Source organism: Solanum verrucosum, unplaced genomic scaffold (genome assembly GCF_900185275.1).
Source record: "Solanum verrucosum unplaced genomic scaffold, falcon-dt-bn FXZP01000306.1, whole genome shotgun sequence".
Taxonomy (NCBI): Eukaryota; Viridiplantae; Streptophyta; class Magnoliopsida; order Solanales; family Solanaceae; genus Solanum; species Solanum verrucosum.
This window is the reverse complement of record NW_026020398.1, coordinates 1,674,948-1,793,629: the sequence shown is the minus strand read 5'-3', so window position 1 is coordinate 1,793,629 and position 118,682 is coordinate 1,674,948. Positions and strand designations below refer to the sequence as shown.

Sequence of the window (118,682 nt, the reverse complement as noted above, 5' to 3'; positions counted from 1 at the left end):
CTTGAATGTATAAGATTATTTCAGGTTTAGTCAAATTCTAGCTTTAAGTTAACCAATAAGGATGTTAATGTACTTGCCTTGTTACATGCATGTTGATAATTGATACATGTTGGTTAATTTAGATGTATTTATTGAGATATGATGGTGAGGCCTGAAAGTGCACAATTTGAAACATCAATAAAACCCAAATGACTTACTCTACAAAGCCCAAATAACTATGTGCGCATCTTTTACTTATTTCAAAAGGAAAAAACTACTATCTTATTATACAAACATTCCTACCATAAATACTAACTCATTCTATAGTTTGAAAAAGCTACATATTATCTCACTAATGAATAATTTCAGATTTAATTTAATTTTAAGTCAGATAACCACTCCTTCATATTTCAAGTCAGATACTAGTCTCATGTATCTTTAATACTAAATACATTCTTAAATGCATATACCTAGGGAGAGACGCGAGCCAAAGAAAGAGAGAGGCGAGTTAGAGAGTCAATATGCATTTTTTGATACTAGATACATTCTATATATATATATATACACACACACACACACACACATTGGGATAGAGACGAGAGAGTGAGGAGAGAGGCAAGCGAAGGAGTCAGTGTATCCTATATACATACGAATCACGCCTATATATATATATAGTGTATCTGAAATAAATTACACTTAATTTAACTCGCATGTATTCGAGATACATGTATCTGAGCACGCCAAATACATATACCTGGCGAAGTAAATGTGGTACGGAAGGTAATTTCAAAAACAAAAGTGAAGGCACTTAATTAGACTCTCAACTAGTGCAATTTGTGTTGATTTGCTCTTTCAATAAAGCCAGAAGTGCTCTAAAACTCACTGTATAAGAGGTTAGAGGGATTTACAATAATGACCTTGAAAATGAGTGGTCTTGAATTTTTTATTTCGGTTGCCCTATGGACAAATAAATTTTGCTCCATGAACAATATTTTTTATCTTGAAGATTTGTTGAAAGGACGATTGGGGTTCCTTGTAGTCTTGCTTCATTTTAAGAAGGGCAAATGGTCAAATATACCCCTGTAATATTGGAAATAGTTTAAATATACCTTTCGTTATATTTTCGGGTTAAATATACCTCTCCTGTTATACGTTTGGTCTAAATATACCATTCACATCATATTTTGGTAGTGATTTACCCTTACATCTAACTGATCGGGACACATGGACAGCTAAGATTAAAAGAATCCATTCAATTTAAAATAGACGCAATTATGATATAACCCGCCCCGCCCCGCTAACATAACTCGATCTAATCAATTATATTGACCTATCCAATTCAGTCTTCAAACAAAGAAAACCTAGTGCATGATTGAAGTTCTCTGTGGTATACTGTTGTTAACACATCCTTCTTTCCCAGTTTGTCTCATTTATTAAGCTCTAAAATCTCATTTCCTAATGATGCTAGAAAATTAAATGCTGCAAACCAAAAGCTTGGTTAACTTCATTAATAAGATAGCTGCCAACTAAAGTGTTCCTTACTGAATTTTTATATTAACTCGTGAATCAAATTTGTACTGAAAAGTGGTTTCTCTCAACAATCGATTAACCATCAAATTAATGGCTAGCTAAAAATTACTTCAATGTTTTGTAATTTTCCATTAAACAAAGAAGTTTTCTTCAATGTTCTGTTATTCTTCTTTGAAGATTGAATTGGGTGGTCAATATAATTAATTAGATTGGGTTATGTTATTAGGATGGGTGGGTTGTATCACAATTGGGTCTATTTAAAATTGAATGGATTCTTTTAATCTTAGTCATTCACGTGTCCCTCAGTTAAATATAAGGGTAAATCAGTACCAAAGTATGATGTGAGGGGTATATTTAGCCCAAAAGTATAACAAGAGGGGTATATTTAGCCCGAAAATATAACGAAGGATATATTTAAACTATTTCCAATAGTACAGGGGCATATTTGACCCTTTGCCCTTTTAAGAATATCCCAAAACAGTCATATTCTCATTTTCGTCAATTATTTCTTCTTAGATAACTATTTAGTATATAACCGTCTCAGACAATTTAAGGACCTCTTAAATCACGTAGGAAACACATTTCCCTTTAATAGGGTGGAGTATACAGTGTGAACCCACATTAGTCTAGGCCTCAAAACTTATACAGAACACTGGATAAGAAAAAAAAATGTCATTTTAGCAAAAGTACTTGTAAGAAAGTAATCAAATTCCTCATGCATTTACATGAAATCAATAAAATTATATACTATTTGAATAAAAAAAATGACACCTTCATCAAAGGAATTAAAAATAGCAAACGAGCGAGAGAGTCAGTGTATCTCATATACATATGAACCTCGCCTACATATATAGTATATCTGAAATAAATTACACTTAATTTGACTCGCATGTATCCGAAATACATGTATCTGAGTGCGCCAGATTATACATGCACCTGACGAAGTAAATGTGGTACGGAAGGTAATTACAAAAACGAAAGTGAAGGCACGTAATAATTAGGCTCTCAACTAATGCGTTTGTGTTGTTTCGTGCTTTCAATAAAGCCTGAAGTGCTTTGAAGGCCACTCTATAAGAGTTTAGGGTGATTTACAATACTGGCCTTGAAAATGAATAGTCTTGAATTTTTTATTTCGGTTGTCCAATAGACAAATAAATTTTGCTCCATGGACAATATTTTTTACTTTGGATCTTGAAGATTTGGCCATAGGACGATTGGGGTTCATTTTAGTCTCGCTTCATTTTATGAATATCCGGAAACAGTCATATTCTCATTTTCGCCGACTGTTTCTTTTTAGACAACTATTTAGTATATAACCGTCTTTTACAATTTCATGACCTCTTAAACCACGTCGGCAATAAATTTCCCTTTAATAAGGCGAAGTATACCGTGCAAACCCACATTAATCGAGACCTCAAAACTAATACAGACTCGATGAGAAAAAAAACCCTGTCACTTTAGCAAAAGCACTTGTACTAAAGTAATCAAATTCTTCATACATTTACATCAAATCAATAAAATTATATACTATTTGAATAAATAAAAAAACACCTTCATCAAAGGAATTAAAAATATTAGTAGTCCAATCTTCACCACACAAAAAAAAGAAAGTAAATTGAGTATGAACAACTTCTTTCATTACAGTTAAAATAAAACCATAAAAAACACATAGAAGCAAAATAACTAAAATAAAATTTAAAAAAGGTAGATTATTAAACAAACAAAATGAACTCTACATACAAAGAACTTTCAGTACTAGAAATACAAATTTGTCAAAATTACTTGACATGAAACTGAAGATTGCTCTGCTGATCCATCCTTTGTTTTAGAACCTATGTTCTTGAACCTGAAATTAAAAAAAAAAAAAAAAGACTTTATGTTAAAATCATTTTCGCGATTATATACTCTGAATTTAACTTATATACACTGACTGACTGACGTAGTTGCAGTATTGTACTTACGTCGAAACCAAAAAGTGATCTGCAGTAATTAGTGTGAGTAGTAAAGACACTACAATTTGATCCACATTCACTATCTTTGATTGAGATATTTGATTTATCAAGCTTGATTGACCAAGGATACTGATAATTTTGAGCTGTTGATCCAACATGTGAAGATGATCTCTGCATTTTCACAGCTCTTGGGACGTTTCGTCCTTCTATTGATGGTCTTCGTCTACTTGGTTGTCTCTCAAATGATGTTTGATCAGGACGTTGCTTTGGCGCACTGTGAGATCGTGCTTTAGCCATCGATGACTTAGTATTCGCCATGTAACTTGGATAAAATGGATACTCATTGAAAAGTGATTCAGGTTCTGCATACTCTGAACGAGCATAGGATGAGTATGGGATTCTTGATGGATCAGGTTTTGACATTGCGTTGTTATAGTATTGTGGACTGCTTTGTGTTGTGGGATATGATGTGTAGTCCTCAAAGTGTCCACTGTAGGCTTTTGGACTTTGATCTGTTATAGCTGATGGTACTGGAGAGATTATGTATTGATGATGTTCTTGATTTGTGTGCGCATTGTGTGTTGAAAATCCATGTTCTGTTCTCTCTGTTTGGCCTTGGTTTGAATAGCAATTTCTACTCTTTGTATTGCCTTTTGATTCTCCTAAATCCATTTCCACAATCTTGATGTCCTCTTCATAATCCTAATGGTTCATATAGATTATAGAACAAAAAGGTTTTTCACGAGTCAGATAGACAACCAACTGAGCTACTAAGATTCCTCTGGTTTAGTCATATAACAAAATTATATTGTGTATGAAACATTATAGAAATTTTGATGGAAGGAAAATGAAAATGTGAGACATACTTGATATGAGTGCCTAAATTTGTTGTCCTGAGTAGATTTTCTGTGAACAGATTGTCTTGGATTGTTGGGACTTTCATCTTCAGCCATTCGTATTCGTTGGGCTCGAGCTCGAGCTTGAACAGTCACTAATGCTTGCATACATCTGAGAGTTGCAGCAGCCTGTTTTCTCACTAAATGTCCTCTTACTAAGGCCTGCAACTTCACTAGTCCTTTTAGTGCATTCAAGGCTTTTCTTGCCTGCAGAGAGGTTGTCAATGCAACAGTTATATAAAAATGAAATCTTGGAACATAGATCAGAATGAATTGTGATGATTAATTATAAAACTAGTCGAGTTGATTTTTCAGATGATCACGAAAGTCACTTTTGACGTTCTGAGATAATGACGGTTAGTTGTGTGATCATCTGAGAAATCAACCTGAAATTTTCATATTACCAAATAACCACGGAAAACTGCTTGAATCTTGGCTGCTGCATCCTCTTCAAGTGCATAGGCTCTAGCAGCAGTAGTGAGTTGGATCGCTGCTGCTGCAGCCTTGGCAGCGGCTGCAGCTGCATCAGCAGCTGCAGCCGTTGCAGCTGCCACAGCTAGAACATGCTTCTTATGGTCATTGTCTGACTCAAGAAGTTCTTGTTTAGCTGTGGTGGCAACGATGTCGGTGCCACTCAAATCCCTCTGACCTGGTGAGGTGGCTGATGACCTCCTGAAACTCCACCTCTTCTTATCTTTAGGAGTTGTTGAAGGGACTGAAATTGGTGTTGTTGGTTGATGTTCATTGTTAGTAATAGAGTTTTGAATCTTTTCTCCTTCTAATTTGTCTTTCACTTTATCCTTTTTCCCTATCAACAAGTTCTTTATCCACCTACCTGTTTTCCCCATCCTTTTTGACAATCTTTTAAGCTAGCAAATGCATTATGAAAAGAGCAAATGAAGAAATGTAACTAAGTAGATTTATAGATAGAAAGAAACAAATGATTTGTTTGGATTTTGGAAGATGTTGTATATATTTTTAACTTCTATCTATTGATATGTCTATATCTTACTTCAATGAATGATTAGCAGCTTTGAATACCAGTTTGGCCTTTTTTATTGAATCAAGAATTCAATGTACTACCCCTCTGTCCCAAAATATAGTGTCGCTTTAGCTAAAACAGTACTCCCTCTGTCCCAATTTATATGACTCACTTTCCTTTTTAGTCAGTCCCAAAAAGAATGACACATTTCTATATAAAGTAATAATCTAACTATAAAATATTTATTTTACCCTTAATGAAATGATTTACAGCCACATAAATTTCTATCATTCATTTTGGACCACAAGTTTTAAAAATCTTCCTTTCTTTCTTAAACTCCGTGCCGAGTCAAAGTACCTCATATAAAATGGAACGGAAGGAGTATTTTCTTAATGAGCATGAAATGAATTAAAGCGATGATACGAAGAATATATATGCCTAGGTGTTAACTCCTATTGCATTCTATTCTCTATGCTTTGCTGTATTTACCACTTATATAAAAAGAATAAACTAACATGATCAAGTTATTGTCTTGATTGTCTAAATAAAATTAAATTTTTTTTTTGGAGGAATATAGGGTCATGTGAAGAAAAGAAATAGCAAGGAAACTACCCTATTAAAGCCAAGCTGTAAACTTGTGGGGAGATTATGGAATTGGATTCTTTACTCATTGGTGGATCTTTCTTTTTTTCTATCACCAACTTTTTACCATTTTTTATAAAATTGCACCCATTATTAGGGGTTTAGATCAGGATAATTTGGTAACTTCAATTTATTTATTCACCTTTTCTGATGCCTATAGTTATTTTATGAAAAGCCCATGTGGAAAAAAAGTCAATGAACATGCAAAATCCTTGTAAAGTACGCCTAGTCAAGATTGGAAGTGTTAGGTGCCACTAGGTTGTATTGGTGAAGTTGGCTCTATTTGAGTTTATTTGTGCACAAACAAGGTATGGTTTATATAGAAAAAATTACTTTTTTTCTGGTAACAGTCGAGAAAATAAGTTTCACAAGTGATATTATGCTTCTTTTCATCTTTTAATGCATCCCATTCCACTCCTATTCGATGGCGGAATTGGAATTTTACGCTATCAAATTATAGTGACCTAGAACAAGTAATTGTATATAAAATAAGAACATTTTTTTTCTTCATCATATTTAAGTCGACTCCATGATATTTTTGAAGTTTTGTTTTGGTTTTACATCCGGTGTTTGATGCTCGCTAGTAGCACTATTAAATTTGAATCACACACTGCAGGACCCATTAAAGAATAACGTTTTTCAACATAATTTTCTCTGTACTCAAGGTTCGAACCCAAAACTTCTGATTAAAAGCAAACCAATCTCGTCAATTCTACACCATAACTCATGTCGACAACTCCATGATATTTTAACCATTTGGTTATTGAAAGGCAAGGGGAGGGGAGTGGGATGGGGTGGGAGTGCATAGGGACCTACATAATTAGGGTATGGACCTCTTGGGAGGGGTGCCCCATGTGTCATCCTTTTCCAGATGTTGGGATTGAATACTACCACTATCATTTTCACCCCATGCTTCATGATCCAAGGTAGGTGTCACTTTTATATACACTTCAAAACACCATCCAAATACTCTATTCGTTCCATTCATTTTAATTATCGTGCTTATGAAACAAAACTAATTCAAAATTAAGATATAATTAGGTTCTCTTTGCATTTTACTCTCATTATTAATTAATTATTCTTAAAAGTAATAATACATTGATTACTTAGCATATATATATATAAAGTATTCTATATATCACAAAAATTGAAAATAGTACAAAGAAATTAATAATGTGCCAGGGAAGTTTTAATTGAGTAGTTTAAAATTTATTATGGTAATACGGATATAGCAGTCGGTGGGCAGACATTTACATTAATGTTTGGAAATAGACTTGTTCAACACAGCGACAGATGACATGAATATATTAGGTGTTCAATTATTAATCTCTTGCTCCATCTGTTTATTATTAATACTCCAGTCGTTTGATATTATTTGTCTCATGTTGATTCGATATTGTTTCATATTATTTGGCTCATGTTGATTCGATACTATTTTATAAGAAAAAAATAGTTAGAAGTGTGCTTTACTAAACTAATTTTATTATTGATATTTAGAAACTTTATATTTAGTCACTATTACTTTTATGTATTTACCATATAATATTAAGAATATTATAAGAAAAAAATAACAATACTTTCTTAATTTATTAAAATGAATTGAAATATTCGTTTTTGATATTAGAGTCTGACTAAATTTAGATTTGCATCAGAAAATCTCATATCAAGGGATAAAACGCTCTCTAACAAAGATGAAGAAGTTTCTTCTTCTTTAGTTATTACTCTCCCGTCCACTTTTAATTGTCATGGTTTCCTTTTTTAAAGTCAAACTATAAGAACTTAGACTACCATTTTACGATGCATTTTTTCATCATATTGATATGCAAAAGATTGCAATTTATAGTACTTTTCGTATAGTTTTTGAATGTCTAAATTTTTTATTTAAAATATTGAATTAATTTAATCTAATTTATCTTTGAAAATTAATCAAATTGACTTTCGAAAAATGTAACGTGACAACTAAAAATTGACAGAGGGAGTATGATTATAGATCACTTATTCCTTGTCATATATAATTATAAAAAAAAATGAAATTTATGAGTGGTACTTTTTACATATGTACTTACTAAGGGTGTCCATATATTTATTTCTTAGAGAAAATAAATGAGAATTCAATGTCATAACTAAGGGTGTATATGGTCGGGTTGGTTCGGATTTTTCAAATATTAAATCAAATCATTTGTGTTGGATTTTTAAATTTATAAACCAAACCAAACCAATAATTAAAACTTGGATTTTTTCGGAGTTTTCGGATTTTCGGATTTTTCGTGTAAAGTATTCATACAAACATATAATTTACTTGTACTTCAAATATTTCTTTAGTCCTACCAAACAACTATCTAAGGTGTTTCTTAAGAAAATAACACAAAATATGATATGATTAACCACACTAAAATATCCAACAAAATAATAATAATAATAATAATAATGAAATCGCGTAAAATAAATATTGCAAATTAACAAGTCATAATGAAAATGATCATAATTTAAAAGTATTAAATCATGCTAAAATAAGTTTAATAAGTATTAGTTACATGAATAAATATTAAAGGAAATTAAAATTAGATTATGTATTTTAATTGTCTAAACCAATGTAAAACTAAAGAACAAATATTCAATATTATTGTCATTCTTAGTGTTGAATTGATTTTCTTTTTGAATTAGTATTAATTTGATTTTGATTTAAGCTTTATTATAATTATCAACATGTGTGGACTATAATATTTATTGAACCATTCAGAATTCTAAGTTTCAAACTTGAAATAATATACTAAAAGATAAAAACTATGAAAAAGTATAAGAAATATTTAAAAGTTATATCAAAGTAAATATTTTTATGTATAAAATAAAATTTTAAAATTATATATATAATGTCGGGTTGGTTTGGTCTCGGGTTGGTTATTTTTAGTTAAAACCAAACCAACCCAAATATAATCGGAATTATTTTTTTCAATACCAAACCAAGTTAAACCAAATCACTAGTCGGATTTTTTTTTTGATTTGACTCAATTTGCGATTTGGTTCAATTTTGTACACCCCTAGTCATAACTTTACATTCAAAAACTTGGATATTGACACTCTTAATTAGTGAGCGTTAATTCAGTCATTAATATTTTTTAATTTTTTTCTAGAGTTAAATTTTGAAAATCATGTTTGATAGGAAAATTTCACTATTCAATTTTGTTTTCATTTTTTTTCTCTTCAAATTACTCATAATAATTTTAAAATAACTTCATTTTTTTATTTATGGCCAAACATAATTTCACGTTTTAAATACTCCCAATCCATATGCCCAAATCTAAAACATCAATTATTTTGAACCCAAAAAGTAACTAGGGATGAAGAAAGATAAGTTTAGTTGGATAAAAGAGATATTAGAAGTGGTCATTAATGGATTAGAGGTTGAGTTGGCTTTTTGTTAAAAGTAGTAATTAATTAGTTGGTGCATGAACACTGATTGATAAGGGTCCAACTCCGTGAAGACAAATAGCATATGGTTAACATTTGATGTTCCATTAATGGAATATAATTTAGTTAATGATAAGTGATTAGTTGGCAATCACATGTATTGTTTAGCATGTTCCCCTTAACCTCTAATGTGTTTGATTTGATGAATCACTATAGCTATCTCTTGGCGTTCTTTCTTTAATTTATCTTTTTGTGTTTAACCTTTTGATTTGATTAATCAAGGAATTTTATTTATTCTTGTTGTAATTTTAGAATATCACAAGTCAACAAGTCAACAAGAGTGAGTTGCTCAGATCCGAGTCACAAATAGAGCAATAAGATGAGAGCCTAGAATAAAAGAAAAAAAACACAATTATAAATTATATTTAACTTTGTGTCTAACTCGACTACTAATTATCTCATAAAAAGTCGACTCAAATCTTTCACGATTAGGTCTATAAATTATGGATCCACTTTTTTCTTAAATAAGAAAAATCTCATACGATTAGTATCAGTTGTATGAGATATCGTAATAAAGATTTTCAACTCCATGAAGACACTAGGTGTGAAATTGACAAGTGAAAATTTGAGTTGACTAGAGTCAACCACCTAAATTAAGAAAATTGCAAATTATGGATTTTTTATAGAAAATCATTGTGAAAGCCACTTTCATGTATGTACTCCTTCATCATTTTTTTTTTCTTTTTATCTGGAAAATATTTGCTCCAAATATATTTTTATTTTTTAAATATCAAGGCCAATATGGCAAAAATAAAATATTTATATGAAGTGTGTGTATATGATACGTATCAACTATCAAATCATGTGGGCACCAGTCCATACCCCTTCAGAAACATTCTGTACATTTTGTGTCGTTACATATTTTTTGTGATTATCTACTTATTGATTAAGGGTATCTTGTCTATAGAAGAAAATATTTTTCAAAAAATATTTAATATATGATAGTTCAAGTTATTATCTCCTATCTATCCATCAAACGCCCCGATCCCCACTCCTTAGCCATCCCACCTCCAACCCCATTCTCCGTCGATCTTATCACGTTCGTACAATATTTAACTAAATTATATATCAATGTCCATGAAATACTATTTTTTTCACTTACTTACTGAAACACTAGAAAATAAGTAAGAAATCAACTTGGAACCATTTTTCTTTGTATCGAACACACGTAAACGAGTAATTAATAATAGGGAATATATAGATTGATATTCTTGGATTGTCTGGTTATGAACTAACCACATGTATTTATTAGAGTATAAATATATATAAAAAACTTGCTAGTTGCCATTTTAATTTTTGGGCGTGTACGGTGTATAAATAAATAATTAAGCCTTACGAACTATTTGTCTATATATATTCATAGTCAAAATTATTGTTGAACACAAAACCACATGCATTTGTTCCTTTGATCGTAACTGTTGTTTTTGTCCCTTTTTTTTTGGTCGTTATCTTGAATTGGCTCTATTATAATCCAAAAAATCCCACCCCATTAAATTTATTTTTGTCTCTATTTGTGTATATGACAAAGATGTTTAAATCGAGAGATACCAGATTTATTTCTCATCACGACATTGTGTTCCCTTTACGTACATAGTAATTATTATGAATATAACTTAACTTAGTTGGAGGACCTATGTGAGAAGATGTCAAATTACATTTGGGACCCTAGGAAGATTCCTATATATATAAGAGGGAAATACTCAATTAGGGTTATGCTATGAATTTGTCTCTTATTTCTTAGTTTCTTAGATTAATCTGGAACCTCCCCCCATTCTTCGTTTTTATTTCTACTTCTTCCTTTGGAAGGATTGGTTACTAGTTTGAGAATGATGAACTCTTATAATTGTACATGTAATTCCAATTATCCATTTGAATACAATATGAGTTCATTACAGTAGCGTTCGTATTGTTTCTATTAATTCGTATTGTTTATTGTGTTAATAGATATACATTGTTAACATCGGAAAATTTGAATTTAAAATTTATAGATTTCAAACTATTGATTTATGTGAATACAAAATGATAATCTAGAATCTAGATCCATCCATGCTAACAATTTTACGAGAAAGAATAGGAAGTCAAGTATTGCATTGCATTATGTTTTATGAAAACGAACGGATCATGTGGGATATTCATGCACTAAATGATGTTTGTCCATCTCGGAATTTAGACGAATTTAAATACGGTGTGAATGTGAAATAGAGTGGAAAAAAAAAGAACTTGAGAGCTTGGTATAAAGGAGGAGTCGAGGGACGCCCCCCCTTTTATTTATAGTAGTAAAAATAATGATTCTAATGCATAATATTGTATAGTATTAGGTACCGATTATGATTATTTTGACGGTCAAATATGAAACTTTCCAAAAAAAAAAAAAAGGAAAACTTACATATAAATATGCTATATTAAAAAAATATTTACCATTTATAGCAATAACATTTTTTTTTACTTGATCACTTTTAATATATTTATAATACAATTTTAATACATATTACAAAGAACAATTTTATTATTCACTTATAATACAAGTTTTATTGATGGATAATACATTTATCACACATTTTAATACACTTATAATACAATGTGCCAATTTCTTACCAAACAAACATAATATATTTAAAAAAACAGTTATAATATATATATATATATATATATATATATATATATATATACATAATTCACTTTTAATACATATTGCAAATTTTACATAGCATTGCTATGTATTGCTATAAATGGTAATAAATAAAAAGTATCGCTAAAATCAGTAATTATTTATGGGAAAAGGGACAAACATACTCCCGAACTATCATAAATGGTATGTTAATACCCTCCGTTATTCTTTAAGGTTGTATATACCCTTACCGTTACTCTTTTGGATTGTGTATACCCTTAAAATTAACGGACGGACATGTGGCTTCATCTCAACCATTTACTCGATTTTATTTATTTATTTATGATAGAAGGTACTCATCCAAGTAATTTTTTCAAAAAAAAAAACTGATGGGCACTCACAATAGTGGGTCTGGGCTGTCCACTATGGGCCGTGATAACTGGACCAAATTAATTGTCTTCGTAAGGCCCAACAAACTCAGAAGATTAACAAGAAAATTGTTATGCCTAACAAAGAATTTATTTTGTTTTAGTTATACATAAGCTCCTGTTTTTTTGGGTAGTTGGGTTGGGGGAGGAGTCGATCTATAGGAAAATATGTACAATATTGGCACAATATATAAACGTATCCTTCAACTGGGGTTCCAACTGATATATATGTACTCCAATTTTGAACGTGTACAACTAAACACTTAAACATTATACATATACATTCTAATTGAGAAAATACAAATCAATTCGAGTGTATGTCACGTGAATTGCCACGCGTTATGCCACATATGATGTCAACTAAAGCTCAAGTTATAGAGCATATTTATGTATACAACGAAAAACATGATTTTCTATTTATACAATTTTCGACTGCACCCATCAAGACTTATTTGCAAAATATTTGGAGTCTTAGTCATCTAGATTTCGTAGATAGACGTGCATCTTATTATTAATTTTAAAATTAAATATAACAAGGTACATGTAAAATACACTGATTTAATTATTCCAAAAGAAAATACTTCTAGAATTTTGGAGGAATTAAAATTAGTCATTTAATTAGAAAAATACTCATTTTGTCTAATTAAGTGGCTTAAATAATCTCTTGACCATATCTATAAATAATTAATTAATGTGATCACGAGAATACGTCAAAAATCCGCTAACGACTAACGACTAGAAAATAGACAAGATCTAGATTTCTTGTGCCGATTTATTAATTACTATATAAAATTAAAGTTCAATTTTTTGGTAAATGACAATTTTATCTAATATTAGCCGTTAATTTAAAAATATAATATTAGTCATTAATTTAAAAATATAGTATAAAGATAAAAGAAAAAACGTGAAGCGCTGGTACTATAAAGTTTGGGGATAGGCTTGTGAAACAAACAAGCTTATTCCCATAGCTACTTACAAAATTAAGAGAAGTAATTAATGAATCATTACTCATACTTTTCTGTTTGAGATTTTTTTTACTCGTCCTTAATTACTTGTACACTTTTGAATTGATTCACCTATTAAGAAAACAATAATTGATATAATGAGTTTACCATATTACCCATATTAATTATAAAGTGGATGAATTAAAATCTTAAAATTTTCAAAAAGTTCTACATTTTTCAAAGTAATAAATTGAGGGTATAATAGAGAAATTGTTTTTGTCCTGTTTTTTTTTTACCCTCCCTAGGAACTCCCGCCCTTTTTGCTCCCTTGGTGACTCGAACTCGCAACCTTCGGGTTGAAAGTGAGGGGTGCTAACCATCCAAGTTGTCAAAATGAACAAGTAATTAGGGACAACTAAAAAAAGAAAAATGGACAAGTAATCAAGGACAGAGAGAGTTAATATTAAAAGTCTTTCGAGGGAAACACTTTCAACTATAAAAAAAAGGTCAGAAAATTATCTATCATTTGACCTCAGATTTTGAATTATATTTTAAAAGTTTATATTCAAATATCTGAATGGTTATAAATTTTGAAATATAGATTGAAACACAATTTCAGATTCTAAAAAACATAACTTTAAAACTCAAAGTTTTTCAAATATCAAGTTTTAAATCTATGATCAAAAGTAAACTTTAGAATTTGCACATCTAGTCTATGAGAGTAACAATTATGACATTGAAGAAATAATGTAAATGAAATGAATTGTGATGTATGAAAGTGGAAGTAGGAGGAAGTTAGATAATTAAATTTTGTGCTTGGGTTGGCCAAATGGTTTGCATGAAGAGGTATGTATATTTATTTATGAATCAATAAAAGTCAAATAGTGCCCACCATATGGTAACAATTATGTCAGCTACCTCTACCTAATTTATGAATTGCTGCCTTTCATTAATGACAATTATGGACAGCAAATGGAGAAAAAATTAATCTCCTTGTGTGTGATATAGAGAAAAACATTTTCATGGAGAGGAAATTCTTTTAAAAGATAAATGTATTCTAGTTTTTTTTTTTTTTATGTTTGTCTGGTCAAAATATTTTCTTTAGGTGAAAGTTTTAAAAATTGGATTTTTTATTTTTTTTTAATACAGAAAACAAGTTTCATAAATTACATTTCAAATTGATAATCTCATTTCCAACCCAAGCCATTAACACCACTCTATTACCACCTCCACCCATCATATATATTACTTACTAGTCATAGTATTTATCTAAATTATAAATTAATATTTTTTTAATTGCGTACTTACTACTAAATACTAGAAATAAGTTTTAATAACACGTATTTTTCAAAACATATTTTCCGACATGCCAAACGCACCACAAATTTATACCCTATTTATTACTTATTCCAAATAGGAAAGAAGGGAATCTAACAGCATGGTTATAAAGTCAATATATATTTATTAGGTGAGCTCAACGAATTGGTCGGTATGTGGCATGTGATAGGCAGAGTAGAAGTCAGGATTAAGAGTTTGGGGGTTTTAAATTTCGTTAATAACCATCAATTAATTTTGTTAGAGGTTTAAAAAGTAATATATACATATATTTAATTAATTTTCTAGTACAAATATAGAATCTACGGAAAAGCTACTGGGTTCGTCCGAACTCATGAACCCCCACCCAGCTCTGCCTCTAGTGATAGATATAAATTTTGTTCAATTTTATATCAACAACCACTCTATTCTTCGGACATGTGCTAGCTAGATTCACTCTAATACAATAACTTGCAAATTATTAGCTAAGTTTGGTGCGACGAGCTCAATTAAAAAGACATTGACAAAAGAAATCAATCTCTAACTTCCCGTTTAAAATATCATCTATTACACCAACTACCTAAAAAAAATTAAAAGGTACTAACTAATTCCAATCAAAAAAAGTAATAACAGATATCAGGTACAAAAACTTGAACATGACAAAATAACCCTTGATGTTTAGTAGTAAGGTCCAAATTTGTCAAAAAAAATCCATTTTTTTGTCACTATCAATTTGTTAGTGGTTAGTGGTTTCCAAAATAAAATTATTTTCAAATATATAAATATGTAATTCATTCTAAACAAACTAAAACGAAATAAATTTCATATTTTTATTAAATAATTTTTCAATCTATCAATGTAATTTGACCCTTAAAATTACCAATTAACATTTGTATAGAGAAGAATTACACTTAATTAAGTTTTAAATAGTTTGATAATATAACTCTTTTTACGCTATCAATACACAAAATTTATTTATTTAAATATAAGATGAAATATAAGGTGCATTATAATTAGATCAAAATTTCAAAAAGAAAAGAAAAAAAATATTGGTATTTGCAACTGTAGCACGTTAGTTAAGACAAACCGTGCAAAGTCAAAAGGGCAACTTCACAGTTGCACGTAAGCTGAGACACAACATATTATGAGAATTTGATACTAAGTTAATAGTGTTAAAGAGCTAGGAGTAATTATATTATATTTCTATTTTTTTTAATTATAAAAACCTCTTAAATTTAATGGAATTCAGATACATATCAAAACATCTATATCGCGTTTTGATTTTAGATACATCGCTCAATATCTCGATACATTGCCTCTCGATTTTAAATATATCAGTCAACGTCTCGATATATCATATATATTCTGATACATCACATAATGTGATGTATCCGAGAGTAAGAATATTTGTAATTTTTTCAAATGGTAAATTTTTTTAGAGGATAAGATAGACTAAGTTGTGTATTTATGTAATTTAGCATATATCAAACAACGATCGTTTGAGATTTAAAAATAGTTAAAAAAATATTTCACTAAAATGAAAGGTAATTTTAGAAAAAAATAATTAAGAAAATAATGATTGGTGTAGTGTGTTTACCATTTTATCCATATTAATCGATAGGTCTTAAAAATATTTACTCTTTAGATTTTTCAAAAACATTAACTTAATCATAATAAATAAAGGATATAATAGGAAGAAAAAAATAGTTCTTCCATTTCTAAAATCAAATTAAATTCATTTATTTTGAGCCTTTAAAAATGTATTAACAATACATTTATATTATATTAGAGTAAGTATATTAATTTCTCTTAATTTAATATAAACATTCCGCACTTGTATGTATTTATTGAGATTGGAGTATGTAACGGTTATGCTGGTCTGAAAAATAAATTTATAGTTTTCTACTATATTATTATCCCACAAATTATGCCTTCACCTCTAAAATACTCAACTTATTTCTCACGAAATATAAATTTAATTAGTAAAAACAAAAATTAAGAATTTATTTATTTTAAAAAATAAGAATCAAAATAATACTTACTTTTTAAGACAAATCATTTTTTTTGTTTGATCTTTTTCAATCTTGAGTCTGATATCCATATTAACACTCGAATAATTTAAATCATACAAGACTCAATTCAAAAGAAAATGCTTCAAAAAAATATAATATCCATATTTCGAATCCGAGGCCTCTGATTATTAGTTACCCAAGAAAATCATCAGTCATCTTTCTCCTAGCATTTCCACATATGACCACATTAGTATTTTTCTAAATTCCCACGTCTTCAGAAACTTCCATTTGAAAAAAAAAAAATACCTCCATCTTCACCCATTTAATACCCAAAAATCTCACACAAAAACCCATCAAAAATTCAGCTGATTCTTGATTTCAGCTATGGCTTCAATTCATATCATTGCAATTTTCTCTCTAAATCTTCTTTTTCTTCTACCAATATTGTCCTCTGCAAACAATGCTCTGCCTCCTATCTTCTCCCCCATTTTTGGTAATTCCTAATCTTGACCCCAAACTCAGTATTTTAGTCAAAGTTTTGATTTTTATCAAATGGGGTTTTCTTATTTCCCCTTTTTGTTTGATTTTTTGAATTGGGTTTTGTTAAAGATTCAATTTTGATGGAGATTTTACTGTTTTTTTTTTGTTTTTACAGATAATGTGTGTGAAGAAGTGAATTGTGGTAAAGGGAGTTGTAAAGCTTCTTCAAATGCTACTTTTGGTTTCGCGTGTGAATGTGATGCTGGCTGGAAGCAAACCAGTTCAGAAAATGATAATTTTTGGAAGTTTCTTCCTTGTGTAGTTCCCAATTGTAAGTATTGTTCTTACAATGATCTCGAGTTAATATACAATAATAATTGGATTCGATATATTTCTAGATATGTAGTAGAATTTCTCTATATGTTTATATGATGTAATTACTTGTTGCAAGTGTGAATTAGTTACCTAAAAGTAAGGTATGACCTTAGTATAAACACACTGTCATATATTGGTATACTTTTTAGCTCCCATTTGCCATAAATTTTGAAGTTGAAACTTGAAATTTGAAAATTTGAGTTTCCGAAGTTGTGATTTTTGGAATTTCAAGTTTTTCGAGTAAAGTTTCAAAAATAAAAAAACTGTGAAACTTGAAAATTTTTGAAGATTGGATTTTTAACTGATCAAATTTTATGATCTAACAAATATTTGAAGATAAATTTTTCAAAATCTATGGCCAAACGTTAGAATAGTATAATCAACTTCTTTGTTACGTCTGTTGGATTTTTGTGTTCTTTGTTCTTTTATTGCCCCTTTAAATGAGTAGACAAATATACCTCTGCTTCTTTTGTTCAATTTTATTTTTGAATGTTCTTCTCATCAATTTAAAACATATTTGCACATAGCAAGACTTTGAATTGGCATGTTTGAAAGTGATTTTGGAAATAAGAAGTTCAATATGAAAATTTTACATGGATTGATCATGAATTCTGATTAAAATTTACAGTTATTAATATATTCGTTATGAGCAAAAAATCTAATGGTAGTTCTTGATATGTTGGATGAAGTTCTGTTTTTCATTTCCGTTGTTTTTTTCTCTCATGTTATCCCTGAAGTATTTGATTTCCAAAGGCAGAGTTGCACTTCTGTTATAGTGAAAGTTCGTACGCGTTGTATTAAAAGCGACACTTAGAACAATACATCTATTAAATGGAAATCGTGTTTTTTCAACTTCTTTGACTTCTGATGTATTTTGTTCACACAAAATTGCTTAGTCTAATAAAATTGATTGATTCAGAAAGAATTAATCAACATGCTCCACATTGGAAACAAACTCTAGCAAGTAATTGTTTTTATAATCAAACTATCATTTTCATTTGGACTTGTTCCAGTTATATCTTTTAGCTTGATTGACATGGTTACCCAAATAAACGATCATCGTCTTTTCCGTTCTATTCATTATAGCTTGTAGTCATTTTCTTGATATTGATGTTTTCTCTCTGCAGGTACTGTAAATTTCTCCTGTGCAGAGGAGGCTCCTCCTGCTCCAGCCCCTGATAGACGCTCTAATACATCGTTCTTTGAACGTAATAACAATTTGATATTCCTTAAGTTATGCTACACTTTTCGTTATCAGGAGTAGTTATTGAAGATGTTGTTATTAATTTTGTTTCTTTTTTGTTGTGATCTTTCAGCGTGTCATTGGGCTGATTGTGGAGGAGGCTCGTGCAATAAGACCTCTCCCTTCACATATTCTTGTGCTTGCCAAGAGGGTTACTACAATATACTCAATCAAACTGGTTTCCCTTGCTTCAGAGAATGTAAGAACTATGCTATTCTTCCACCGTTTTAATTCGTTTGTCTGGTTTTAACTTGACACGTAGTTTGAGAAAGTAAGAAGACTTTTGAATCCTGTAGTCTTAAACTTAAGATAAGTAGAATGTACAGAAATGTTCTTTTATTCTTGTGGTCTTAAATATGTCATGTGAAAAGTTGCAATTAAAGCATTGTCTAAAAAGGAAAGAGCTTTGTATTAGACAGAAAGGAAAGTAAGACAAATAAATTGAAACGGAGAGAGTAGAAGTGCAGTCAGATAGTTGTTATGAATGATTACTGATTAGTCTTTGTTTAGGAAAAAAATTGACTCGTGACCACCGTCTTGATAAATGTAATAGGTGCTCTCGGAATGGATTGTGCTCAGCTAGGTTTTGATCTAACGAACAAGACATCTTCTCCACCTTCGAGTTTATCTGATGACAGCAAAAGTATAGGTAAGCATAACTCTCTGAATGTGGCCATTTACTTACCCTTTCTTTCATACTCTCAAATGCTCGTGTTTCCGTTACAAAGCATACTGAAAGTACCTAGCTGTGCTTGTATATGAGTAATCTTTAACTCAATATGCAAGACTGCAAGTTAACTAATCGATCCCAAATTTTGTATTAATTCCGTTTCTTTTTTCTGTGTAAAACAGCTATTTCGATTTTTGGTGGTGGCTATGGCTGGTTGATCATAACAGTTGCATCTATCGCTTCGGTTTTGTTGATATAGTTACTCTTTGCATTGATGAATAAGCAAGTTATTTTGCAGCTAGTTTGGCTTGGGATATTATATTTTGTTAATCTGATACAAATGATTTAGAGAATTTTGCTTTGTGATATAGGCCATAGGCAGATTGTCTTCCACTTTCTTATGGCATTGAGTTATATGTATTCCCTGTATATAACATTCTGGGGTTGATATTTTTGAAATTTTGGGACTACTAAATTTGATGAAAGATTGGACATTCTGTACTTTTTATGTTATTGTAGCCTTTAAAATTATTATGTTTTGTTTGGAGTGAATGATTAAAAACACGCCTAAACAACTAAAACCTTTTTGACGAGGCTCGTACCTAAACTATCATTGTTTCATTTACTTGGTTAAACTATCACTCCATTTGCATTAAAACACGTTGATGCTAAGTTGGCCTACTACATGAGCATGTTGTCGTTGGGAACGATTAGTTGGGTAATTTAGTATTGAAGTGTGTTTTAATACAAAAGGAGTAATAGGTTTAGCAGGTAATTAAGGGAATGTAAGATAGTTGAGGTATGAAATTCTTGAAAATTTAAGAGTTCATATAGATGTGTATTTCACCGTTAAATCTTTAGATGTGTATAATTCATTATTTATTTCACATTTTATCCTTACTCAATAAATATTGAGAGAGATTAATATGATGAAAAAAAAATAACTTCAAATTAAATAAAGATAAATTTACCCACTTCAAATATGCAGTGTCAGAAGTGGCCATTTTTATTCTGAAATTTTATTCCAATCAAACATGGAATTAACTTATTCTAAAGTTAATTATCTCTAAATAAGTAACTTATAAAGAGCACAGATTCACTACTATGATTTAGAACTTTGTGTCAAATTGGGCTGAAACCTATGAAACAAACAGAACTTTAAACATGATTTTATATGGACTTTTTGTCTTGGGCCCAAACTTATGTAACATCTTAAGCTTCCCAATTGTGATTATGATTTATATCAAATGACCACATTTGGTATGGGACAAATGGTATAATATATAGTCACATTTTTAATCGGTAATTTTATATTCTAATGTGGAGATAAACTTTGGATAAATACGTCCCTTACATATTGCAAAAGAACTCTAAGATATAAATAGTCAAACTCCATGATTTTTTCAGATAGATTGAATTGTTGTATTTTAAACTCATAAATAAAATTCCTTAAGTTTGAACTAAAATTACCACATCTTCCAACCGTCAAGTAATTAGTGCTAAGTATAAAATGAAAAAAATATATTGCTGTCTTTATATAAGGAGTAAATGTTCTTTGAAAATTAAATACCATTAAAAAGATGAAGTATAAGAATATAGATAGCTAGGAAAGCGCATAAATTTGTGTTAAATTTCAAAAGAATTACTTATTTTGTGATAATTTTTATTATTTTAAGACGAAGAGAGTAATTTATTTATCTTGAATTTCAATACAATAAATAATTTTAAATAATTATTTTTAAAAAAATTACAACATATAAATTTTTAGACTATTTGGCAAGCAAAAGCTTACCTTAAAAAGAGCAGCAGACCATTATAAATGTTGTACGGCGCTCTTCCTTAACTGGCGGCATACTGCCACATGAAATCTTAGAAAGTTATCTACACCTACTAATTATACACACACCTATGACCTACCTACCTATTTTTTTTAAAAAAATTCTGCTCCGTATTAAAATTTCAACTAAATTTGAATCATAGACTCAAGGACTCGTTAAGTGATGATCCACTCAACAAATTTTTTATTCATATCACAACTCAAATTTGAGACCTCTGATTACGAGTGAAATAGTCTCACCATGAATCGTTTCACCATAACACATGTTTGTACACCTACTTACCTAGATTCATATGTTTGTATAGACTTTCAGCTATAGTTTCAAAAAGTAGTGTCTTTTTCTTTCTTTCCATCTTTCACTCTATGTATTAATGTCATTGAAGTTCATGTATTGCATCATTGCATACTTTTCTTAGCTCTTATGTTTTTCAATTTCTTGATTTTTGTATCTTTCCTCTTTTCTTATCCCTAATTTTAAGGGATGCTCACCAAATTGAGTAATTGAAAATGTAAAGTGAAAAAAATAGATATTGTTGCTTTCGTTTCAATTTATTATGTCTATCTTGGTTGTCCTTATTTTTCATCGTGTGCATTTATAATATTTGTATAACTATAAACAAATTAAATTCATTAACATTAAATTAAGAAGTTAATTAAAGTACTTTCAAATTTCAAGTAATTGTCATTCTATTTAGATTTTAAAATGAACAAATCAGAAAACATATTCAATCATTTATTAGGGGTATTTTGGTTGATGGTAAGAAAAGAGTTATTCATTTATTAAAATTACCATAAAAACTATATATATAGATTAAGTTCGTAACAAAAACAAGGGGAAAAAATATCCACGTAGAACCTAACATAAATTATATAATATTTGATTGGTTTTTTTCTCTTTGTTCATGTAATTATTTCGATCTTAATTAGGTAAGTAATCTCTTAAAAGTATTCAAGACTTAACATATAATCTCAAATTATTAAACTCAAATATCAAATATTGTATTGATTCTATTTAGTGACTCAGGAAAAATATCAAAAAATTATTATAATAGCAATGAAATAGCCACGAAATTGATGCTATGTATTCTGACTTATTTAGTGATGTAGATTATATAGATAATGTGACCCTACTATTAGCTCTCCATCTCTATCAATCATCAATCCACAACTGTTCACGTCTCTGGTCATTGCAGCTCCTGGCCATCTTTAATAACAATAGAAGTATGTGAAAACCTCGATCCGTTAAAAAATGACAAAAGTCCCACGTTAGCGGTTTATGAGATGGGTGAACTCGTTATAAGGTTTGGATAATTCTCTTTCCTTTGAACTACCTTTTAGGATGTGAGTCCGGCTTAAAACCTAATTTAACAACAGCATTGTTAAGGAACACTATTGAATCATATAATTTTATGTGTTTAAATTTGAAATTTGACAACTTTTATCATAAATGTTGGTTTTTGTGTAATTGATAAACAAAGAATATTTTTACATGCGTAAAGGTGTGGGTATGATATGATTTAGACGTTTTTTGAAAAGCCAAAAATCATATTTCTTTATCATAAAAATAAATATAAATTATATTATCGATTATCATATTATTAAAATCACACTTAATTTCATATGATAATTAACATAAAAAAAATTAAAAATTGAAACGTAAAGTTTCAATTCCGCATGATATAGTAATATGGCCACCTAAATAGATATTCCAAAAAATATATAGAAGCAAATTGTGTGGTTCATGTAAATCTACAAGGAGAAGAAAGTTGGTGGAGAATTTATTTCTTTGTTTAATATAATTGCCCTCCACCAGAAGGAACTCCTTTTTTATTTGATATTTGGTATTTATATCGAAATTTGATTAATTTGGATTTGAATTACGTAAGACACCATTCTGAAGAAAGTACTTTTTACCAAGGAATTTTAGCATATTAAAAACTTAAATGCGAGACTTTCAATTATAAAAAAGCAATTATATTCACTATACCACATTCTTTACCGTCGCTGCGTGTCCCTGTCTAAAATTTATTTCTACTTTTGGTTACTATCCCAATCTTTTTATATGTCTACTCATTGACCCACCAAGATATTTTTTAAAATTTGAATTTTATAGTATGAGTTCAAGGAAATGACAAAACTAGTCTCTTTAAGTTTAGAGTAAGTTTAAAATGATCTTTAAATAATATAATACAAAAATATTTTTTATCTTTCAAATCTGTTAAGGGTGAATTCACACCTTTTGTTTGTCAAATAGTATATAACAAACTCAATTTAATAGTGCCTCAATTTTGAGGTGTAATTTTTTTTATTTTTTTTTAAAAAAATTAATTTTGGTGTTTAAGATTTTTGCATTTTTTATCTTGGGATTTCTGAGATTTGAAGTCCCTTTCATTTGTCAAATTAGAAAACAATTTTTGATGTGAATAATTGACTTTTTTGGAATTTTCGAAGTGTTTAATTAGAGGAATTAATAGAGTTTTCATTTGGGTACACTAATATTGTCATTTATTGATGACAATGAAACCTTTGACAGATAGTACCGTACTATTATGTTTTTTTTCACTAGAGCATTGACATAAATTTGGATAAAACTTCAATCTTCCAAAAATGTTAGAAATATTACTTAATTTTATTTATAGAAACTATGAACATATGATGTTGATAGTTTACAGCGGAATTTGCACTAGATCATGCATAAATTAATGTCTAGTTTAGACGTTATTTAAACGGAGATCGTCAAGCACATATATTAGATTCAATTGACCACACACTTATAGTTGATTTCTACGCGATAAACATACACATACATTCAACTTCTGCTTTGAAAACACAGTCGAGAGTTGAATATCAAGATCATACATTCGAAGTGTATGATGTTAATGAAAGGAAAAAAATGCCAATGATATATATCTTTTTAATTTTTTCGTTCACAAAATTGTTTGCTTTGATGAAAAAAAAGGTTGCACTAATATCCAATCATAAGGTATTAAGGATTAAGCAAACAGAACTAATTAGGCCCATTATTTGCTTTAATTATTGGATTAACAAACTATAGCCCTACTACCCATCAAAACCTAAAAAAATTAAAACCCAATAATGGCGCACTTATAAAGAAAATTAAAAAGGAAAAAGGTAACTATGATAAAATACTTGACAATACAATTTTTTAAATCAAAGGAACAAACTAATGACACCATGATTACTGAAAAATAAAAAATAAGAATGGATATATAATAATCTACTTTAGGATCAATTATATAATCAAATCCATCACCTATTATTATATATTCTTGATTAGTGTTCATTATCCTAATGACTAACCATCCTTTTTGCACTTTAAGGGGAGGCTATATTTGTGATTATTGTCCCCTTAACACATTTTAATAATCACAATTTCTATGAGCCAAAGAATCACCTAGCTTTACGTAAATATATTTCACAAAAAATAATGAACTATTATTCAAAACCAAAAAATTACTTTACTTTGTCCAAGTATATGTGAAAAGTCCAGATCGGTTCTTTAAGGAATAAATAATATTTTTAATATTATTTGGGTAATTGTTACCTTTTGGTTTAGTTCTTGAAATTGAGTTAAGCTCAAGATTAATTTCTTTAAAATGGTATTAAAGCAAGACTCGTCTCAATTTTTAGTTCTGACGTTTGACCTTATATTTAAATTGTTCACGCACCAGATGTCCAATCCTGAACCTGAGGATGTTGCTGGTGGGGGAGGGGGTGAGGAATCCCACATCAACCTTTTATGGGATGAACTATCTCCTTAATATAGCTAGGGAAATTGAACCCTCAAAATAATGTACGTTACATTAACCAAATGAGCAACTAACATTTTCGATTAATAATTTTTTTGGTAAAAAATAGATCAATAACTTTTTTGATATTTGGGCATAGTTGAGTGGTCATTCCTGATATTATAAGTGGCCACTACCCAATATTGCATTTATGATTCAATGAGAAAAGCTAAGCTTATGAGTTGAGAACGATCTAGGATCATGTAATGAGGCAAATAATTCACATATCTATTGATGTGAGACATCTCTTACATATTAAGACTAAATATTTGGAGTTTAGACAATATAAAATACAAAAACAACTTATAATTTATCAGGTCTTTTGAATTATTAAATTTTAAATTAATACAAATAAAATTTTAAGATGAAACCACTTAAATCAAAGACTACTCTACTCTTAATTTGCCTCTAATATTAAGTATACCACGAATTAGATAAATGTGACTTAACCGCATAAACTTATTTATAAAACGGAAATTGTCCAAAATCGTATAAGGAAAAAGCTACTACTTCCTATCGATCTAAAACTCAACATAATTAATAAATTTAGGAGAAGATATTAGTGAATATTGAGTTTTTTTTTACAATAATAATGAATAACACACGTACACGTCCATAATAAAAGGCCAATTATTTTCATTTCTCCCAATCATTGATTGCCACCATAATTAATTATTGTGGGGCAAAATATTGAATGATATGCAGGTAAAACATTCCTTAAATTATAATTCTTGAAAAAAATCTTAAAATTTAATTCTCAATGTAATCGAACCATTCATCCAATAATTACACTACACAAATTAACTTGGCAAAAAACAAAAACAATTTTATTGAATAGGCATAAAAATTTGAATCCCATGAAAAATATTTCTAAGCAAGACACACTGTAGTTGACGTAAATTGAAGTCAATGTATTATGTGTATAATAGAGTATGCTACCAAACGTAACGATACGTATGATCTGAGCTAAATATCGAGTACGAGTAAATATTTATGGTAGGTGAGATGAAAGGTGTGTAACACATGTCAAATATTGGAAGAGTTAGATATGCACATAAAGAAAGGAAGATTTTGCCTTTGTCTGTGCAGAGTAGTTGATCTTGTTTGTATGGGTAAATTAGGTCCCATTCATTTAATTCACTAGACAAGTCACACTTGATATAGCTATAGGTTTGTGGTTCAATTTTGTGTGGGGTTTTATTGACAGCTTTTATATCATTTTGCTTATTAGATCTTTTATGTACATGTTAGCAAGAAAATTCAAGGAAAACCCCATTCATATTAACTATAATTAAAATCTTGATCAAAATTCAGAACTGTTGGATGTGTTATAAAATTCAAAGTATAATTATGTTTTATAATTTGTTTTTAAACAAGTATAGTCGGTTGGTTGAAAATAAGTTATTTTGGAATTAATTATTCCATCATGTATATGAGATAACTTATCTCATCACTAAGATATAAATGATGGAATGAACAATCGGAGGACTGCCTATATCTCCAACCAAACCCAAAATAAAATAATTCTACATTTTATTCTTATAATTATTACTTTATACCTCACACTAAATAACTACAACTAAAGGACCGAAGCTTGTTAATTTTGTTAGATACCTATCCCAAATATTATTGGGTTGGGTCCATCCACGAGGGATGTTATATGGCCCACAAACCCATTAAATATTGAGGAAAATTATGTGGATAAATAAGTACATATTAGTTAATTAGCTAACATAGCTATAGTTTGAATTAACTACGGCTCGCAGCTAAATTTTAGTTGTGATTACGTCATTTATATATATATATATATATATATATATATATATATATATATACACACAATTAGCCTCTCTCCACTCTGTTCCCTCTCTCGCTCACCTCTCTCCTCCCTTTCCCAATCTTGCTCGCCTCTCCTCGCTCTCCCAATCTCGCTCGCCAGACATATAAATACATATGTATATCAGTTACATATATACAATTATATGATAAATATACATATCCATTTCGCCTCTTTCCACTCTCTACCCTTTCTCGCTCGCCTCTCTCCTCCCTCTCCCAATCTCGACAGATATACATATACAGTTTGTATCTCTCCATTTTCTATCCTCTCTCTCTCCTCTCTTCTCCCTCTCCCAATCTCGCTCGCTAGATATACAAATACATATGTATACCAATACATATATACAATTAATTGACAGATACACATATACAATTTGTCTATCTCCACTCTCTCCCCTCTCACTCGCCTCTCTCCTCCCTCTAACATGTAGTTACGAATCGTAACTAGCAAACTATAGCTATGAACATAATTAAGTTATTTTTAAGTGGCTATATGCGAAAATTTTCTTTAAATATTCGTTCAATACAAAATCCTAGAGGTAGCGTATATTATGGATATTTAACAAAGGTATTAGCCCCTTATATAGAAACGACTAAGATTTAGATGGACTGACAAATTTATGTTTAAAAATTGAGAAAACAAAACAAAGAGAGTATCATTTAATAAAAATTACTCTCTCCATCTCATTTTATGTGGACACAATGTTTTTCCCTAATAAAGACGCTAATATTTTTAGAAAGCTATTGATTTCCTTACTCACACCTAAATTTTGTGTTTCATTAAAACACTGTCTTTTTCTATCTCTCCTTTACACAAACTTGAACTTCGTGTCTTTCCATTATTGTTAACCTTTCCTTTTCACTTTCTTCAATTTTGCAACTTGAGAGTTTCCTCTTTTAAAGAAAAGATTGAATAACTCAACAATTCTATAGGTACATGAACGTATGATAAAATGTCATACTTAATTAAGCACTTTAAACATGTACTTTAAATTGATTTTACTTTGACATTTATGTTATCTAAATTTTTTTATTACCTAATAAACATTTAAATTTGCATAAAGATGATCAACAAGTAGACACATCAGTAGGGTGTTTGTAGTTCGATTTGAATTGGTTATTGGTTAAAACCAAAACCAAACTAAACAAAAAAAATAATTGTCGGTGTGGTTCGATTTTTCTGATTTTTTCGATTTAAAAGTAATAAATTTTTTGAGGACATACGTATCTCGATAGACACATATTTATATTTTGCTATTAAAATTTAACAAAATATTTATGTTTTTTTATGAATATTATAATAAATAATTATAAAATTTATATATCTAATTTATTTGTTCAGTTTGGTTATTTTTACAGTTGTTTTTAAGTAAAATCAAAATCAAATCAAATAGTATCGGTTTTCAAAATTTAAAACCAAACCTAACCTAACAAAATCAAATATCGATTTTTTTCATCGGTTAGGATTGCGGTTCGATTTGGTTTCTTAACTATAACCATGAACAACCCTAGACACATGTATCATACATTACATATATAAACTAGTTTAAATATATCTCAACACATTCCATGTAAAATGTCACGTAAAACGCATGTATCTATCTACTTATACACATTCAAAATCAAAAGACATAAATATCAACTAAAATGAAGTTAAAATACATATTTACGTATTACTGTATGTTTTTGATTTGGACAGATTTTACCAGTAGCTTCTATTTTCAAATCTAGTCGAATTAGGGGAGGCAAAATAGTCAGTAACTTCAATCACACTAATAAATGAAAAGTAGCACCACTAGCTAGTATCTATAGCCTGTTGTAATTATTTGAAATCCAATGGCCTTTGGGAAGGAAGCCTAGCTATGTGTCTCCATCTTAGTATCAATTTTAATCTCATATAGATTAAAAGATGTCACACTATTATAAGCTCTATATATATATCTACATCAACTCCATCTCAATCAATCACAAGTCAACTCTCAAAACCCCAAGTTGCATATTTTGTGGCTATAATATAGCAAAATAAAGCTTGCTATGATCTCTTCTTATTTCAATAATTTTCATGTTTAATTAAGTTGAGTGAAACTTGCTTGTGTGATGATAAACATATGTAACAGACAGAAATATAATTTAGTATTCTTTAGAATGTGAAATTCGAAAATAACTAAATTTATATTAGATTCAGGGATAGTTTGATTGAGAAAAAGCTATTCTGATTAACTATTTTCGGATAAGTTGTCCTGAGATAAATTATCTTATCATGTATATGAGATAACTTATTCTATCACTATGACATAAATTATGCGATAAATAATTGGATTTTTTGGAAGGTGTGTCACATTTTCAAATGAAAAACAAATTATTTTTTCTAAAAGGAATAAAACATAAATAAAATACAATTCAGGCTCACTACTTTACATTTTCTAAAAAGATTTTTAAAAAAAAATTATAAAAAGAATTCCATGAATTTTTTATTTTATAAATTTATTCAAAACAATTATTTTGAATAATAATATTAAATATTTGATATATAGAGCACCAAATGATCACTAATCATCTTATTATTTATTAAGTTTCACAGATTATTCTTAATTAATTTTATTGGTAAGAAAGAAGGTAAAAGTTAAAAAGGGACATAAAAATAAGCTAATGACACCTTCTAAATTTGAACTCATGACCTTGAACATGGAAATAACACAGCTAAGTGCTCTTTGGTGTCGAGGTGTGTAACGTGACACCCCTTGGGCCTTCCTAGAAAATACAATGAGTAACTTGTCCAAATTAAGGACCAAACATAATAAATTTATACTAAATCATAGAAAAGATGGTACACTGTCAACGAATGCTTTAATCACAATTTTAAATGTCAAATTTAGTGTTAGTAACTGTCCACCAACATGAGTTATGGTGCACAATTCGAAATTAGTTAAGCTTCAATACAAACTCTGAATATCGGATGGAAAAACTCAAAAAAAATAAATTGTCTAGTGTCCAATGTTCATCTTAGGGATAAAAAAACTAAGAAGTATTCAACATTTAAAAAGAATGGGACAATTTATAATTATGAGTTATTAGAAGTGTTTATGGGAAGAACTTGGTCAATTTACAAATGAAAAGGAGACCTTTGACAAAGAGTCTACTTTGTCCTCCCTAAGAGTATTTCAATTCTTCATTAATTTGGATAGATTCCTCTTGTTCTATCAAAACTGCATTTATCAACTTAACTTCAAAACTCATAATTGCTCCAACAAGTCTTTGTTAGTTCGAATAGACCCTTCATGATAATATATTAATTTAAAGCTGTCAATATGGACTGATCCGCCTCATTCGGGCTAATCCATACGAGCTTTGAAATTTGACGGGTTGTCCCATTTTTATGGTGGGCCAGAAAATGGTCGGGCCAGCCCTCTTTTCTTAAAAATATATTTTTTTATAATTTTTTAAATTAAATTATAATTTAAAAATATTATAATAAATATCGACAAGACAACATTACATGGTGTTACTGTTACTACTTGTTAATCAAATCCACAAATAAAATTATCTTTATAATATTTTAAGTTTGATTTCAAGTAAAAACATAAATAGCTAAATAAAAATAATAATCCAATTGTTTTCCAATGATCTTAATAAAACACAAAAACTATGACAATATTCCATAGGTTACGGCCTATGTAGTGATTCCCTAGAAATTTTAGGAAATTTTTATTTTATGTAGTACATATTTTATAAACATAATTTGTATTTAAGTTGTAATATTTTAAACAGATTTTGAGTTTAGACTCTTGTTATTTTTAATACTCTATTTTATTTTTATTTTTAATTATTTTTTATTTGGCCCATGGGTTGGCCCTATCCATATTTCTCAAGCCCCACAAATTGGCAGGCTTATTCAGGCCGGGCTAAAAAACCATTTTCTTAAATGGGCATCAAATCACGAGTTAGGCCAGACCGGCCCAACTGGCCTAGCCTATATTGACGGCTCTACATATTATATGTGTTGGGTATTATTTGTTCTAAGTTTCTTATTATAAATATATATTTTTTAAAAGGAAAAACATAAAAGCTCCATATTCAACTGTATTTTTCTTGTAGGAAAAGATTTAAGATTAGCTAGTTTTTTTCTTATAGAAAAAGGTTTAAGACTTTATGAATAGATGTTTGTTCCTTCTAACTTAATCAGTTTTCACAATGTCGTCCTAGTAATTTTGAGAGTTTTGGTTAAGGGGGGAATTTGTGGGACACAAGTGATATATTATCACTTGTGTGAACCACCTTGTATTCCCAGTGCATTGATTGATGTTATTTCTCTCTATATTATGTACTCTCATATTTTTATAGTGACTTGCTCATCTCCTTTGTGGACGTAGGTCGATTGACCGAACCACGTTAAATCTTTGTGTATTTTGGTATATTTCCCATCACTCTTCTTACTTGTGGTCTTTCGAGATTTACTTTGTTAGCTTCCACCTGACACCTGATTATTTTTTATCCTAACAAAATGTTAGTTGAAGTTTAGCCATCAATTTATGGGTACACTACTAATAAATCATGTTTTACCTATGTGATTTTTCGAGGGACGTATGTCTATCGATGCTAAAGATTATTTACTTTCAATCATTGTCGAACTAGACATGTAGACAATTTGAGCGTAAAATCAACAGAACTATCCTTCGATAAATATCAATGGAACCCTATAATTGCTATGTTATTTTATTTGACACGAAATTCAGGAATAACTAAAAATATCAATATTCAATAAATTTAATCAACATATATACATGTACCATTCTTTAGATTGATTAATCATCGGTGCACTTTATATTAGCAATGTTCTCCTATAATTTCAACTTTAATAGATAATGAAGGTCAAATAAATATTAAAATAATTTGAAAACATATGCAACTTATGGTGGTTTTCTAGATTCACATTAGTAAACCCCCAACACTAAGAGATTTTTTTCAAAATATGCGGAAAGAAGAAGTATATAATAATCTTTACAAAAAATTATGCATGAAAAGAATGTTTGTCTCAATGAAAGTACATACAAGTTGTAGTTACAAATTCCACCTTTATCTCTTCATAAATCATACTTACAAGTACAATCTTAATTGCAGCCTCATTTTTTGACTAATGTGTATTATTTTTAATTAACGGTTTGATTTATTGAATTAAAAATAATAATATATTGTATAATTTTTATGAAGAAATTGTTTGTTTAATGTAGAAAAAATGAGCTAATTTAGGGACCTTAGGGATATTTTTAATATTTTATTCCGAATTACTTATTTCTGTATTAGTTACTAATTTCGAAATAAGTTATCACCAGTATTAGTAATAAAAAAAGGAACAAAATAGTATTTTATTTTTTATCCTACAATTATCTATAATTGTCTAACCTACCAAATGAGTATATAGCTAGTATTCATATATATTTTGACACTAAAATTGAGCTTAACTCAACTTATAATCCTGAAGCTAAGTATAATTTTTATCTTTTAAAAAATGACTAGAAGAAAGCAAATCCTTATGTTCATATTTTTAGGTTATGAAACTACGAAAAATGTAATTTTAATGAAAATAATATAATATCATTTAATGATCTTCTATGCCGAAAGATATCAAAGAAGTTGATTTTTGAAAAGTTCGATCATTATCTTTCATAATTTTAGCATACGTGTGCTTTCTATCTACTTCAGGTTGATTTTTTATTTTTTTGTAATTTCTCATTCGATATCTGATATTAAACAATAAAACATTTTCTAATAAAAAAAGTAATTCCTTATCGAAAGGATTCGAATGCGAAGTACTTCAGGTTGACACTTGACATCTTTCATGTTTTCTGTTTCACCATCTTTTAAATGCTAAAAAAATCTATAAAGAAGTCCTATAGAAGTATATGCATGATATCATGTTTAACTATTATTTATAACTTTTATATGATATTTAAAAAAAATAAATTAAACCATATCAATACCAAGGACAAAATTTCAAAATGATAGAAATAATTTTGAAAAGTATAAGTTAAATTGCTTATACAAAATATAATAACTAAATTTATTACTCCTACTAATATGATCCAAATTTTACAAAATAATTGTCTGATTCAAACGGTTGAGACTCTTGAAATTTTCGTCAAAAACAATTATAGATGTTTATATATATATATATATATATGTTACAGTAGCCCGTGCTAGCACGGGCCCAACATATTTTTTTATTTTTTATTTTAATTTATGTGACATTAATAAAATTTTAACGGTCAAACAATTTTTTTGTATGTTCTTTAAATTTTAAGTTGTTGATTATTGTGGTTAATAATACTTTATATGTAATTTTCAATATTCTCTTTGTCCCAATTTATGTGTCATTGATAGAATTTCGAAAGTCAAGCAAATTTTGTATATGTCTTTTAGATTTTAAAATTATTTAATTATTATGAGTTATAGTACATTTTACGTATATGTTACTTTTTCTATCCCAAACTATGTGACATTAGTAGAATTTTGAGAGTTGATCAAATTTTTTGTATGTCCTTTAAATTTTGAAGTTGCTAATTATTGTGTGATTTGTAATACGTTTCATGCTATTTCAAATAATATATGTTATTTCCTCTATCCTAATTTACATGGCACTAAAAGATTTTGAGTTTCAACCAAATTTTATAGATGTCTTTATAATATTTTAGGGTTTAATTACTTCTTTTGATTTTTAATCCATTAATATGATTTCTTCACAATTATCAGTAGAGCTGTCTTTCAGTGTTGATGGTTTAGCAACATACCCTTAAAAGAACAGACCAACGAAAGCTTCCTCTTATTGTTTATTGGGCATATTATTAAGTAAAAAGTATTCTAATTAATTCTACTAAAGATTCACTAATTGAATGCTGAGAGAAATTAATTAATGTGAGAAAAGTACTGAAAGAAAGACTTAATCCTACTCCATCCGTCCAATAATTATTGTCTATTATACTATTTTGGAATGTCCTACAATACTCTTCCACTTTATGAAATCAATGGATAGTTTACCCCTTATCATTAATTATAGTCATTTTTCAATTATATTTTTTAATACATTATATTTATTATATTTAAAGAATGATATAGTAATATTACTCTTTTATTTATAATTTCTTAAAAAAATGTATAAAGTCAATACTGGAGAAATATTATTGGAGAGAGAATAGTTGATATCAGTCACCAAAGCAATGCAATTAAGTAGTAATAGGTGGGGCCCATGTTTTCAGAAAGTTGTGCGAATTATTTGTAGTTTTAAGGGGACAAATTAATTCAATAGATACAAAAAATGAAATGAAGTTGCTATACTCCTTTAACTAACCAATTGAATTACATTTTTCATGTGAAATTACAAAAGTGACATCTGATGATTTTTTTGTCAATTCCCATAAACGGGAAGCTCCTCACATTCACTCTTATTAATAGTAGTAATATAATAATTTTCAAAGTTAAATTAGATTGTATTAATTTGATATTTTAAACAAAAAAATTTAAATATGCAAAATCTATACAAAAAGTACTATAAATTGTAATTTTTTGCATATGAATATGATGAAAAAACACATTGTAAAATATTAGTTAAAATTCTTATAGTTTGACTCTAAAAAGAAAATCATAACAATTAAAAGTGTATAGAGAGAGTAATAAATAGGTAATTAAATTTCAAGAAGTTTAAAATAAAAGGTTGAAAAAAAGAATAAGATAGACAACATATATTGAAAATTGAAAACAAATAAATAATAAATGGGTCCAAATGAGGTCTAACTTTTCGGCTAATAAAGTAGTAGGTAATTAATGGTGTTAAATTGTCGAATAATATAAATTTTAAAGGTACAACCACAAAAGAAGAATACACAACACTATCTAAGCACATATCATCCAACATTTGTCATGTGCTAAGTAGTAGATATTCTCACTTAATATATATATATATATATATATATATATATAATTATTATAGTATGACTCTAAAAAGAAAATCATAACAATTAAAAGTGTATAGAGAGAGTAATAAATAAGTAATTAAATTTCAAGAAGATTAAAATAAAAGGTTGAAAAAAAGAATTAGATAGACAACGTATATTGAAAATTGAAAACATATAGATAATAAATGAGCCCAAATGAGGTCTAACTTTTCGGCTAATAAAGTAATAGGTAATTAATGGTGTTAAATTGTCCAATAATATAAATTTTAAAGGTATAACCATAAAAGAAAAATGTACAACACTATCTAAGCACATATCATCCAACACTTGTCATGTGATAAGTAGTAGATATTCCCACATATTATATATAGTAATATATATAGTATTGTGATCACAAAGATTCCAATCTTCGAAAGTAATCAGTGATTCGATCCAGTCATTTCTTGGAATTGAATTTTTTGTCTGGGAATTTATCTTAGGTCCCACCAGTCACTATCTAATTTATGTTAGGTTTTTAAATATACTTCATGCTAATGTAAGATTAACAATTTGTTTAGATGGTTATTGTTACGTATTGTCTTTATAATGTATTATATCGTACTATATTGTTTTGATGAGTATAATATTTGAATTGATTATATTATTCTTTGTTGTTAAATAATGTCACACATTCATAATTTCAATGATAAATGTATAAGAAATTGTAGAGTACAAACTACAAAGTAGAGCTACTACATGAAAAGGTAGGATAAATGATAAAATAGAATTATTAAATAATAAATAAAAGCAAAATGAGAAGAAAAATATTGAGGTAATGACACGATCACAACAAATCGGTCTTTACACAAAATAAGTCTTTTCATTGTTACCTAACAATTGATTTAAACGATACGATACAATAAAATTTAAGTAACAATTAAATCAAATATTGTATTTAAACTTTTCTTCAGTCTTCAACAAGCCTTGACTCTGACTATTACAGCTTTTATCTCGATCTCTTATAGTATTTATCTAAATTATATTCAAATATTTATTGAAATACAAAAATATAAGTAGGAAACCATTTATTTATCTGAAAAAAAACATCTTTCAAGAAATTAATTTCTTATAAAAATAATTTCCTCCCTACTGAACACACCTAAATAAATCTTTTAATTAGCACCCTTTTGATTTGAATTGAATGATTATATAATTGCTTTGGAATATTTTTTTCACTCTTGAAATTAAGGATGAGGTAAAAAGTGAAAAAGTGAATCCACATTTTTACGTAAATTTTTTGTATTTTGGAATTCGAGAGAAGATGACACAAGAATATAGCAAGATGATGACTTTACTCAGTTATTGCTACCCACGCCTTTTTACAACATCTCCTTATTAGTCACCTTCAATACCAATATCTACGAAATTTGAGTAGCTTAGTTGGTTAATTATCCAAACTTCCATTTTATTACTGAAGGTTCAATTCCTCATATTATAATTTCCTCTCTGATTTTCCTTTCCCCACCCCTAACATTTCTAAGTTAATTTTTACACATTTCTAAGTTAATTTTTACTTGTGTATTTAGATAGTCGATTATTCAAACGTTTCAATTTTGATTATCATTTAAATATTTTTATAATTTAAAAATTTAAATCACATTTTTCTAAAGAATTTGAAATCATAATTCTAAATCACACATTCAAACATTGATTTCATATTATAATTTCATATCGAATGTCCAAACGTCTGTTTACGAAATTAGAAAGAGTGGTGGAGTGTATGATTAAGGAGGAGTTGTGGATGAGAATAAAAAATTGTCATGTAGGGGTGTGAGGTGGGCAAAAAAAACAACAACTAAGTTTTCGATTCTCAACAATTCCGACACAAGCGTGTGACTTTCCTGTGTTTCACTACTCCTATGTTTCACTCTTAGGGCCACTTCAAATATTACTAATATGTTTTATTACGTGACGTCTTATATGATAATTTGTATTTTATAAAATATTTTATATGTATTATGTCATGTAAGATGCATGATTCGTTTGCTCAATTTTATGTAAATTTTAATTTTTTACTGATGCACGTCAAATAAAAAAAATATTGAGTTCAAGCTTTAGAAATCAAATCAATATTTTTGACCAGTATTATTAAAAGATTGAATATACAATTCTTCTCTTCGTAATTTAGAGAATCTTATAATATAAAATAGACCATATACAGTGTAAATTTGAATTTATGATGATTCTTGATATCATATTGTTAAAAAAAACCACTTAAACATCTTCGTATGGTGATTTCTAATAAAAAAGTTCAAGGTAACATCTACCATTTTAGATTGAATTTTATTAAAATTATTTAGTTAAAGGGGAAAATGGAAAAGGAAAAAGCAGATAAGAATCTTGTTGATCCTAATGATTATTCCAATTTTTGCACCAACAAAATTGTTTTCTTTAGTGAAAAAAAAGTATGTATTTATAATCCAATGATAAGAATTAAACATAGCTAAATAAAACGACCATCATTTGCTTTAATTATTGGATTAAGGAAATTCTTATAATTATAGCCCTGCCGCCATCAAAACTTCAGTTAAATACAAACCCAACCATAATGGCGCACTTATAAGAATGTTTCTGGAATATCCCAATCAAATTAAAGAAACGAAAAATTAACTAAAATCTTTCAATAATTTTTTAATCAACCATTATCTGAACTAAAAGGGCAAAAAGAAAGTAAAAGGAAGGAACTATCAGTTACTTAAATGTTACATAGCATTTATATTTTATATCCCTGAAAGGGTCAAGAGTGTGACGATAATACGATGATAGTATCCGAGTCAATTTATGCGCATCTTAATTATTCATCATAAAAATGAAAAGGTACCTTATATTTGCTTCTTCTGAAGTCAGGTCTTCGGTCGAATGTTGAGCTTGGATTCTAGATCAATTGTCGTGGTCGTGTATAGGTTCGAGTAACGGAGTTGGGTCTCACTTTGAATGTCGTGCCTTAGATCAAAATTTCAGGTCAATTCTCAGGCAAGATCTCAAGGTCGGATTCCAAATCGATCATCGGGGTCGTGTTTTAGTCAAGTTGTCATGGATCGATTATCGGGATTGATTTTCGAGTCAGAAATTATTTTCTACTTGTTAACCAAAAATAAAAAATATTTTCTGGATTATATTTTTTCATTCTCCAACCAAACACTAAAAAAAATCCAAAAAATATTTTCTACTCACCAACCAAACATGAGAAAATAAGTTAGACATCAATTTTATTTCTAAAAATTTATTTTCTAGGAAAACAACTTTCTTCATACCGAACACACCCACACCCTTAGTAGGAAGTGTTTTTCTTTTATATTGAAGTTTGCAAAGTGTGAAATAAATCAGATAAGTAAATTTCGAATATCACAGGAGAAGCAAACCAATCAGTTAGTTAAACATTACATAGCATATTTACGTATGATTCTTTGAATGTCATAATAACACCATGGAAATATAATCGATTTTGACTATTTGAAAGAAAAATAATAAAAGAGAAAACGACAATGGACCAGCTATATTTCTCATTTTATTCATATCATACTAATAATATATATTACTAAATTCAAATCTGAGTCACCAAAGCTGCCGAAGCTATTAATCTTGATATAGACAATAATTTGAGAACTAAGAAAGATTCAAGAAATAGGTCTTCTGTCAACTACAAGGTTTCCCTACTAAAAATGTCCTCTTCCATCTTTTTTTAATCATAACTATAAAGTCATAAAATTGAATATAAACATATTTTATATTGATACGTTTTCTTTCTTCATAAATATGGTATTTTGGTTACGCTGCTTCTGAATTATGAACTTATTCAATGAGATATATGCTACCTTCTATCAGCATATGTATCGGATAATTCTATACATCTATAAAGAAAGAGCTAACATATCGGCTAAGAATTCGACCAAACACAATAATTTTGGTTAAAATCTTATATTTGTCTTCAAAATTCATTTGAATGCATACAAATTATTATTATGAACCCAATAACTTAAAAAGGGTTAGAATTCAAAACTCATAATTATTACATGCTTAATGTGGTCTGACCATTTTTCGAACCTTGTGCGTAGTGAAAACTTAGTACGCCAAACTGCTCTTCTATCTATTAATTTATATAACCATGATAAGAAAGCACTTCGTATCATTTGGATTGGAGATCTCATCTTCGTTTGTTTTATTTTCCTAAATAAAAATGAGAGTGATGTTAGAGCAAGGAGAAGTAATTGCATATTGACAGGTTAGACATATGAAATGATGGAGACCATACACGTCTTGATGTACCAAAATTAATTATACATATATATGCATAACATTTATATTACCTTTGGAGGTTATCACTTCCCAATCATTGACCCCTACCACTCTATCAATATTTGGATAAAACAACATTTATTCATTCAATTTTAATTCTTGAAAAATTCTAAAATCTTCCCTTATATTTAATGTAGTATTTTTCAGAATACGGAGTGATTAATAGTAGTTAGGCATTGGATCTTTCAAGACAGCTATTCATATCAAAAATACATTAATTCGATTTGAAATCTATTAGCTTCAAATCCTGATTCAGCTTCTGATTATAGGTGGAACAGTCCATTGACGACAAAAGCCACAAATTGTTCAACATCCGAGACGAATTGGCCAGTTTGTCCGAACAAGCAAGAAAAATGCAGTACAAGATAAATCAGCTCTACACAGAGCAAGCTGAAAACATGAATGAATTTTTGTTATTATGTGAACACTTGGATACATGTCCAGAAAGGAATTCCAATCCTAAAGGAAATTTTTATCCTAACAAAATAACAGGAGATATCCCATTAACACCCAGTGCCAAAAACATCTTCACATCTACTATACTTTCCAAGTGTAGGTGCACCCTACTATACCGTACAATTGGCATATTTTTGAAATAGTATATGACAAAATATAAAATTAAGGTCACATATACATAAGGAATTCTTGAAGAGTCCTCTTGGTATGGCTAAATTAGGGCCCATTCATTTAATTTTCCAGATGTGTCACAGTTCATTAGGTTTGTGGTTCATCTCCGTGTGGGGTTTTTAATATAATATAGACAGCTTCTATCATTTCACTACTCAATTTTTTTTGTTTATTTAGCAAGAAAATTCAAGGAAGAAACCTTATTATATATTAACTTAATAATTTTGATAAGAACAACTATGACGGTTTGGTTGATGTGTACTCAAATTATTGTACGTATGATATAATTATAAGTTAATAGGTCTAGATGAAGTAGTAAGAAATAGGTGAAGTGTCACAAGATGAAATAGGGATTATATAGATAATAAGTACTACTTGAGTTATTCGAAAAATTAATTAGAGTCTAGTGGTTGTATTTAATTCATTTATATAATATAGGTTTAAGGTTTAATTTATGAGAAAATTTTAGAAATAACAAATATAATAGACATAATAAGGGTCTATAGTTATAGTTTTAATAATTACATTTTATATGTATATTTCACTTGTGAATATATAAATAGGGCAAGCATATATACATATTCTGTATTTATACATTTATGAACATTTTCATAATTTCATTTGTATATTTCACTTGTCAATATAAAACAAGATAATTTATTATGATATATTCATAAATCATATACAAATAGTTAGGGTATGCATAAACAAAATTCTGGATTTATAAAATCAGACGAATTATACAAATTAGACTAATAACAAGAATTGAAAAAAATGTAATCGCGAATTACAATTTTCTTAAACTATAAATATAAAAACTAATATAGGCTAAATATTTGTTATACTACATAATTATCCCTTAATTTAAAACCAATATTGACCTTTCTCACTTGTCACAACATAACATATTATTTGCATTATTAAACATCAGGGGAAGTTCAATGCCTTTAAAAATGAGGCATTTGTCTTACGCCCCCAAATTTGAGGGTCCCATTTTATTTAGTAATAATAGAATTATTATCAGTATTTTTAATATTAACAAAAAATAAATTATATTTCGTCTTTCTTTGAGTTCGTTTTGAAACATTAAAGGATGTTTCTTTCCTTTTTGTTAATTTTTAAATTTAACTTTCACATGACATATTTAATATTGTAAAATTAAAAAAATTATTTTGGTATTATATGTATATATAGAGAGAGAGTTTATGACTGTGGAAAAAAATAAAGTTTTTCATTAAAACAAATAAATAACTTTGGATTTCAAAAAGAAAAAAAAAAAGAAAAAGCTAGGCCCCGATTTATATTTGATTTTAGGCAAACTATTTAGCTTGAGCCGCCACTGATTGGCATAATATTTTTAACGATTTTATTCTTTAAAATAATACCACATGAGCTTAAAAATGCGTATACAATGCAAATTTCATTGATACAAATTTATAGGGTAGAACCGATCCTATCTAAGTGGACGAATAGTATAATGACACGTGATGAGAGAGAGTCAGGTTAGAAAGTATTGAATAAGCATTTCCCAAGAGCAATTCAAGACTCTAGTTTAGTTCAAACGGAATCAATTAACGTTATCAATATTAACGTTTTTTTATTTTATTTTTCATTTGATGTTCGAAGTCCATATTGACAGATATTCAACCTTGAGCATCACATCACTCTTCCTATCTAAAGAATTAAAACATAAGAGAAAAAAAAAAAAAAAAGAATTTTCGCAAGCCAATTAAATTCCTAAAAATTAAAAATTTTGATCAATTAAGGAGACGTATACCTCAAATACATTAAACACTAGGTCCCAGTGGCATATTAAATATTCGTTTTGATTGTGGTTAAGTAAATTTCTAATGTACAACCATAACAATAATAATGATAATAATAATAATAACAATAATAAAGAGCTTGGAATGAATAATGTATACATAGATTTTATCCTTTTCTTGAGAGAAGAAAATCTATTTCGAATAGAGTCTCAATTCAAGAAAATAATAAAAAATGAAAAAACTAAAGTAAAATATTAAACAAGACAGGATAATTATTTTTTAAAAAAGGAACTATAGCTATAATCAAATAATATGATAATTAAAGTACAGAAAATAATGAGTTCAGAGTCAAAAGGGAATTTTTTTTTACCAAAAATTCCAAAAGGGCAGAGAGAGTCAGGTTAGAAAGTATTGAAAAAGCATTTCCCAAGAGCAATTCAAGACTCTAGTTTAGTTCAAACGGAATCAATTAACGTTATCAGTATTAACGTCTTTTTTTAAAAAATTTCCCACTCGATGTTCGAAGTTCACATTGGCGGATATTCAACCTTGAGCGTCACATCACTCTTCCTATCTAAAGAATTAAAACATAAAAGAAAAAAAAAAGAATTTTCGCAAGCCAATTAAATTCCTAAAAATTAAAATTTTTGAATCAATTAAGGAGACGTATACCTCAAATACATTAAACACTAGGTCCCAGTGGCATATTAAATATTCGTTTTGATTGTGGTTAAGTAAATTTCTAATGTACAACCATAACAATAATAATAACAATAATAAAGAGCTTGGAATGAATAATGTATACGTAGATTTTATCCTTTTCTTGAGAGAAGAAAATCTATTTCGGATAGAGTCTCAATTCAAGAAAATAACAAAAACTGAATAAACTAAAGTAAAATATTAAACAAGACATGATAATTTTTTTTTAAAAAAGGAACTATAGCTATAATCAAATAATATGATAATCAAAGTATAGAAAATAATGAGTTCAGAGTCAAAAGGGAAATTTTTTTTACCAAAAATTCCAAAAGGGCATATCAATTTTTTTAAACCAAAAGGGAGAAATCGTTCCTGACGAAGCAATTTCCCTCTGACACAATATTGATGCAGTTACATGTGAATGTTTGAGTTACAATTAAAAAAAAAATTGGAGGGGGAATTTCGCTGCCTTGTCAGCGATTTTTTAATAAAAACGCTATCAAGGCAGTGATTTTTTTTAAATAAAAACGAAAACACTATCTTGGTAGCGATTTTCAATAAAATAAATAAAAAATCTTAATGCCTTGGGAGCGTTTTTATTAATTTATTTTTTTTATGAAAATGGCTGTCTTGGGAGCGTTTTTATTAAAAAAAAAGATCTTTTGAAAATGGCAGCCTTGGAAGCGTTTTTATTTTTTTTAAAATTGAAAATCCCTGCAGCGAAATTTTCCCTCCAATTTTTTATTTTTTTTAATCGTAACTCAAACATTCACATGTATCGGCATCAATATTGTGTCAGAGAGAAATCGATTCGTCATGAGCAATTTTGCCGTTTTGGTTTTAAAAAAATTTGATGTGACCTTTTGAATTTTTTTTGCCCTTTTAACTTCGATAATAATACAGACTATTAGTATGAAAAAAATAAGCAAGGTAATAATACAACTATTAATTATCAACATTCTACCATATAATCAAATATCCGATGGACTCACTTATTTAAAATCACATGCTTAGTAAGCTAAAATTTTGTTATGTCAAACTAGTGTTTTGAAAGACTCTGTTGGGATTCGCCCTAGGGCGGGACTCTAGCAAAACTCCCCGAGACTCAAGTGTGAGGCTTAGTTCTATAAGACTTACGCTCTAAGCACGCCAACTCTCTGGGCTCGCCTATGACAAATTATGCATTAAAATATTTAGTTAACATTGTTGACCATCTTTATTTTTTGAATAAATGAATGATACTTCATAATTGTTTAATCTATAGAGATAAGATAATTGAGAGTAGTGTTTTCAAAATGTTTTTGGGGCAAGTCTCGGGGTGGGGGGGAGGTACCAAAAACGCTCCGGAGCGTAAATTAAAGACATGGATGCATAAGGCGTAGGTTCTAAAGTTTGAGGCGTAAACCTCAAGCGTAAAAATGTAAGTCCTGGGAGTTATAACGTATGTCCAGGTGTTTTTAATTTATTTTTTTAACGTTTTTTTCTTTAAATCATATTTTTTTATTGTTGGTGTAATAATATTGCTCAAATAGTAATTATAATACTTTTTTTGATTCATTATTGATTATTAATACTTATCTCAAATAAATATCATAATATAATTTCTATATATTATAGGTTATTTATAAAATTTATTTGTAAAATCATTGAAAGGTTTACTTTTACTTATTTTATTAGTAATAAAACTATAAAATTGATTATACATGAGACTATGCCCTGTAGATCCATGGAACTTACGCCCCGTGTCTCGGGGCTTACATCTCGCTCCGTCGTACTGTATAAAACGTCTCGCGTTACACCCCTGCCTTTTAAAACACTGTGTCAAACTAAATAAGAAGAGGCCAAAACAATTTATTTTTACTTGTTAATTATTTTTAATCGGATTTGCCTGAGGACTAAGTGGTTGACTTTTCTTTAAAAAGAAATAATATTATATTAGCTTGGTCATCATATATGACAAAGAAAGCTTAAAAGAATAATCAAAACTACTATCACAAATCACAATCGTCTTCTTGACATTTACAAGCTGTAATATAAAAATCAAACCAAAACTAATATTACCCATTAAGATTAATGGATAAAAATCCGGTAATTTATATAGTTTTATGTGTTTATTTAGCCATATTCCTAATCCACTGCATACTTATGACTTAAACACGAATTCTCCTACTTAATTAGTGTTATGAGCTTTAAATTATTTGTCCATACCTAAATCTTCAAATACTTTAAAAACTAAGGTTTCATGTATTTTCACTATCAAATCTCTAATCAAATCCCATTATACGTCATATTCAATTAACTATTAACTAGGATGTGTACTATTTGGATTAAATCGAAAAATCAAATCAAATTAAACCGAATTTTAATTTGGATTGGTTTTTTGTATTTTTGATTTGGTTTTGGATTAATAATTTATTTTGTTTGGTTTTTTGGTTTGGTTTCGGATTTAGAAAAATGAAAACCGAATTATATATATATATATATATATATATTATAGGGATAAGGGTCTGAAAAATATCCTCACTTTGATCGAATTTGCTGTTGCGATACTAAACTTTTATGAGAACATATATATATATTATAATGTTTAGAATTAAGTTTGAGTTAACCACTTTTGTCCCTTTTAGTTATTTTCATTATGATTTAGATTATTTTTTCTTATGTTTGGACATCTATATATATATTATTTATTTCAAATTGCAAATATAACTTTGTTATATTTCTAATTATTGACATAACCGATTAACCGAATCGAAAAAACCCAAACTAAAAAGAGAAAAACCAACCCAAATCAAATTTATTTTGGTTCGGATTAGGTTACACTTCTTCAGAACCAAAAACCAAAAAACCCAAATCGAATAGTACAAAACCAAACCAAAAAAACGAATGCACATCCCTACTATTAACAAAAGAGATATTGTGTTTTATTTTTTTAATAAATATAAGAGAAAGATAAAATATAGCAAGGTTTAATTCTTTGTACAAGGCTAAGGGTCTATTTGAAACGGATGAAAACATTTTTTTATCATCAATCTTTCCATTTTTCTTAAATTATAAATTAAGATGTTTGAAAAATTCTTTTTCTTAGGTATTATTTGTCTGTCGATCATTTTCATCTTCTTCTTCATTACATGATCAATTTACATTTTAAGTACCCTGTTTAGTCCTCTTTAATTAACTTAAGGCCTTTAGATTTTTATGGTTGCCTCGATATTACTTAAGGCCTTTAGCTACTAATATCCAATTAGGAAAGTTTAAGTTTTTTTGGATCGATTATTTATTGATCGTATTAGAGTAGAGTAGGTGAAATAGCGGCTCACGATCGGAATATATCATGATAAGAATATTTCATCAAGACTTAAAGAGTAAGTTTTGCATATTGTTGTTCAGGCCTACACTAATGTAAGAGGTAGAACGCTAATCTTTTAATAAATGCACATGATTAGATGTTTAAATAGATGTGGGAGCATATTTTATATGATAAATATTAGGAATGAAGTACTATAGAAAAACGTGGAAGAAGACCCACGGCGAATAAGAAGAGAAAAGTTTAGATGGTTCGTACATATAAAGAAGAAGTGTGCCAAAACACTAGTAAAATGGTGTAATAATTTGACTATAATCAATTTTAAAAGAAGTAGAGATAGACGTCAGAAAATTTGAGAATAGGAAGACGATAGAGACATAATATGTTAAATCGTCAACTTACTTTTGAATAAATATAAAATAATGAAGGTTAAAAATTAGGATAAAAGAATAGTAGACAACAAAGTATCGTGGAAAAGGTAGGAGATAGTCTCACTATCTCATTTTTTATTTTTGAATAAATATAAAATAATGAAGGTTAAAAATTAGGATAAAAGAATAGTAGACAACAAAGTATCGTGGAAAAGGTAGGAGATAGTCTCACTATCTCATTTTTTATTTTTGAATAAATATAAAATAATGAAGGTTAAAAATTAGGATAAAAGAATAGTAGACAACAAAGTATCGTGGAAAAGGTAGGAGATAGTCTCACTATCTCATTTTTTATTTTTGAATAAATATAAAATAATGAAGGTTAAAAATTAGGATAAAAGAATAGTAGATAACAAAGTATTGTGGAAAAGGTAGGTGATAGTCTCACTATCTCATTTTTTTTATTTTATTTTTCACTTGATGTCTGCTATTCGCATTAAAATTTGATTAAATTTAAATTTGTGTAAAAAAATCTTATGTTTAAAAATAAAACATTCTCTAACAAAAACGACTTTCTATCCTAAAAAATTCAAACTTAAAATCTTTAAATTAAAAATAATAAAAGTACTTATTATTGATTTACCTTCTCGTTTTATACTTAAAATTAGTAAATTCTATTTAGTAGCTACGTACTATTTTATTTACATTTTTTTCAATTATGTATTATTTTGAGTTAAATAACCATCAAAAATAGTCTTTTTATTAAGATAAAATAAAATTTACCTATTTAATGTTGAAATTACACTAAATACTAAATATATTATTCTTCAAATTTGCCTATATCTTAAATCTATCACTACTAATTATTGTAATTTGTTAAAATTAGTCCTAGATATAAAAAGTTTAATATCTGGATTAGTTATATTTATTAACCAAATTCTAAATGTAAAATATATCACTGACAATTCAGCTGCACTTTTTGTCTTTCTTCTTCCTCTCTCTCTCTCACACACACACACAGTCACTGTACAACATTCACTTTCTCATTCCTTTGATCTATAAAGCATCAAAAAACAACTCTCCATTACTAACAACTTCTACTTCCATTCCTCTCTCACTTTTTTACAATCTTTTTAATTTTTTTCACCGGTAAAAATGGACCAAGTTCAGCCAATGTACCGGCCACCTCCGCCGGAGACACCCAAAGAACCTATGGAATTTCTATCTCGTTCATGGAGTCTCTCTGCTTTTGAAGTCTCTAAAACTTTAGCTCATCCTCAAGTTTTACCTAAATCACTATTTAGTGGTACCCCTTCTTATATTGGGAGTGGTAGTGGTACTATACCGGAGGATATTGCCGCCGAGTTAGATGAATCCGCCATTGTTTCCGGCAACCCTTTTTCCTTTGCTTCTTCTGAAACTTCTCAGCTTATTATGGAACGCATTATGTCTGTTTCTGTAAGTACCCCTTTTCACTGCTCTGTTTTTTACAGAAAAAAAAAAAAAACAGAGGAATTTGGGAATTTGACTTTTTTTGTTTGTTTATTTCTGTTTTCATGTGAAACCCATTTTTTATTTTTGGATTTTTTTGGTGGGTTTTACTATTTTTTGGATTTATGGGAAAACCAAGAGCTTCTTGGTAGGAGCTGAGTTTGGGGGACATTAATGGTGACACAACTGTTACTTTATGATTTCTTGAAAACATCAACAAGTGAATTTAATTTATATTTTGCTTTTTCAGAGCTATTACTGGTTTTACTCTCTCTGGGATTTGCTTTGATTAATTTAATAATTTAAAATCCACCAACAATCATTCTCTCCATTTCCTCTGTTATAAGAAAAAAATTAATTATTTGTCTCTTTGTTTCTGGGGTTCTGTAATTTTCAAATCCTTAATGATCCCGTTTTTCTATAGTTTTTAGTACTATCTATTATTTTATTGATTGATTTTTATATTTGTGGTGTACAGCAGGATGTTTCACCACGCACATCTGGACGGCTCTCTCACAGTAGTGGACCTTTAAATGGTGGCTCTCTTACAGACAGTCCCCCTGTTTCTCCTTCTGAAATGGACGATTCTAAGGTTTGTGTTCTTTGTTTTTCTCAGACATATGACTCAGATATTGCTTCTTTTTTCTCCATTGTATGTTTTTTCTGATACAAAGCACGAGTTTCTGAAGTTTCAGACTTGGGAGAGACAATATATCAGCTTTCTCTTTAACCAATACCCCTACAAACTTTGTACCAAATTGATGCTTTTCTTTGCTTTGTGAACAAAAGAATAGTCTTGAATCACATGTTTAGTAAGATTTCCCCTTTTTTTAATTTGGTTTTGTAATTTCAAGAATTGATCATATATTAACTTCTATGATAGTATTTGTTTGATTGATATCTGAAAGAAGTAATTTTTTTTCCACTAGTATAAGAAATTCATCTGTACATGATGGGCTGTGAGAGAAAGGACAGTGTATTCAGTATTCACTGTGATCTTCTCTGTTTAGTACTGAGAAGATTTTGGTACCTCTATAGTTTCAGTGATATTACTGAATGTGTAAATTACCAGATTGTCCTTTGTTTTTGATGTCAATATTGGATTACTATTAAAAAAATTCATTCTTGTTGGGAGTTATGGTGGTGGGAGAGGGGGTACTTGTTTGAGAGCCAAGAAAAAATGGTCCACTTTTCTGGTGGGTTTTTTATTCAATTTGAGATTTAATGCTCTGTCATAAAGGTGTTTGGTTCATAAATGTTTGCTGTTAATTAAGTACCTTGCAGAATGTAGGTAATCTTTACTGGCATTATTTTTTGCTGAAATAGTGTGGTGAGACTGTTTCAATGGATGCTGACACATTGTTTTGTTGTTTTTAGTACTGTCGTGTAAACAACGTGCCGGTTAATAACCAGTACAGGAGCGGTGCTACAGCTACTAGCTCGGCTGTTACTGGTGGTGGTGGTGGTGGAGGAGGGAAGACGGTGGGTAGGTGGTTGAAGGATAGGAGGGAGAAGAAGAAAGAGGAGCTGAGGGCACATAATGCACAACTTCATGCTGCTGTGTCGGTTGCAGGAGTTGCTGCTGCTGTTGCTGCTATAGCTGCGGCAACTGCAGCTTCATCTGGTAGCGGAAAGGATGAGCAGATGGCGAAAACTGATATGGCTGTGGCCTCTGCTGCTACCTTGGTGGCAGCTCAGTGTGTTGAAGCTGCCGAGGCTATGGGAGCTGAGCGCGAACATCTTGCATCGGTTGTTAGTTCTGCTGTGAACGTTCGATCAGCAGGGGATATCATGACATTAACTGCAGCTGCAGCTACTGGTACACTTCTAAACTTCTATATTTTGCTGTTCATATAATACTTACGTCTGTGGTAGGTGGTGGGTTTAATTTGTGTTATATATATGTATATACATTCCTTAATTTATGAGTATTGTTGTGTAGCTCTACGTGGTGCGGCTACATTAAAGGCTAGAGCATTGAAGGAAGTATGGAACATAGCAGCAGTAATTCCTGTTGATAAAGGGATGGGTAGTGGCAATGGTGGTGGTAGCAATGGTAGTTCAAGTGGCGAGTTAATCCCCGAAGAGAATTTTCTTGGAATTTGCAGCAGGGAATTACTCGCACGGGGTGGTGAGCTCCTCAAACGTACACGCAAAGGTATAAATTCAATCTCTTGAATATACTAATTAATCATTCTTAAGTGATGGAGTTTTGTCTTTTTTTTCCGTTCATTAATAGTTCTTTGTGTAATGCTTATTGCAGGTGACCTGCATTGGAAGATAGTATCTGTATATATAAACAGGACAGGACAGGTAAGGCATCCTTTTTCAATAATTGTATAATAAATAGTCTTTAAGATCAAATAGTTTTCTTTGTGACAATGATTCTATGATCACAGTAGAAACTTCTTGCTGAAAATTGATGTGATGAAAAGTTAAAGTTATCGCATAATCGAAACAAAAGAATCTACTTTCTTACTGCTGATTTTTAACTTGGAGGTTTCTTTTTTTGCAGGTGATGCTAAAAATGAAGAGTAGGCATGTTGCTGGGACCATAACAAAAAAGAAAAAGAGTAAGTTTTTGCTTTGCTTTTTGTCTTTATTCCTCTTTCTCATGATGTGAACACAATTGGATTGTGGGTCTTTCCTTCTATTTTTGGGGATTTGAGAAAGCAACAAATTCCACAACTTTGATCAATGAAAAAAGATTGATAAAGTTGTCATCTTTATCATAGTAGTGTGTAATGTAGTGTAGTGTAGTGTTCTTTAGCCTTTTCCTTTTTGAATTTTTTTGTAGATTTGGTGCTGGAAGTCATGAAAGATATTCCGGCTTGGCCAGGGCGCCACTTGCTTCCGGGTAGTGACAACTTCAAATACTTCGCGTTGAAGACTGTTGTACGAGGGGTCGTTGAGTTCGAATGTAGAGATCAGAGAGAGTATGATCTATGGACTCAAGGTGTTTCAAGGTTGCTAAGTATTGCTGCAGAAAAAAACGGTAGACATAAATTTTGAAGTTGTTTTTTTTCCAAGTGTAGAAACTTGCATAATGAGTAAGTTTGATTTAGTAAGGGGTTATGTTTTTTTGCCTCTTTTGATGGGATTTTAGACTAACAAAATGCTATGATATTGGATGGGGTGTTCTTTGTTTTTTTTACTTGTGGAAGTATTTCTATTGTAAAAATGAAATTAAAAGTATATGTTATCCAAATGGGGTCCTGCTTATTTTACTTTTGAAGAATATTATTTTGAGCTTATGTTATGGTCTTTGTTGTATTTCATTTTGTTAAGGATAAAGTAAAGTGAAATAAAGAAAAGATGGAAAACCATGTGATCAATGTCCTTTATTCTTTTATATATATATATTTTGTGGGGAAAAGGAAAGTGGTATCTTGGACTGTGGCACAGTCAAAAAGAGAAAAAAAGATCCAATATTTGAGTATAATATAGTGGGATATAAAGACTTGTCTGTGATTTTGTGGCACTTAATCAAATATTTGGACTTAAGCTTTTATACCTTTGTTATTGAAGCTCACATCAAGGTTTCTTTTTAGATAGATACACTTTGATTTTGTCTTGATCTATAGTAATTTCTTTTGTTTCCATTTGGAGGCACATCTTTAGTAAGAATAATATTTTTTATTCTCCGTATAAGAAATAGATCTTGGCTTTAACTCAATTATAAAATTAACTTATGAAAAAAGAATTGCTCAAGCTATATTATTTGATGAAATATAACTTTTTCTTTTTACATTCGATACAACACTCTTCAATATCTCGCCTCATGTTTAGGGTCGAACATCTACAATTAGTAAAAAGGAATTAGGATGTAGTCTCTTGTACCATACAAAGAAATAAATATTGGCCTAATATAACCTAAAAGCTAGCTAATAATTATGAAGAGTCTCTTATATCATACAAAGAAATAATTTTTGGCCTAATATAATGTAAAAGGTAGTTAATAAGGGAAGAATTGCTCAAGCCATATTACGGAGATGGTCCTCTTTTTCATACCACGTGACCTTTTCAATATTTTCTCTTGGCATAATATATAAATATATTTAATTTGGCCTCGATTGATATCTATATTTAATGTCATGCAGTTTTGAATGTGTACAAACAGACAATTAAATTTATATAAAGTTGTATGAGTATACACACGCATGCTACATGACATAATATATGCAGGATGCTGCAAATGACGCGAATTGTCATATAGTAGACCAAGAAGAATGTGCGTGTCTGCTTGTTCAATTTTATAAAAAATTATATGTTTAATTGTACACAACCAAAACTAAAGAACATAAATGATAAATAAGGCCAAAATGACACATTCATTGATTCATATATGCATCTTCTCTTTTTTATTCTACTTCAACATTTAAATTATTAACTTAAAGAAAAAGAAAAGTGCAATCAAGTTACCAATTGAAAAAAAAAGTCACATATGGTAAGGATAAAATCTCAGACCATAGGATATCTTCCAGTTTGCTAAATAGAAAAATTATAAAACTCTATACACAAGAAAATTATAACAAATATTCTCTCAAAAACATATTTTTTTTCCAAGCAAATTGGAGTAATTATTTTTATTCACCAGAGATTCCAAGAAGAGCTAAGAAAAGGTTAACGATGTCTCCGAAAAGACAAATTGCTGCAATGACATATTCATCGTACGTGAAGTTCCTGATTAAGTTATTCGTATCGTATACTAGATATGCTGAGAATAGTAATGCTGCCAGACAACTATATACCACTCGTGCTTCACGTCCTAGATCGAGGATAAACTGTTGCATTTTGGGAAAAAAAATATGTTAGGGGAAAAAAAGGTATGAAAATATACGTATACGAACAAACATATACATACGTGTATATATATACGTATACGTACCTGCATTAGAATAAACATAAATAGGACTATTGAGGCACAAAATAAGAATGGGCCCAAAAAGCTGAAGTCTTTGCCTCTACTTGCAGCCCAAAATGTGTATAAGGTAAGGCTAACAGTTATAAGAACTGTTAGCCCAGCAGCAATCAAGATAGTTTCCCCTGTAAATAAATAAACAAAAACATTACATAAATGATGGGTTTCATAATCGAACACGTAAAAGGATTCAATGAATTCGAAAGATATAATAGGGTTGTAAAAGATCCAATGAATTCGAAAGATGTAACGGGTCGTATGAGGTGAAAATCTCAAAATCATTATTCATATCTAATTGTCAGTCTCAATTATTCTTTTATTTTTGCGTAAAGTAAATATTCATATCTATTTTTCACTTATGCTACTAGCATATTTACCAAAAAAATATTTACATTTTCATCAAAGACTAATCTCCTTGTAATATTTATATGAAATAATTTGAGTACTTCTAATGGTTATAAAAAAAACAACCACCAAAGGTGTGATGGGGTAGTAATACTAATACCCCTCCATCCATAACCAAATGTTACACGTTTAAGCATTGAGAACGGGTCACTTTTGTTTGGTAATACTTTACCCTTTAAAATAAGACTTCCGAACAATCCATGGATTAATCAGACTCCAAAACAGGTACATAACATCGGGTGAAAGCCAAAAGAAAAAAAATGAATGTAGATCTATTGTGTATTTGCGTAATAAAATTTTCACATTATGCATTTTATGCGACAATCAATTAATAATATTGTTGTCCAAAATATATAATTAAAGAAATACAACAATAATATATTCAGTCCAAGAATGATAGTATACACAACATTACTTTACCTTACGAAAATAAATATGTTGTTTTTACGTTAGACCTTTGACTCAAGATATATACTTAAAGAAATGACATAAGATTTACATAAAAATATATCCTAACGAGATTTTTCATACTGTAAATGTAATTTAACGTATTATAGCAGATTTAGAAAATATTACCGGCTCTTAAAGCGCAGGCTGCTCCAACAACACATGCTAGACACAAGGTGAAGACTCCCATAAGAAGATAGTTCCATGGATGTTTTTTCCCATAGCGACCCATCAAGAAGATAACTGCAAATTTTATAACAAAAATAAAATAAATCAAAATGATTAGTATAACATTTGAATTAAATCGTGAACTTTGAATTGCATTTGTCTAACTTTGTTTTATACTTCATTAGTTTCAATTTATATATATTGCTTTCTTTCTTGATTTGGTTCAGAAAAAAAAAAACGTTATTTTCTATGTTAATAGGTCATTCTTTTACCGTAATACTAATGCCTCATATAACATATTTAAAACTATAAAATTTAAATAACATTTAGATACATTAAAAGAGTTCTACTCTATCACAAACAATATGTTATGGTAACCTGCTTCATGTCTTTGGTACCCCAATTCAATATGTTGGGAAAGCCATCACTGCAGAAGCAATTGCAATTCATATGGCGCTGGAGAATGCTAGAGAAAAGAGATGGACAAAGGTGCAAATCTTAGTAGATGCAAAAAAAAATGATGGATATGGTACTACAAAGAACTATAGTCTCATGGGAGATAGAAACTACTTGTGAAGACATTTGGAACCTTATGAATTGCTTTTAAGTGGTCAATGTGATGCATATTCCAAGGTCTTGAAATTTAGTAGCACATAATTTAGCAAAAAATTCTATTTCGTTAGTACGCAAAGTTGTTTGGCTTTCCACTTTCCGTAGATGAATTGTAAGTGATGCTATCACATCTTTTAACAATTTGAACCTTTTTATGAATTAATATAACTAGAGTGTTGGTTGTCAAAACAAAACTAAAGTAAATATGCAGCGAACAAAGATTATATCTCAAGTTATAAATAAAAATAAAATAATCAGCCCCCCACCCCCACCTCCTCAAAATTAACGTTTCTAAAAAAATATATAAAATAATCACGATAAATAATTTGAGTAAGATAGAACAATAGAAGTAACAACAAACGAGAATAAGGTAAGAGTGTTTTACGTATAAAAGCGATGACAAGAAGAACAATTACGGTGACCCTGCCCAAAATGGTTCTCATGTAATGTTTGACGGCCGGAGTGAAGAACATGACGGTGGCGATCACGGCGGTGAAAAAAAGTTGTGTACAGACTATAGAATAAACTTTTCTTATAAATGCCCATCTCATCTGAGGATCTTCCATCTGCCCCGGATATATTTGACCGCCATTAACGCCACCCTTGTTACCGGACTCGATGTCCGCACCACCTTGCTTGAACATCTTGTCACGTTTTGCTTCTCGAAATATCTGATAAAAAATAAAATTTGAATTTCTTATAGGAGGAATAGAGTCTTGAATTATATATAGTATGTAGGAAAAAAAAATAAAAAAGTAGTCGAAAATATTGTTCTATTCACAAAGAAAGAAACATAAATAAGGAAAATTAAGTTTGTATTTGGTCATAAATCAAATTTATTTTAAAATATGTATTTGGTCATAATTCATGAAAATTGATCAGATTTTGAAGATTTAGTATTAAATATTTTTTTAATCATAAAATTTGAATAGATTTTGAAAATCTAATATTCAAGTTTTCAAAAAACTAATTCAAATCAGTTTTTGAGACTTGCGCATACAAGACTTCATTTTTTAAAAGTAATTATATTGTACGTCTAAACATAATTTTGAATTCCTAAAATTGGAACCTTAAAAACTCAATTTTCATATAACAAAACGAAAGCTTAAATTATTCAATTTCACAAAATTTAAGAACATCTATTGAAGCCTTTTATTTTATATCAAATGTTGTACTTACATCTTTAAATTATAAATTTACCTCTAGGGGTGGTAGAAAAATGTGCTTAATCAAATATCAGATCAACCCCGAAAAGGGGATGAAATGATATGGGGATAATGGTGTTATTTTGACGCAGATAACAATTGTTTTTGAATGTGAAGAAGATATAGGATTTAGATGAAATATGGAGGAAGAAGAAGAAGAAAGATTTTAATGAGAGCAAAAATTATTCTTGGAATTCCTCTTTACTTTCTTTTTGTAATTGTTATTAAAAAAAATGGAAATGAGAGGTTGGGAATTAATTTTGCATGCATATATGATTATTCTGCGGTTGGCGGTAACACGGAAGATACTACGTTCAAATTTTCAAATTTTGTGTTCTAATAATAATGAAAATATTGAATGGTTGTTATCTATTATCTTTAACCAATTGTGCTTCGTTTCGATTGGATTATATCCGTATAAATCATCCATGTATATTAATGTATCTTTTATATATCATGTATATTTATTTATAAAAATTGTGTTACATATATTTACTCATATTCGCAATATAAATACTTGAGTTTTGCTACGTTGATTTCAGCTATAAATTTTTTTCACTCGAAATCAATCTCAATCTTTCTTAAATTTAGTATACCTTCAAATTTAGGTGTTTTTAACAAATCTTTATCACCTCATTATGAAAATACTAATGAAATAGGAAAATTATGTAGAGTAGTAAATATTTAGCCTATATTAGATACTATAGTAATAGTTTATGAAAATTGGAATTCACGGCTACAATTTTCTTAATTCTTGTTATTCGCTTGATTTGTATAATTCGCTTGATTTATATAAATTCAGAATTTGTATAATTCGGTTCATGATTGTATAAATTCAGAAACTTTATATGCTTACCCTACCTATTTGTATATGATTTATGAAAAATTCATAATAAATTATCCTTTTTGTGTATTGGCAAGAAAAATATACAAATGGAGTTCTGGAAAAAAATTTAATGTATAAATACATAATTTACATATACTTATCCTATTTGTATATTCGCAAGCGAAATATACAAATCGCAACCTCCATAGTAAACGAAACTATAGCTATAAAGTGCAATTATCAAAAGTCAAAACTATAACTATAGAGCCTTATTTTGTTTGTTATGTTTGTTATTGGTGAATTTTTCTCTATAATAGTCCTGACTGCCCATTAGGCCCAAATACATTGAGCCCACATATACGGGAAGGGCCCAACAAATTGGGTCATCCGCTTGATGGTTTTGCAGTTCTGAGTAAACATCAAACTTACAAATTGGTTAAAGATTAGTGTTAGAATTTATAAGGGTAACTAATAGAAATCTCACTAGTTTAGGAGTTAATTACTTTGATATATGTTAGTTTGTAATATTATGAATTTTATTAGAATTTGATGCATCTAGATACATGGTGTCACACCCCTTTTTCGGACGACGAAAGGGTTTTTCCAATTTAATTGACAGTATTGATTAGAAATTATTTTATTTTTTTTCAGAGTCGCCACTTGGAATTGAGTTATGGTGTTCCAAGTTACCTTTTAGTTTTAATCCCTAATCAAAAGGAAATGACTCTTTATTATGGTCTGCGTACTAGAAATTCGGATAAGGAATTCTGTTGACCGAGGGGAAGGTATTAGGCATCCCTCGAGTCTCATGGTTCTAGCATGGTCGCTTACTCGCTTTTATCAACTTATACTTGACTTAAATTATTTTTTTGGATATATTACTACTGGCCATGATTTGCTCACATTTTTTACTGTTGAACTTTTATAGGTCTCAGTCTAGATGCGTAACTGCATTTTTGGTCTTGACATTTAGAGGCATAACTGTCTTTTTTGCATCGCACTTAATAATTTTTGTCTAGAAGTCTAATTTAAATTAATGAAAGTTAATTGTATTATTGGACAAAGTGTGTCACCGCATCCTTGAGTTTCTTTTAATGTCTCAAAAAAAGATGTGTAAACACATTCTTAATCCAAACAAATATTTTAACGGGTCATACATCCTAATATTGATCTATTTTTAAAAAGCTTAAACGCATTATTAGTGATTAAATTACTTTTTTACTATTGATATTCATGAACTATTAAAATAATAAAAAGTCTAAAATCTTAAACAAATAAAAGTTATTTCATATTCAAATTCATATAGATGCATTTACATGTTAAGTATACTTACAAGTTTTGACAAAAGACATTAAAAAATAAAAAAAATAAAAAGGAGTATAACTCTTCATCTCTTAATTTTTCTAAAATAAACATCTTTAATTTTAGTTAATTTGACTAAACAAACTATTAGAATATAATTCTTTCAGGCAAGGGGGTTAATTTTGGTTTTATACAAGAGGTACTTAATTGATAGTAACCTACGATACAAATGAAAGGTAACGCAGAATAAAACAAATAGAAAAGGTTTCAATATTAGTGTCAAAATTAAACACACATAAAATTTAAGCAACTTCATAACATTGGAATCAAGTATTATATGGTCATGAAAATGAAACTATACAATTAAAATTAAATAATACCTTTTGTGAAAATCAATCCACGAAAAGAAAATAATCCCAATAAAAAACCACGAACTCGAAACCACAAAAACAAATCTCAAACTCAATATTTGTTTGTGAGTGGAAAAAGATATAAGATGAGAATGCTTTTTCTTTTTCTTGTCCCTGTCCAGGTGGTGTTTTTGTACGTCTGTGTATTGCTATTGTAGTATCTATTTTTCTTTTTTTCTTCTTTTTCGTGTTGATGTGTGTTGGTTGTACTAATAGGGGTGTGTTGCTGTGTTGTGTGTATGTATGTTGATAGGGAGTGGTGAGTGGAGTGGGGTGTGTGGGGTAGTGGAGAAGTAAGTGGGGTGAGGGTAGGTGTAGTGGCGGAGCTAGGATTTTTAATAAGGGGATCAAAATCTGAAGAAGTACACCACGACTAATCGAAGGGGGTTTGACATCTACTATATATACATAAAAACTAATGTTAACCATGTATAAATAGTAATATTTTCCGCCAAAGAGGGTTCGGATGAACCCTCTAACTCTATGCTAGCTCCGCCCCTGGGTAGGTGTAGTGGGGTAGTGTGGGTAGTTTAGGTTTTTTTTTTTTAGATTAGATATATATTATAAAAATCCATAATAATAAAAATATTAATTAATTATTTTGAATTAATAAAATATAAAAAAAGTCAAATAGTTAGTTTAAAAATATAATTAAGAAATACTAGCTTATTTATTAGAATCTAAATTAAAAGAAAACATATATTTTTTTGTAGTTTTCAAATCTTTTAAAATAAACTTACTAAAATACAATAAAAAGTACAATCTTTAATGTAGACCTAGGAGAAATATTTAACGAATAAAAATGGTGTAAAACCTTATGTTCGATCAAAAATTACTTGTCTATACATGGGGTCAAAATTAAATATAATTTTTTTCAAATACATTGTATCCAAGTAGACTCACATATATCTGGATTATATATTTAATGTTTGCCAATCAATAACAAATTATATTGGTCAAACATTAGTTACCAAATTTAATTATGGTAAATATTTAGTTAACTCTAGTACCCATTGTTTCAACTCCCCCAAGTACAAAAAAAGAACACAAAAAACTATGGGAACACATGACTAATAAGGTGGGAGCAAAACAAGGGCCAAAATAATCAACTTTATATCAAAGCTATCAAGAAAATAACATAAGTAGTAGATTTTAGATCCTAAAATACACACAAAAAAACATAACAACAAATTCATCCATGGTGATAACTTACTCTTCTTCCCCTACTACATCCACAACAATTTTTGACATTGGAAATTATTCAACTAAGTTGTTGAATATTGAGCCACAATCATACATTAATTCTCCTTTTCCTCCTCCTCCTCCAAAGCCACTCTTGATTTCTACTCCATTACAAGGAGGAAATTTTCCAGTAATTTTATTCCTTCATGGTTACCTTCTTTACAATTACTTTTACTCTCAGCTTATCCAACATATCTCTTCTCATGGCTTCATTGTTGTTGCTCCTCAGGTTTGTTATTTTCTCTCACATTTTTGTTGTCATTTCATTGATGTTCTACAAGAATTATAATTCTGAATAATTAGAGATATTCTCTTCTTCTTTTTTGGATAACCGTGGAGTCTGAGCTAACTTGCACCTCAGACTAATTTCATTGGTACCTACAATCAATGATATCAGATATCTCTGTCCAACAATGCTTGGACAGTCGGAAAGAATTCTTAATAATTTGGGATTTTTTTTTTGTATGTGTGGATAATTGTGGAACCAATTTTAGTGGTATCTACTGATAAAAGTATCAGATAATTCTGTTTCTTAATAATTTGGGATATTAATTCCTCTTCCTTTGCCACTAATTTCCTGATAATTTGATGCTAGTTCTTCAGATAGCATTGCTTGACAAATCATGTGATACAGTTGCAATTCTCTCCGTAAAAAAATGTAATCGAGAGACGAAAAATATATATTAGTTGTTGATGGATACTCAATGCTGTTATGCAATATGAAACACTAGTTTGATTTGGAAAGATGATAACTTGTTGTAACAGATTGTCTGTCTTATTTTCCAGCTGATTAGTTTTGCTTATTGCAGACAATTACTTGTAGTTACATTTTTGGCGATTTGATAATGTAAAAGCTTTTTACACTATGGATGTATAGAAGTTGTTAAACTTATTTGTAATATGCATGTGATTCTGATTCTTTGCTCTCATTTTGATATTTCATTTGCATACATTACTAGTTGTATTTGGTGGAAGGAGCAGATACAACTAAGGAAATAAAATCTACTGCTGAAATCACAAACTGGTTACCTGAAGGATTACATCATTATCTTCCCTCTCAAGTTGAGCCAAACTTGAAAAAGCTCGCGTTAGCTGGCCATAGTCGCGGGGGGAAAGCTGCATTTGGACTAGCTCTTGGTAAAGTTGCTAATGTTACTACTAATTTATATTTCTCAGCATTGATAGGCATTGATCCTGTTGATGGTTTGGATAAAGGAATCCAGACCATGCCACCCGTCCTCACATACATTCCTCAGTCTTTCAATCTAGATATGGCGGTTTTGGTAATTGGCTCGGGTCTAGGAGAAGTAAAAAGGAATCCTCTGTTTCCTGCTTGTGCTCCGAATGGAGTAAATCATCGCGATTTCTACAATGAATGTTGTAGGCCAGTGTGTTATGTTGTAGCAAAGGATTATGGACATGTTGATATGCTAGACGATGAAACGAAAGGAGTTAGAGGTAAGGCAACTTATTGTTTGTGCAAGAATGGTAAATCTAGAGAGCCTATGAGGAGGTTTGTTGGAGGAATTGTGGTTGCTTTCTTGGAGGATTATTTGAAAGGGAATTCAAGTGATTTAATGGCTATTAAAGATGGATATGTTACATTACCTGTAGAGCTTCAAGATGTTGATTTTCGTGTGTAGGTACAGTGTGATTTTGATCATGAAAGAAATAAATCCAAGAGCTCAACTATCTTTTTTTTAAAATCTCGTGATGTCTAGGTTAGCTTAGAAGTATTTCGATTAATTTTATGGGTCCTGCTATCTCACACCAGCACATGTTTCTCATTATATTATCTTGAATAGTCATTTCTAATTATATTTTCATCATGCAACAAATTAATGGTCTAGTTAGATCATATTAAGCCATAGAGAAATTGATCCTGTTTATATTATTTCTGTCCCTATGAGATAGCTATTCTATACTAGATGAAGAAGGTATTGACGAAAGGCAGTCCAGTGCACAAAGCATGATCAGGGGAAGGGCAGTATTGAAGGAGTGTGACGTAGCTAGACTATTCAAATACAAATATTAGTGGTTGTTTCCAGTCAACTTTGTGTTCTTCCCCGTGACGGAGCCACAACGAAGGGTGTCCAGTGCTCTTTTTAAGAAGTGAAAATAAGAGTTGCTGTTACTAATGAGATTTGAACACACGAACACTTTATTTATCATTCTACTTGTATATACAAATTACAATATAACTTTTCGACTCCGTACACAAGAAAACTCGAACCAAGACCCCTCATTGGTTGCTTAAAGCCCTCAACTAATTTCCATTTGACTGAGGCTATTTTCGTCTTTTCCTATCCCTCAATCAGTCGAGGGCATTCTGGTACTTTCCACTAAATCCAGATTAGGGTTTTTCTGAGCCGATTAGCCGCGCTCACACTGTATATATATATTCCGCTACCTCTATTTTTTCTTTCAAACTCCATTGCCGCCTCCGTTTAGCGAAAACTCTGAGTTACTGAATTCATATTATTTTTTTCTTTTCTTTTATGATTGTAGTAGGATCATTTCGATTAGTTATATTTTGCGTTTTTTCTGATCTGATTTTGAATCTCTAAATCTAGTATATTTGAGGCTGTGATGATGAATAATTATACCATCAAACTTTGAAAGTTTATATATTAAACTTGTTGATTCAAATACAATTCTCTGATGCCTCTTTCTTAGAATTAACAACTGCTGAAAACATCATTATTTTTGTTTAATTATGATGAAAAAGGCAATAAATTAGAGTCTCTGATGCGCTTTGTTGATAGTGTAATCAGCGCTGTACGTTGCCGATAATGAAATTTGGGGCGGAGATTATGGCACTATCATTCAATTTCTCAGATGCATTGTGCATTTAGATGCCTCTACACCTATATTTTTCATTAATTTTATGATGAATGTTCATATTCTAACTTTTCAATCACCATCGAATTTTTATTTTTGCGGGCTTTTTTTATTTTTCAAAGTCAGTAATTTTTTTTTAATTTAACATGAATGCTTGACTATTTTTTTATATTGCTCTTTTCTTTAATAAAATTTGATGAAAATTCACTACTTTATAAGCTATATTTATTTTTAAATTATGTTTATGTTAACTATTTTTTTTTTGGCGCATCAAAAACTTCACAAATGTGTTAATATTCAACTTCAAAATAAAAAAAGGATTAAGGATAAAAAATGCGCTTAAATTATGTAAAAGGATTAAAAATGTCATTTTGTAGTTTGGTGCTTAAACTATGTGAAAGGATTAAAAATGTCATCCGTTTGTAATTTGATCCAAAAATGTTTTTGTATTAATATTTTGATCCAAAAATACCTTAAAATGCTCATTTTCTAAATAAATATATTATTTATTTTATTTTAACATATTTTTAAAAAAATATTTTTTAAAATTAGCAAATGTTTATCTTCAATTTAGAAAAAAAATGAAAGTATCTCTTATTTTATAATATAATTACTCCTTATTGTAATATAAGGATAAATTAATTATCGATATACTATAATCTTATATATGACATATATTATTTGTCCAAAGGTACATAAAGTTATACTATTTTAATTGATAAAATGATATTAAAAAGAAAAAAAAATTCCTTACATTTTTATTTGTTAAAGTGATTTAAAATAAAAATAAAAATAAGAACAATGTTTTATATTAATTCGGATGTGTTTAAAAAAGTAAAATATTTATTGAAAAAAACATTTTTGACTCATTTAGTAACTATACAGTTTAAGGACATTTTGACCCTTTTCCCAATAAAAAATAATACGTAGCAATTACAAGTCATCAAATTCAAAATATAAATTTATACATGAGTCATCCTCACCCGAAACAACACTTTGACAATTTTGCTACCATTGAACTTGACCGGTTGAACTTAATCGAAAGATCAACTTGAACACTTTGCCAATTTTGTTACCATTGACTTGAACAGCTAAACCTAATAAAAAGATCAAATTAAAATTTAAAATTTAATATATATCATATGTTCAAAACCAAATAAAATATTAAAAATTGAAATTCACCATTAGGCATTACTCCCTCTATTCCAGATTAATCACCATTAGGCATTACTCTCTCTATTCCATATTAATTGAATTTTTTAGGTGTTTCACACTCTTTAAGAAAAGTAGATTAAAATATAAATTGAACATAGTTTTCCATTTTTACCCTTATCAATTATTGTCAAATTTATTGAAGTCATCACATTGAAAATCCAAATGAAGGGTAAAATTGGAAGAATATTTTAAAAATAGTCTTGAAGATTGAACAATTAAGTTAATTTGAAAAAATGTAAAATGCCTCAAAAATTCAATTAATATGAAATGGAGGGAGTAAAACACAAACGACATAAATAAGTAAATTAGTTTTACACTAAAATATACAACAAGTATTAAATCTTACAAACTTCAAGTTTCTCAAGATATTCCAAACTTTCTTTCACACCAATAGAATGAGTTTCTTTTCTAAGTCAATCTATAGCACAAATTGCACTCATTTAGGAGTCAAATAGCTTCTAAATCGATCGAGAATACGACCATCATTATTAAAAGCACATTTCGATACCATACTATAAATTAATGTATCTCTCCAACTCTGACTTCCATTTCCACAATATTTCTTTTGTTTCTTCAAGTGAAACTTAGTTATCAAAGATTTTGTTCTCACACTTTGAGAACTAGATGTATCAGATATATCATGAGATGAAGTAGATCTAGGTGGAGATGATTGAAGTAGATCTAGGTGGAGATGATTGAGAATATCTTGAATATTTTTTTTAAATACTCTCCAAACAAAGCACTCACATAAATATTCACTTCTTTATCTACTTTATTTTTTCTTTCTATTTTCCCCCAAATAGCTCTTCAAGTCCAAAACTAACATATATATGTCAGACCGCAACTAAACATATTAAAATATAATTTTTAACAAGAAATTAAAATCATAAATATGCCAATTAAACTATCCAATATACCTTTTTATGATTTGCTTCATAGCGGTGAAATCACTACCAAAAAATCGCCTTTTAGCCACGGTTTATTAGCCACGGTCGCAAAAACTGTGGCAAAATTAGCTAAAAAATAAAAAATTCTCTACATAGTACGAACTGTGGCTAAACATCTGTGGCTAAAATAGCCGGGTAAAATTTCATTCCCTTTCTTTATTTTTTCATTTGCCTCCTTTTCTATTATTTCCCTCTACTCACTCTCTTTTCTCTCACTTCACCCAAAACCAACCCCCAAAATCTAAATCGATTTCTGCCCAAAATTCGACTCTCTTCTTCAAAATCGATTTCTGTCAAAAGCCGCTTCAAATAGTTGTGTAATGTGGTAAGTTTTCTTCGTTCAAGTAACAAATCTTTGGAATCTAGTGTATTTAAACTCAAATTGAATGTAGGGTTTTGGATAAAGTTTTTGTTTATTGAAGTTATGAGCTTTTGAAATCTGCAATTTGATGTGTTTTTATTGGGTTTTCATGTTGTAAAGAATAGAAATTTTAGTGGTAGGTTATACATCCTACTTTATTTATGTTGGAAAAATCATGCTCACACCTCTGGAAAGATTGATGGATATATTTTCCCCACGAATTTTGTAGATAAGATTATACATTGGAGGAATTATTATCATAAATCGATAACCTATAAACTTATATATAAATCTTGAGAGGTGTGAAATTTTGCAAGATTAGATCTCCTTTTGTTTTGTTCTGTGCATTTCTACCCATGTTCTAGTTATCGTTTGTTTCTGTATAAGGAACATGAATTTAAGTTCAACATTTGAAAAATTAAAGAGCAGTGCCTATCTGGGATCAAATACGTTACTACTTGTTTTAAGTTTTATTGGGTTTTCTAGTTGTAAGAGCATAATCATTGTTAGAAAGCCTACGAGGACGACAAGCTGACAACAATAGCACAATTTCCCTAAATTTTGATCAACTAGATGACCAAATTGTGAATGAGAATATCACAACTCCTACTCTCGGTAATGGAAATTTAATTTCTTCTTCAAGTTTTGTTGGAGCCAGCTCACAGGTGAAAAATGAGTCGTTACTTGTCCACATTAGAGGTTAGAAGTAATTTCATATTAGAGTTGATTGTTGCTTTGTATTCTTTATTATTAGTTTGTTGTTATCATTACTTTTCATTTCTGTTAATGGCTTGTTAAAATGATAGATACTTCAACCGGAGAAGTTACTACTCAAAAGATGCAATCAAATCGAGTTTGAAACTTTGAAAAAAATTAAAAAATCATGGTGGAACTAAATGGTGATGGAAAAGGAAGTGACAATGGTTCAAATTTGCTTGTGAGATTTCTTGGCAAACTTTCTCAAATGTTTGTATTTTGTCCCATATTAGTTGAGTGATGGGATAGGATGCCACATGAAAAAACAAAACGACAATGGCAACTTATTGAGGTAACTAGCTAACTTTATTGCCATTCAAATAATGTTATCTTTTTCAATAGGTACTGATTTATGAATACAAACATATATGAAGGAGAATTTTGAGTTTGATTATGAGATTGGATTTAAATGGGTGATGCAATCTTTACGCGAAAGGTGGAGGGCCCTTAAATATAAGTTACGATGTAATAACTTCTACCCCAACAAAAGTAAAGAAGAGCTACTTGCTAAGCCTCCCGAAAATGTGGATTCTATTGATTGGATTGCCTTTGTGCATCACTGTAATAAGGATAAGATGAAGGTAATTGTTGTTCATAATTTGATTCTTTCTTTCTCTTATTTTTTGGGTAAATAATTTTTATTAATAACCAAAATGGACTTTACAACTCAAGGTAAAAATAAAAAACAGAAGAACTAGGTTCGATATTCATTCGAAATCTCTAGGCTTGCATATGTAGACTCTTAGAAAAAAAAACAATTTCAACACAGTTTACGTTGGGTATACATTCAGTTCTCTTAGTTTTCTAGCCGACTAAGGTCTCAAATTGGCTCTCAAATAAACTTTTTGAAGGATCATTTTGATCAGGACTTCATCTATTCTTCTTGGCTTTGGAATATCCTCAGTTAAACATCTGCCACAAGTGTTAAATTATCCTTGTAAGTGTCATTCTGTAAATAGCATCCCATGAAACATTTTCTTTGCATTAGTTTTCAATCCATCGTAATTCACCCTGCTACTCCATTGGACTCTTGCTACATAACAACTTTACTTCAGAAAAGTATGGAAAGGAAGAAATATGAAACTTTCTAACTCCTAAGTTCTGTACATACACAATATAACTCATTTTGTACATTTAAATATGCCTTCAACTATAAATACAATAAGAATTAGAAGTTATAACTTATATGCTAAATTTGTAGAGACAAAAAGGGCTGAAAATTACTAGTTACTTATAAGAAACTTATGTGATGTCAATGAATGCTTCAAATATGTTGGTAAGTTCTTGTTTCGGCTTTGCAATGTCTGTTTTTGCTCTCTCCCTTCAACATCATTAGAGCTTAAACTCTTTTCTCGCTCCGATATCTTCCTTTTAAATTTTATATTGCATCCTTTGTGTGGAAGTAGATACTCCTTTTAAGATGCCAACAATTATGAAATAGGATATAGTTGTATGATTGTTGAGCAATCTAAATGAACATGTTATAAAGACCATTGTGAGTCTGAAAATTTAAGATTGATTTTTGTTTGCTTTCATTAAGTAATATTGTTGGTGTTGGCTGTGATAAACGATTTATATAGCTTTAAGAACTTGTGTCCTACATCTTGTGAAATTGTGCCCTTCTATTACATGTAATTAAATTTATGTTTGATAATTACAGAAATAAAGTGCACAAAATGTAAAAAATAGAAAGAAACTTAAAGTCTCGCATGCCGGTGGTAGCAAAAGCAATGCAAGGAGAGGTCGTCAAATGGTATGTTTCTTAACCTTGAATTCTATTTGGAAATCATTTTATTGTATCAAGTGAAATGTGTTTCATGTTTATTTTTTATTTATATATACTTGATTAATGACAGGAGTAAAAATTGAAAAGACTTGTGTGTCGGAGTGAGGTTATTTTGTCAATTTTACTGAAGAAGGATGGTAATTATGTGAATGAGATTTTAGCTGTAAGATTTATATACCTGTCCATTTTCAAATTTCAATTATGGTGTTGATTTATTCTTGTCTTTTTTCTTTGGTCTATAGCCTAGCATAAGACTCAACTAGCTACCAAAGAATAAAAATAAAAAATAACTAATGTAGCAGCTGCCTTTGTGCTACAAATGTGTCTGCCTAGGATGCTCTTCATCTTTCCTCGTCAAATAACTTTGAAATTGTGATAATTTGTATTGGGTTCTCTCATTACACATTAGAAAGTGGTTTTTGTTTAAGTTTTAGTCAAAATAGTTGATGTCTTGTAGTAATACTTTTGTTAATATTTTTTTTGTACAAATTATGTTAACTTTTGTTAGTAGTAGTGCTTTGGGGTGTGTTCTATTTGCCTATAGTATTGTGAAAATATCTTTTCTTGTAGGATAAGATATCGGAGCAACTACCTAAAGATCAGGAACTTGCTGCCAGTTCAGGTGTTCCTATGAAGATACTAGCTCATTCTAATGATGCCGTTGGAAAAGTGTATGGAGTTGAGCATTCTGATCGAGTGCATGGTTTAGGTGGTAATGTTTGCCCTTCAAATGCTTTTGGAATGCCTCGCATTCAATTAGTCATGTGAATCTTGGTAGCTCTAGTAGTATGTCTCATCAACGTGTTAGAGACCTAGAGAAACATGTAGAAACCTTGAAAGAAAAGGTATATAAAGAGACAAAAAAACAGCTTGAGGCGACCAAATAAACGCTCGAGGAAACTAAGAATCGACTTGTGCAAAATGAGGATCAGTTGGCAACTCTTCATAAGCTTTTACAAGCTAAGTTTGGTAGTGAGTTGCCTACTTTCAACTAATCTTCTTAGCCTTTAGTATATTTTAAGACAAACTATATATATGGTGTTTCATTTAACTTTTAGTATTTCCATTACTCTAGTATTTGTGGTATTTTGTATGAATATTCAAGGTTTGAAGATCTTATCTTTTGTGACTATATGTAGAACAATGTTGGAACTTTGATCATTATTATAATAGCTAGTTTTGTGTGTATACTGGTTCAGTAAATCTTTTGGAAATCATTTTATTGTATCAAGTGATAATTATGTGATCACTGTGAATGCCTATCTATTAGTGTATTGATATTGGGATATATAGCAGGGAAATTATTGTTTTTTTTTAAAAAAAACTCACTTTTGCCACGGTTGAACCGTAGCTAGTTCATATTTTGTATTAAAGTTATGAGCAAATTACCAACGCCTAAATTAGCCACGGTTAATATATGGATAAGTCATGATTTGTTGTAGGCAAATTTACCCATGGGTAGACCGTGGCTAAACACAATATAAACCGTGGCTAGAAGAAAGTTACCACGGACGCTAAAACCGTGGCAAAATTCATGGCGACGCCCCTGTTGGGCACGCAGCTGACCGTGGCTAAGTGGCCGTGGCCAATATGTGATAGCCACGGTTTGGCTACCATTTAGCCACGGTTTCACGCGTGGCTAAAAGGCGAATTTTTTGTAGTAAATTTAGGTTTGATTTGGGTATCAACTTCCAACCTACATATCCTTCAACATTAGAATCATTGGTTGCATAGTCTAAAGAATCTTCACATTACTTTTTTAATTGTTTTGATTTTTTCTCTTTTGTCATGTGGTATATTTAACTTAATGGTAATAATAGTACTTTCAATAAAACCAAATATACTATATTCCTTGAAATCTCTATAATAAGAGTTTTAGAATTTAAATATACCACTCAAAAACACATTCACTGCATTAACAAGAAAGAAATCAACATTAAATGGCTAACTCCTTCCCCTTGATATAACAATCTCAATGTTGATGATGCTTTTCATATAATATAATATTCTATATAATATCCTATTAACCCCAAAAATTATATATATCAATTATTGGTAATATTTTTTTTGCACTTTAAACATGTAATTCATTTGTTATTATACATGAAACGAAGGGACAAGCTCTCCTATGAAAAGCATATAACTATAACATATTTTGGCATAAATTGAAGATTAAACATATCATAAATTAGCAACATGCCTCGAACAACGAATGCACAACACAAATATCTCGCAACTAACAAATAGTGATAGATTTTATTGTTTAGCTACCATATTATTAACGGGACAAGCTAGTAATTTATTTTTTTAGGAGTTACTCTTAATACATCTGCAACAAGCTGTGCAAAATCAGCATACTCATTACATTTATCGTTCAAAATCGATGACATTTTCACACAATCTTCATCTTGACAATCCAAAATTTTGTCAGCAGAATACAAAATTGCAACAGCTGCAACGAAAGTCGTGCCTGCAGACAAACTTTGATTTGCATTTGGGATAATTGCTTTTACTACCAAACTATAGTCTTTATAGCAAACTTGAAGGCATTGGTTGGGATTATTTGGTTTGGTAGAAGTTTGATTATCTATCAATCCCTTTATGTAGACAAGATTGTGAGCGGCCCGATCTAGGGCCGCTCCAATCATGATATATGCTAGACCTTTGGCATCGGTGTTATTGGTGTACTCGCTTGAATTATAAAGAGTTTGAGAACATAAGGTAATGCTTCGAGTCTTGGCGCACACATTGGATACTAAATCGGCAGATGTGTATTGAAGTAAAATGAAGAGAATAAGAAAAAATGTTACCCATAGTGTATAGGTCATTTTTTTTTGTTCTTGTTCAATTTTGATAATTTTTTGAAATTTGTGCTAGGAAAAAAAAGATGTAGATCCATCCTTATATTATGATTATTGGAAAATCTGCGATTAGATTTCATTTTAGGTATGTATAATAAATATATGTATCAAATTGGTTAAAAGTTTTAAATGCTTACTATTTTGAGAGAATCTTTTCTTTCTTGTTTATAAGGAAAAAGAATAAATAATTTGAATTAATTCCAATCAGATTTTATTTGAAAGATCTACAACTGGGATTTGTTAATTACTTCTTCTCTTCACTTTTACATGTCATGTTTGGACCTGACACACTTATTAAAAAAAATAAAATTAACATGACTATTATACTAAATTATCTATGTTAATTGATTTTTTATAGTATTAGTTTTTGAAAAATGATTTGAGGAATCAATAAATAATTAATATTAAGGGTAAAACATGAGAAAAAAATAATTATCTTTTCTTGATATATTAAAAGTGAAAAAACAAAAATAAAATCTAATTTTAAAAAAGTGAACAAATATATTAAAAAAAACAGGGGAGTAAATTGTTTCCAATTATACAAATGAAGCAATTGCATAACGAAATGGATCAAGAAAATGATGATAAAAAAGATTAGAACTATCTCATAAGAAAAAACATTTTAAAAGGAGGATGAAACCGAAAATTAGTTGTGTGGGTAAAATTATGTATTTAAAAGGCTGCCATTTTAGTATATGTTCAATGAAAGATTGAATATTGTTTACAATCACTATACATGGCCACCACCACACCCAACACAGGTTTTCAAAAAGAAGAATATTCTTTTCCAAGAAAATACAAATGCGAAGAGAAAAAAATTGTCCAATGATTGATTGTTGGTTAGAATTATACATGTATAAATAAAATATAATATATAATCAGACACTTCAATTTAGTTTTAGCTATCAAAAAATCATTCTATCTTTGAATATGCACATTAAAAAACACTTCTCAAAATAAATTAAATTTTAGAATTTAGATGGTGACTAATACATCAATTCTCTATATATATCAAGAGCAAAAAAATAATAATTCAAAAATAACAAAGACTCAGAAATATAATGAGTCAAAATAGCCACATAATTTATTTTCATTATGAATTGTAGCTACATATTAAAAGAGGAGAGAGGCGAGTGAGATTGAGAGAAAGAGGAGGGAAGCGAGAGAGAGGAGAGATACAAATTGTATTTATATATCTACTGGATAATTATATATATATAACTAGTATGCATATGTAATTATTGTATTTGTACATCTGTTGATAATTGTATATATATAATTAGTATGTATATGTATTGATGTATACAATTGTATCAATGTTGTATCAAGTTCAACATTTGTATTTGTATAATTGATTGTTATCATTTGTATTAATGTTGTATAAACGAATACATGTATATTTGTATTTTGTATCGTTGAAGAGAATTTGTATGATTGACACTTACTATTTATATTTGTATAATTGATTATTATCATTTGTATTTATATAACTTATTGTTAACATTTGTATTTCTATAACTAATTGTTATAATTTGTATATCTATAACTAATTGTTATAATTTGTATTTGTATTGAGAGAAAAAGGTGGGAGAGAAGAGAGGAGGCAAGGAAAGGAGAGAGGAGAGAGAAAATAACAATAAAGGGTGTGTTTGGTATGAAGGAAAATATTTTTCTAGAAAGTGTTTTCTTGGAAAATAAGTGAATTTTAAACTTATTTTCTCATGTTTGGCTGGTAAATAGAAAATATTTTTCTAAAAAATATCTTTTTAATGATTGGTTGTTGAATGAAAAATATTTTTCAGAAAATATCTATTATTTTTTGCTTGAGATTAAAAAATTTCTTTAGGAAAATAACTTTTGATCCAAATATCAACCCCAATAATTGATTTAGGACCCGACCCCAACACCCAAACTAAGACAAGACCCCGATGACCATTCCAAAATTCGACCTTGATATCTGAATTTTTATTAAATTTGAATTAGGGATAGAGATGGCATAAAAAATGAATTTTTATTAAATTTGAAATATTTTTTTTAAAAAAATAATTTTATGGGGGTGGCCTGGGTTGGCGGGGGAGGGAGGGTAAGGGGATGGCGTAAAAAATGAAAAAAATTTAAATTTAAAATATTTCCCAAAAAATAAAATTTCTTAGATTTTTTTTTTGACGGGGGCGTAAAAAATGATTTTTTTTTAAAATTTGAAATATTTCCCAAAAATAATTTTTTCTTAATTTTTTTTTACGGAAATGGCATGGGTGGGGCGGCGGGAAGAAGGGGTGGTTGGGTAGGAGGTGACGTAAAAATAAAAATAAAAAATTTGAAATATTATACAAAAACAGTTTTTTTAAAAAAACAAATTGACGGGAATGGGCAAGGTGGGGGCTGGTGGGGTAGGGGTAGGGGAGGGCGTAAAATTGAAAAAAATTAAATTTGAAATTTTTTAGAAAACAATTTTTTTTATAAAAAAGAAATTGACAGAGATGGACTGGATGGGGGGGGGGGGATAGGGGGGTTGGCGTAAAAATAAAAAATAAATTAAAATTTGAAATATTTCTCAAAAATATTTTTTCAAAAAAGGAATTTTGACTGGGGTGTTGAAATAATTTTGAAAAATCTTAAACTTTAAAACATTTTTCAGAAATAATTTTTTATTTATTTTTTGTTTGAGAGGGAGGGGGAGGGGGGGATGGTTTGGGGGTAAGATAAAAAATTATTTGAAATCTAAAATTAGAAAACATTTTCCACTCCATACCAAATACACCCAAAATCCTAACTATAGCTTGAAATTATAATTTTTTGAAATTATAATAATATGTTGTAAATACATACCACATATTTGCCGTACGTAATTTTCCCAAAAAAATACATGAAATACCTAAAAAAATGCTTTTGCATTCGGTCCAAGAACTATTTATAAAGAAAAAAAAACACATCAATCTTGTCTAACTTTCTTCCACTTTTCATGATTTTAAACCTTTCATTTTTACTTTTGACCAAATATACAAGGTAAAATATTTAAAGTAAAAGATTGTGGAATATTAGAAAGATCTTTGTTAAAACATGGTTTACAACTTTACAAGCTTGGGATTTGGGAACACAGAGTCACAGACTCTGGTAAATACTCCCTCCTTTTAAGTTTGGGGTCGTTTGGTAGGCCGTATTAAAATAAATAATTCATGTATTATGTATGGTATTATTTAGTACTATGTTTGGTAGGAATTTTGGCCTATGTATAACTAATTCATGGATTAGTTATACCTCCTACATGGTATTATAGGGTGTATTACTAATACATTCCATTTGGAGGTATTAGTAATACATTGGATATAATACCATGGGATAAGTTTATGTAAAGACAAAAATATCCCTCAAATCATTTTAATTATTTTATTTATTTTTTTGATTTTATGTTTTATATTTGTACTAGTAAATTTATTTAAATAAATTAGCTTACAAATTATTTAGAGAAAGTTGTTTGTTACTACATAAATCTAATACAAATTAATACAATATTTGAAATGTGAGTTGCTTAACATTCACTAATTAAAAGAACAATATTTGTGTGGTTTCTAATTATTTGTATTTGAACAATTTATAAAATTGCATACATATTAAAACTACAACTTGCAATTTTTATGTGTAAATGTAGATGATTTATTCAGTTTTACTATTGTTTACGTCTTTTCAATTTTAAAAGTTGATAGTTTATCTTTTTTTTTTAAATTGAAAATTGACATTTTGTAAGTAATCAATTTACTAAGATGACAATTATTTATCCTCAAATAATTTAATTTAAAAAAAAAAGGCAAACATAACAACAATTGTTCTTCTCATAGCTAGTTAGAAGGCCATAAAAAAATAATATTGTCCGGCAATTATTTACCTTAACCTAATTACATAATAATTCAAGGGTATAATTGGAAAGAGTTTTTTTATAAAGTTTTAACCCAATTCCAAAATGGGGTTGGAACCAATGAACCAAATACTTGGTAAATAAACTCTGCATTACTAATTTCTGCACTATTAATTCTTGCATTGTTAATCTCAGCATTAGTAATCCCTGCATTATTTATTTTTGTACCAAACGACCCCTTAGTGTAATACTATTTTCTTTTTATTTTCAAGAAAACGATAATTTTGAAACTTTAAAAATATTTAACTTAAATTTTTATTTTAATAATTAATGTAAGTCTTTTTATAGTCAAACAAATGATATAACGAATTTATCAAATTATAAATTTTAAAAATCTTATAACCATAACGGATAAACATCACCTGTCAAAGTGGTTGATGATATCCCTCTTGAATCAGAGTCGAGGGAAAATCTATCAAATTTCGTTAACCATTATAAATATTATTATATGTTTATAACCACAGAATTAAAGACCGTATCGATTCAAATGATGCCACATAAATCAAAACTGAGGAAATAGACAAAAGCAAAAGGCAAAGATATAGCTCCATGAATGATCAGTCACTGGCAATGCCAACAATTAATGTCCAATAACTATCACTTCAAATTATTTTCCTGTTTTTTTTTCTTGCTATAATTTACACAATAATGCATGCAACTCCATTTTTTTCAGAAGAGGGTTGTGGTTTGAATGTGAAATAGGAATGGGCAGTCTGAGAGGAAATCATTCAAAACACACAAAAGTCCCATCTATTTTTGTTTAGTCAGAAGGGGAAACACGAATCTTGAGACTAATTGTACCCCTTCTACTTTTTGTTACATTGGTAACATCACTAATAGTTCCATATTAACATATTATATTGATGAGTTACATGTTAAAGGGAAAATTAAGAGTAGTTTAGACACATACTTTTATAAATCAAGACTATTAAATAGTTTTTTAGGAGTGGGTAAAAGATAAAAACTTACACTACTAGCTACACAAATTTTTTTTTATCACGAATCAGTTTCTATCGAATCAGCTCACTGAGAATTTTATTTTACAATCCTCCCTAGTGAGCTCCACACCCTTTTTGTTCCTTTGATGACTTGAACTTATTACAACCTACAGGTTAAAAGTGAGGGGTGCTTCGCTCACCGAAAAAATATGGATGGTAACCGATTTAATCAATATATATATGTAAATAGCCATTAAACATTTTTTAGTGGAAAAATAATGATCTTTTAATGGCGTCAATCGTATTTGATATTTACACCAAATCATACTACGGTCAAACCTAATAAACTTTGATGTGGCCATTCCTTGCATCATCTCATACCAGTCAGTTTGCCTTTCTCTTATTCGATTAAAACTTGACCAGGAAAAAAAATGCATCCCTCTTGTCTTATTGCTTTTGTTTATCAACCTGAAAAACAAGTTGTAATATTTCAAATTTTGCTGCTCATAAAGTTACGTTGTTGTGGTCCAACTTACCATATTTGACTTTGGTATGTAAGATTGTAAGTAGATTTTGACCTTCAGATTTAAAAATGAATGGACACAAAACACGTTAGGTGAAAATTTATGACTATTATTCACTCTATGTTGAACTTAGATGGATTCTCAAAAAGTCCTTCTCCTCACACCTTGAAAAGACTCGTGGGGTTTCAGTCTATAATTATATTTTCTTCATTTTGATTTATTTGTTATGTTTTAGTTTTACCCGAAATTATGAAAAAGAATTTGAATTTTATAATCTTAAATTAAAGATATGTCAAATGTATCAAGTTGTCTTTTAATCTTATGATCTTAAGCATGTTACGTAGAAAATTGAAACTAAAAGGTCGCTAAAAAAACAGACATTGATCTTTATTGTAAATTTAACTAAACGTGTGGTTGCATTGTGCGGAGCAATGATATGGCAGGTTTGGAGAGCAAGGAACTGTAAATTATTTAAAGGCATCACTATAAATACAGATGCAGTTGTAACAAAGATTAAGAAGGAATTTGTAGATAGACTTGAGCTAGTTAAAAAGTCTAGAAATGCGGATAAGTATTGTTGGTTGTTGCGGAGATTTGTGTAATTAGAGTTCTATAGGAGGCTTAACTCTCTTAATACCTTTTAGAGGGTGATTAGGAGATTGAATGCTCTTTAGGTGTATTTGTTTTTTTGTTTGTTAATGGTAATTTACATTGGTTAAAAAGAAAAAAAAAAACTTAACGTCTGGCAACTCTTTGTCACAACTCACAATTGTTAGGGTTTTGTCCTGATTTTCTTACCATAATCTAAGATTTATTTTTCCTTAAAGAAAAGACAAAACATTAACATAAATGTTTTTACTTTTTCTCAAAGGAAAAATATAATATTCTTTCATATTTGGTTTATACTTTCCTTTTAGGAAAATGTTGGAGTAGCTAGTCCTTTTCTAGTAAAAAAAATTTTTAGGACTCTATAAATATATGTTTGTTTCTTCTAACACAATAACAATAACATGAGTAATTTCCCTAGATAGTCACCTATGTTTGGAAAATTACCTAGTAATATCACTTATGTTTGTTTTAGGACTACAATATCATCCAACTTTACATATTTTCCTCAAAATATAATTGACACAAAAAAAAAATCATCTCTCTCCTAATGGGATGCCATGTCACATTATTCCTTTTTTATTATTAACAATTTTTTAAATTTTATTTAGACAACCCATATATTATATCCAGTAAAAAAAATTACATAGCGCCAAAATTTTGAACCCTAGTTCAGAGGGATTCAGAGGCAAATCCATTTTTTAAAAAATATATTGCTAAAATTATCTGGATTAAGATAATTAATTATTTTTGTATTAACCTAATTGAGACTTTATAAGTATCCGGCTATAAATGCTACGTGTATAAAAACAAACTACCTAATACAAATTATATATATTTTATTTTTGTCTTCACCTATATGGAAATTCTTTTACTAATATCTGTTACAATTATCCATGTTTACGTCCAGATCAGATTAATTAAAACAAACTTTATGCCACAAAAACATAAAACACACATAGACACACTTTATTCTCAATCACATAACCGAATCATAATTTTATTTTATTTTTCAAAATATTAAAATTAAAAATTTAATAATTTATATATATTTAATGAATTTTAATTATAAAATTGAAATTTGAATCAAAATTATTAAGTTTGATCGAATTCGTAATCAAAGTCTTAGCTCCGTCCATGCTCCCACATAGAGCTACAATGATTTTCTCATCCCCTCTATAAAACTTTTCCTTTTAATTTTCAATGATACATATATATATATATATATATATATATATATATATTTATTTATTTTCTCTTTTAATTTTGGTAAAGAAATTTAAATCTCGAAAGTCAGATGAATTATTTTTTAACTGAAGTTTTTATATATGTCTACTGAAAATTCTAAATTATTAATTCACGACACTAATAGACAATTATTCATATTTGGATTTGCCTCCAAATCCCCCAGAACTAGGGTAGAAAATTTTGGCGCTATGTAATTTTTTTTTACTGAGTATCATATATGGGTTGTCTAAATAAATTTTAAAAAAATATTATTAATAAAAAAAGAATAATGTGACATGGCATCCAATTAGGAGAGATGATGTTTTTTTTGTGTCAGGTATATTTTGAGGAAAATATGTAAAGTTGGGTGATATTGTAGTCCTAAAACAAACATAAGTGATATTAGTAGGTAATTTCCCAAACATGAGTGACTATCTAGGGAAATTACTTCAATAACATCCACAATATAATCGTTTAAGAGTCTTGTTTATGAGGAGATTTATTCTCTCTAAAGTTTCAATGTTTTTCTTTATATTAGTTTTGATATAATAATATTTTGATTAATTTTAGTATAAGTTTTTTGTTATCTGATTTATCAACTATATAATTTGCAAATTGTAAGCTTCCGCATGACGCCCTAATCACCCTTCATAACCCAACAACAATTATGTTTAGATTATATCCAAGTTCCAACTCAGTGAATAAATTAATGAATTTGAACAATATTCTTTTCTATGTGTTCCACATTCGTATAATATTTCTATATAATCATGTTTGGTACGTGGAATATATGTATTGTTGTCAGACTATCACCAATATTTTATATTAACCATCTCACTATTCCTAACCCCATGGCCCATGTTCAAAGATGATAGTGAATTCCTTGTCCCAAAGTTCTAAATCTCGAGGTAATAGTATAGGCATATTGCATGTATATGTCTTTGTTTTTTTTATGGGGTTTGTGTTTTTGGAGGTACATACTTACATATATAAATATTCATATGGGACATTAATTAAATTGTTATAAAGAAAATTGGGGAACGTTAATTAGTTATATATAGGTTTCACACAAATATATAATTGGATAATTGAGTTATAATATATGAATTGTTAGGTGAGGACTAATAACGTATCGAGTGTATAAGGTAACATAAGATTATTGTTATAAAAAAAAAGGTAACTTTTATTAGTCTGGTATAAGATAATTGTAAGTTGTGTGGTGTTTGGGGTGATCTCGATGGCCCTTGAAAATCTAGAAGATCGATTGTTGACTACGCTTCATGTAATTTTTTTTTTATCTAGTGTTTTAATATCGTATCACAGAAATTTTTTGATAATATAATCACACGTTTTCGATGAATAGACCTTAACACCTTTCACTAAACCCTAGGTCACATGTCCCTACACACCCATTGGTTCCTCGTGGTCCAAGTGGGGAAGACCCTTTGCTTCCTTACGCAGATGTTGGACTCGTACAAAACAGGCACCCCATTTCACACACTACTTATCTTTAGCTACCACACGAGTGCTGTCCTTTCCTTTCCTATTTTTACTTTTCTTGGTATTTTTTTCATATCGAAATTCTTGACTAAATTTAGATCGCACATTATAGGGCTCTTTTAGGGTTGGCGCTTCCAACACATTTTTCTTCATATTCAGATCTCGAATCTGAAATTCCTGATTAAAGGTAATGCAGTCTCATCACTACACCACAACTCATGTTGGTGATTTCTCTATTTTACTTTCTTACTTTGTCATCCCTACACTTTCTTATATATGACACTTGTGGTCCATTAATTTTACTCTATCCATCATTCCTCGTATCATTTTTTCCAATTTTTTTGGTCTAAGAAAGGGAAACAAAGGTCTAAATTTACGGTTGCATGAACAAAATAAAGACAGTCCCTTCATGACCCCCCCCCCCCCCCCCACAATACAATCAATCAATCTGAGTTTTGGTCCCATTAAAACAGGGTTTTTTTCACAGAAAAATGGATCCAAACAAACGAGTCCTTGTCATCTTATTTTCCTTGTACATTAAAAGACCACCTATATATATACATATTTAATAAATACTTTCTACGTTCTCATTAATGTGGAATCGTTCACCTATTTAATACAAAATTTAAAAAAGAAATCATAGAGATTTTTAAACATTTTGTCTAAAATATTTCTTGACTACAAATTATATGTTTGATTTTTTAAAAAGATTAGTTTAAGAAAAGAAATAAAAACTTTTCATAAGAATTGTGTCAAATCAACATAATCAAATAATACAAAATAGAGGGAGTATATGTTGAATTCTTCATATGTTTATTTCTATAGATATATTGATTTTCTTCAATGAAAATTCTCGTTACATTTTTGAGGTGTTAGAAATCTGATTTTTTCTTTAAGTGCGGTGTCAAATTGGATATTAAGACAAAGAATTTTGAAATTAAAAAGAAAAGTTCAATATATTTTATTCTTCTTTTTTTTTTAGCTAAATGAAGAAAAATGAATTGGCTTTACTTTTTTTCTTTACTAAAAAGCACATGATTGATCATTGGTAGCCTAAAGCAAACGTACCTAGGCATTCTAGTAGATCAACATGGCCTATGAATAAATATGTCGTACATTATTGAATTTTGTAACCTCCGGTGACATCATTGAAACTTTGAGTAACTTTTCTATTTGTAGTTATGGTGTTTTTTGAAAAATATAAAATGAAACAAAATATATACTCCACAATAACTCCACTAAGTATTTGCTACCATTGAAATTTATTTATTCTAGGGAAAAGAGTCTGAAAAATATTTTAATTTTAGCTGAAATTGTTGTTACGATACCAAACTTTATGGAAGACCTTTTACCCCTGCACTATTTAATAGTTAATTTTAAAAGTATATATGTGCCCACGTGGACACATTACTATTTATAATAATGCAATATTTATGATGTCCACGTGGACACATATATATTTTTAAAATACACTATTAAATAAGTGCAGGGGGTAAAAGGTCCTTTTCAAAATTCGATATTGTTACAGCAATACTTTGATCAAAGTTCGAATATATTTCAAACATTTTTCCATTTATTCTACTTATAGCATCGATCATGTTTGTATATAATGTTTTTTTTACTTCCTAGGCCATTTTTAACTCCACGAACTTGTTTCAAAATAATTGTTAATTTAGAAATTTAAGATTAAAGTTAAAAAGAAGTACTCACTCCGTTCCAGTTTCTCTAACTTTATGTGGCCTTTTAAATGAATAATAATATAACTTATTTCGATATTAACTTTTTTTAAAGGTAAAATTTCGTTATACAAGTCATAAAAAATGAAACAAGGAGTAAAAAGAAAGGTAAAAAAATAAATGATATTCTTTTGTTTTTCATCCGATATTCAGTATTTGCATTAGAGTTAACTATTCTGAATTCACACCATGTAGAGCTTTATTCTAAAAGAAGCGCTATCTAGAAATCTCTGATTAAGAGAGGAACAACCTCATCTACCGCATCAGATAACGGTAAGAAAGGTAAAAAAAGTTGAGAAAGAAACATGAGTGAAGTTGTCTCTCTATCATGATATTTCACATTTTAATAAATGGAAATAGTCTTATTAGGGTGTTGTGTCTTTGACTTGGACTGACACCTTCACCCCCCTTTCATTGAATATCAATAGCAATAATAGAATCCATCCCCACACCCAACCTTCAACAACCCATAGAGCCATTCTCTTCAATTCAATTCTTCTTCTTCAATTCTTGTTTCTCTCTTTAATTGCACATTAATTACCCAACACACACACTATATACCTTCATTTGGGCGTGCGATGGGTGGCGTATTACACCATAATTTCTCTTTTGCAAAAATAGCCACTTTAACTTTCCTTTTGCTTACTCCACTTGTTTCTGCTTTTCGGATAAATCCCACTACAACACTCGGTAAGTTATTCAGCTAGCGTTTGACTATAGATTTTGAATCAAAGTCTTTAAATATTTATTTAGTTATGAAATTTTATCTCCGAATATTTCAAAAATAAAAAAAGTTTATGGAGAAACTTCACTTTAATTCACCATACTTCAAATCTTTTTCAAATAAGATAGCATGTTGACAATTTTTTGCTTTTGTATTTTAGCTTCAAAATTTATGGATAAACGGACCTTAATACCGTGTGAAGATATTTTTGTTGATGAATGCACGATTATGTATAATGTTTATGTTTAATCATTCTGGATAATGCTTTACGTCCTCTGTATTAATTGACTAGTTATAAATTGTGCATTTTTTTCTTATTTAAAAACTTCTTCTTAGAGTAGTACGGCACTTGGTTAATTTGTACCTTATTTAAAACTTTTCTTTTCGAATTAATTTAGATTTGTGTCTCCTTAATTATGTGTGTTTTTGTGAAACACCTTAATGTTTATGTTGAATTGTGTAATTTTCCTTAGAGGAGTACGCATGTGCTATTATGTAGCGTTAGAAATTTGTTAGTTCGATTAATTTGAATTTATGCGAAGATAATTATGTGTGTTTTTTTGTGAAATATAGGTGGTAGTGAGTCAGATGTAATTGAACGAGTTGTGACTCAAAGAAAACTGAGTGGACCGGGTTCATCACCACCTACCTGCAGATCCAAATGTGGATGGTGTTCCCCGTGTAAACCGGTTCGGGTTTCGGTTCAACCCGGTTTTAGTTTCACTTTAGAGTACTACCCCGAAGCGTGGAGGTGCAAGTGTGGAAATAATCTATTCATGCCTTAAAAAAAATCACTTAAATAGTTAGTACATTACTTTTTTTTTTTTTTTACTTTTGTATTTAATTGTTTAACTATGTACTAGTTAATTAATTATTATAATTATCTGAATTAGACTCTTTTTTTTTAAGTTATAATTTGTAAAGTTAATTTTTGCTCTGTGAAAAGTAAAAAGGAAAAGTGGAAAGAAGTATTTTGTTGTGTAGTTGTACCACTGATTCTTCTCTTTTTCATGCGAAACACAGAACATTGGAAACATAATTTTATTTTTTGAGATCGGAGAGGAGTGAGGGTTCGTTTGATCGAGAAATAAATTATTTCAAAATTAATTATTCTGTGATTAGTTATTTATATATTATTATTTGAATTTTATGGTTGGATATTGCTATTTCAGAATAACTAATTTCAAAATAAATTATTTCGTAATTTAATCTCAATAAAAATTGGGATAATTTTTTTTCTAAAATTAGTTTAAAGTTGAATTTATGAGTAGGCATAATACATAAATGTGTATATCGTGTAGCTTGAGTTTAACTGATATTTACGTTCTTCAATTTTGAATATATACAATAAATATTTAATTTTTTATAAAGGTGTTTCTTTCCTTGTTTTCATAATAATCATATGTTTTGGTTTTCAAATGTCAAACTATATGAATTTTGATCAATTGATCATATATTTTTTTCACTGTATCGATATGAAAATATTTGCAACTTGTAGTATTTTTTTGTATGATATTTTAATATTTAAGTTTAATTTTTAAAATGTTACATTAACATAATTTATTTTATTTTTAAAGATTAGTCAAATAAACACTAAAAAAATGAAATGTGACAACTATATTTGATACAAACAAATGTAGTGTGTATTTGATATAAGTGTTGGAGTGATAATAAATATTTGATATGTGTAATAAGAAGGTAAACTAAACACTAATTTTCCTTGTTAAAAATGATTAAAGTATGCTTAAAGTTATTTATAAAAAGATGTAAGTTCAAAACTATTTTTACATGACAAGGAAAACTATTTATACATTTTAAAAAGGACGAGAATAAACCTTCTTTTTTTTTTAGTAAATCACAGAAAATGATATATTTTTGAATTTATAAACAATTAACTTTACATTTAGTGCTCCCTCTTTTTTTAATCTAGGAGCACTTGATGCTTTTGGACTTTTGGTGAACCCATACATTTAAGTTTTCTTATACTTCTAAGTCTTCGTTTCTAGTAAAAACAACGTCAAATCAATTTAGACGAAGAGAGTACTATTTCGTGATATATGAATTCTAGTGAATATTGGTTAGAAATGGTATTTCTAATACATGCCTAAATATTTAAAATTTTGTCAAATAAAATAGATATTTAACTACAAGTATCCTTTTTTTTCCAACTCAATAAAAAATGCTTACCAAATTTCAAAATGATGCATGGAGTAAAACTAGTGAGTTGAAATCAATCAATGAGGGAGTATGGGCCTACTGGTGTCATTTGTGGGCCATTGGGCTGGGCTCAGTCAGAGAGGCCTCATTTAATGCGGAGTCAGAGTTACAGATGGGCCGTGTGTCTCTGCTGGAAAAAGCCTGCTGCAATACACTGTAAATGGAAATAAAAAGTAATGCTGTCAAATCTCATTTACCCACCTAAATGCTGAAACCTCACACGTGCAGCTCTTTTTTCATCCGATGTTCAGTATTGGTGTTTTGACTACATTCGAATCATGTAGGATTCATTTCAGGGTAGCGCTCTCAACATGATATTTTTCGTAATCAAGACTCGAATTCGAAACTTCAAGTTAAGAGTGAAACAGTCTAATCACTGCATCACATCTTATGTTGGTGAGCTTATATTCTATTTTGTAAGTTTATGCCAAGTTCATTTCTAGAGAATTCAGCAGCATCATTTAATTTTTTTTTTCCTATCAGATGTTCGGTATTCATATTGTAGCTTGATTAAATTTATATTCGCACCAAAAAAATCAACATTGAGGGTTAAGCGCTCCTAAAAGGTAAATCATTTGGTGAAATATTCAGATTCACAAAATGAATGTATGGTGTAAAATGTAAATCTCCATCCAATTGTAGATATTTGATTAAACCACGAGAAACAGACAAACAAACTTTCGCCACATAAATTTAAATGAAATTCTCTGTGTACACGTGGCATTCCGTCAAAATTAGTTTTACTTTATAATATAAAGTTTATATTAAGGTACATGTAACCAAGTAATTAGCATTATCAGCAGAAATGGCAATCGAGGTGAGTTTCCAATAACTATTCTCTAATTTTCTATATTATAGTTTCGAAATATGTGTTCAGTTAAACTAAAACACTTAATTTGTTCGATAAATTATTGATTAATTGATTTGTTTTATAAGTTTAGGCATGGTTTATGGATGAAAACTCAGAAGATCAGCGGCTACCGCACCAGAAGAACCCACCGGAGTTTGTTTCAGTGGAGAAATTAGCAGAACTCGGAGTTTTATACTGGAAATTGAACCCTAATGATTACGAGAACGATGAAGAATTGAAAAAAATTCGTGAAAGTAGAGGCTACAGCTACATGGTAATTCTGTTATACTGTTCATTTTCTTTCAATTTTTTGATGTTGCTTTAATTTGCTTAATAAATGTTTGGGCTTGGGACTTTCACGTTGGATGTCTCAAAGTTCGAAACCCCTTGCCAGCAAAAGCAAGGGGTGTGCCTTCTGGGTTGAGCTCGTCACACCGGGCTCGTGTGGGTTACCTCTCTTATGTGGTCTGCGAGTTATTGCATAGAAGCGGGGTTTTACCATGTGCGCAGCCTAAGGGAGCGGCTGCGGTTTCCCTTGTCAAAAAAAAAAAAAAAAAATAGAAAATTTGCATATTTTAGTGTTTTTTCTGGTTTTTCTGTTGTATAATAAGGGGCTAATCTGAATATTAGGGTTTACCTATTCGGATTAGCCCCCTTTAAAGATGTATGGGTTCCGTAGAACTCAAAAACTTCCGTTGAAGTTCTGTATATATTTGTTGAGAATTAACTTGAATATGCTCATACAATAAGATTCAGAACTCATAAATTTCAAAAAATTGAATTTGCTTGAGACATCTGGTTAAAGATGAAGTGATGTCATTTATGATACCACTTTTAACTTTACTTACTTGGAGGTAGATTATTTGATATGAAGGTTGCTTTTAATTTGCTTAATAGAATGGAAGAGCCACTTTGAGGTTCCTTTGAAATGAGGCATGTAAATGGAGCCACTACGAATCCTTCGAGCTCAAATTGGTCATGGGTTGGGAACGGGAATTGAGCTCTATGAGATTGTATGTCATGTGTACCTTTTTTGTTTATCTTGAATTGAGGGGAGCCTGTTAAATTATGATACGGAGTAGTAATTAACCTTAAGGTTTTTCCCAACTAAAGTCTGTGAATCAAATTGCTTTTGGAATTAATAATTTGATTCTTTTCAAGTTTGTGTTAACCTGTCTTCCGAATTCAAAGAAGCACAAAAATGAGTTCGTAGTTAGATTAGGCATGATGCAAAGCTATTGTAACAGGGTTTATGACTACCTCGCAGCAATTTGTCGATTTTCTACTTTAGATTTCTTGATTGGTAAGTTTTAGACATTATTTCTGAGATAAGACTGATGGTGAATATAGAATTGCCATTATCGTACCATGTTAAACATGTGCAAACTATACATCAGCTCCTTAGAAGTGTGTGTTGTTCAGCATGCATGGTCATCTCATATTCTTCGTAGCTCACAATTAACTCCACACAACACTACACAAAATCAAAACTTGAAACTTCAGTTTCTTGGTTCTATTAGTCTAACAACTTAAAATGTAGATCGCGCACTGATCTGTGTGGTATGTTATGTTCAAAGATTTAAAAGTTGATGGGTTTAAAAGGTGTGATTATGAAGTGAAGGGTTGTGAATCTCCTGAATAGTTGCGACTTTTACGAAGGGTTATAACCTTTACGAAATGTTGTATCTTTTCTAAAGGGTGGTGACCATTCAAAAGTTTGTGCATTTTCCAAAGGGTTGTGATCTTTCTGAAAGGTTGCCTCTTTTTCAAGGAATTGTGACCTTTTCGATAAGGCACAATTAACACATTTTCATACTACTCTTTGTTGGTTATAAATGGAGAGACTTTCTCTCATTTTTCTGCATCGAATTTTTCCCTTCCTCTGCATACATTTTTTACAAACAAGATCGATCGTGTGTGTGAGAGAGATCTCGTTGTTGTCTTTTTGAGTTTGTTGAAATTGTCGAAGTTTGAGGTACTGCTACTTCTTCAATGGTTAATCTGTTTTATCTTGAGAGTAATTAATCTACAACCTCGGATACTTGAGGGGATTAAATTTCTTAAGGACACACAATGGGTTCTGTGAACTCGGATTGTTATTTTCTTTTCATCTTTATTGTTTCTGGTTTGCTAATCTGATTACAAGAGATGATAACAAAAGTCTGTTTCTTTAACCAGCTATTCATAATGAGCTGCACCATCATTTTCTTAATCCTTACATGTTTTCTCTTTGAAGGACTTGCTGGATTTATGCCCTGAGAAAGTTGATAACTATGAGCAGAAGTTGAAAAATTTCTACACGGAGCACATACACGCAGATGAGGAGATACGTTACTGTCTGGAAGGGAGTGGATATTTTGATGTGAGAGACAAGGATGATCGCTGGATTCGCATATGGATGAAGGCCGGTGATATGATCGTCCTGCCTGCTGGGATTTACCACCGGTTTACCCTAGATACTGGTAACTATGTCAAGGTGTGTTGAACTTCGAGTTCCTCTTTGATGAAGCATAGAATTAAAAAAATTTCCACTTACCAGTGACTTAAACAAAGTTCATAGAATAGTAGCGGAAAATTACATCTCAAGAGAGCATTTCAAACTTAGTACATAATTGATAATCTAAAATTGGTAAATGCAATGACTCTGTTCGCGTACTTGTACATATGTCAACAATCCTAGTTCAAGCTCTAAACCAAATCAACCGAAGAAGTGAATTTCTCCCAGTTAAACTAATTGGTAATGCAACTATATCAATTCAACTTACAAGTTTAACAGTAAATATGATATGTGATCGTTGTTTACGTGATGTTGACTATGCATTACATTTTTATGATTTTGTTGTGCAGTTGATGAGGTTGTTTGTGGGAGAGCCGGTGTGGACGCCTTACAATCGACCACAAGAAGATCATCCAGCAAGGAAGGAGTACATCAAGAGTGTTACTGAAAGAGTAGGAGTGCCTCTTGCAGCACACTAAGACATATTTGAGCTCTGCAAACCTGAGAGTGAGGCAAATTATTAAAACTTGGGAATAAGTTTTGCTGCATATTAATTGTTGTATGTTTGTATAGAATATCTTCTATATATCTGGAGACAATGTAATAATCAATATTAATCTAATCTGATGAATATATATCTGGACTTGGCCTATGGTCTCTAGTTAGTGAATTTATGCTGTGTTTAGATATTATGTCAATGACCTGTGGTTTGATATTGCACTAGGACAAAAATGTATCCTTACAAAGTTGTATACGGAAAACAAATACTATGTTTTAAAAAAAATAAAAATATTTGAGTTATGGCTATGAAAAATGAAGTTCCTATATTTGCAAATGAAGATTTGAACATCAAAGTCTTTTAAGATTAGTTGCAACTTTATCTTTCAACGGCCGGTCACATGCATTTGTTTTATTCCGAGCTTTGGTGGACAGAGTTACCTGATAGCTGTTGGCATGTGTCTCATGGATCTAGTCAAGTATGCAAAAGTTGATCCGGACATCACGTTCCGACATAAAAATTGAATGACAAATATTTTATAACAAGTTGATACATACTTTGCAATAATAAAGTTCAAATTGCATGTGAACAACGTACTAATTATGTCAATAATATATATGCAAAAAATAATTATTACAAAATGACTAACCTTAAAAGACCTTTGGTGAATTGTTTAAAACAGTACTTTATTCCCCACCTCCACTTAAATAGTGTTTAAATACTTAATACAAATACTTAAAGTTGCATTCCAATGGGCTATCACAACCAGGTTAGCAGTTTTGTCGACCAATAGTGATGTCTTTAATAAAAAGAAAAACCACCTATTTAAAGACTTAACTTACGATACATAGCTATAGTCTTAAAATATTACGAAACATAGCTATATTTTGAGTTCAACTGATGATACAATATATATTGATAAATACAACTCGTTCATTAACACATGTAATGTATGTATGATACAATAATTATAACTACGTTTTATAAATATGCACACTATAATTTTGTTTCATAATCATACTTCAAAATCATAACCATTTATAAATTTGTATGTATTATACCTTAGATTATGAAACTGAACGCGTTAGCAATATAATTTATTTTTAAAAAAAAAGACACTAGTTGTAATAAAAAACTGAATTTCACACCCAATTACTAACCTCGTAAAAGGAAAAAGTCGTCTCTTGACTTAGACAAATAGTGACATTAATTTTTGTTATTTTTTAAATAATAAAGTATGTGACCGGCCTTTGGAATTAAAAAAATACACCATGGACATTCCACTTGTGGAAAAAAAAAAGACCATGGACATTGACTCAAAATGGTTTAACTATATATATTCTTATAGTACCATCCATTATTATCAGATTTGAACAAATAAGGAAATATGGTTTCCATTGCAAAGGTATGTAATTCACATATTTTTAAAAAAAAATCCTTATGTATATTACATCTAGGTAGGGATATACAATTTTTCTTGAATTATTATGGGTGTTGTATAGTTTCTTGACGCTAGATATAATGTTATTTCTCAATAATTTCTATTTTAACTATACTAGAGTGTATGTAGATAAACAAAGTCAACATCCAATGTTCTTTCATGCAGTTGAATTTTAGTAAGATGTGATATATATTCATTTTAGTCACAATATATAGTACAATAATACGGGGCAACATCAAAAATGAGAATTTCGATGTGAAACTTCTTCACATTCCCCTCACATCTAGGATGTGAGTAATTTTAATAAGAAAGCCTAACATCAGAGATGTGAGTCTTCTTTACATTCCCTCACGTTCAAGACTGGACATCTGAAGCATGAACAATTTAATATGAAGATTCAACATCTATAATGAGAATTGAGAAGATTCTTACTCTAATACCATATTATGAATACTGAATCTATCTTAATTGTTTAGGCTATATAAAGAGACAACTCATCTCATTAACTATCGATGTGAAACTACTTTACATTTTTATTTTTAAAATGAATTAGCTAATGACAATTTAATTTCTCTCTACACAGATTTTTATTTCCCTTGTCTTCTTTTTTGGAATGGGTGTAATTGGTCATGTTTATGAAGAAGAAGAATATCATACTAAGGATCCTAGAGAAGAAGTCATAGAAGCATGGTACATGGATGATAGTGATGATGATCAAAGGTTTCCTCATTATCGCGAACCAAAGAAATTTGTGTCTCTTGACAAGCTCGCTGGTAAATATACATTATTTCCCTTGTTTCAATTTATATGATATTTATTTTTTTAGTCTTATAGTAAAAAACGAATGCTAGCTTTTTGAAATTTACTATGTACATGACATTTTCAGAACTTGGAGTGCTTAGCTGGAGACTTGATGCTAACAAATATGAGAATGATGAGGAATTGAATAAAATTCGAGAAACACGTAGTTATCTTTACATGGTATATTGATTTTTTTTTACATATAATATATTTATATATATGGAATAAACTTTGTCTATTCTCCAATGAGATCTCTTTTTGTTCAATCAACTCGAATATTGTTGATTGATGAAAAAGATCACTTTTTTTCTAGAGTGGAACTCTGGAAAAAGCTTTTTGTTTTCAAATTTCATAATGAAATATGATCACACGTTCACATATATTATTTTTTCAGGACAGTATTGAGGTTTGCCCCGAAAAATTATCGAATTATGAGGGTATGATAAAAAAATTCTTTGAAGAACATTTGCACATTGACGAGGAAGTCCGTTACTGTCTTGAAGGAAGTGGTACTGTTAGATTTCATTGAATATTGGATATTATTTGCAAATTAATTAATGTGCCATATGTAATATAATAATACATATACTCTTGCTGAGGAAATTAAAATATATATTTTATAAGATAGAATTTATACTACTAGACAGAGTGTTTTACGGTCTTTTAAATTAAAATATGTACTCTTTTGTTGTAGGTTATTTTGATGTTCGAGATTATAACGATGTTTGGATTCGTATTTGGGTGAAGAAAGGTGGATTGATTGTTGTGCCTGCTGGAATTTATCATCGCTTTACACTAGATTCAAGCAATTACATTAAGGTGGGTTCAATTAATTGTCTATGGTATATTTTCAAATTCTATAAACGTAACAATTTTAGTAAAAAAAATATGACAGTTCAATGCATTAAGCTTTTGCTATGCGTGAGATTCAGGAATGGACCACGAGGGTTTACTTATTATATTCTAGTATTACAATTCTAGTACTTTCTTGAATGTTCTTATATGAATTTCTGATTCCGCTACTGATTAATTTTTGTAGGCAATACGGTTGTTTGTTGGTGACCCTGTTTGGACTGCGTACTATCGTCCATATGCAGATAATCTCCCTGCAAGGTCTATTTTTAATACACACAACCCTTTTATTTTTTATTTTGCAATAATTGAAAATGGTGTTGTGCATTAATTAACACTAAGAATTAATTTTTATTTGCAGGAAACAATATGTTGAAATTTTTGGATTAAGGGAAAACACTGCTCATCATGCAATTAATGATAGTGTTATTCGTAGAGTTGACGAATTTTAAACATTCTTAGGCCGTATTTAACTTACCTCAGTTTTTGCTTAATATTTAAATTATAACATGTGAATAATGGTAAATATTAAAGTTGTTTACCTGTTGAGTGAAATATTCAATGATATTTGCATTCATAGTAGGTTGTATGAGTATAGCATTAATACTTAGAGACGATCTTATTAAACTTTTTTTTTATTTTTCTCTACTTTAATTTGGCTGATCGAATCAAATATATATACTCTACTATTATTCATCAAAAGTATATATTTTATGTATACCCTACATCAATATATAAGAAAATATCTTTTTTAATTATTATTTTAATGAACGATTATTTATTTTTATTTCCTTTTAAAAAAAGGTACTAGAAAGAATACATCCACTTGATTTGTTTTTTTTTTTTTTCTTGTTTAGTGATACTTTGATTTATGAATGGGCGATATAATATGATAATATAATGGGCCAATGTTAGCTAGCTCTTGGGCTTATGGCCTCTAAAAGTTCATGGATTGAAGCGTTATTTTGGAAGAAAAAAATGTGTTGGAACAAATTTTTATGCTCGCTAAACGAAATTTACTAAAAAATTGCATGTGTTGTTTGATTGATCGACATGTTCTTGATTGTTATCGTATGCAACGTAATGAATGAGTTTATCATGTTGAATATTTGAAATCAAAAGCCAAATTGAATTAAGTTACAATCATGAAGAATTACAACTCATTGTTATAATAATTATTATTAGAACAACATAATCTCATATGTGATAAAAATGGAGATTTTGATAGATTGCAAAGAGAAACATTCAGTTGAAATTGGATTATACAATTGCAATTCAATTTTTCAAAATCAATAAATTTTTATGGAACTTGGACCAAAAAGGAAAAAACTAATTGAATATGAAAGATTTTTCAAACTTAAATTATTCAAGATCTTGAATACATTTCATAAGTTGTTAATGACATAATAATACATCAACAACCCTCAAACCTACTACACATTTGAACTATGACTTATTTCAATTGACCATCTGAACACACATGTTCCTATTAGACTCTATCAATTCAAATTTTTCTTTTTCTTTTGTGTATTCTTAAATTTTCATTACGTATAGAAGCAGAGGCGGATCTATTAAGGGGTTTGGGGGTGCCACGCCACCCCCGAACTTCGACGGAAACTCTATATATACATAGGTATATATATATAATATTTATATTTATATAATGCGTGCCATCCACAGAATAAAATTGGCTTGTGGTGCCACGGTAGGAGGGCAACTTTAGAAGGCTGATGTTGCGGGTTCGAATCCCATTTGTACCTATTTTTTTGAGAAAGACATTTTTTTAAGTAAAAGGAAATTGCTGCACACGTTCTTTTAAGAAAAATTAGAGAACTAAAATTAATTTATATCGAAAAGACGAATAATTTAATCAAATATAAAATTAATTTAATCGATAAGTCTATTTGGCACCCACGGAATCTAAATCCTGGATCCGCCACTGTATAGAAGTCAATCACTTAAAAATATTAGCCTCATTAAGCTTTTTTTTTATAAAAATATTCAATGAAGATCTTAGTACTAATAATATAAAAATTAGATAAAATACTTGTGAGATTTCCAGTATTCCTTTCCTACCTTCCATTTCACACACCAAATGACGAAAACACCCTTACTTTCATCTAACATCAAATTGGTGAATTCATTTAATCTGGACACATCACAATATTACCTAACATTTCACGCACCAAATGACGAAAACACCCCTACTTTCATCTAACCTCAAATTGGTGAATTCAGTTAATCTGGACACATCACAATATTTCGATGAGTAAACAGAAAGGTTAATTTAGTCTTTTCACAAACTATACGTAAGAAAAACGTGAGACCCAGATTTAAGGAGGGTTCTATTATTTTCTCTGTCCTAAATAACTCACATTATAACCTTTTTTTTAGCTCTCTGAAATTGAGAAAAAAATAAGCAAAAACAAAAATGGGTTCCATTGCAAAGGTATGTAATTTTACTAATTTACAATCTTTATATTCTGAATTTGCGTAATTTTCATTAATTTTTTCTTTGTGGGTATTGATTTTTCTTGAATTTTATGGTATTTGTTTTTCCTGGGAAGTAGTTTGATCTGCTTTTGAATTGAATTTTCGTTTTCTATGATAGTTTTAAGTTTTTGGGTGTTGTGTAGTTTTTTATGATGTTTATTAAAGTTCCGATCTTTACTGGGAAATTAGATTTGTTATAAAAGTATATGATTGATTGGTAGCTTGATTTTTGGATTGTGTAAAGGGTTTTGATTGTGTACTGTTTGAATTTTTTGCTTATTTGATACGCATTTATAAATATATTCGTTTTTTGTTTGTGCATACACATAATAAAGGTGGGATTTTGCAAGTGGAGTTGTCTTTCTTTGCTTAATTTTGATTTTTTGGATTCTGTAAAGGGTTTGATCAGTTCTGTTTTCTATTTGGATTTTGTATCATGTTTGATATACCCAACTTACCCTTAGCTAATGATTTTTTAAGTTTCCTTTTTCTATTTTACGATAACATACCTAGTGTAGTCCGACAAAGTGAGTTCTAGAGAGGATAGAGTGTACGCAGACGCAGACGTTACCCCTACCTTAGAGGTTGGTTCTGATAGACCCTTGGCTCAAGGAAAAGCTTTTGTTTTTCCATTTTATGAAATATTTTATGGTATTCAAGTTGTCTGGCTTGCAATTGTTTATTCTGTGGACAAAAAAGTTATAGTTTGCTAGGCATATATTGTGCTTATGGATAGACATAGACGATGTTGCTATTGGGGAAGGAGGTGTTTTCAATGGAGCAAATCTGGAGTTGACGCGACTCAAGGAGTTTAGTTTTTTTGTAATAAATGTGAAATGACCATAGACAAACCAAACGATTACACCTAAACAGCACCTGAAAACTACACCCACTTTCTAGGAAGAGTGATATGATTAAGTAATTACACAAACGTTGAATCAAAAATCCAAACTAATTACTCAAACTTTGAATCAAAAACCGACATTTAACAGCTTTCCTCGACCTCTGTACTCAAGGAGTTTTGTTTAATTGCTAAAAATAAACAGTGTGACTATAGGAAAGTTGAGAACTACTCTTATTATATATTTTATTGTAAAGATAAACAATGTTGACTATAGGAAAGTTGAAAGCTATTCTATTATCTATTTTATTGTTAAAAAAAAAACAATCTTGACTATAGGAAAGTTGAAAAGCATTCTATTTTCTATTTTATTGTACTAGATGGAAGTCATTATGGATCAACAAAGGAGTTCTGGTAAAAGGAGATAGATAAACAAAGCAAAATTAGATGTACTTCCATGAAGAAGTAAATGGAAGTATATCAATTTATGAACGAGCAGGATCTTATAATAAGATGTGGGTGATTAGAAAATTAATCCCAAACTGATTTGTTATTTTTTGCAAATATAGTGGTTTTTTGCAATATCTGTAATGTCCATGAAATCACACTAGTGCATCATGGGGATATTGACTATAAAATTTAAAAATATTATCTATTTTTGGATTGACTTCTATTGCGTTTGTTGCAAACCCCTTTACTGAATATAGACAACTTTTGCTGTGAAAACTGCCTTGCTGAAAGGTGAACCATCCAAGTAAACTGTCGCAACAGACACTAAAAAAATGATACAAGTTCTGGACAAAAGGGGTTCGGAAATTTATGGTTGTACGAGGGTTGGCAGACTAATATTGGCTTCTTGTGGTTCTATTGATGTTTGTATTGCCCTATTACTTGATCATTTGGTTGTTGCCTTGGGTGAAGCTATGGTTTCTTAAAATGATGATCTTCCCTGTCCATACAATAGAGTAGAATGTGAATTTATTGAACTCAAACTGGGGAGGAAGTACTAAATAATCCCCCAGGGCTTAGTTCATGTGGCAAAGGTTGATGAGGGAGTTGTGGCTTATGTCACAAGTTTGAGCCTTAAGCCATGCGAACTAAGCCTGGTATTTAAGTGGAGAAGGTAGAGGGACAGGCCCATTATCCCCGAGTTTCAAGGGCTGCGGTTGGTCCTAAGGATTGGCCCCATAACGCCACTACCTTCCCCTCTCTTTGAGGCATGAATCTGAGGTCTCGTACCGACTAGAGACTCAAACTACAATCAGATGGCCTTGCAGAGTGGAAACATTATGATGATTAATAACTTCAAATGAACTTTCTAGTAGTTAATTTTGCTTCGGCTTTTGTTTGATGCTATTTTTTCTCCGCTAGATGTTTTAGATTTTTCGGATTTGTCACAAAAAGCATACAAGAAGTATAATTTTTAGGCGTCTCTCAAGATGAGAAACCTTGAAGAACCAGAAAGCCTATCTCATATGAAATCTGTCTGAACTTGAATAGAACACTGACGCACAATCTGAAGGACATGATAATTACTTTGCTCAGTAGAAGTAACTGGTTGTGATTTTGCATTTATTCTAATAGAGTTAGCTCCTCTCAAGTTTCGCCAATGAAGAACTTGTAATACTTTTTTACAATAGACACCAACAACGAAAAACAAAATGCATCAAAGCATTCTTAGGCAATCTTATTTTAAATGGAGAACAAAGATTAGTTGAGTTTACGCTCGCCAAATTTTTCCTTGCCTCCTTTTTCTGGTTCAGGGTTAGGGTCGCGAAGCTTAACTGTATACTTTTACTATTACGATGTTACTATCAATACATGTGGTTATACCTTTTGGGCTTTTCATTTAACATGTTAATCATATATGATTGGTTACTTTGTTGGAGTTACTTGCCCATCTACATTTGCAAAGAGAAGAATGATTATAATGCTGTTTTTGAATGAATCCTTACACATAAAAACAAAGTATATAAATATAGATTACCATAAAATTGGTGGGTTGGAGAAGGAAATGGAGAATTATTCACATGCTGTTTTTGTTTTTTCAATTCCTGCAGGATCCAAGAGAGGATGTCATACAGGCATGGTACATGGATGACAGCGATGAGGACCAGAGGCTTCCTCATCACCGTGAGCCAAAGGAATTTGTGTCTCTTGACAAGCTGGCTGGTAAAGATCAGGATAAGCATTATATACATAAAAATTATCTATGAGGAATAGAAAATCCCCCTTCACCTCCCACACAAAAAGAAATTGCTAGTTTCAAGGCAGTTTATCTTCCCTTTAATACTTCCCGATAAGTTTTGGGATTCTCTGAATAAGGATCTCCACATTTGTAAATTCTGGTTCAGTAGGTAAATAACTTTTCAGTTAATACTGATAATCTAATTTGTTGTTAACCCTCTTGGTATTTTGGGGTTAGAAATTGAATAGGTGAAAATCTTTTTTATGTTGCCTTTGGTGGATGAGAATCCCACATTGATAGGATGTATTATCATATGTCCAAATTCTAATCGTGTCCTTAATCATATGATGAACAAGGATTAAAATAATGAACCAACCTTAAGTGTAGTTACAAGTTGATTGCTAGATTTGTCCTGCCTTCGTATTTCCTTCTTAATTACTATGTGAAAATTTCAGAACTTGGAGTGCTTAGCTGGAGACTTGATGCTGACAATTATGAGACTGATGAGGAGTTGAAGAAAATTCGGGAAGATCGTGGATATTCATACATTGTATGTTAAAGTTACAAAACTGAGACCTTTCATCAATATATGGATACAAGTTTGTCCCTTTTTTATTATTTATGAGTACTGAAGTTTTATGGGTTCTTCAGGATTTCTGTGAAGTTTGCCCTGAGAAACTACCGAATTACGAGGAGAAAATCAAGAACTTTTTTGAAGAACACCTGCACACTGATGAGGAGATCCGCTACGCTGTTGCAGGAAGTGGTACGATTGCAGTTTATTGATTGGATTTTGCTATTCCACCTTCCTACTACTGTTGCTAAGTAAATACTTCTGGGGTGTAGGTTATTTTGATGTCCGCGATGTGAATGAGAGCTGGATTCGTGTCTGGGTAAAGAAAGGTGGAATGATTGTTCTTCCTGCTGGAATCTATCACCGATTCACGCTTGATTCAAGCAACTACATTAAGGTACTTCCCAAAAGCATACATGAAAATATGTAGTTACTGCTGTAACATTTTCATCGTTGCCTCCTTTGGAGACACGTTTTTGGCACTTGTGCTCGATTGCACTTCTTGCACGGTATATTTGATTAGAGTAATGGTTTGTGTAGGCAATGCGTCTCTTTGTTGGTGACCCAATTTGGACTCCATACAATCGTCCACATGATCATCTCCCTGCAAGGTTTATCTCTAGACCCTCGCTATACTATCTAGTCACTTGTTTTAGTTGGATAACCAGATACGATCTTTGAGCGTGGAAACTAATGAACTTCTTTTTACATGCAGGCAAGAATATGTTGAGACGTTTGTTCACACAGATGGCGCTGGCCGTGCTGTTAATGCTGCTGCTTAAATCAGCTATAGGCGAAGAACTTGAAATCTTACTAGATTGTAATAAATATTACCATATGGTGGCTTTGCTGTTCTTGATGTATGCCTTACTCTGCATGTTGAATGTTGTATCCTGGCACTGAATAAATCCCCCCTATGGGAGATTGAATGTTTATATGCAAGTGGAATTTATTATGTGATTTTAGGTACTTTGTTCTTGTCAAGTGGTCCAATCTATCCTAATTATGTTTGTAATTTAGTTGCAATTTCTTTTTTGTTGGTTGTATGTGTTTGGTATGGAGGAAAATAATTTTTTCATGTTCGATTGGCCAATTTTTTTAATTTTTTTTTATTTTAAGGAAAACTAGTTTCTTAACGTAGTAGGGAAAATAAGTTTCACAACAACATTCCTTCCATTTTGCTTGTGACATTACAATCCTCTAACACATTTTATCTTCACTCTACCTCATGTAGTCCATTCCCACTACCCCTATGTAATTATATACAAATATTTGTAGGATATATATTTTGCCTACGCAATTTTCTAAAATTTTACTTAAATACGCAATTTATTTTATCATATTTTCTAAAATTTCCTACTATTTGAAAAGGGTAAAAAACTTAAGTATATAAGTACCTAAATAACTCATATATAACAATAGTTTGACTTTTCACCTACATAAGAATAGTATTTTTACAAAACAAAATAAAATAAAAATCGTAAATTAAAAAAAGAACAATCCACGTTCCAATATTAAATAAAACTTCATTCCTTAATTTCCTTATTTACCTTCCACAAATCTCTCAACAATTAATTAATACTTCTCTCTCGTAACCTTAAACTAGTATTGTAACCAAAATGACACCTCAAAATTCGCTGGGGATGAAATCTCAGAGAATTTGAATGAACCCAGTTGTGAAAATGTCATTGATGAACAGTGGCAGACCCAGAATTTTCGTTCAGGGGTTTTGAAAAATAAAAGTATAAACGTGTAAATAAGCCAACAAAACAAAATTTTAAGGAAGTAGTAGTATATAGTTTTAGTGGCGGATCCTTAAATTTTTTTGGGTTTAAAACCACACTTTTAGCATGTTTTATAAAATAAAAAACGTGAAAAAAGGAACTGAAACTTTTTTTTTAAAAAAAAAAACTGAAACTAAGAAAGAAAAAAACAAAATGCTAACAAAGGGATGTGAACCCTCGACATGGAGCTTAATTTTAAGGGGACCTGCCACTGGGCTATAAGTTTCTCTTTGTCATTGAGGGAGTTCAAAATATATATATCCACATAAATACATAAAATTTACCCTATATATATACATGTAATTTTTTGCCGAACCCCCTGGAACCCATGTGGGTCCGCTCCTGTTGATGAACTTGAGGTCATGATCAATGATCTAGGTTACCGCAATAAAATAAATGTTAATAACCTATTGAATTGGTGAAAATGATATATGTTCAGAAGTCGAGAGTTTAGAAGAAATTGTGGATAGCACTGAAAAAACCAATATTGATGATAAAGTTGAAGATGATACAATACCTGACATTTTTTAAAAAGTAAATAACTAAAGAGAGGGTTATTAGTTTCAAGAGCATAAATGAGCCAAAAAAGTTAATGGAAGGATATTTTTAGACCAAAAATATGAATATAAGGGAATTTTTAGACCAAAAAATAAATGAAGTATATTTTTAGACCTTTTTGAAATTAACGGGTCTACGTACACCCGCCCGTTTCCGCCTCTGTTGATATATATAGTACTCTTCCACAACTCATGAGCCAATTCTAATTACCATCTGTCCAGCAACAACACTTCATTAGTGTATTTAGTTTCTCCTACCTATATTTATTGTATGAATACACGAAGACAATTTTATTATGAATTTAATTATTATACCCTCAACAATTTATGTAAAAGATTTTTTATATTATTATCTCACTTAAAAGATAACGATAGGTAATAATTAATGTCAAATTACAAAAATTCCTTAAAATTTGAAGATTTCGGACACATTACCCCACCTTCCGATACATCGTGTTCTGGTTTCGGATACATCACTCAACATTCGATACGTCGCTTTTTAATACATTACCTTTGTTGATATATACAAGACACATGTCTGATGTCTCAACACATTACATATGTTGATACAAGACACACATGTCACGACACATTACGTCTAGGGGTGGTAATTTCAACCCATATTAATGAAATGAGTCCATTTTGCGCATATTTAATGACTTGGATCACTTATATTTTAATTGGTTAAATATGAGCTTCAAGTTATTTTAAGAGTCTCTACAAATATGGTCAAAATGGGTTAAATATGGATATTCATATTGATCCATAATAGATCACTTAGTTTTCACTTCCACTTAAAATTCTTAATTGTGCTAAGAAATAAAAAAATTAATATTAATTTTCAAAAATTCAATTAATTTTCAAACTTAATTGAAAAAACATATTTTTTTGTTTATTTTTGGAAAACAAAAAAATTTAGGGGTAGCTTGGTGGAAGGGGGTGCCCTGGGGAGTGGGAGGTGTCAGGGGAGGGGGTAAATTTATTTATTTTTTGAAAAAACAGATTTTATTTTATTTTTGAAAAACAAAAAAATTTAGGGGTTGGTTGGTGGAAGGTGGGGGTGGGGGGTAAAAAAAAAATTTGTTTTGAAAAAATATATATATATTTTTTTTGGAAAACAAAAATATTTAGGGGTCGGTTGGTGGAAGGTGGGGGGGGAAGGGTTGAGGGTGCCCGGGGGACAGATTGTAATCCAAACCATTTTTGCTCAATCCATATTCAATCCATCCAAATCCGATCCAATCCAATCATTTGTCACCCCTAATTACGTCCTAATACATCAGATAAGGACTCATTCGGAATAATCAAAAGATTTTTTAATACCTCTCCTTTATTGTTTCGGCATGGTTAGTAAACTTACCAATAAGGTGGTCACCAAAAAGCTAACCAGTTTTTGATATTTACATTGAAGTTTAATTAATCTCGATTCACATTGAGTAGATTTATTTGAGATAATATTTCTTACTAATAATTTTTTCATATATTCAGAACTCAATTGAAATATTTTATTAAAAAAATAATAATTTCATTCACTATCGTAAACTAGACAAGTTAGGTTGTTGACCGGCAAGTACGAAGACTGCGTGCTTGGCAACCACCACTCAGTTCCCCAATCTTTTTCTTATCTTATAATAAAATAAATAACTTCTCTCTCCCATCCTTTTTTTTTTTTCCTATAAGAAGTATCTGTTTTTTTTCTTCTAGATAAGCTCATTTAGCACTCCACTTTTGGTAAGATTTTCCTCTTATACAATTTTTTTTTATATTAGTCTTATCTATTTAATAATTAATACTGAATTATGAGATTACACTAGTGTTTCTATGTAGTATTTTTAAGGTACTATTGTTTTAAAAAATATATATATTGTAGGAAATTAACCAAATCCCCCCCCCCCCCCCCAAATTTAGGGATTGATTGAATTTGAATTCGTGTAATTGTAGAGTGCATTTTTAGAGACAATGCTCCTAACAAACTTGTCTTATTTATTCTAAAGAGCTAGAATTTAAGATTTTTAATTAACGGAATAACGATGAAGGGATCTTAATCACACCATTGTTCACATTACTTATTATATCATATAATTTATCTTATTTAAGATTATAAAATCTCACTTTTTATAAGGATAATTGTAGATATCTTTTAAATGATTTTGATAGTGTATTATATATAAAAAAGAATTAATAATATATATATAATCGAGAATGATGACCTTTTTTTTTTCTTCTTAGAATCTTTGAGGACTTTATATTAAATCAATGGCAGAAAAAAGTGGACATGGCACTATTCTGCGAAGTGAAGCCCTCAAGAAGGTCAGTTTCCTACTCTCTCGCAATTTCGCCCGCCTCTCTCTATATTTTATAAAATACTGCAAAACATAGACATTATTCTTTCGATTGTATCAATTGTGCAAAGCCAAAAAAAGGAGGAAAGTACTCATATCAAATGTAATTTTCTATTTATGTATCACGAATGAATATAAGATTAAATGAATATAAGTGATACAACTTGTATCAATTGTATTCGTTGATACAATCTGAATTCGTTGAATATAGTTTGTATCTATAGCATCTCTCCTCTCTCACCCACTCCACCTCTAGTTGTGCTCTTTCTCAATAATCTTGTTCGCCTCTCTCCTCTGACTATGAATGATAAATACCCCAACTATATAGATTTCTAATTAGTTTGCTCTAAACATTAGTCATTTATGAAATTTTCCCTTATTTATTTAAAAATCCATTTTGACCCGATTCATATTGATCCAAACAAACTTTGAGCAGGTTAGGTTTTTAGCCCATTTATTAACTTAGCCTGTTGGACCTTCTAAATTTGACTCATTACATTCGTTTATCACCTCTATAAATATAGCTATAATATAACTAAATTTCGAGGAAATGAGATCTTTTGACCATTTAATTTACAAATTAAATGGATAAAAATGGTTTTTTCTGATTTCATTAGGTGTAAAAATGAAGATATCTCGTAAACAAGCGCAAAATTTAAAAAAGAAAATATAAATAGCCTATAAAACCAATGTTATCCTGATTTTCTAACATGTTATTTTTTCACATTTGATTGCAGTATATTTTGGAAACCAGTGTTTATCCAAGAGAGCATGAGCAACTAAAAGAACTCAGACAAGCCTCATTCGATAAGTATAAAATAGTGTAAGTCCCAATTTTTGGATCTTATTAACTCCATGGAATGTTTGCATTATGAATTTAATTTTTTTTGCATTAAAGGGTATAAAAATATTTTATATGCATGACTAAACTTATAAAGTAATTATAGGTAATTTTCAGGACAAACAATAAGTAATAATTTAATGAAGAAGTCGCACATCGATGGTGAAGGGAATAAGTAGTTTTTTAATATGGCTTGAATAATTTTAATCTTTTGAACTAGCTTTTAGGTTGAATTATACCTATGATACATTTCTTAATTTTAACGCTTATAGGCTATAGATAACTTTGATGATTAGTGTAAAAAAAAAATTATTGTAGGGGCAGACCCACCCTTAGTCAGGGGTGTCTTCGAAAAATTATATTGGTATAGAAGTCAACTTTTGATTTAATAAATATATATATATAAGTATTAACACCTCTTAACACAAGTTAAAGATTTAGTCCAGTGGTTAGGGGTTGTGAAAACTCCTAAATATATACATTGAATATGTATATTCATTCTTAATATACAACATATATACATTTGTCGACTATTATTTTTACATACAGGAGCTTGATGGGTGTGCCTCAAGATGAAGGCCAATTTCTTTCAATGCTTCTAAAGATCATGAATGCCAAGAAGACAATGGAGATTGGAGTTTTCACTGGTTACTCTCTTCTAGTTACAGCTCTTGCTTTGCCTGAAGATGGGAAAGTGAGTATCATAATCACATCATCCGCATATTAAGAGTTAATTGTCAAAAACACATTTGAAATATCATTTTTTTTCCGCTGAGTTTCATATTCCAATTATCGTCAGTTGTTCCCTTTTCTTATCTAAACGAGCATCATCTAGGTAATAAAACACATATCAACTACCAATTCTTCCCTACTTCATGAACTATCAGTATCGTTGATGTACTAAAAAGAGAACAACTGATAGCTGAAGTATGTTTTAATATAAAGTTGGTGATAGTTTAGGTAGGAAAAAGGAACAATTGACAGTTACAATATGAAACTGCGAAAAAATGATAGTTTAGATATGTTTTTACCAGTATCTTGCAAATTATTAAAACTTGTTTGTATTGATACACAGGTAATAGCAATTGATCCAGACAAAGATGCATATGAAGTTGGATTGCCATTTATTAAGAAGGCTGGTGTGGAGCATAAGATTCAATTTATTCAATCACAGGCCTTTCCTGTTCTTGAAAAACTCCTCAACGTATGGCTTCATACCTTTTTTCGAATATTTTTTTAAAAAAATAATCATAAATTATATACATAGGACTATATTTTTTTCATGTAGTTTCTAAATATGTATATTATTTAAGGCCTAAAGTTGGTTCGCGATGGATGATGTATAATCTATTAATTAGATCTCTTCCTATTGGATTTTTTTAAAGAAAATTTTAGAAATAGCAAACATAATAGACATAATAAGACTCTATAGCTATAGTTGCGATGATTGCGCTCCATAGCTATAGTTTTGTTTGCTATAGAAACTGTGATTTGTATATTTTTGTCTGTTTGTATATTGTGCTTATATAAAAATTCTGTATTTATATATTTAGGAATTTTTCAGAACTCCGTTTGTATATTTTGCTTGCCAATATACAAATAGGGTAATTTATTATGAATTTTTCATAAATCGTATACAAATAGCAAGGGTAAGCATATACAAAATTCTCAATTTATACAATTAGAAACCAAATTATACAAATTCTGAATTTATACAAATCAGGTGAATCACATAAATTGAGGAAACGGTAGGCGTGAATTACAATTTTCTTAAACTATAGCTATAGTACCTAATATACGCTAAATGTTTGCTATTCTACATAATTTTCCCATTTTTGTTATGTGTGCTAATCAATGTTGAATGTCTTAACATTAAAAACAGGAGAAAGAAGAAGGGACATTTGATTTCATATTCATTGATGCTGATAAGGAGAACTATTTGAAATACCATGAGATTGTACTAAAATTGGTGAAAGTTGGAGGAGTACTTGGCTATGATAACACTTTATGGTATGGAACAGTTGCACTTTCAGAGAATGATCCTATGCCACCAGGCTTAAAGGCATTGAGGGGAGCTGTCAGAGAGATCAACACTTTTTTAGCTAATGATCCTAGAATTGAAATGTCTCAACTTTCAATTGGTGATGGACTTACCCTTTGTCGCCGTCTCTACTAGTTTGAGACTGAGGCATAGTTATTTTTATTGTTATTTCGTGTATCAGTTAAAAATGGGGCATGGTTTTGTCTAGTAGGCGAGACTTTGTTGTTGTTGTTGTTTCATTCATCAGCCAACAAATGGGGCATGAACGATATTATCATGCGTTTGTAATTCGACTTTTTTTGTAATGTCTTGAAATGTTAAAAATTATCTGAATAAATAAAAGTAACTCGATTTTCAATCGGAAAATTCTAGTCTTTTTTTTTTTTAAAGTGAAATTTAAGTTGCAAGGTAACTCGATTCATTAACTTTCAACTGGAATTTTAATTTAGCAAAAATAATACTACTTTCTCTGTCTCATATTAGTTGATAATTATATTAAATATAGTTATTTCATATTAGTTTATCATCTTACTAAATCAAGAAGTATTTAATTAATTTTTTTCTATATTACCCTTGCAACTAGTAATTCTTTTTATTAGTGTTCACATTTATTTATAAATAATTCCAAAAAAAATTTAAGAAATGAGTTAATAAAATCATCTTCTTAAATATGATTTTTGAAGTACCGTGCAAAATGGAAAAATGAAAAGTGATATTAATTGGTACTCCCATCAAATAAAGTTTGATATTAATTTTTTTTCTGCAGACAATTAGGTGTGTCACTTCCCATCAAATCTTTGGATTGGTGGATGTTGTAATGTTGTTAACACCTGTCAAGGTTTTCTTGGTTTAGTTATCAGGGAAAAATAAATAAAATTATTGGCTTAAATTGTATATTGATTAAAGAGTTAAATTAGATACTTTCAAGTTTCAACAATTTAAAGTTCTTAACATTTAATTTATTAAATTTAAAATATGGGTTTATCATATAAAATTTGTTAAAGCTGTAGGATTTTTGCATACATAATCATATTCTTGTCTAAAATAGCGTGTTAGATTATAATTATTCGTCATTGTTTATAACACTTTTCTTTTCATTAGATCTTACCTAGTTTAGATATGTATCAAATAGATTATTTAATAGCATTTTTTATTGAAAAATATTGTATCCTCAATCTCATAACATAAATTTGACACTTTTGATCCGAGAGTTAAATAATTTAATGGATGGAGGACTGGCAATCTTTCATATTAATAAATTTATGAAGATGAGAAGCACAAACACTTTAAGGCTAATTTCATATTAAAAAAAAAAGAAGAGAAAGGCAAAAAAGAATAAATTGGATATAATCCATATTTATATAAGACAACATTTGAAATTTGATATTACGTAACTCAGAAGATAAATCGTAATACTTAACTACATTCTATCTTTATTTTTTTTCAAATTACAAAAATTCTTTAAAGTTATAGAATTTCGGATACATCAGGAACTTGCGGATACATAGCTTATAAATTGTGAATGATACATTACGCAATAGGAGAGATATATCCGAAAAAGGAAAGGAATGTAACCGAGAGGAAATTTTTATACGACCATTCATATGGACCTAAGACCAATTATGGGCTTTGGGGCCGTGTCCATAACAACTAGCAATACTAGCACTTTCTATATCAATTTGACTAATGATTATTATTACACTTTTGATCAACATTTGATTTTTATTTCCTTTGCTGTCCTCACCTTTTGTTCTTTCTGGATTAATATAAGTAGACATATTAATTTTTATTTTATTTTTTTGTTACTAAACATAATATTCGTAGAAAGCAAGAAATTGTGGATAGGTTCATATTTTTTGGTTATTCGGTTTGTTTGTGTGAGCTTATGTGTGAGGAATTGGGGATTTTTTTAGGTTTTTGGATGGGTTATATGGGTGGGTTAAGTGGATATGGGTGGATTTTTAAAATTTGGATTTAATTAATTGGTCAAATCAGGTCCTTCCATAGGATTGTGTCACATGTCCCTATTTGGTCTTTCGTTAGAGTGAAGGGAAAATATGTTCTAGTGTTTGGACGATAGGGGCACCAAAGTCTCAAAAGTATGATGAAGGTTATTTGTATATCATTTACGATAGTTCAGAAGTACATTTATCCATTTTCCCTAAAAGAAAAAGAAGCAAAATGTAAATACACCAAACAATAATATCTAAACCCTTCTTAAAATTATTTGCCACCATATTAACTTGTAATCCCAATTGTTTCTAGAGTTATTAATGGAAAGAAAAGAACCACGTCAATTGAAATAATATGAAAATTTTATGAGTAATTTGTTTCTTCCAATATATTATATTTATATTTTATATTATTATACTATATTATAAAGTAGGCAAAAATAATCATTTGCTAAATGCAAGTTCTAGATGTTTGCAATCAAAATAGTGGACCCTTTAATAATATAAAATAACGTAAAGTAGCACCTGTCAATTCAAACTTTATTTTGATTTAGCACATATATAATATAGTAATGTCCAGTGTCCAAGATATTTCCCTTACTTTTGGGACATATGCAAGATATTTCCAACCAACATTTTACTACAATATATTTTCATAAGATATAATATTCTGTCAAAAACAAAAACTTCATCTTTTTCCATCCCTAATTTCTATACCTTCTTATTTTGAGTAGGTACTCGTTAGTGGCAGAATCATAAATTTTAAAAAGATTATTTTAAAAAAGTGAAATTGCTAGTAAGATTTGAACATGTGGCATACTAAGCACATGCTTTTTCAAGACATCTAACATTACTAGACTACACCACCTTGTTCTGTTAAGAGTGTCCAGGATATGTTATTTAATCACTTCGTATATCATTTTACTTATATATATGAAGTTATTTACTGACGAAGGGTGTCCGATTGGACACCCTGACTATAACATAGCTACACCCCTGGTACTCGCAATTTTAATATTGATAGTTTCTTACACAATAATTTTTAACGATAATAAATATTCACATTAAAGTCTTTACCAACATTAGTATTTACCATATTACTGCATCTGAAATTTTGATTTCCGCAGGCCAAATTTCCCATATCCACTACCTAAAAATCTGCAAGTGGCCCATTTTGTGAAAAGACAAGGAAAAAGATATATGTAATAATATCATAAGAGAACAAAATTTCCAGTTAAATGTTGTTTTTTTTTTCTGGGGTCCAGATGAATAACTAGCTCCAGAAATCTCTGGAATTTTATTCACTGTTTGGCTAAAAAGGAAAAAAAATAGTGATAAAGGAATAAAGAAATGTTTTAATTAGCTGCATTTATGAAGGTTACATTAATGAATTCATATTATATATGCCCTCCAATATTGCCTTTTTATTTATGGAAAATATTAATGTCAGAGTTTTTCCTATTAATTTATTTTGGATTAAAATGAAGTAAGTTACCTAAACTCAAAAACACGCTTGGACACCCATAACAATTACACCTCAAAGTTGACGTTTGTTATTTCGATTTGATTGCTCAAGATATTTTTTTCTAAAAAAATAAGGTTATTAATTAAAAACTAGAAAAATAAATAGAGAAAACAAGTTTTATAAATAACATTTCAATTCCTCAGCGTCTCCTCTCGATCACTCCCCCTTCCTCTCCCCGGACCACCCCATGCCACCTCACCCTATACCCATAATATTTTTCAGGATGACAATATAGATATTCTTGTGATAATAATTTTTTGTTTGTCTATCAAATGTCTTAAACGAAATTTTAAAATCACTAAATTATATTAAAGAAAATATTTTTCTTCGTACCAAACACAACTTAATCTTATAATTTAGTGCAATAGTTAATTTTGTAAAGAAGCAAGGTTGATTTGGAAAAGTAATTTTTTTATGCAAAGAGCTTAACAAAGAAGAAATCATAATAAGTTACAATTTCCTCCTGTCAAGAATTATTAAATACTAGACTTTTAAGAAAATTTTGGATGTTGAGTATAATAGAATTGAAAATATCATGACTTCTTTGATCATTTCCCTCCAACTATTGTTTCATGTACAACCTTTTTGACAAAAATAAAAATTTGAACTAAAATCACTTTACTATTTAAATTTTTTGACTTAAGTAATATCAAAATAATAAGTGAAGCAATCGTTGTTTGACTTATTAAATTGAAAACTAGACCGTTTATATCTATTAATCTGTCCATTTTGTCTCGACCTAATTTATGAATAAAACACCTAATTTTTCTCAATCCTAATTCAATAAGTTCACAAAACAAATATACAAGTTTAAGGTACCTCTTCATTCTAGGTCAAATTTAGAATCCAAGCAAGCAACCATAAAAAGGAATTTGAGACAATTCAAAATGTTATAATTTTTTATTACTACTTTTGACCAGAAAGAGAAAGATGCAAACTAATTATAAAGAATTTAAATTAGTACACAAGTTTTATCTACCATTTTAGGTTCAATGAACAAATAAACTCTCCTCCTACCAAGACCTTCCCAAAAGGGTTACTCCATATTAAAAAAAGCAAAAAGGTACTAAAAATATCTAAGGACCATACCATAAACTATTATTATTATTTTCAAAACCTATATTCATCAAACTATGACCTAACATCTCTCTCTTCTCTCTCACTCTTGACCTCCATTAATACAACATATTAATAATCCATCTCCTTCTCCTCCAAATCTAAATCCAAATCTAATTTTACAAACTCTTTTTACTTCTCTATATCCTCCATTTTCTTGGAAAATTAACTCTTTCTCTCATTTTCATCTAAATCTTGATTCTCCTCACTCCCAAACCCTAAATCTCCCAAAGATGTTGTAGTTAGCTAACAACACTCTCTTTGAACTTTCAAAACACATTAATTAAACATATTTTCCTTTATTCAAGATTTAACTTTCTAGTATACCCCTTGTTAGATCAAGATTTATATGGATCCTAATTTTGGTGTCCCAATAAAAGAAGAGTTTCCTAGATCTAATGAGCCTAGTATGTGGATTCCTCAACCAATGGAGGGGCTTCATGAGAATGGACCTCCACCATTTCTAACAAAGACTTATGAGTTTGTGGATGATCAAAACACCAATAATGTTGTTTCTTGGAGTATAGGTAATAATAGTTTCATTGTTTGGGATCCTCAAACTTTTGCCATGAATCTTCTTCCAAGGTACTTCAAGCATAGCAATTTCTCAAGCTTTGTCAGGCAGCTCAATACTTATGTAAGCATTATTTTAAATTCTCTAGCCAACTCAAAAATAGTATATATGAGCTAGCACACAAAATACTTATATATATAAAGGGAACAAGAAAGACAAAAACTTGATGTGTTTTACATAATGATATATACTATATAATTGTTGATATTTATAGTGCTCTAGAGTTTTCTCATGTTTGTGAAGCTTCTAGTGAATACTTTGAATTTTGAAATTGCAACTTGCACTAGATTCTTTTTTCCCTTTATTGGCAACTTGCACTAGATTTGTTTCTTTTGTTTAAAGTATATATTGTGGAGAAATAATAAATCAAATTTGACTTTAAAATGGAAAGACATAGAAGTTTGGAGAACTTATACACATGTATCTACAACTCAATCTCTAATCAAGGAAGTGAAATCTTCACTTATAAACAAAAAAAAATGTACATTTTCTTATGTATAGTTAACATTACCACAACTCATGAGCCAATTCCAATTAACTTCTGTCCAGCAACAACATTTCATTAGTTTATGTAGTTTCTCCTAACAATATTTCTTGTATGAATGCACAAAGACAATTACATTATGAGTTTAACTATTATACCCGACAATTTATGTAAAAGACTTTTTATACTATCATGTCAGCTAAAAGATAACGATAGTAACAATTCAATAATATAAAAATTACCTCTACTATGATCAATATATATAAGTTAAATCCTATTATGATTGCTTTTCTTTCTCTTCCCTAATAGATAAATATTACTAGCAATGTGAATTATCATGTAGGGATTTAGGAAGGTTAATCCAGACCAATGGGAGTTTGCTCATGAAGGTTTCTTGAGGGGGCAAAGGCATCTCTTGAAAACAATTAGAAGGAGAAAAACAAGTAATTTCCATCCTGGACAAGGTTCAAATCAAGGTATAGACTCTTATATTGAATTGGGAAAGCTTGAGATAGATGGAGAAATTGATCGATTAAGGCGTGAGAAGAAAGATTTGATGATGGAATTGGTAGAGCTTAAACAACATCAACAAACTACAAAATCACACATCAAATCAATGGAAGAAAAGCTTAAGAGGACAGAAGCAAAGCAACAACAAATGATGAATTTCTTGGCTAAAGCAATGCAAAATCCAAGGTTTTTGGAGCAAATGATGCAACAAAAGGAAAGAAGGAAGGAACTTGAAGAAGAAATTAGGAATAAGAGAAGGAGGCAAATTGATCATCATCAAGGTCCTAGTAATATTGTTGGAGAATTAGACCATAGTGTTAATAATAGTGATGAAAATTTCAATATAAAGATGGAACCTCATGAATATTATTATGGTGAAATGAATGGATTTGATGATCTTGAATTGGAGACATCACTTGGTATGAGCATGCAAGGAGGACCAAGTGAGAACACAATCAATTTTGAAGAAGACTATAATATTGAGAATAAATCTATTGATCATGAAGGATTTTGGGAGGGTTTGTTGAATGAAAATATTGAAGATGAGATCAATTTACTTGAAGGAGAAAATGAGGAAGATCATGTGGATGTTTTGGCTTATCAGCTTGGATTTTTGGGTTCTACACCAAAGTAAAAAAGATCATTTCACTACTATTAGTTTTCCCTTCTTGTCTTTTGTATGGTTTGGATTTTAGTTCTACGTGGAGGAAGTCCAGTGCACAAAACATCTCGTGTTCATACAGGATCCTGAGATTATTAGATGCTAATTACTTGGGAGGATGGCAATTCTTTTGCAAAAGAAAGCAACATACTCTACAAGTTAATTTAGTTTGATTTTATGATTCTCAAGTGTTTTATGTTCCTTTTTAACTCTTGGAAGGTCAACTTCCTTTCTTCATTATTGAATGTACTTTGTCCATTGTTATTTTGCTACCTTATTTTCCTGTTTAAACACTTGTAAGGATATAGTTGCCCGGTATATATATCGGTGGAAAGTAGAAGTACTCCATAAAATTAATCAAGATGGCAAGCTAATCTAAACATCACAATTATACTTGCCATCTAAACATCACAATTATAAAAATAAGAAAGGACTAATTTGATAGCTCATGGCATGGTGGTCAAGCTTAAATCGATTATTTTTTTTTGGTTTTCCACCCGGTGCCCGACATCCACATTGGAGCCTGACTATATCCGGATCAATTCACACCGGGAAGTCCTAAAGGCGGCTTTGTGCTGAAAAAGACTCAAGCCCAAGACCTATGATTAAAGATGACAGAGTATTTATACTACATCAAAAATGATCTTTAGCGCCGCAACTAATTAACGGCAATAGCTTAATTGCCACTAAAAATGTATTTTTAGCGGCATTTAGCGCTCTTTGTAAATGTCCCTAAGCCTATAGGGACATTGGATCCAATGACAATTAACTAATGTCGGTAAAGGCTTTATCACTCTTTGTTAATGTATATATTTATTGCCGTTAAATGTTATTTTTGTAGTAGATTAATTACCACTCCACCACAATTTCTAATTTCCATGATATATTGATTTCTAATAAATCGAGTTTATTAAAGAAATTGAGTGATATTTAGCAATGAAATGATAGAAAGGGGAGATTTTCTTTGTATCTAATGAAACTCAAAAAATATATTTGATAGTTTTGAATATTGAGGGGTTATAAAATTAGAGTAAAAGCTTAGATTTTGTTTGATTGTTGGCAAGCATGTCTCAATTTCCATTGACAGATAGCATATTTTTACTAATTTATTTTGGTGGGTCGACAGAGGCGGACCGACCTTTCTTATTTCTTCGTAACTTTTTCACACGACTCATCAATAAAAATGACCTAATTCCTAACTCTTAATTCTTTTTATGCACAAAATCAATCTCCGCTAATATTTTTTTTATTTCAAAATAAGTGTGTTTTTAATTATTTTCTTAATTTTATTTAAAAGAAAAGTGATATTTCATAGTATAATCAAGAAAACATTAATGATATTATTCCATTTTTTACATAATTATTAACAGATTACCTTGTTTTCAAAATATTTATGAAAGATAAATTAATAAAAATACATTTTACTTATTCGGAGTGAGTACTTTTTTAAGGGTGTTTGGACAAACTAAAAATATGTATCAATTATTTTAAAACTAGAAGAGTACTTTTATCACATATTAGTTGTGTTATGCACCATTTAATCGTTACGGAATTAACAATATAGTCATTTGCCTGGAGAATTAAAATTGCCACAAGAAGAAAACAAAATGCCATATGGAAGAAGATTAATTAATCATGTAAATAGGTCTAGATCGAGTTGGTAGCAAATCTAAACTATCAAAATAAAAAAATAAAAAGTGATAATAATTTCGAAATTATTACTGATAAATTCAAAAAACACACCTAATCTATTCGAAATTTCTAAAATGTTGGATGGAACATATATAATATGTCGGCGCATACATGTGATTTAATTTTTCGAATATTAGGTACAGCTATAGTATAGTCTGTACATCATAAATTACAAGTGGAAGGCCGAAATGCACTTCTGCGCCGACCTAGGAATTAATATTATTACCATATATGTAAGTCTTAAAGAATGTGCCTTAGGTTCACCATATATCTACTAGTTTTTTTACATTATGTTACTCTCCTTTCACGAATTACTACGTTTATCCAAGTGATTCACAACGATAAAAGAATCAAAAAATTGAAGATTCATCTTTAAATGCGACGATGCATAAAATATTGCAGGATTTGAACACGCGACTATTAGGTTAAAAATTCAAATACTATACCAACTATACGATGCAATAGTATGTAAGTTTGAATAAATGAAAAAAAATAAGATGTATTGAATGATTCCAGAAAAGAATTATGAGTAAAGTGGAAAATGAGGATAAGGCAATTAGGTTGGCACTGTAGATATGTTTGCTTCAGCACATTTACAGACACAAAAGGTCATCCTTGTTTTCGGCTTTCCTCGGCATTTGTAAATATTACTTCCTCCGGCCTAATTTATATGAGTTAATTAATATAAGAACGAAAGATAGATTTTTGAAACTTGTGGTCTGCAATAAGTTATATATATTTATGTTGTTAGAAATCATTTTATTAAGAATAAAATAAGTATTTTAAATCAAATTATTATTAAACATAGAAATGTGTTTTTTTACCGATTAAAAAAAGACATAGGAGTACTATAATTAATTGACACTATTTAAAAAAAAATGTGAAATGCCGATTGACGTTAGTTGGTTATGACCTAAAATCAAGTAAAAACCCGGCAGATTTGAAAAATAATGAGTGGATTTTAAAAAATCAATGGAATGTCTTGGTTAGTTGTATAAAATGTATAAATATCAAATTATATATTGAAAAAATTGGTATAAAATAAAATAGAAAAAACTAAGGGATTCTTGTCGATTTTATAAAAAACGATGGGAGTCTAAAAAAAATAAATGAAAAGCGGCAATTTGGAACCAAACCCTTATGTACCATGACATTGAACAATTCTATTACTAAATAATTCGGGTTATTTGATCAAATACTTGTGTTATTTGTATTATCTTGTGTTATTATTTATATTTTTCAACGACAGTTTTGTGCTTTAAAATTGACATTGATTTTGAAAAAAATAAATGAAAAAATACGAATATAATTAGACTTTTTTTCAAAGAAATTGTGCTAAATTAACTGATAGATATTGATCGATTTTCTTTTTCAAAAAAATAATTACTCCTATTATTTATAGTTTCAATGTATTTTATGCGAATAATAGGTGACATACGAAAAAATATTTTGAGAAAAAATATTTACAAGCTGACGAAATCCCTCAATTTTATCCATCAATTTAGTTCCTCAATTTTTGCAGTCGATTTTTAGCGTTTTTAAGTAGGGATGACAATGAAATGGGGCGGATGTGGGGTAGGGCGGGTTTGAACAGATGCAGGGCGGGGTGGGTCTATATCAAAATACTTAATTTTTTTGCGGGTGCGGGCGGGTACAATAATTTCATTTTCGCACTATATTATTAGCCTACAATTGAAGGCTAAACTTTACACATTTAGCATGCAAATTATAAGAATATTAAACATATTAAGCAAAACTTTCTTTTTTATACCAAAAAAATAAGATCTCCCCTTAAAATTTCTATTCCATTTTTTTAGATTAAATAAGAAAATTACAATTGACTATCTCAAATTTAAAATCTGAAAGTTTCTGTTTCAAAATGACCAATGATTATCAGAGCTAAAATTGTATTCTTATGAAAATATTAATTATAAATTAATTAACAAAGCAAAATTAGAGATGGCTCAAAATAATGCATAAAAATAGAAGTTTTTTTAATTCACAATTTGGTGTGACTTAACTAAATAATAAATGGTGTGGATTTAGAGATTTATTAGTCAAGTTTATTATAATTAAGTTTTAGTCTTTGTAGAATATCAATGTATGATTTCATCCTAACTTTAATAATATAATAATGTTAGTTTCTTTCTGATATGTTTGAAATGTTGTTAAAAACTTTACAACTTTTGAGGTATTAAATTTTTGTTTAATCACATTTTAATTTTGTAATAGCCGATAATTAGTAAATCATATACTAATTAAAATGAATAAAATTATGCTGAAAAATAATATTTTCTACATGGGCGGGTTTATGCGGGGCGGATTGAAATCAAATTTTTTAACTATGCGGTGCGGGTTGAAGCTCAACCCGCCCCGCCCCATTGCCATCCCTAGTTTTTAAGTAGTGAGCTGTCAAGATTACATAATACATACTTCTTTCCTCCACTTTTATTTGTATGTTGCGGTTTTTCGAAAATCAATTTAATTAATTTTCAAAATTAAATTAAATTACATTAATTTGATATTTTAAACAAAAAAATTAGATATACAAAAATTATACGAAAAAGTACTATAAATTGCAATTTTTCTCATATCAATCAATATGATGAAAAAAAAATATTGTAACAAGTTAGTCAAAGTTCTTATAGTTTGATTCTAAAAAAAAAGAAACCATGACAATTAAAAGTGGACGAATGTAGTATTGTTTTTCGATTACCTTTCTTCCTTTGGAAGTAGTTTCTCCACACTGATTCACTTTGCTATTTTATAACTCATGACAAATGAGGCTTATGGGCTTTCATTAATTAGATCGATAGATGCATTTCCATGAAAATAGTGTATATTCGATCCAATTCTAACATTTCGCATTTGATAGCATTATATAACAATATTTTTACATATACTATCGCTATTACAACTTTAAACGGTTCTTTCCGGATGAATATGGCAATTTGCTTTACTTATTTATCAGCATAGAAAAGGAGTAGCTGATTATTTAAGAGAAACTTTCATAAATATGTTATACAGTTTGGATCATAATGATCATTAGTAGCTATAGTTTATCTAATTATAATTCATCATAACAATTTGAGAGCGGAGAGAAGCGAGCGAGAGTTTGGAGAGAGGGGAGAGGAGGAATGCTAATTAATACATAATTGTATTTGACGGATACAACTTGTATCAACGAATACAATTTGATACATATGTTGCATTCTATACAAAAAGACTATAATGGAGAGGACAAAGGTGAACAAGATTAGGAGAAAGAGGAAAAATGTTAGTGTGGTTTTGGATAGAGAGAAGAGAGATACTAGAAACAAGTTATACTCGACGAATACAAGTTGTATCAATACGTATCACTATGGAGATCGCATTTCAAATGTATCAATATAGGTTGTATCAATACATATGAAGGTTGTCTATATACATCAATACATGCTATATCAATATGTATCAATACAAGTTATATTAATATGAAAACCGTATCATTATTTGTATAAATAAGTAAATTTTTCATTATTTAAGCCATGAACCACCAAAATGCAGAGTCTTAGACCATGAAGACTTCACAAGTTAAATTCCATTTTGCAAAATATGGGTGTAGGTGCAAACAACCCATGTCCACGTCAATAATTAATGGACCAATACTTTTCCAATTTCCTTAAGAATTAGGTTGGATAGTTAGTTTTGAGCTAACGGTCAAAGTTTAGCCATTTAAAATATTTCGTTCACTTTTACTTGTCACTTATTTCTAAAATAAATTTTCATTTTTCTTGTCACTTTTGTCATATCAAAACAAAATAATTATTTTTTCCATGTCTTACCCCTAACATTAAATATTATTCTCCATATCAATTTTCAAAACTCAATACTAAACATTACTAATTAATATAGAGATAGTGTGATAAAATACAAATATCAATAATTGTTTTTAATGGGATGCCAAGTCAAACAATGACAATTAAACATGAATGGAGGGAGTAAAAATTAAAAGTAGCTATTACCCAATATTTAATGAGAAAATTAAATTTGTACAAGCTATTTCTACTTAAAACATGGAATAATTCCAGCAGATGATGTTGAAATTTGAAGATTGATGAGCAAAATTTCTTGATCAATTCGTAAACTTTAAATCTCTATTAATGCAAACTCCAAAAATGATCCATGAAATTTAATTTTTTCACAATTTTTTTAAAAAAACTTGTCAAAGTTTCAAACACTAAATATTCATAAAGTTCAAACACCACCAACTAGTCATAGAGTTCAAATTGATAATGCTCAAACTAAAAAAAAAAGATTTTCTAAAGTATTTTTCGTATTTTAACTAGAAAATTTTTATTTTATCATTTTCTTTTTTACACAAATTAAGAGACAATTTTACTAATTCACTCCTTAATTTTTTTTTTGAGATTATACGAACAAATGTGAATACTTTCAAAAAGAATTAATTACAAAGATAATATAGAAAAATTTAATTAATATTTTTTTTTAATTCAGCAAGATGAACCATTAATATCGAAATAACTATTTTTAGTAAGATGATCAATTAATATTAGACGGAGGAACTAAAAATATCATATAAATGGATAACTACTAGTAATTTGCCTTTGGAGTTTGGGTATCGTTTTCTCACCGACAACGCTCTCTTTTTCAATTGGATGCTAAGGAATAATAAGAAAAATTATTCACTTCACTAGACTAGTCCCATTTAAATTGACTAATAATTACATTAGTTGTATTTTAATATAATTAACTCTTTTTTAATTATTAACTTAACAATATTATATGAAACAATTTCATTTTCTTTTCCCTTCCATAAGGATTTTTAAATTACATGATGGTCCATTCAGATGGAGACTTGTTTAATAGATGGTTTCAAAATTTCAAAAAATGTCATTTTTCACTTGTGTTAATTTGATATAAAATAATTAACTTTATTGGTAGCAAAGACCAAGTGCACTACGATTAATTAGATGCGTCAATATTTGTTTTTATAATGTTAGCTTGCGGAAAACTTAATTAGGATGACAAGCTAATTTTTGTGGAAAAATAAAGTATCTTATAAGTTATATGAATGATTAATATTTTGAAATTTGGCATGAAAATGAATATTAATATATCGAACTAGTACTTTTTTATTATATTTTAGGACTATCTGCAATTGTTATTCTTCGGATGCACATTAGGTAATCTATTTTTGTACAATAGTTTGTGAACCATATAAGAGATGTAAATTATAATAGATAAGTAGAGTGTGACAAGTTTGATCAGAGGAGACCTCAGTCATTTTGATATCCTTTTAAATCCCGCACTTTCAACCTTAAAATTATGATTTTGAATTATCAAGAAAGCAAAAAGGTGATGAAGGTCAAATTTTTACCCCAAGTCAGCTATTCTTGTGCCTTATTGATCTACTATATTAATGTAAAAAAATAGAAATGAAATCAACTTTAAAAATAAAAAGTTTTATCCTTTTCTGCTGGTTTAGAAATTCATAGAAACAAATTCAATTTGACCGATTGTTGAAACGATAAAGGTTGAGTATCATTTAAGGGTGTGTTTGGCACGAGTAAAAATGTTTTTTTTTTCCGATAAAATAAATGAGTTCTTAAATTACTTTTATTTGGTAAATAAACAAAATATTTATATGTCATTTAGCAAAATATTATGAAGGTGAGAAGTAGGGCTTGGAGGTGACAGGTCGAGATAGAGATGTGTCTATAATTTTGAAAGAATAAGTACAAATTACTAAAAAATAATCTAAAATATAAATTTAATTGATTTGACGTTTAGATTCTTATTAGCAAAAATAAAAAATTATTCGAAGTGTACCTTAATTAATAAACATGATATGTGTATTCTATATATTTTTTTAAAAAAATATTTAATCATAATTAATTGATATGTATGATTAATATCGAAATATAGACAAAATTTTAGCTGAATTATGGCAAAGTCAACACTGCACTTCTATTTTACTTCATATGAGAATGTTGAAAATCTTAATGTAAATGGTAAAGTGGACTTACCACGTTTCAAAGGTCAATAACTTTCTAAAATATTTTTAAAATATTTTATTAATTTTATAATCAGTCATCGTTTCAAGGTCAATAAATTTCTAAAATATTTTTAAAATATTTTATTAATTTTATAATCAGCCATTAGGTCAATAAATTTCTAAAATATTTTTAAAATATTTTATTAATTTTATAATCAGCCATTGATCTCATCAAATGTCTTTGTATGAACATGATGAATCAGCACACATATTGCCACGTGGACTCATTTGCCGACGAAATTCAAAACCAGCTACAAATCAATACAAAT

General features: G+C 29.6%; 11 protein-coding genes and 1 non-coding gene across 13 annotated transcripts; 10 read left to right on the top strand and 2 right to left on the bottom strand.

Annotated features, from left to right (window-relative positions):
* Nucleotides 1-3,195: 3,195 nt before the first annotated feature.
* LOC125839526 (protein IQ-DOMAIN 19) lies at nt 3,196-5,393 on the bottom strand. The gene is made up of 4 exons (XM_049518514.1): nt 4,762-5,393; nt 4,328-4,564; nt 3,471-4,163; nt 3,196-3,355 (listed from the first exon to the last, which is right to left on the bottom strand). The coding sequence occupies exons 1-4, from the start codon at nt 5,203-5,205 to the stop codon at nt 3,335-3,337; spliced, it is 1,395 nt and encodes a 464-aa protein (XP_049374471.1). The 5' UTR covers nt 5,206-5,393; the 3' UTR covers nt 3,196-3,334.
* Nucleotides 5,394-16,997: 11,604 nt separating this feature from the next.
* On the top strand, nt 16,998-19,986 carry LOC125839541 (uncharacterized). The gene is made up of 6 exons (XM_049518529.1): nt 16,998-17,248; nt 17,411-17,566; nt 18,738-18,818; nt 18,927-19,052; nt 19,407-19,502; nt 19,706-19,986. The coding sequence occupies exons 1-6, from the start codon at nt 17,140-17,142 to the stop codon at nt 19,780-19,782; spliced, it is 645 nt and encodes a 214-aa protein (XP_049374486.1). The 5' UTR covers nt 16,998-17,139; the 3' UTR covers nt 19,783-19,986.
* A 27,040-nt stretch (nt 19,987-47,026) lies between these two features.
* On the top strand, nt 47,027-50,684 carry LOC125839525 (VAN3-binding protein-like). 2 transcript variants are annotated; one of them, XM_049518512.1, is made up of 7 exons: nt 47,027-47,517; nt 48,032-48,142; nt 48,928-49,369; nt 49,493-49,708; nt 49,814-49,863; nt 50,066-50,123; nt 50,348-50,684. In XM_049518512.1, exons 1-7 carry the CDS (start codon nt 47,215-47,217, stop codon nt 50,560-50,562), a joined length of 1,395 nt encoding a protein of 464 aa, XP_049374469.1. In that variant the 5' UTR covers nt 47,027-47,214; the 3' UTR covers nt 50,563-50,684. The 2 variants fall into 2 exon arrangements, with proteins under 2 accessions (XP_049374469.1, XP_049374468.1); XM_049518511.1 differs by having other exon boundaries at nt 47,028-47,517; nt 48,029-48,142.
* A 1,432-nt stretch (nt 50,685-52,116) lies between these two features.
* Nucleotides 52,117-55,311, bottom strand: LOC125839537 (protein LIFEGUARD 4-like). Its single transcript, XM_049518525.1, has 5 exons — nt 55,283-55,311; nt 54,489-54,774; nt 53,453-53,566; nt 52,439-52,596; nt 52,117-52,334 (listed from the first exon to the last, which is right to left on the bottom strand). The coding sequence occupies exons 2-5, from the start codon at nt 54,745-54,747 to the stop codon at nt 52,137-52,139; spliced, it is 729 nt and encodes a 242-aa protein (XP_049374482.1). The 5' UTR covers nt 54,748-54,774; nt 55,283-55,311; the 3' UTR covers nt 52,117-52,136.
* A 3,733-nt stretch (nt 55,312-59,044) lies between these two features.
* On the top strand, nt 59,045-60,731 carry LOC125839532 (chlorophyllase-2-like). The gene is made up of 2 exons (XM_049518520.1): nt 59,045-59,317; nt 60,048-60,731. The coding sequence occupies exons 1-2, from the start codon at nt 59,045-59,047 to the stop codon at nt 60,729-60,731; spliced, it is 957 nt and encodes a 318-aa protein (XP_049374477.1).
* Nucleotides 60,732-61,669: 938 nt separating this feature from the next.
* LOC125839687 (small nucleolar RNA snoR116) lies at nt 61,670-61,755 on the top strand. Its single transcript, XR_007443698.1, has one exon. It is a non-coding gene; the product is annotated as a small nucleolar RNA snoR116 (small nucleolar RNA).
* A 19,094-nt stretch (nt 61,756-80,849) lies between these two features.
* LOC125839547 (EPIDERMAL PATTERNING FACTOR-like protein 4) lies at nt 80,850-81,808 on the top strand. The gene is made up of 2 exons (XM_049518535.1): nt 80,850-80,989; nt 81,597-81,808. Exons 1-2 carry the CDS (start codon nt 80,878-80,880, stop codon nt 81,806-81,808), a joined length of 324 nt encoding a protein of 107 aa, XP_049374492.1. The 5' UTR covers nt 80,850-80,877.
* Nucleotides 81,809-84,009: 2,201 nt separating this feature from the next.
* On the top strand, nt 84,010-87,257 carry LOC125839543 (acireductone dioxygenase 1). Its single transcript, XM_049518531.1, has 4 exons — nt 84,010-84,057; nt 84,182-84,364; nt 86,327-86,566; nt 86,938-87,257. Exons 1-4 carry the CDS (start codon nt 84,046-84,048, stop codon nt 87,064-87,066), a joined length of 564 nt encoding a protein of 187 aa, XP_049374488.1. The 5' UTR covers nt 84,010-84,045; the 3' UTR covers nt 87,067-87,257.
* Nucleotides 87,258-88,473: 1,216 nt separating this feature from the next.
* On the top strand, nt 88,474-90,632 carry LOC125839438 (acireductone dioxygenase 2-like). Its single transcript, XM_049518412.1, has 7 exons — nt 88,474-88,491; nt 89,189-89,300; nt 89,414-89,508; nt 89,723-89,837; nt 90,023-90,147; nt 90,368-90,441; nt 90,542-90,632. The coding sequence occupies exons 1-7, from the start codon at nt 88,474-88,476 to the stop codon at nt 90,630-90,632; spliced, it is 630 nt and encodes a 209-aa protein (XP_049374369.1).
* Nucleotides 90,633-92,537: 1,905 nt separating this feature from the next.
* LOC125839577 (acireductone dioxygenase 2) lies at nt 92,538-97,260 on the top strand. Its single transcript, XM_049518565.1, has 7 exons — nt 92,538-92,629; nt 95,575-95,686; nt 96,158-96,252; nt 96,354-96,468; nt 96,549-96,673; nt 96,817-96,887; nt 96,992-97,260. Exons 1-7 carry the CDS (start codon nt 92,612-92,614, stop codon nt 97,056-97,058), a joined length of 603 nt encoding a protein of 200 aa, XP_049374522.1. The 5' UTR covers nt 92,538-92,611; the 3' UTR covers nt 97,059-97,260.
* A 3,560-nt stretch (nt 97,261-100,820) lies between these two features.
* LOC125839554 (flavonoid 3',5'-methyltransferase-like) lies at nt 100,821-104,190 on the top strand. The gene is made up of 5 exons (XM_049518541.1): nt 100,821-100,927; nt 101,697-101,782; nt 102,350-102,494; nt 102,876-103,004; nt 103,683-104,190. Exons 1-5 carry the CDS (start codon nt 100,874-100,876, stop codon nt 103,974-103,976), a joined length of 708 nt encoding a protein of 235 aa, XP_049374498.1. The 5' UTR covers nt 100,821-100,873; the 3' UTR covers nt 103,977-104,190.
* Nucleotides 104,191-108,708: 4,518 nt separating this feature from the next.
* LOC125839437 (heat stress transcription factor A-6b-like) lies at nt 108,709-110,636 on the top strand. Its single transcript, XM_049518410.1, has 2 exons — nt 108,709-109,071; nt 109,836-110,636. Exons 1-2 carry the CDS (start codon nt 108,784-108,786, stop codon nt 110,634-110,636), a joined length of 1,089 nt encoding a protein of 362 aa, XP_049374367.1. The 5' UTR covers nt 108,709-108,783.
* The last annotated feature ends 8,046 nt before the right edge of the window (nt 110,637-118,682 follow it).

Coding starts and splice junctions, on each gene's coding strand:
- LOC125839577 (XM_049518565.1), top strand. Junction 96,253..96,353: donor ATCGTGGATATTCATACATT/GTATGTTAAAGT, acceptor TGGGTTCTTCAG/GATTTCTGTGAAGTTTGCCC. Junction 96,469..96,548: donor CTACGCTGTTGCAGGAAGTG/GTACGATTGCAG, acceptor TCTGGGGTGTAG/GTTATTTTGATGTCCGCGAT.
- LOC125839547 (XM_049518535.1), top strand. CDS start 80,878: ATGGGTGGCGTATTACACCATAATTTCTCTTTTGCAAAAATAGCCACT. Junction 80,990..81,596: donor AAATCCCACTACAACACTCG/GTAAGTTATTCA, acceptor TGTGAAATATAG/GTGGTAGTGAGTCAGATGTA.
- LOC125839543 (XM_049518531.1), top strand. Junction 84,365..86,326: donor GTAGAGGCTACAGCTACATG/GTAATTCTGTTA, acceptor TTCTCTTTGAAG/GACTTGCTGGATTTATGCCC. Junction 86,567..86,937: donor ATACTGGTAACTATGTCAAG/GTGTGTTGAACT, acceptor TTTGTTGTGCAG/TTGATGAGGTTGTTTGTGGG.
- LOC125839526 (XM_049518514.1), bottom strand. CDS start 5,205: ATGGGGAAAACAGGTAGGTGGATAAAGAACTTGTTGATAGGGAAAAAG. Junction 4,565..4,761: donor CAGTTTTCCGTGGTTATTTG/GTAATATGAAAA, acceptor ACCTCTCTGCAG/GCAAGAAAAGCCTTGAATGC. Junction 4,164..4,327: donor AATTTAGGCACTCATATCAA/GTATGTCTCACA, acceptor ATGAACCATTAG/GATTATGAAGAGGACATCAA.
- LOC125839525 (XM_049518511.1), top strand. CDS start 47,215: ATGGACCAAGTTCAGCCAATGTACCGGCCACCTCCGCCGGAGACACCC. Junction 49,709..49,813: donor CCTCAAACGTACACGCAAAG/GTATAAATTCAA, acceptor TGCTTATTGCAG/GTGACCTGCATTGGAAGATA. Junction 50,124..50,347: donor CATAACAAAAAAGAAAAAGA/GTAAGTTTTTGC, acceptor ATTTTTTTGTAG/ATTTGGTGCTGGAAGTCATG.
- LOC125839554 (XM_049518541.1), top strand. CDS start 100,874: ATGGCAGAAAAAAGTGGACATGGCACTATTCTGCGAAGTGAAGCCCTC. Junction 101,783..102,349: donor TTCGATAAGTATAAAATAGT/GTAAGTCCCAAT, acceptor TTTTACATACAG/GAGCTTGATGGGTGTGCCTC. Junction 103,005..103,682: donor TTCTTGAAAAACTCCTCAAC/GTATGGCTTCAT, acceptor CATTAAAAACAG/GAGAAAGAAGAAGGGACATT.
- LOC125839437 (XM_049518410.1), top strand. CDS start 108,784: ATGGATCCTAATTTTGGTGTCCCAATAAAAGAAGAGTTTCCTAGATCT. Junction 109,072..109,835: donor TCAGGCAGCTCAATACTTAT/GTAAGCATTATT, acceptor ATTATCATGTAG/GGATTTAGGAAGGTTAATCC.
- LOC125839537 (XM_049518525.1), bottom strand. CDS start 54,747: ATGTTCAAGCAAGGTGGTGCGGACATCGAGTCCGGTAACAAGGGTGGC. Junction 53,567..54,488: donor TCTTGTCATCGCTTTTATAC/GTAAAACACTCT, acceptor TAAAATTTGCAG/TTATCTTCTTGATGGGTCGC. Junction 52,335..52,438: donor TTATGTTTATTCTAATGCAG/GTACGTATACGT, acceptor AAAATGCAACAG/TTTATCCTCGATCTAGGACG.
- LOC125839541 (XM_049518529.1), top strand. CDS start 17,140: ATGGCTTCAATTCATATCATTGCAATTTTCTCTCTAAATCTTCTTTTT. Junction 17,567..18,737: donor TCCTTGTGTAGTTCCCAATT/GTAAGTATTGTT, acceptor TTCTCTCTGCAG/GTACTGTAAATTTCTCCTGT. Junction 19,053..19,406: donor TTTCCCTTGCTTCAGAGAAT/GTAAGAACTATG, acceptor TAAATGTAATAG/GTGCTCTCGGAATGGATTGT.
- LOC125839532 (XM_049518520.1), top strand. CDS start 59,045: ATGGTGATAACTTACTCTTCTTCCCCTACTACATCCACAACAATTTTT. Junction 59,318..60,047: donor TCATTGTTGTTGCTCCTCAG/GTTTGTTATTTT, acceptor ATACATTACTAG/TTGTATTTGGTGGAAGGAGC.
- LOC125839438 (XM_049518412.1), top strand. Junction 89,509..89,722: donor CACGTAGTTATCTTTACATG/GTATATTGATTT, acceptor TTATTTTTTCAG/GACAGTATTGAGGTTTGCCC. Junction 90,148..90,367: donor ATTCAAGCAATTACATTAAG/GTGGGTTCAATT, acceptor TAATTTTTGTAG/GCAATACGGTTGTTTGTTGG.